Below are 121,472 nucleotides of genomic sequence, written 5' to 3'. Positions count from 1 at the left end.
AGGCAGTTAATCTCTCTGAGCTGTCATAGGATTTACAATAGTAATCGTTTACATTTATACAGGGCCTTACGGTTAAAAACCACTGTCATCAGTATTCTATTTATCCCTCACCACTCGGAACAGAGAGGATACCAGCCAGAGCCCAGTTGTACCGCAAGCCCCGCCCTACCGCGGCAGCCGGGTGCGGGACGGAAACCCGCTCGCCCCGCCCCGGAGCTCTCGGCCACTAGAGGGCGCGGTGCGCGCCGGCGGGGGCGTGCCGGCGGCGTCACGCTCAGGGCCAGGTTGGGCACTTGGCAGGCTACCCGGTTGCGGACCAGCGACCTCCACTTAGGACGTCGTCTTCGCCCGGGCTTGGTTTGAGCCTTTAGTGCATGCTCCAAATCCTCCAGTGTCCCACAATGCCTTGTCTGACGCTTTTGCCCTCAGCCCTGGCAACAGTCATGAAACCAGTCACACAGGGTGTTCGCGTCGCCCCGCACGAGAACGGCTCGAGAGAAAAATTTGTCCCTCTGCGCGATCCGTAATTCTGAGGTCGTTGCTAGGTGCCGATATCTGCTGCTTTATACCTGATTGGCTTTCGCTCAGATAAGGCGGGGATTTTTTTTTTGCCGTGGCGCGCATGCGTGGGGCAAAGGATGGAGGAGTCCGAACTCGAGCGGAAGGTGGGAGCGAGCCTGGGGTCCTTGCGGCGGGGAGGGAAGCTGGAGTGAAGGCGGGGCACCGAGCTGGGCCTGACTCCTGCGTATTTGCAGAGGGCTCGCACTGACGAGTTGACTGCTGGAGGAAGCCGCTCCGAAGCGGAGGATGAGGACGACGAAGACTACGTGCCGTATGTGCCCTTACGACAGCGGCGGCAACTACTGGTGAGGGACTGTGTCGAAGGAGGAATGGGGGCGTGACTACCTGGTCGCAATGGCATGGGGGGTGTGGCCCGGCCTGCTGGGCGAGGGCGGCTGTCTGAGGTGTGTCAGTATACGCGAGCGTGAACCCCAGGCAAACGAGGGACTGACGATCTGATCTGAGGGGTAGGGCAGCTCTGCGCCTCGCGCACAGAACCCTTGCCCAAAAGCCAGGGTCCTGACTCAGGCCCTGTGGGCCCGATGCTCCGTTCTGTCTTGGGCTTGACTCTCGGGGGCACTGGTGGAACCTCAGCTCCAGAAACTGCTGCAGCGAAGACGCAAGGGAGCTACAGAGGAGGAGCAGCCGGACAGCGGCAGCGAGCACCGGGGAGATGAGGACGACATCCCACTGGGCCCTCAGTCCAACGTCAGCCTCCTGGATCAGCACCAACACCTCAAAGAGAAAGCCGAAGGTGGGCTGGGCAGCACTGCCTACGCGGGAGGGGAGAAGCAAAGCCTGGCACACTGTTGGTGTCTCTGTGATGTCTGTTTCTTATCTCAGCCCGCAAGGAGTCTGCCAAGGAGAAGCAGCTGAAAGAAGAAGAGAAGATCCTGGAGAGCGTGGCTGAGGGCCGAGGTATGGCTGTGGCCAGGGCAGCAAGGAGGTACACTGAGTGTCTTCCCCACAGCGCCAAGCATGTTACATCTCAAGGGGTCTGGCCTCCCAGAAGCAGGAGCCAGCCCTGAGGCACATCTCTTCCCTCAGCTTTGATGTCAGTGAAGGAGATGGCAAAGGGCATCACGTACGACGACCCAATCAAAACCAGGTATGTCTTTCCAGTCTGCGTAGTTATCCTTATTTAGGATGGTGTGTGGATGGGACTAGCAGGGACACCCCAAGGCCCGCTGTGCTCAAGGCCTTCCTTGATCCCTGCCACCTACCCATAGCTGGACACCACCCCGTTATATCCTGAGCATGTCTGAAGGGCGGCATGAGCGTGTACGGAAGAAATACCACATCCTGGTGGAGGGAGATGGTATCCCGCCACCCATCAAGAGCTTCAAGGAAATGAAGTTTCCTGCAGGTGCCTGGAAATGGGGAGAGACACCGCACTTTTAGAATCAAGCACCTGTGAGGTTGTTTCCTAGCCCCTACTGAGGTCAGCCACATCAGCACTGGGCCCAGCCACTGGAGACAGAGGGCTTTGAGGGGTTTCTTTAGATTCCTTTTTAGTTGTCCCATCTGTACATGTTCACTATCCTCTGTTGTTACAGAGTTTCAGTGGGAGAATGATGTTGGGTTTGGACAGACCCAGGTGCAAATCATGGTTCCACCTAGCCCACGGGTCTTAGACAAGTCTCTCTCTTTTTTTCTTTCTCTCTGTCTCTGTTTCTCTTTCTGAGCCTTGGTTTCATCATTTGCAACCTGTGGGAATAGTGCCAATTTTACAGGCTTTGGGGCTCCGATAAAGTACCTGTGAGTCACAAGGATGATGCTTGGGTTGTTTTCCATAGCCATCTTGAGAGGCCTGAAGAAGAAAGGCATCCATCACCCAACGCCCATTCAGATCCAGGGCATCCCTACCGTGTGAGTGTGGCCTGTGGACCCGGGTTCCCTGAGAAGGGTGTTGAGAGGGAGGAGCAATGGCTGGGTGTCCAACTGGAGAAACAGTCCCTGTCTTCTGCAGAACTTGACACTCAGGCTGTCCTCTCTCAACAGTCTGTCTGGCCGTGACATGATAGGCATCGCCTTTACGGGTTCAGGCAAGACGCTGGTGTTCACATTGCCTGTCATCATGTTCTGCCTGGAGCAGGAGAAAAGGTTACCTTTCTCCAAGCGTGAAGGGCCCTATGGACTCATCATCTGCCCCTCGGTAAGATAGACTGGCCTGAGAACAGGGCAGAAACTGGGGCCACCATCTGGTGCCAGCCTTTGTCCTTGTGCCTGCAGCGGGAGCTAGCCCGGCAAACACATGGCATCCTGGAGTACTACTGCCGCCTGCTACAGGAGGACAGCTTACCACTCTTGCGCTGTGCTCTCTGCATCGGGGGCATGTCTGTCAAAGAGCAGATGGAGACCATCCGACAGTGAGTGTTGGCACCCCCTACCTCACAGGCCACACCAGAGCCCCCAGGGAAGCTAAAGGACCCTTTAGCCATTCCACAGACCTTTACTGAGGTCCACTATGGGCCCAGGCCTCACGGAGCCCCTAGTCTAACGGGGAGGTTCGCTGGGGAGGGACAGAAGGATGTGGCCAAGTACTATGGGAGCACAACAGATAGAATGGCCCACCTTGCTGGGGGCATCTAAGGTAGGAGCTCAAAGAATGCTTTGCGAGAAAGCTAATGTTTAAATTTTGAAGAGGGGCAGTCCAGGCAGAAAGCACAGAGGTGGAGGGCCCAGGGAGGTCAGGGTCGTCCAGTTGTCAGTCAAGGAAGCTGAGGTATTGGGCAGGGCTGGATCCCCTGTGGCACCTGTGTCTGTCCCATGCAGTGCACATTGTCACCAGAGGCCCTGGATCAGGCTCTGGGCTCACAGACAGGCCGGGCCCCATCCCTATTTCTGAGGCATTCCCAGTCTCAGGGAAGATGTGGGCACAGAAAAGATGAAAGTCAGTGTACCAGGAAAGTGAGCCCATGAGGGCTTACAGAGGGGCTATAGAAGTGCACAGTGAAGCCTCTCTGGGGATTCAGGACAGTCCTGGGTGAGAGGAGTGACCAGGAGAAGAGGGAAGGGCGTGCTGGCCGAAGCAGTGGCCAAGAAGACTGCAGCACCTTCCACGAGAGAGAGGTGTGCTGTAGATGGGACAGGGTGGTGGGAGTGGCGAGGAGGGCACAGGTGAGAAAGACAGGAAGGAGGGCAGAGGGCAGAACAGAGGCAGGTGACAGCAGGGAGCCCCAACCTCAGGGTCTCTCCTTGGTCACCAGCGGTGTACACATGATGGTGGCCACCCCTGGGCGCCTCATGGATCTGCTGCAGAAGAAGATGGTCAGCCTAGACATCTGTCGCTACCTGGCCCTGGACGAGGCCGACCGCATGATTGACATGGGCTTCGAGGGTGACATCCGCACCATTTTCTCCTACTTCAAGGTGCCCGCCCCCTGCCTGGCCAGGCACCCCTGCATCACCCTCCCCCCACTCACACCACATTGAACTTCGGAGGGCCCCACCCTCTGCTCCTATTCCAGGGGGGCTGTGTCCCAGCTGCTCAGCTTCCCCACACCCTATCTCCCACGTGCCCTCATGCCCTCGGCCCAGCCCCACCCAGCCCTCCATGCCCTCGGCCCTAGCCCCTGCCTTCCTCAGGGCCAGCGGCAGACCCTACTCTTCAGTGCCACCATGCCCAAGAAGATTCAGAATTTTGCCAAGAGCGCCCTCGTAAAGCCTGTCACCATCAACGTGGGTCGAGCTGGGGCGGCTAGCCTGGATGTCATCCAGGTGGGCAGGCACTCCCGATGGGTGGTCTCTCACCTGTGAGGACTGGATCTGTCGGGGCTCCCTGGAAGCTGATTGGAGCAGGGGATCCACCTTGTGGGCATTCGGGGTTTCATTCAAAGCCCCTGGCCCTTAGCCATGGCCATTTTTAGGGTGGCCAGACATTGGTCGCAAGAGGCTTCTGGTCACCTCCTGGCCCTCATTAGGTGGCTGACCTCTGTGGCAGGGCCTTGGCTGGTGAACCTAGCCTCAGGATCACCTGACCTGGCCCCTGTGGTGGCAGGAAGTGGAATATGTGAAGGAGGAGGCCAAGATGGTGTACCTGCTTGAGTGTCTGCAGAAGACACCTCCACCCGTGAGTGCCACCCATGCTGGTGCCAGAGACCCCAGGACAAGGGAGAGGGTGGAGGGACAGCATACTGGGGAAGGTTGAGTGGAGGCCCAGGCAGAGTCAGCCCCTCTGAGTCGAGTCGGCCTTCCCGGACAGGTGCTCATCTTTGCGGAGAAGAAGGCAGATGTGGATGCCATCCACGAGTACCTGCTGCTCAAGGGGGTCGAGGCTGTAGCCATCCATGGGGGCAAAGGTCAGGGTGGTACATGTGTTGACATGGACCCTGCTGCCATAGCAGCCCCTCACCCAATCCCTTCCCCTGCCTGGCCAGTTTGCCACTACTCTCCGGTCTTCTGCTGTAGCTCTAATGGCTCCTACTTGGCCCTCCCCAGACCAGGAGGAACGAACCAAGGCCATCGAGGCATTCCGGGAAGGCAAGAAGGATGTTCTGGTGGCCACAGACGTAGCCTCCAAGGGCCTGGACTTTCCTGCCATCCAGCACGTCATCAACTATGACATGCCTGAGGAGATCGAGAACTATGGTAGGAACTAGGGGGCCAGGCATGTGGGACAGGCAGGGGAAGGGCCAGGCCAGGGCCCCAGCCCCTGGGCACCATCCTTCTCTCTGCAGTGCACCGGATTGGCCGCACCGGGCGCTCAGGAAACACAGGCATCGCTACCACCTTCATCAACAAGGCCTGTGGTGAGTCTGTTGCCAGAGATACCTCAGCCATCCTGTGGGTCCTCCGCCTGTGGCCACCCAAGTTCTGGCTTCAGGGCCCAGGGTGGGGCCTCATGATTCCCCACTGCCTCCCCAGACGAGTCAGTGCTGATGGATCTCAAAGCCCTGCTGCTGGAAGCCAAGCAGAAAGTGCCACCCGTGCTGCAAGTGCTGCACTGCGGGGATGAGTCCATGCTGGACATCGGAGGTGACTGCAGCATGGGAGGCACAGCGGGGGGCAGGGGAGGCAGGAAGGCGGGAGCACCACACAGCAAGTCCACGCCAGTGGACTGGTGGGAGGCCCAAGGTCCAGACACAAATACAGCCTGTGACCTTGCTGACACCCACCCCCATTCCCCAGGAGAGCGCGGCTGTGCCTTCTGTGGGGGCCTGGGTCATCGGATCACTGACTGCCCCAAGCTCGAGGCTATGCAGACTAAGCAGGTCAGCAACATTGGCCGCAAGGACTACCTGGCCCACAGCTCCATGGACTTCTGACCTGACTGTCTCCCTGTCCCGCCAAAAGGCCTCAGGTGCCGGGATTCCAGCCACCCTGTACACACACACCAGCCACCTGGGCAAGAAGCCAGCATCCTCTGCCCAGCTGGCCTGGGCTGGGCCAAGCTGGGCCTGGCTGCCTGCTCCCCATGTCCCCCAGAATTACTGTTTTTATTCCCCTTTGCCCCAGCTGCCATTAAAGCATAAGCTCCTCTGTCTTGGCCCCAGGCCTGCCTCTGTGTTTCGCCTCGTCTGCCCCCTTGTTCCTGGGCCAGCCTCACCCCCGGAGGCGAGGCATCGGCATCTCCCACCACTGCTGCCAGCACCCAGCCTTGGACTTGGCTGCGGAAGGAGCCTCCCAGCCTCGCCCCCTTTGGGGACTTGGTATCTCTGCTGGGCTGCCTGGATTTATGGCTCAAGGAGGGACCACACTGGTGGGCCAAGGAGAAATGGTCGGGTTCTCTGGTGTCCTTGCTGACTGTTGTCACGCCCAACTTCAGTTTTCCTGTCAGTTGTGTGATGCTCCAGGGGCTCCTCTTGGGGCCCCTTGGGAGGCTGCTGGCCCTCCGGCCTGTCCTCCCAGGAGGAACCGCAGCTCTGCACACTGAGGAGGCAGCACATGCCACAGAACTGCCATTCAGGCCACATGTGCCCACTGACCCTGTTCTGCCCAGTGCTGTGCTGGGCTGCGAGGATCCAGGAGAGCAGGAGACGACCACCTGGGACGCTTGCAGATGAGTGGGAGAGACACTCAGACCCGAATAAATGTGGATGGTCGTCACAAGACCACAGGCAGATGAAACAGGATTTCAGCATCTGGCAAGAGACAGGCAGAGGCTCTGTTCACACAGTTCCTCTGTGCCAGGCATTTTGTGTGTAAGGCCACATGCTTATCCTGGTGGGACAGCAGTTGCTTAAGCCATGTTTGTCACTTGGTGTGTGGCCTTGGGCAATTTTTCTGAGCCCTGATTTCCTCATCATTGAAATGGCGATGAGAATGCAAAGGACATGGTATCTGAAACTGCTGGCACTCAGGGCTGCCATGGGCACAGAGTCAGGTGCGGGAGGCCATTAGAAAGTATTTCCTGGCCACAGCTGGGTGTGGTGGCACGCCTGTAGTCACAGCTACTTGGGAGGCAGGAGAATCACTTGAGCCCAGGAGATCAAAACCAGCCTGGGCAATGTAGTGAGACTCCATCTCCCCAAACAAAACAAAAAAAGTGTATTTCCTGGCAAAATACATGACACCCGAATGGCATTTCTCAGCCTGGTTACACACATTCTTTCCCAGAAATGGTACTGAGTGAATGACATGAGGGTGTTCCCAGAATTCAGATCCACACACCGAGCCCCAGTAGTGGGCTCCTGCAAAGCAAAGCAAAAAATGGGCCCCTGGCAGGACTCACAGCTTTAAAAGAGCATGTGACCTCCCCAGGGGCCCAGTGGGGGCTGCCACCCACTCTCAAGTGGCTGGGACCCCATGTGGCTGGATGCCCGGTGTGCACTTGTACTCCAAGGGCCTCTGTGCTCTCAGACAGCGTGGAGTGGGTCAGGGAGGGCCTCCAGGAGGAATAGGCAGCCCACTTTTCCCCAGGCTGCGCAGTGGTGAGGGTGCCTTGGAGGGGCTGGGCTGGGGGAGGTGGAGGCCAGAACACAAGCTCCTGAGGGCTGGGCTGAGGAGCTCAGGCTGGACCCAAGGGAGGGACAAAGGGCTGGTTTTGTATTGATGGAGAGCCACAGCAGGCCTGCCCGGGGCAGTGGTTTGCGGGAAGACGCTAAGGCAGACTGGGCAGCGGCGGTGAGGATGAGGAGCAGCAAGTGAACATGAGAGATTTCAGAGAAAGCAGAGCAGAGCAGAGAGCAAGGTTGGCGACTCTCAAACCAGGACTTGGTGGGGAAGCCAGGAGCTTTCAGGTCTGGCTAGAAGAGGGTCCTGGCGGGGTGGGTGTGGGGAATGCAGGTCACAGGCTGCCAGGGTGGGATGAGGGAGGGGTCAGAGCCCGTGACTCGGGAGCCAGCCTGCGGCCAGACGTTCACACCCAGCTGACCAGGTGCAGGCCTGGTCATTGGCCCTCGGGGGCTCTGAGGCTCCCTCCAGGCAGATGTGGGCACCTTGGGCCAGCCAGGGCCCCACAGGAGAAATACATGCTGCTCCTCAACCCTTTAGCTAAAGCCGGGGCTCCCCTCCCCCCGTCCCGCAGCTGCCTCTGGACAGAGGGAGCGGAAGTGGCCAGAAGGGGAAGTGTGAGGAGTTCCCGTCCAGCCTGTCACCAGTCTCCTCAGGTTTTCGAAGTGGCAGCCCTGTGGCCTGGCCGTGGCCATGGAGCCTGTGGAGACCCCCATCAAGGATGGCGTCCTCTACCAGCAGCACATCAAGTTCGGCAAGGTGAGGAGCCCCGGCTGCCGGAGACAGCGGCCTATGCCCGGCTTCGGACAGCTCCCCCAGCCCTGGGAGACCTGGGCAGGGTGTCAGGTGTGGGGGCCGAGCCAGGCTGGGGACTGGAGCAGAGACTGGTTCTCAGCCTGGGGGGCCAAGGCGGCCTCGTTTAAAGACAGGGAATACAGGAGCGGGGAAGGGCCTAAGAATCAAAACCTCCGAGCCGGGCAGAGCCCAACAGCCTTCTGACCCTGCTAAGAGTGGCACCGAGGCCCCTAGGGAGGGCTGCGGGCTGAGCTGGAGGAGTCTTCAGATGGGACCCCACCGTGCAGCAGAGGGTGTGGCTCCTAGTGCTGGGAGTGAGGAGGGTCGCGTGGCAGCACCCCTCGCACCCCCGCAGCCCAGCTGCAGCTGCTGCCCAGGCAGATAAACGGTCGGTTTCCTCTGCTCAAAGTTATTTGCATGTTTCCTTCCTTGCCAATATGAGGTTCAGGCCTCCCTCCCACCCCAGCCTGTGGTCCGTGGCCCAAGTGCCCTTTCTGGGGGAGGAGGAGGAACCAACATAATGGCAGTATCAGGTGGTCTGTCCTGGCCACTAGATCTTTTAAAGACATAATCCAGTAGCAGCCCCAGTCTCATGTTCTCATGGCCTTTTAAAGAGAGATAAAGACACAGGTCCTTATGGAGGTCACAGTTAGGAAAGGGCGGGGAGAGATTTCAACCCGGGACTGACCCACCCCAGGCACAGACTCTTGCCCCTGCCAGCCGGCCCTGGCAAGGCCTCCTCCCCTGGCACCCTGAGGAGTTGGGGGAGCCGAGGCCCCCTGGGTGGCTGGGAGTGTTTGCTGAGCAGCTTGTGCTGAGCTGAGCCACAGGGAGAGTCACCACCCAAGGGTCTCCTCTCCCACCCTCCTCTCTCTTCCCCAGAAGTCCTGGAGGAAGGTGTGGGCTCTGCTGTACGCAGGAGGCCCATCAGGCGTGGCACGGCTGGAGAGCTGGGAGGTCCGGGATGGTGGCCTGGCGCCAGCAGGTGACAGGTCCACAGGGCCTGGCCGGCGCGGGGAGCGGCGGGTCATCCGCCTGGCTGACTGTGTGTCCGTGCTGCCGGCCGACGGCGAGAGCTGCCCCCGGGACACTGGCGCCTTCCTGCTCACCACTACTGAGCGAAGCCACCTGTTGGCCGCGCAGCACCGCCAGGCGTGGATGGGCCCCATCTGCCAGCTGGCCTTCCCGGTGAGCGAGCGGCTACTTGTCCACCCTCCCCGACTTGTTCATGGTCACACACATCCTGTCACTCCACACACGCTGCTGAGCAGCATCAGCAGGATGGTCAAGGGAGGCTTCTCTGAGGAGGGGACAGTGGGCCTGACGACACACAAGAGCCCACGAGGCAGGTCTGAGGACTCGTGAACAGAGGGAGCAGGGTGGGCAAAGGTCTGGAGGCCGCAGTGTGGGAGTTCCGTCCTGGCACGGCTGGACAGGCAGGAGCAGGTAGGAGCTTGGTGGGAGCAGCTGAAGCCGCTCTGGGCCATGTGCATGGTGCGGGATTTCATTCTGAAAGGGGGAGCCTTTGGAGGGTTTACGCCAGGCATTGACAGTTGTAAAGCCTCACAGGGTTTGTGATGGACCAAAAGGAAATGAGTCTGGCAGTTCCTCAAACAGTTAAAGTTGCCACATGACCCAGCAATTCCACTCCTAGGTATGTACCCAAGAGAATCGGAACAGAGGTTCAAACAAAACTCAGACACGCATGCTCACAGCAGCACTACACACAAACAACAAAAGGTAGCCACAGCCCACGTGGCGAATGCATAAACAAAGTGTGGTCTGTCCACACAGTGGAATGCTGTTTGGCCACAAAAAGGGGTGCCGTGCTGACACAGGTGACAAGGCTGAACCTTGAGCACACGATGCTAAGTGGAAGGAGGCAGACGCAAGAGGCCACATTGTGTACGACTCCATTTACACAAAGGGTACAGAACGCGCTGCTGGGCTGGAAAGAGGGATGGAGTGCGTACTGATGGATATGGGATGCCCATGTGGGTGATGAAACATTTCTGGAACTAGATAGTGGTGATGGCTGCACAACCTTGTGAATATACTAAATATGCTAAAATAAGGGGACCAGTGAGGAAGCTGTTGCATTTGTTGCATTTGTGCCTGGCCATGTTACCATGGGCCAAGGGTCATGGTGGAGGTGCTGAGAGTCAGAGAGTGCCAGGACATGCTAAAGGATTGGGGATAACGGGGAGGGAGCGGGGGAGGGAGGGATAGAGGGGGCAGGGGCAGGGCAGGCGGTGGCAGTGACTGGGGGAAGACGTCTGGGGGCATTGCTCACCCCTACCCTCCTGCCTCCTCTCTCCTCCAAGCTGTCAGAGAGCCTGTCCCTTGCCGAGCTCAAGGGCTGTGGGGACATCTCTTGTGTGCCCAAGGATTTGTAGCTCTCAGACACCCTCAAGCACAATACCTCTTCCCCACCCAGCACCCTCAACGGGCAGCTGGGTGGGGACTGCAGCCCCATCTGGCAGCTGGGGAACAGGTCAGAGGGGCCCAGGCTCATGGAGTGTGTCAGGGCAGAGCTGGGACTGGCATCGGGTCCCTGGATGCCGTTGCTTGCCATGGAGTCCTGGGATCCTGACCCAAGGGAGGCAGTGTGGATGAGGAGTGGGGTGGACTCCAATCTCTGACTTGAGCCCATTCCCCAGGGCACAGGGGAGTCTTCCTCAGGATTGGGGCAGGCTGAGTCTCCCAAGAGGGGCCCCGTCCCCATGGAGGAAAACTCCATCTACTCCTCCTGGCAAGAAGGTGAGTCGAGGGGGCTCAGGGCAGCCTCAGCCCACCACACCCAGGGCGGGGGGTTTGGGGGGCTGACGGGCTGCCCTCACTGCCTGCCGCAGTGGGGGAGTTTCCGGTGGTGGTGCAGAGGACAGAGGCTGCCGCCCGCTGCCTGCTGAAGGGGCCCTACCTCCTGGTGCTGGGCCAGGACGCCATCCAGCTGAGGGACCCTGCTGGTCCCCGGGCCATCTACAGCTGGCCCTACCGCTTCCTGCGCAAGTTCGGCTCTGACAAGGTGAGGTGCTGGTCCCTGTAGGGGGGTGGCAGCGCCTTGGCCCTCCAGTGGCTAATTCCTGCTGTGTCGCCTGTGCCCAGGGCGTGTTCTCCTTTGAGGCCGGCCGCCGCTGTGACTCCGGCGAGGGCCTCTTCGCCTTCAGCAGCCCCCGGGCCCCAGACCTGTGCGGGGCCGTGGCTGCTGCCATCGCCCGCCAGCGGGAGCAGTTGCCAGAGCTGACCGGGCCCCGGCCCTGTCCCCTCCCTCGGGCCACCTCCTTGCCTTCCCTGGACCCCCCTGGAGAGCTGCGGGAGGTGCCACTGGGGCCCGAGCCGCCCAACTCCAGGAGGGTGCGCCTGGCCGAGCCTGGGCCCCAGAGTCTGCCGCTGCTGTTGGGCCCTGCGCCCGAGGAGCCAGCAACGTCCGGGCTGTACGCAGCCGTGTGCAAGCGGGCCAGCGGGCCCCCGGCCACTGCCGAGCACCTCTATGAGAACCTGTGCGTGCTCGAGGCCGGCCCCTCGCCACCTGATGCGGGTCCTGACCCCCAGGAAGGCCCCAGCGCCCGCAGCCCCTTGGCCAGCCCCGTTTACCACAACAGCGAGGACCTGAGCTGGCCCGGCCCGGCCCCCGACAGCAGCCTGGAGGCCCAGTACCGGCGGCTGCTGGAGCTGGAGCTGGACAAGGCAGAGGGCACCAGCCGCCCCGGCGCTCAGCCGGGCTTCAAGGCCAAGCTGGTGACGCTGCTGAGTCGAGAGCGGAGGAAGGGCCCTGCCCCCTGTGACCGGCCCTGAACACCGTGCAGAGTGGCAGCCAGAGCAGAGAGGCGCTCTCCCTGGACAGGAGGGTGGGCCTGTGGGCAACCAGTGGGCATCTGTGACACAGCCCTGTGTCTGCTCTGGCCTGGAAGACAAGGAAGGAAGCCTGGGAGGACCCCACACCCTGCTCTTCCCTCCCGCCACGTGCAGTGTACAGACTTGCCGATAATAAAGCCGCAGCTCCAGCTCCCTGGGTCCTCCCTGTGGCCCACAGCCCGCACCTCTTGGCTTCAGCTCCTGGCAGGGGCACTCGGGGGTCCATGTGGGCACACAGATGCTCACTCACATTCACTGCCACACACACCAGTTCCCTGTGCTGGGTTCCAGGAACACAGATGACCCGGGCCTGACCTCTGCCACCTGTGGGCTCACATCACTGGAGGAGATGGACAGGATGTAGACAGTCATGGCTGCATGTGGCTCCGCACAGAGAGAGTGGGAGTGAGACTGCAGGCAGCAGAGGAGGGCAAGGGGAGGGAGCCGCCAGGCCTGCAGATGGGAGAGGTGCCCTCTGGATGCAGCTTGAGGGCAGAAAGGACTCCACCAGGCGGGCGGGAGCCCGGGCTTTCTAGGCTGATGATGGGCCCTCCTAGGCCAAAGGCAAGAAGGAGCGCATGGACACAGAGGTAGGCGGAGGGGCAGAGGGAGGGCGCGGAGCATGAGGGGTCCTGGGGGCCTGCAAGGAGCCGAGTCTCATCCTCAGGGGAGGAGCGGGGTGCAGGCCAAATTAGAATGAGCCCAACTGGAGACCAGGAAGCCTGAGCTGGGGAGGAGGCAGTGGGATGGGGAGAGGTGGAAGGGCTTTCACAGATGTGCACGCAAACTGCTTGCTCCCTGCTGAGACTCAAACAATTTGCAGACACCTCCGGGAAACTCAGGCTGCTCTTTCATCAACTACAAGGATAGAGATGAAATGACAATCGGGCATTTTCCTTCAGGAGGGCTTCGCTGCGAGCCTACTCCGTGCCAGGCACTGGGGACACAGCTGTGTTCAGGACAGCCTCGCTCCTGTCCTCAAGGAGCCGACATTCCCGAGGGAGAGAGGCAGTTTTCTGTGCCTGCTTTCCTGTCCTCTCCCAGGCGACTGCTAGTGCGTGGGTGGGGCAGCCTGCACACAGCATCCTGCCTCCAGGGATCTGGCCTTTGGGCCCTTGACCTCCACTTTGCTCAGCCGCCACGCCCTTGGCACATCCTGAGCCTTGTCTTCACAACAGTGATGTGCGTTTTTGCCATCTTATGTACGAGCATCCTCCTCTGGCCACCTCCTCTCCTTCTGGCGCATTCCCTCTAGCACAACCAATACCGCTTCTGTCCAGCCACATCAACCTACAGCGACCCTTTTCTCACTGTCTTCGGTGCCCTGTCCGTGCTTGTCCCACTTAGACTCTGTGCTCCACCATGGAGTCACTCCCTTGCTCTTGTCTCTCCTGTCATCTTATTTGTCTGGCAAAGCCCCCAGCCCTGGGTAAACCCAACTCTCCTCTGTGTCTGCACCCTGGCAGCTGCCCAGAGCCAGAGAAATTCATATAAGCAGGTGACTGCATCCTCATTGACACTGTGATCGCAAACCTCAAATAGGCAGGCTCTTCCTGCTGCCCAAAGACCCTGTGCCCTAGAGTGGCAGCTTTTCTCCTCCCCAAGACCTTCAAATCTTCTTCTCTCTGTCCCCACCCACCGTCACCTTGCAGACACATTGGGGAAATAGCATTCAACAGAAGTGAATACCTTCAGCCTCCCATTACCACATCTACAAGTATGCTAGCCTCTGCCCTCCACTGGAGGTAGTGTCTGTCTCCAGCATGTGCCCTGATCCCGGCTCCTCTGCCCTCCTCAGAGCTTGGCAAACTGAGCTGTCTCCTCTCTCCCCCTCTCTCCTGGACCCATTCATTCTATCATCACCATCATCGTCATCATTTCCAGCCACACACAAACCTGCTTTATAATTTCACATCTTAAAAGAAATCTTCCCAGGGTGCGGTGGCTCACACCTGTAATCCCAGCAATTTGGGAGGCTGAGGCATGGGGATCTCTTGAACCCAGGAGTTCAAGACCAGCCTGGGCAACATAGTGAGACCCTGACTCTACAAAAAACATTTTTAAAAGTGATCCAAGCATGGTGGCACACACCTGTAGGAAAAGAAACAAACAAACCTTCCCTCAACCTCACACTTCCCTTCAGGCACCTCCCCATTTCTCTATTCCTTTTCACAGTGAAACTCCTCAAAAGAGTTGTCAATTACTCTCATTTCCACTTTTCTCGCCTCCTATTCTCCACTCATTCCAGTGTCCCCTTTGTCCCCACAACAACATCGCATGGCTCTTATCAGAGTCACCAACCTCCTTGTTCCCCCAAACAGAAACAACCTGGACTCCCTCGACTTCTCAGCAGCATCTGACACCCCTTCTTGAGACACTGCCTTTACTTGGTTTTCCTCCTACCTCACGGATCTCTCCTTCCCCATCTCTTCCTGTCCCTCTGTGGGAGTTCTTACTGGGGTTCTAGTCTCAGATACAGTGTGACTCAATCCTGGCTACACAAGGAATCACCTGGAAGCCTTTAAAAAATGCCCATGCCCAGGGGTCTGATCTCTTCAGTCTAGGTAAGTGGGGCCTGGGCATCAGTGTTTGTTTTTCAATTTCCAGACAACTGTAGTATGCCTGCTCGGCTGGCAGCCACTGCCCCAAGTAAGGCAGTCTCTGGGTTTCGCAGACCATCTAAATACTGGCTCCCAAAGGTGTAGCTTCTGTGCAGAGTTCTCCTATGGGCTCCACCGTTAGGAGTACAACTGCACACTAGACATCTGGATGTCTGAAAGGCATCTCCAAATTCCATGTGTGAAAGGAGGCTGGGGGAAGGAGGGCTCCCCGCAGTGCTCCTCCAGGGTGTGTGCGGCCACAGAAGGCAAAGCCAGGAAGGATGTTAGCGCCATGGGCAGGCAGGTTTTACCGTCACTCATGCAGGCATTTCCTGATGTGTAATGTCTTAGAGCAAGAGACTGGCTGCTGCAGCAGGGATCCCTCCTCCCCACGGTGGCAAGCCCACACCCAGCCCTTGCCAGCTCAGCAAATCCCAGGACACACTGAAGATTACCCAGAGATTCAGGGTCATGGCCAGAACTGCAACCCAGGACTCTGCGTACCTGACATGACGTCGTTTCCTTCATCACAAATCTAAGCTGCTCTGTTTCCCAGCGATTTCTGTGTGGTTCCAACCAGACCATGGAAGCTTCATGAGTCTTGGCCACCAGGGGGCACTGTGTCCTAATCCTGTTCCTGCCCAGGGATGCCTGTGCTGGGAGGCTCCTGGCTGGGTCCAAGCCAGAGCCTTGCACTGACCCAAGGAATGGGAGCCTGGGCTCCTCCTCTCTGCTGGAGGACTGCCAGGCTACTGCTTCTTTCTTTGCTCATTTGCTGTTTCATTTTTTCAATCCTTCCTTCATTTGTTCATTCACATCCACTATGTGCAGGCACTGGCAAATGTTAGTGGACAAGACACACAAGCCCCTGCTCTCATGGGACTGACATACTAATGGGGACAAAGGGCAATGAAGAAATGCTACTATAATGTCAGAGGAAAGGGCTATGGGGAACCATAAGGCAGAGCTAGTGCCTAGCGTGTGATGCGGATGAGCTGCCAGGGGCTGCTGCCCCAGAGAGCACAGGTTGGCAGAGCCCTCAGAGGAGGCCACATCTGAGCAGAGACCTGAACAAATGGAGAAGAGCTGCCGCCCCAAGCGCCCCAAGGCAGGAGTATGCTCGGCACATTGGAGGAATGACAGGCCAGTGGCTGCAGTGGGGTGAGCAAGTGGTGGGACTTGGACCCAGTTTATTTACATTGTGTAGGTCTAGGGACTTTAGTTTTATTTCAATGCAGTGTGAGCCCACTGGAATGCTAAAGCTGAGGGTGATGCAGTGCAATTTCCGCTTTAAAAATGCCACTTTGGCTGCTGCATGGAGAAGACTGTGGAGAGGGCGAGGGTGAAAGCAGGGAGCACTCATGGTGAGGAGACTGGTACAGGGGCCCAGGCACAAGATGACAGTGGCTGGGACAACAGCAGCAGTGATCAGGTATGAAACATCTTGAAGGCAGAATTTGCAGACCCTGGGGGATGACAGGGAGAAGAGAAAGGAAGGATAACTTCATAGTTTCTGCTAAACCAGTTGGATGAAGGGTGATGGCATTTGCTGAGGTGAGGAAGAAGTTAGGGAGGTGGGAAAATCACACGTTTGAATTGGGGCACGATGGGTTTGAGACACCTAGTAGACATGTAGACAGGCTATTGTGTATTGGAGTCTGGAATTCTTGGGGAGGGGTCAGGGCTGACCATATAACTTGAGAGTCCCTGGCATAAGGTGTCAGTGAAGCCCCTGGACAGCATGGTGCCTTAGGGAGTGAGTGTAGACAGATGAGAGATCAGATGGCCAAGTCAGGAGGCAGATAAGGAGCTGCCAGAGGGGGTGTGAAGGAGAGGAGAGTGGGGCAGGAGGAAGCCATGAGCCAGGGGAAAAGGGTGTTTCCAGGCAGAGGGAGTGATCAGCCTGGACCAGTGCTGCTCCTAGGCCCGGTAGGATGACAGCTGAGAACCCCATTAATTTAATGACCTGGAGGTCACTGGAAACTTTGAGAAGAGAGATCTCAGAGGACTGGTGGGGACAAGTGGGGAAAACCAGAGAAAACCAAGTGGAGACAGAGGAGGGGCAGACAGACAACTCCTTAGGGGAATTTTGCTCTCAAGGGGTGTAGAATGAAAGGGCAGCAGCTGGAGAGGGACGTGGGATCAGGAGAAGGTGTCTTTAACAGAACTCTTCCAGCAGGGGGAGGACAGCGGCATGTCCTAGAAGAAGCTGAGAGGACAGGACCAGCAACAAAGTGGAGGGTGGATGACTGTTCCTTCACCCCAACACTCCCCTGTGCTCCATTTTCCTCACCGCCTGGGGTCGCTGTCTGGGCTGCGTGCTGGGGGCAAAGTGGGGACTCTGAGGACACCCCCACTGGAGATGCAGCCTGCTCTGGAGTGGGGTGGAACAGCCCATCTCCGACACTGTGTGGGGAGGCTGAGCGGGGGACTCGCAGAGCCGCGTGCGGGCTGCTGACTCTGCCGGGAGTTGGATGGAAGTGCGGGCAGGTCCCACAGGTCAGGCTCAGGGCACAGCTAAGGGCCCCCTCCAGCTCCCTTCCTCCTGCCATTTTTTTTTTCTGGCTTCGGTAGAGTGTTCTGCAAATCCAGCTTTTGCAGGGTGGGGGGGAGGGGGGGCGGTCTCCCAATGTTGACCAGGCTGGTCTCGAACTCCTGGGCTCGAGATCCTCCGCCTCTGCCTCCCAAATAGCTGAGATGACAGGCGGGAGCCGCTGTGCGCGGCTGCAAATCTAGCTTAAAGCTCCCCTGTCTCCCCTCAACTTTCCCCGCTTGACTTGTCCCCGCTGGAATCCCCTCGATCTAGAAGTTCTGGAGCCGCCAGTGGCTGTGCCTAAAACACCGGCCCTCCCGACGGCCCTGAGAGGCGGGATTATTGTCCCGTTTTTCCAAGGAGGAAACGAACGTTCAGAGAGGACTAGCACCAGGCCCGCCGGTTTCGAAGGCCGCGTCCCCTCACTCGTCAGTGGGAGGCGCACGGGACTGGGCCGGGCGGCGGGTCCAGCGGGGCGTCCGCAGCGCAGGACCCGCCCCGGCCGCCCCACTAGCAGCCGCCCGCTACCCGGCCGGAGGAATTGGGCGGGGCTTCCCACCGGCGGAGAGGGAAGCGTGGGCGTGGCCACGTGGGCGTGCCCTGTGGCCCCGCCCCTTCCGTGGGCTCAAAGCGGCTGGTGACGGCGGGGCGGGGTCACAACTTGGGCTCCCCGTCCCCGCGCGGCTCTCTGGAGCCTGTAGCCGAGCAGCGCCCCGGCGGGGCCGAGCAGGTACTGGCGACCATGCGGGGCGTCTTGGGCTGGGCCAGGCGGGGGCCCGAGGCCTGCTGAGGACCACAAAGAGCATCGGGGTTCGTGGCCAGCGCTGTGCTTCCTCCCGCGGGCCCGGGCCCTGCCTCCGCCCCCACCTTCCTGCCGCGAAGCCCGTTGCGGCGGGGCGGATTGGCGCCTGCGCCGCTTCCTGCGGCCGGCACCGGCCAATGCATGGGGCCCGGGCAGAGGACTAGGGGAAACTGAGTCACGTCGGTGTGGGAGGCACCACCCCCACTGGGCTCCAGGATAGATCTCCCTCCTGGCCAGGCTTTGGGGTCCTGGCCCCCACCGATCTCTGCAGGGGCTTCAACCCGCTCCCGCCCCCTCCTTCAGCACCCAGGGGTCCCGCCCTGGCTCCCAGCAGCCTAGACTGGTCTGGGAATGGCTAGGACCCGCTCCAGCCGCCTCCCTCCCCTCCCCTCCTCTTCCCCTCTCGTCCCGAGCCCCAGTGTGCTCCCTCCGCTGGCTCTTCGCATAGTGTCAGCTTACACGCCTTATATAGTCCGAGCAGGCTCCAGCTGCGGCCTGCCTGCCGGGACCTGGGGGCGGGGGAGAGGAGAACCGGCCCCTGACTCACCCGCAGTCCGCAGTCCGCAGTCCGAAGCTCCAGGCTGGCTTGGGGGAAGGCCGTGTTAAATTAGCCCCGCGGCCCACCGCTGGATGAAGAGAGCCCCAAGCCTGGTTGCGGGCACCCCTCACTGCCCCAGTCCCCGGGGGAGGGAGCCTGCTCCTGTCTTTCCAAAGTAAGGTCTGCCAGCCAGCAGCCCAGCCCAGCCTGATGAGATACCTGCCTACCTGTGCCTTGGGTGTGCTCCCATCTGCCAGTGCCTGCTTGGCACATGTCCAAGGCTAATGTCCTGCGCTGGGCCTGCCTGCTCACCATGCCAGACACTCACCTTCACTTCTCTCCTCTCAGGAGCCAGCACCATGGATTCCTTCAAGGTAGTGCTGGAGGGGCCAGCACCTTGGGGCTTCCGGCTGCAAGGGGGCAAGGACTTCAATGTGCCCCTCTCCATCTCCCGGGTGAGCCTAGGTTGGGGAGGGGCTTCCCCACAGGCCTTTGGGTGCTCCCATGTCCAGTGGGTGACGGGAGGAGTCTGAGCAGGAGTGAGCCAGGGGCCGACAGGCCAGAGATGTGGTGGGTACCTGCTGCAAGGACTTTCACCTAGGTGGGTACTGAGAGGGGACCCCCGAGCGTTCCCAGCACTGCACTGTACCTGCTGCCATTCCACCAAGCTCCCATGGCCACCGCTGAGGGCCGGGGGTAGGCCCATTCTGCATGATGGGAACCTGAGGTCTCCAGGAAGTATCTGAGCTTGAGAGAGCAATGGTTGGAGCCGGCTACAGGCAGGGCACTCTGACATGGGATCTCGCTTCAACCTCACTGCCACATAGGGAATAGCAGTCCTCATCTTGTTTCTCCAGGTGAGGGAGCTTGGAGAGGTGGAGGGGCTCATTCAGTGGGATTTAAATTGAGGCATAGGATGGCCTGCACTTTCTGTGGGTAGGAACAGGAGGTCTCTCCCCAGCTTATGTGGGGACCTGTATCCCCCCCCACATTCAAGATGCAGTGGCCTTTGACCCCAAGCAGAAGTGTGGGAGAGGGCTCAGTTCTAGGGCCCTGACTTCAACTCCTGAGAGCCTGCCCTGGTGGGGCGGAGCTAGGGGCTGGCTCCTCCCTATAGCAGGGGGATTGCCTTATAAGCCCAAGAATGCAGCCCCATGCTGGGATAGCCAACAGTGGCTAGAGTCTGTGGAGCCTAAAAGGGCTGGCCTAGGCCTAGACTCCTGCACCCTATCCGTGGGCCCCTCAGCCTGATCACCAGGCTGCAGCCCAGCTGTAGTGTCCAGTTGTGGGACACAGAGCAAACTGCCTGCCCAGAGTGAGTGAGGCCAGCCCTTTGGCTGGTATCTCTGACTGTGGCCTGGGGGTCAGCCGGGGGGCGGGGACTTCCTGCCCCTACATCGGCCTGCCCAGAGACCCACCCAGGCAATGGTGGGCTGGCAGCTGTGGCAGGAAGCCAGAGCAAGCCCAGCCCGTAGTGGGCTGGAGGGTTGTCCAGGCACTGCCCAGCCTAAGAGGGCCTCAAGGCAGTTTGTCTGTGGGACTGGGCTTGGTGGCCAGGGCAGGCAGGCAGGCACTGCTCTTCCCAGGGATCCTCCCATGGGGTTCTCCTGGAACTTGCCCTGCCAGCAGGATAGCTAAGGGCAGTGGTGCCCCTACCACACCCACATCCCCCTATGCAATCTTCAAGCCTTGTCATCCCTGAAAACCTATCCTACATCCCCTGCCCTGGTAAGGTGCTGGCCAGTATAGGTGGCTGGTCTGGGTCTCCCTTTCTTCATTGATGGGAATGACTTTCAGATGTGGCCAGCTGGGGGCACTCTGGGCCCAGGCTCCCTGTCAGCAGCCCCAGCACATGGGTGGGGCCACCAGCTGAGCCCAGCCCTGGAGTTGGACCTAGGCCCAGGTGGGTGGGTGGGGTGGTCTTTTCTGAGCTAGGCTGGCCCCTGCCCCCTCCCCTAACCCTGGAATGGAGGAGGGAGGGAAAAGGGAGGGATGGGGCTGGCTGTGGGCCTGGGCCTGAGATGAGGTAACGTCTGGGACTGGGGGGTTGGGCTGCTCAGGCTGACTCACCCCCACCCCATGCAGTGTCCAGCCCCCTGGCTTTTCCCCTCCTTGGGCCCTCTGGCCTTGCCCTGCCCCTGGCTTGCCTTCTCCCTGCTTCTCTCTCCAGCCCCCTCCCCCACGCTTCTGCTTCACTCTCCGATCTGTGCCCACTCCCCTAGCCCTCCCTGCTTCCTGCCTCCTTGCTCCAAGGAAGGAAGTGGTCCCCACCCCCACCCCTTCCAAGAGCCAGCTGCTCCTGCCCACCCCAAGACCCCTACCTCGGCCTCAGCCCACCTCCCAGGAGCCAGCCCTTGTGGGTAGGGAGTGGCTGGGCCAGGCTTCCCTTCTGACTGACTCACCATGGCCTTGAGTAAGTCACTTCCCCTCCAGGGCGTCACTCCCCCGTGCCCATTAGAAGGGGCTGGATTGAACTAAAAGGTGAGATAGGGGATCCAGGCCCCAAACTCAACCAGGGATCAGGGAGTCTTTCCAGTTGGGCTGACTCCTCATTTGGGTCCTCATGCTCAGCAGCAGTGCCTAGAGTGCTGGAGCCTCAAGGTCAGGGTCAAATCCTGGCCCTGCCTCTTACTAGCTGGGTAACTTGGGGTAAGTTGCTTAACCTCTCTGTGTGTTTTCCCAAATGTAAAATGGGTATAATCCTGGACTACTCCACAGGGTTGTTTGGAGGATTCAGTGGCAATATGTGGCAATACTGGGTGCTCGCTAAATATAAGCTGCTATTCTTACTGTTATGTAGTGAGTGAAGAGGGGCAACCCAGCTCTCTTACTATCCTAACCTCCCATGCAAGCGTGAAACAGTCAAAGCCATCTTTCCCTTCTTGTCCCAGTGCTGTGCCCTGTGACATCTCTCTGTCATCTCTTACCTCCCCTCTCCCTGTCTCTGCTCAGCCTGTGCACTGGCCCACCTGAGGAGCCTCCTGGGGCCTCTGGCAGCCCCCAGTCCCCCACCGGTGAAGTATAAATTTGCTTTCCTTCACTGTCCCACAGAAGCCTGCTCAGTGCATTCCAGGTCCCTTGCCAGATGGCTGGGTGGCCCCGTGGGCTCAGACCCACAGATAGCCACCCCAGTCTGTGTTGACAGGGCTGGGCCCAGTGGGGTTTGTGGGGGTCATCTCTATCAGGGTCCTGGGAAATACCCTATCCCAGGCCTTAAAACTGCAAGCAGTCCCTCTACCCTCAAGGCCAAGTCCTGGTTTCTTCCCCTGGCATTTGAAGCTGTCATGAGCGGACTTTCTCACCTGCTAGGCAGCACACGCCATTCTCCTTTGCCAAGGCCTGCTGCTTCCCAGAAGTCCTCCTTGATGGTCTCAGCTGATGCTGGTGGTGACCGTTCCTCCCAGCCTACTATTTCCCCTCATGTGCCATAGGAAGCAGCAGTTCCCAACTCAGGGCCTGAAGGACTGGAGCCAGGGGAGCGATGGAGCAATCGAGGGCCTGGAGGTGACACCCATTTACAGCCTTTGAGGCCCCAGCTTACACCTTAGGCCCCAGTCAGACACTGTTCACAGGGAACCGGGAGATGACCGGGCCTATTCCCGGCTTACAAGGGGTCCTGGCAGGTCCCTGCAGGTGGCCCCAGGACAGGGTGGTGGAGCATGAGAGGTGAGTGAGCCGCCAGCAGTGTCAGGAGGATGCTGCCATGTGCACAGGCGAGCGGGCACATTTGGAAGGTGGACTGACCTGAGCAAGAGGCCAGCAGGAGCTTCAAAAGGCTGTGGTCCTAGCTGGAAGGCTTGGGTTTTGGCCTAAAGGTGGTTGTTTGTTGATGTTCTAACACTTTCTGGACCATGGGGAAGGGTTGTGGAGGCCAGTAAATCAATAAGCAGTGTGATCAGGGTAATTGTGAAGCCCCGGTGAGCGCCACCATCTAGGTCGCTTTAGTATCCGGCAGCTGCCTAGAAATACATTGAAAGAGCAGGTCTGTGGGTTCTCAAAGTGGGGCAGCTTAGGGCAGGGCAGGGTCGCCTACCCTTGGCCTCAGTTTGGTCTGCTGAGTCTGGGCCTTCCTTACCCTTCACCTCTCCGCAGCTCACTCCGGGAGGCAAGGCTGCGCAGGCCGGCGTGGCTGTGGGCGACTGGGTGCTAAGCATCGATGGTGAGAACGCGGGGGGCCTCACGCACATCGAAGCCCAGAACAAGATCCGTGCCTGCGGGGAGCGCCTCAGCCTGGGTCTCAGCAGGTGTGTGGGTGCCACCTGCGGGTGGGGACCCCTTTGGGCCTGGCCAGCCATCACGCTTTCGCTTCTCCCCTAGGGCCCAGCCGGCTCAGAGCAAACCGCAGAAGGTATGCGGCGGGCTGGGACATCTGGGCGGTGGGCAGGGTGGGCTTGGTCGCCGGGGCTGACTTGCCCTCCCTGGCACAGCCTCGGTGCCCCGATCCCTGGCTGGGAATAAAGGGGAGAGGCCGGGGCTGGAGCTGGGGAGGTGTCCAGGGCACACGGAGTGGAGTTGGGGGTTGCCGCGCGGTCCGGGTACCACGCATGTCTGCCTGTCTGTCCGCCTGCCTCCCGCCCGCCCGCCCGCCTGCCTGCCTGCCTGCGCTGTGTGCCAACCCGCACTCGGTCCTCCCTGGGCCCTGCTGGGCTGAGACCATCACTCCCAAATGAGCCTCTGGAAACCTGAGTGGCCCTCTCCCCCTCACCTCCAGCCAGATGTGTGGGGCGGAGCTGGAGCCCTCTGGGGCGTCGCCCCGCTGCCACCCAGACCCCCACCCCTGCCCGCCCTGCCCCGCTCTGTCTCTGCCCAGGCCCTGGCCCCCGCCGCGGACCCCCCGCGGTACACCTTTGCACCCAGCGCCTCCCTCAACAAGACGGCCCGGCCCTTCGGGGCGCCCCTGCCCGCTGACAGCGCCCCGCAGCAGAATGGGTACGTGGCCCTGCCCGCCGCCCGCCCGCGGCCCCACGCCCGCTGTTGGCTGCTGCTCCTGCGTTGCGCCCTGCCCGGCAGAACCGTGTGGCCGCGACCCCTGGTGGTCGGGGTGGGGGCCGCAGGCCCAGGGCCTCTCCCAAAGATGGGGCTCCTGCCCGGCACCGCCCTCGGGCGGCTCCAACCGAGGCAGCGCCTGGCAGGTGGCCCAGGGTTGGGATGTGGTGCCAGGCCACCTGAGCCAGGGACAGTCAGTGCTGCCTTACCCCCGGCTGCTCTGACCCCTCCCCATCTTTCTTCCTCCCGTGTGTCTGTCCTTTGTCCTTTTATCTGTCCATCTGTCTTATTTCCTTCACAGGTGCAGACCCCTGACAAGTCAGTGAGCCCCTTCTGCCTGTCCCTCTCTTCCTTCCTTTTTGCACTGTGGGCAGCAGCCCTTCCCCACCCTGGCTGCCTCCTCTCCACTCTGACTGCCCTCCTGTCCCTCGCCCAGCCACTCAGTGGGCCCCGGCCTTGCCCTTCCCCACTCCCTCCCTTCACGGTAGCCCACCTGCACCAGGTCCTGGGAGGGGCTGCCCCCACTGCCCAGCCTGGCAGCAGGTTCTGAGCCACACCCTCCCCGCAGACAGCCTCTCCGGCCACTGGCCCCAGATGCCAGCAAGCAGCGGCTGATGGAAAACACGGAGGACTGGCGGCCGCGGCCCGGTACAGGCCAGTCCCGCTCCTTCCGCATCCTTGCCCACCTCACGGGCACGGAGTTCAGTAAGTGCTGGCCCAGGGCAGGGTGGACTTTCCTGGCCCCAGCCAGACCTGAGCGCTGACCCTCTGTTGCCCTTGGCCAATGCCCGCCTCTGTCCTCTCAGTGCAAGACCCGGATGAGGAACACCTGAAGAAATCAAGGTAAAAAGACAGGCACCAGCCCCTCTCTCTCACCTCCTGCCTCTTCCATTGTAGCCACTACTCCGGTGTCTGCTCCTGGGGCTCCCCAGCTAGCATTCTCCATTCCCCTTCCTCCCTCCCTTCCTTCCTTCCTGCCTCCCTTCCATCTCTCCTTCCTTCCACTTCCTCCTCGCTCTCTCTGCCCCTCAGGGAAAAGTATGTCCTGGAGCTGCAGAGCCCATGCTACACACGCCTTCGGGACTGGCACCACCAGCGCTCTGCCCACGTGCTCAACGTGCAGTCGTAGCCTGGCCCTCTCCGGCCAGCTGCCCTCTCTGCCTCCCTCTTTCTGTTCCTCCTGCCCCTGGCACCCCCCTTGATGCCTCCAGCCTCTGCTTACCTCACCACCCCTCTCCTGCCCCTGGCCTAAGCCTCCTGCTGGCCGGGCCCTGGCAGCCCGCCTGGCTGGGGCCTGGCTTTGTCTGCCACTGGCTTCCCTCTCTGCCCTGTGGTCCTGCTGTCTGCCAGGTCTGTGCTGCCTCAGGCATGGAAATAAACATTCTCAGTCCTGCCTGCTCTGCCTCTGTCTTCTATCTTGGTGGGCCTGGTTTGCATTTTGGGTGTGGGGATGTTCGATGGTTCAGACTCAGTGTGGGACCTGCCATTCTGGGTCTCAGTGGGAGGGTGTGCCTGGCAAAGGGGGCCCTGCCCTGCCATTAGGGCAGGCTCTCTGGCATGAGGGGAGCCCCAAGAGCTGCCCCAGAAGTGGGAACCCTGTTCTACCTCCCGGCTCCAGACAACAGTCCAGCTAGCTGTGCGTGGCTAGGAGAAGCTGTCCTCCCCTCCTACCCCGGGGGGAACCTGCAGTCCAGCCCAGCAGCTCTTATGCACCCAGGCATCTCCCGTGGGGCCAGCTGGACCCAGGATGGGGGGAGGGGCCATGTCAGGAGCCTCAGCCATGCAGGGCCTTGAATGGCAGATCTTGCAGCCAGGTGCCCAGGACGGAAGCCCCAGCCCCAGCCTCAGCTACACCCCAGGAACCCTGGCCTGGTGAGAGAGGGTGGGCTTGGGCTTAGGGAAACGTATGGGGGTGGTGGGTTCCTCAAACGGGTATGGGGGTGGTGTGCTCCTCAAAGCTGCCCTGGGCTCCACCCCCTGTCCTTTGGGGTCCCTGGGCACCTCTCTGGAGCCACTTTCCTTGGCCCTGGCAGGCCCTACCACCCCTAGCCCCACCAGCCGCCCGCCCTGGGCTGTGGACCCTGCATTCGCTGAGCGCTATGCCCCAGACAAAACAAGCACAGTGCTGACCCGGCACAGCCAGCCGGCCACGCCCACACCTCTGCAGAATCGCACCTCCATCGTGCAGGCGGCTGCTGGAGGGGGAACAGGAGGGGGCGGCAGCAGCAACGGCAAGACTCCCGTGTGCCACCAGTGTCACAAGGTCATCCGGTGGGTGGCCCCTTCATTTCCTACCCTGACCTTGCCTGGCCTGCAGTCTGGCCCCAGACTGTCTACCCATTTGTCTTACCCCAGCTGCCACTGGGGGACAATAAGGATTCAATTCCCAGTTGGAGTAGGGGGACAGGGACCTGGCCTGGGTCCCCAGAGTCTTAATCCCAAACTACATTAACCAGTGGCAGCATCTGCCCTTGTGAAATGGCAGAAGGGGCCCCCCCCACACCGAAGCTGCACCCAAGGACTCACTGCTCTGGGCAAAGAAGGGCCTGCCCCCCCAGCCCCTCTGCCTCTCCCTCTTGCTCTCAGTCCCTCTTTGCTCTGACAGCAGACAGGCCAAAGGCCCCTCCCTCTATGCACTGCTCCCTGGGGCTCAGCAGGGTCACATAGGCCTCTGGAATCACTGTGCTAAATTCTAGAGGCTTCCTGGTTCTCAGCCCTGTCCCTGGCCTGCTCTTGACTCTCATCAGTTTTTAGGCAGACGCTCTGCAGAGGACGCCCTCCTTCAGATACCCCTGTTCTTCTGGGACATGCAGGGCCCTCCCCAGGCTGGGTGGAACAGGCAGGCAGGACAGAGTGGGCACCAGGGTCTGCCCAGGTGTCCTTGGCACTCCGGGCCTCCTGCGCCACCCCCCCCCCCGCCCCAGGGGCCAGTTCCTCAGGGTTGTCTCCTTAGACTCAAGTTGTCAGCCCCCACTCGGTCCTCTCTGCTCTAAAACCGCCTCTCCTGTCGTCAGGCAGTACAGTGTGACTGAGCTGGCCCTCTTCAAGCTTCATCACTCTCACTGTCCAAGCGTGTCTTGGAAAGTGGGGAGAATGAACTTCCCCACCCAAGGCTTCCTAATAGGTGGTCAATAGACCCACGTGGGCTCTGGCCGAAAGCCCGGCCTCATCTGTTCCTCATCACGTGTTCCCTCTGACTGCCCTCGCCTCCCCCTCAGGGGGCGCTACCTGGTGGCGCTGGGCCACGCATACCACCCGGAGGAGTTCGTGTGCAGCCAGTGCGGAAAGGTTGTGGAAGAGGGCGGCTTCTTCGAGGAGAAGGGCGCCATCTTCTGCCCGCCCTGCTACGATGTGCGGTATGCACCCAGCTGTGCCAAGTGCAAGAAGAAGATCACTGGCGTGAGTGGGGCTGGCGGGTGGGTGGGAAGGTGAGTCCCATGTCCGTCGGCGTGGAGGAGTGTTGAGCAGCTCCTGGGCCTGGGGCTCTCCTTGCATAAGCCCTTCAGACCCTTAACAGCCTGATAAGCAGGCTGCTATATTGGTCTCACTTTATATTAGGCAGGATCCTCTCAACAAATGACCGAAGTCCTACTCAGAAGGGCTCGATCAAAAAAAGAAAGGTATTGGCTCATGGCAAATGACTGTGAAGCCCAAGGCGCTAATTTCAGGCCCAGCTGAGTCCAGGCACTGAGGTCATCAGGACTCTGTCGCTTGCTTCTGCTCTCATCTGCGTTGGCTTCCTGCCCCAGCACGCTTTGCCCTAGAAGGCAGTAGAGATGGTGCTGCAGTATCTTCAGGGTTACAAGTCGCCGTAGTACCACAGGCTGAAAGAGAGATCACTCTGTCCCAGGTGATGCACCAAAAGTCCCTGTGCGGATGCGCATGGGCCTGGCTTGGGTCACATGACTATCCCTGAACCAAGCCCGTGAGTCCGATTACCAGGCGTCAGTGGCACCCAGCCCTGGAGCTTGGGGGGAGCTGCCTGAACCCCAGACCAAGAGCGAGGGAATGCGTGGTTCGCTATAATGAAACCAGGGTGACGCTGCTGTAGGAAGGGAAGCGCTCAAGTGAGAGAGGGTGGCTGCGCCGGTTGGGATTGCATTCAGCTGCAGCAACAGAAAGCCCCACTGCAGAGACTTTGACAGAGAGCATTCTTTATTTCAGTCACAGGAATTCCAGGGCCAGAACAGCAGTCCAGCATGCCTTTGGGGGCCTAGGCTTTTCCCACCTTGTTGCTCCGGAATCCCGAGCATGTAGACTTCTGTTCCCAACCTTATCATATAATGGTTACCAGATGGCCGCTCAAGTCCCAGGCTGCTGTTCTCACTCCAGGCAGGAAGGAGAGGGAAGGGGCAATGGCATTCTTTTAATAGGCTTTACCTCTGCACTCTGGAAGAAAAGCTGGGAATGGGCTTCCATCTTTATCGCTTTGGCTGGAACTGTTATCATATGACCGCCCCGAGCTGCGAGGGCAGCTGGGAGATGCAGTATTTAGCTGTCCAGCCTCAGTGACAGGGAAAGGCAAAAAGGAAGAGAGTTGAGATAGGCTTCTGAGAGGCTAATCCTCAGCGTCCGCTGTACCTAGTGCTCGAGAAACTGAGGCTCTGGAAGATAACTCGCTGGGCTTTAAGTGTACGAGACTATTGAGTGGCAAAACCAGAAATTCAGACTCAAAAATTTGTAACTGAAAATCCTATTCTTCCCATGGAGGGTAAACACAGAGCGTAATCTGACCCGGTTTCCTCTGGGAAAACCTGCTGCCACTCAGGACTGGGCTTGGGATTTGGGTCAGTGCACGTTAAGAGCTAAAAGTAGGCTGCATATGGTGGTTTGCACCTGTAATCCCAGCACTTTGGGAGGCTGAGGTGGGAGGATCCTTTGAGGCCAGGCGTTCAAGACCAGCCTGGGCAACATAGGAAGACCCTGTCTCTACAAAAACTAAAAAAAATAGCCAGGTGCGGTAGCATGTGCCTATAATCCTAGCTACTCAGGAGGCTAAGGCGGGAGGATCACTTGAGCCCAGGAGCTTGAGGCTACAGTGAGCTATGATCAGGCCACTGCACTCCAGCCTAGGTAACAGAGTGAGACCCTATCTCTAAAAAACAGCTAAAGTAATGGGCCGTCTCTACCGACTTATTCTCTTCATTAGATGTGGACAGCATGCCAGGAGGTGTGCCCCATACCGGGCACACACAAACAAGACAGATGTGGGCCCTGCCCCCAGGAGCTCACACTGGGCAAGGGGACTCAGAGAGTGTCACAGGCTGAAGGCAGAGCCAGCCATTGTTCTTTACCCTGGAGGGGAAGGGGCAGAACAGTCAGGGTGGGCAAGCTGAGAAGGGTTCCTGTTGTGCATACATGGGAGCCCAGGCCCAGGGAGGGCCAGAAACTGCCCGAGTCTGCACAGAGCATGGAGGCTGAGCCAGGAGCAGCCCCAGGCCCTCCTGATGCCCACTTCAGGCTCTCCCTACCTCACCCTTCCTCCTTATTTTTGGATCTAGAGGCAGGGCTTCCAGATGTGGCTGGAGAGCCCTGTGATGGTGATGTCTATATCAGTGAGTGTTACCTTGACCAAAGTGATGGAAAACTCAAAATAACGGCTGCTTATTTCTTTCTTTCTTTTTTTTTTTTTTTTTGAGACAGAGTCTCGCTCTGTTGCCCAGGCTAGAGTGAGTGCCGTGGCGTCAGCCTAGCTCACAGCAACCTCAAACTCCTGAGCTCAAGCGATCCTCCTGTCTCAGCCTCCCGAGTAGCTGGGACTACAGGCATGCGCCACCATACCCGGCTAATTTTTTTTTTCTATATATATATTTTAGCTGTCCATATAATTTCCCTCTATTCTTAGTAGAGGTGGGGTCTCGCTCTTGCTCAGGCTGGTCTCGAACTCCCGAGCCCAAACGATCCGCCCACCTCGGCCTCCCAGAGTGCCAGGATTACAGGCGTGAGCCACCGCGCCCGGCCACGGCTGCTTATTTCTTACCTAAAAAAGCCCAGGCATGGGCAGTCTGGGACTGCTCTGGTTGGCTCCTGTATCTTGTTGCTCGGCCGTCATCTCCTCCTGCTTACCATGCATAGCCAAAGTGGCTCTTGGGCCTCAGCCAAAATGTCCACATCCCAGCCAGCAGGAGGTGGGAGGGGAAGAACGGGGCCAGAGCCCCTTGGCATCCATCTTCAGAGGGTGCTGCCACCCAACCATCTGCTTCCATCCCATTGGTCAGTACCCAGTCACGACACACCGAGCTACAAGGGAAGCTGGGAAATATGGTCTTTATTTTGGGCAACCATGTGCCCAGCAAAAAATGGGGGTTCCATCAGTAGGCATGAAGAGGAGGAGGGACAGCATCTGGGTTTGCTTCCTTAGATCAAGGCCCTACTGTTGTCTGAGTGCTCTGCTTGCACTCTACCTGCTGGCTCGTCCCACCCCACCCCGGGCCAGGAGGGATCAGCTCTGCCACAGATGAGGAGGTGAGGCCCAGAGGGCCTGGCTGGCTTCTGGCTGGAGTAAGCCTTGGGTGGCAGGCCCTGCTGCCCCAGCCAGGCCCGTGTGTCCGTCTTCATCTCATTGGCTGGAACTATTGTCACATGACCACCCTGGAGCCCAGGATTTGGTGCAAACAGCCCTGTTTTCACCCCATGGAGTTCACAGCTAGGGAAGTGAGATGGGACGAAAGGAAAGGCCTGAGGTGTATGTAGCGAGAACATAGTGGGGCCTGGCTTCCCGCTTGCAGGGGCTCCAGATCCTGACAGACCCTCAGGAGTCCCCGGGAGGCAGGAGTCTAACCTTGCAGCTGATGGTGCTGTGGCATGGCAGTTCCCTGGAGACATTCCTTGCCACTGGCCCCAGGCCTGCCGTGCCCAGTGCTCAGGCCATAGCACAGGGACAGCAAGACAGGGGACCGGAATGTTGTGACAAGTTGGAGGGAAGTTTGGGTAGGGGGACACTTCAGAGGGACGTGGCCCAGTTGGGATGGTCTGGGGGTCCTGAGCTCTCGAGTCTCATCACCCACCACCAGCGCCCTCACCTGTGCTCCCGCCGCATGAGTCCCTTCCTGGCACCACGGGTCTTTGCTCGCACAGGCCGTCCTCCCTGCCAGGGACACTCTGCAGCACCCTCCCTCCCTCCTTCCTTCCTTTCCTTGCTTCCTTCCTTCCTTCCTTCTCTTCTGGGACTCAAATATCCCTTCCTCAGGAACACTTTCCCTGACACCCTCCCCCCACTGGGCCAGATCCTCACACCTCGCCCTTCCGTCTTCCTCCCCCAGGTGTGGCCCCGGGTTGAGAGCGGGGCCCTCCATGGCCGTAGGCACCTGCCTGTTTAGAGGACGTGATCAGTAAACACCTGAAGAAGTGGCTGGAAGTGGCCGCTAAGTGGAAGTTAAACACCAGTAGGAAGGATCCCAGGAGAGGGCATAGCTTGTGTCACCAGAGGTGACGAGAGGTGACTCCTGGGAAGGGTGTGAGATGAGAGGTGACGAGAGGTGACTCCTGGGAAGGGTGTGAGATGAGGCGAGAGCTGGGCGGGCTGTGAGGCCTCTGGGGTGGGAGGGCCGGGTGGAGGGAGCTCAGACGGAGCTGGAGCCCCGTGCTATGCGGCTGTGCCAGCAGAGGCAGGTGGACTAAGGCAACTTTAGCGGGTAAAAGAGAAATTGATAACTGGGCCACAGGTTCTTCTGAACACCAGCAGAACCCTGTGTCCCAGCTCGGCCCCCGGCCCTCAGCCCTGCCAGAACCCCTCTCCCACCAGCTCGAAGCCCAGATTCTTGCATTCCCTCTAGGGTCAACCCTTTGCTCCTTTAAAAAAGGCAACACCAGGCCATGGGAAACAGGCAGCTTTGGAGCCAGCCAGACCGGGGCACCAAACCCATTTCTGCCATGTATTGGCTGCATGGACTTGGGCAAGTTGCTCTCTCTGGGACTCACTGAAGTAGGGGTGGCACTGACTGCTGGCCAATGTGATTGCAAGGTGCACACAAGATGACACAGATGTTGCAGAGGGCAGAAATAGGCTGTTGAGAGCTACTTGTCACCCATACTTTTGTCTTGCCTGGGCCACACTGTTTCATTTTTAAATCAATGGCCAACATATAAAAATCAGATTTCATTTTAGTACGTAACCTCAATTTCAACCTGAGCCTTCTAGGCAGGCATTCCTGAGTGAACCCAGCAGCACCGCCCTTAGAAGCAGAACAGGCGCTCCTCCATGCCAGGAGGCGCTACCCGGCCCCTGCAGGCACTGGGTGTGGGGCCCCCTGCTTCAAGCGCAGGGCCCTTCTCACAACAGCCCTGCAAGGCTGGGATTAGGTTCCCAGTTCTCAAGCCACAGAACCAAGTCTCAGGAGAAGGTAAAGCTATTGGCCAAGTCACTCAGCTAAGAAGCAAGGTCTGGACCACAGAGCTCTGACCACCCCCTCACCCCAGACCCACACTGCCCCGAGCCTGCCCAGATCTGACTGCTGCTGGCCCTGGCTGGCCCAGGGGTCCTGGGGAGGCCAGCTCAGCCCTGGGAGCCTCTGCTGCCTCCTGCCTGCAGCGAGCCAGGTTAACTGGCCACCACGGGCCAGGCACTGTTGGGGTAGATCAGTTAATAAAACAGTGGGTGCTTCATGCCCTCCTGGACTTTACATTTTAGCAGGAAGAAGTGGGGAGAGCCAGGGAGAAACAGGCACAGTAAGCAGATTATCTGGTGGCGTGTTAGGAGGACAGGTGTTACAGAGGAAAGCGCAGAGTGAGGAGCTGGGAGCGCGGCATAGGGAAAGCGTCTGGGGCGTGGACCGGTGTGGTCAGAGTGGGCTTCCTGGAGATGACATCTGAGCAGAAACTTGAAGGAGGTGAGGGGTGAGGCTGTGATACGTGGGGTAGAGTGATTCAGGCCGAGGGGACATCCAGTGTAAAGCCTCAAGAGGGTGCACCTGGCACGTCAGTTTCGGGCAGGAGCCACAGGAGTGTGAGCGAGAACAGCAGCTACAGTTCCATGACTGTCAAGGCCACACGGCAGCCTCTCACACCAGCCTTTTACTCGGAGCAGCACTACGGGGTTTTGAGCAGGGGGTGGATGCAGCCTGGCTTGGGTGCAGAGGCCCCCTGTGGCGGCCAGGGTCAGAATCTTCTGTAGGGCAGGGGTCAGAGCACACAGGGCGGTTAGTGTGGTCACCCAGGCCAGAGCTGGCCGTGCCCACAGTGCACAGCAGGGAGGCTGTGAGCAGCAGTCCGAATCCAGACGTGTCTTGAAGTGGGCCCGGCAGGATTTACCGGTGCACCTGATGTGGACCGTGAGCGGAAGCGGGTGTGGCTGGAGCAAGTGGTGGGGGAGCTGCCGTGGGTGGGTGGGGCGGCCGGGGGAGGGGCAGGTCGGGGTGAAAGCTGGAGCTCAGCTTTGGACAATGGCAAGTCTGAGATGCCTGTGGACGCCCAGTGGAGACCTCAAGGTTGGAGGCAGAAGTATGGGAGTTGTGCATTATTAACCATGAGAAGGAAGAAGGCCCAAGGCCAGCCTTCTGTGTCCAGAGTTCCGGAGGGGGGGGCTGAGCCGCCGAGTGACTGCCTCCTCCTCCCAGGAGATCATGCATGCCCTGAAGGTGACCTGGCACGTGCACTGCTTCACCTGTGCCGCCTGCAAGACGCCCATTCGGAACAGGGCCTTCTACATGGAGGAAGGGGTGCCCTACTGCGAGCGAGGTACGGGGCATCCCAGCCAGGGGGAGGAGGGACAGGCCGGGGGGGGGGGGGCAGGTGCAAATCCAGGCCCCCTTCCTCTCTGCCTCCATCCCCAGACTATGAGAAGATGTTTGGCACGAAATGCCGCGGTTGTGACTTCAAGATCGATGCTGGGGACCGCTTCCTGGAGGCGCTGGGCTTCAGCTGGCATGACACATGCTTTGTTTGCTCGGTGAGAGCCCCACCCCCACCTCTGGGATACATGACAGATCGGGAAGGGGCCTCTTCTGCCACCCCCAGCCCCATGTGACTGGACCTTTGCTGTTCCCAGATATGTCAGATCAACCTGGAAGGAAAGACCTTCTACTCCAAGAAGGACAAGCCCCTGTGCAAGAGCCATGCCTTCTCCCACGTGTGAGCCCTGCTACCCACTGCTGCCATGGCTCCCCTGACCCGAGGGGTCTGCAGTCATTGCCCAGCATTTCTGGGTAGAGCTGACAATGGTTGCCCCAACCCCGACTCCCGGCCCGAGCCTGGGGTTCCCTAGGCCCTGCCCGACTCTCCTCACCTCCCCCCACTTCCCCCACTACCTTCGCACACTGGTGCTGGCCACACCGCCCCTGTTCACCTGCAGTGCCACAATAAACCTGTATCCAGCTGTGTCCTATGTGCCCTGGCCCCATGCACCAGGAATGTGGAATCTGAGGCATTTAGCAGGGTGGAGATTAAGATGGTTCTCCCAGCGTGGGCCATCTTGGTAGTTCTTATCATGGGGACATGGAGGATGCACGGTCAGCAGGAGAAGGTACAGGCAGGACCCTGTGTGCTAGGCCTGGTGCCCACAGCCTTGCAGGGAGCCCCTGGTCTGGCCTGACCTGGAGGTTAGAGAAGTTTGGGATGGATCTGCAGGAAGGGAGCACGGTGGCCTGGAGGGGCTGCCTGCCACCTGCCATCCACCACTTGAGAACTGGAACGGAAGAAGGCAGGGCTGAAGAGGGCAGTCCGCAGGTCCTGGGAGGCCACAAGTGCCAGCAAGGAGCCTGGACAGTCTCCTGAGGGCAGGGCAGGGCACAGAAGAGTTGAAACAGTGAAGGGACCAGTTCAGATTTGTGTTGTAGGAAGAGGCCACAGAACAGCTGAGGAGGGGGACAGGGAGAAGGGGCGGGGTGGGGAGGGGGCCAGGGAAGGGAGGAACTGACACTGATATGGCAGAGGTGAGACCCAGTGACAGGTCCCAGCGAGCCCAGTGTGGGGGCCTAGGGATGAGGAGTGAGGAGAAGAGGGATGGCAACGTGGTGAGGCATCCAGTCTATCCTAAGCCTACTCATATTGCCTCACGTGACACTCCCAGCACCCCTGCGAGAGCCTCATTTTCCAGGTGAGGCTCAGAAAAGTTAGGAGGCCTGAGTGAGATTACTGAGCCACAGGCCAAACTAGAAGCCAGGCCTGAAGCTGGGGGCACCGTCCTGAGCATCATTCCCCAGCAGGCGCTTGAGAGGCTCACTTCTGCCTGGTTCTCAGGACTGGAGGCTTTAGGCGTGGCTCCGTCTTCCTCTGGTCTTCCTGCTTCCCACTGATGCCCTCCACTGCCCTGGAGAGACTGTCATCTCTCCTGTCCCAGGCCTGGACTGAAGAGGAACTGAAGAAAGGGCCCAGACTAGGCCAGGACAGCTCAGTGGGCCATGGCCACCTATCCTGTGGGGGTCCCTGGCCTGAGACCTCCAATAGGTCCTTTGGCCAATCCCCCACAAGAGGTGAGAAGGGCTTCTCTGTTGTGATCTCTCTCAGCCCCTGGAGAATACACGCAGAGCCAGAGCCTGGAACCGGTGCTGCCATGCAGTGGGTCCCCAGTAAATGTGTGCTGAATGACTGAATGAGGTGCCTGTGGGACATTTAGGAGACAAATTCAGGAAGCAGCTGAAGATTCAAGTCTGGATTCACCTCAGACTCAATGGGAATGAACTTGGGACAGGTTCAGGGTGGTCAACATAGAGGCTCGTAACTGATGCCCGGGAGAGCCGGGCAGCAGGGCCCAGGCAGGTGACATCAGCAGGAAAGCATGTGGCATGTGGTTGTCTTTCAACCTAGACATCCTTGGCATATTAAACAGTATCTTTCACTTCCGCAAGGAAATGTACTCTCTCCCACTTCTCTTGAACCATGAAGCCCTCTCAGTCCATCCTCGGTTTCCATGGATACAAGCAAGCGAGAGTACAGGGCTATGGCAGTGGTGGTGGGGAGCCCATCTGGGGGTAGCCACCCCTCAGCCTGCACCAAGGGCTGCCCCTGACAATGCTGAACAGTGTGGCCAGATCTGCTGGTTTATCGACAGCGTCTAGAGGCTCAGATTTTTATGTGAGATCTGTTTTTTTAATACTGGCAACTGTAGTTGATTTTTTAAATCCTATTAAAAAGTAATAAATATGAATCAAATCCAGCATGACGACAGCAGGGCCTCAGCACAGGGAAGAGACAGAGCAGGAGCACCAGCATCGCAGCGCTGGGTGGAGAGCAGGATGACAGCCTCCGGGGAGCTCTGGGGCCAGGGGGGCCAGGGCAGGGCTAGAGTGGTTCAAGATGCTGCCAACAGTGTCAACCAGGCAGATAAGGCCAAGCAGTCCCCTTGGCATTTTGCAACAAGGTGACATTTGCCAGATCAGTTTAGCTGTGAGCTGGGGCAGCTGCCAGGGTTAAAGAGGAACAAGGCGGGAGGGTGGTGAGGATGTGGAACGAGAGAGTGCAGACAGCTCTTTTAAGAGGCTTGGCTGGGGTGGGCCAAGAGGACAGGCAAGGTTAGCTGAAAGGCCAGGATGTGGGTGGGGAGAGCAATCTGGGAAGTGTCTGCCAAAGATGGTGGCTGGGAGTGGGGAAGGAGAGAGGAGGGAGATGAGCAGAGAGCAGGGCCTGGATCCTGGGTGCAAGCAGCTGGCCCTGCCGGAAGTCAAAGCAAGCATGAGGCACCTTATCTGAAGGCCGCCTCACTTTGGATGCTGGACACATAAATCACTTAAATGTCATTTAATCATCATAACACATTTAGGGGAGATTTTATTGAAGGCAACAGTGTTTCAGATGAGGGAACTGAGGCTCAGAGAGGACAAGTGACCTGTCCAGAGCCACCCAGCTGGAATGGCCTGGGGATGCTGCTCCAAGGATCCAAGACCAAGGCAAGCCCCCCGTGTGCCCCCATCACAGAGCTGCAAGGATCACAGTGTTCCAAAGCTGGGGTGCAAGGCTGTGTGGGTGGAGGCCGTGGGAACTGGGAAATGAATGTCCTCGTGCCAGGCAGGGGAGGCCATTAGCACCCTTGGGGAGTGCAGTCTCCCAGCCGAGGGGGCAGAGCCCATGGCAGGGAGCTGAGTGGGCAACCGCAGAGGCAGCAGGCCTGGGAGTGGGGGGAGGCCTTTCCCAGCTCAGGAGCGACTTGAGCTCATTTGGAGTCAGCAGGGAGAGAGGCGGTGGAGGGTGAGGAACTGTTTTGCCAGAGTACCCAGGAAGGAACCGATGATTCTGTTGCAGCCTCCTCAGTGCTGGGCCCACATGGACTTGGTACACACAGAAAGTACACACACAATTCCGAACTCTCCTAGCAGCCCTGCCGCAGGAAAGAGCTGATGGGTTAGAGGGCTGGCCATAGGTCACCCAGGGAGTGGGGACGGTTGGGATTCGAACTTGAATAAGCCTGAATGCAAAGCGCACCCCAAGAGTAGAGAACAGGCCCCTCCTCAATTGGAGCCTAAAGGGAGGAGGGCAGGGGGCCAGCGCTCCAGGGGGCATGGGGGTCACCTTGCTAACTGAGAGCCTGGGAGTAGCCAGGAGGCCAGGGCCAGCTGTTTGGGAGATTGCGCAGGGAGACTGCACACTTCCTGGTGGTCACCAAGGACCCCAGGACCAGACTGGGTCCTCCTGCTCAGGGTCCAGGCACTGGAAGATCAACTCAGGTTTCACCCATGTCCCTTGTCACTGACAAACTGACCTCTACTTGGAGACCAGGTAGATTAGGAAGGACTCTTTCAGCTGAAATTCAGGCTAGTTTAAGCAAAAAGAGTTACTTTGACGGAGAAAGTTACCGGCTCCGGCTCCAGACCCGGCTGGATCCAGGCACCCATGGGTGTTAGTGGGAATCTCTCGTTCTCTCTCCATCTCTCAGCCCTGCCTTCCTCGGTGCTGGCTTTATTCTGAGGAGGCTGTCCCCATTATTAGCAGGGATGTTCCCCACCAGTGCCAGGCCTTCACTCTGCCAGCTCAGCAACCTCAGTGGACAGAGAGAGCCTTTCTTAATGGTTCCAGCAAAAGTCCCAGGGCTGACACACATTTCACTGACTTGGGTCACGAGTCCATCGCTGAAGTAGTCACTGGGTAGGACCCAAACAGGCCTGGGTCACATGCCCCATCTGGAGCCAATCGCGGGAACTCCACCAGAAGACAGGGGCAAGGCAGAGGAGGCCTGACCAGGAATGTCCCCTGCACTTCCTCCCTGGTGCTCAGGGCCCCACCCCTGCTCCCCTCCTGGACCTCATAGCTGGAGCCTCAGGAAATTTTCCTGACCAGACTCCAGGCCAGCCTAGCCCCTGGGTGTGGAAATAGGGTGCTGGGGGGCAGCAGGAAGGGGGTGTGGTGCACTGAAGTGACATGGGACAGACGTGAGTTCCCATCAAGACTGCCACTCACCAGCTGTGTGCCTCTGGGTAAGTCACCACCCCTCTCTGAGCCTCAGGTTTCCCATCTGTAAAACAGCAATAACAACCAACTCATGGACAGCACCTACTATGTACTGTTACCATTTTAAGCACTTTCTAGATACTTTTCTTAAATCCTCAAACTGACCCTAGGAGGTAGGTCCCCTCACTGCCATCCCCATGTTACAGTTGAAGACGAGTGATCCAGGATGGGTCAGGCAGCTGGTTTGGGATCACACCATCAGCAACAGGCTTGTCAGAGCAGAGTTAATGTGGTGAATGCGAATGTCTGGCCTGCGGGGCAGCTGCCCGGGCAGGGCTGTGGGCACGCTGGCAGTGTGCACGCTGGCAGTGTGCACGCTGGCAGTGTGCTTGGCGGGGTCTTGCAGAGGCAAGATGAGGCCAGAGAAGGCTCCATCAGCTGGTGCTGGAAAAGTCTTGCTGCCTCCCCTCAGCCTGGAAAGCTTCCTGAGAGGTGTGGGGGAGCAAGAACAGGAAGGTGCGGGTGGAGGGAGGGGGTGGGGCCATGAGGAGGAAGGGGGTTCTCCTTTCTAACCCTCCAACCAGTCACGTTTTATCTTCACAACAGGTTATCAAAAGGAAACTCAGAGAGGGGAAGCATTTTAGCCAAGGTCACAGAGCAAGGGATCAGTTTCTGCATCTGCATCCTCCCTTGTTCTCATCTTTCCTACTCAGGTGATCCAGAAGCCACTGGATCCCAGTGTGTGGGATCCCAGCCTCCCAGTGTGTGGGGGGAGATATGTCAGTAACTTGAAGGGTGATCAATCCTGGGGGGCGGCAGACATGAAGGCATGGTGGGAGGCACCTACCCACCAAGGAGGCTGGGTGTATGGGTTTCTGGGGCAGCCGGTGGCTGAAAGGAGGCAGGCTCTCAGAGGACGGAGTGACCGGTGGCCACCCACTCCCACCAGTCAAGGTCCAGAACTACAGGTCCACTGAGTTTGGCAACTCAGGGATCCCTGGTGATCTTGGCCAGAGCAGTGCCAGGGAAAATGGGGGTAGGAGACAGATCACAGGTGACAGATGTCTATGTACATCCTGTAGAAATGATAGGATGATGATGGCGTAAGGGGGAAGGGTGTGAAGACCAGTGGGGAACCCCCTTGCTCCTCCTGAAAATAGAGAAAACTGGATGTGAGGTGTACGGGAACTCTCTATACTATCTTTGTAATTTTTCTGTAAATTTAAAACTATTTTAAAATAGAAAGTTTATATTAAAATATTGGTGGCAAGGGGTGAGAGTGGGTGTGGCTGGAGAGTTTGTAGGTGGCTGGTGGGGAGGCAGGAATTTGAGGAAGGGTCCACTTAGCGCTTCTGTTTTGGGGATCTGAGATTGAGTGCGCAGGAGCCTGGCGGGGGAGGGGGAGCTGTGAGCTAGGACAAGTCAAAGGAAGCAGGAAGAGGCTGAGGCCAGAGATGCAGATGCCCGGCCATCTGCCCACCCCTCCCTAGAATCCTGGAGGCTACAGGATCTCCTCCTTGCCCAGAATCCTACTCTTGCTGCCCGATGGTGGGGGATGGCTGAAGCTCTGTCCTCCCCGTGGCGCCTCACCCCTCCACTTCCCTACCCTGTGTCATCCACTCACTTAGGGATCCCCATTGCACCCCAACTGCACCTAATGGCCAGTTGGTCTAGGGCACAGAGCCTAAGTTGACCTTGCCTGGGCCTCACTCTAGTGGGGGCCATGGGCAGAGTGGGCACCAAGAGTTCTTGAGTCAGGGCCTATGGGATGTTTTGAGTTTTAAAGGAGTTCTCCACCACTGCTGGACATAGGCACACACTGCCCTCCCTCTCCTGGGATACCAGCTCAGAACTAGGAGGCCCAAGCCAGGGCGCGGTGGCTCAAGCCTGTAAATCCTAGCACTCTGGGAGGCCGAGGCAGGAGGGTCGCCTGAGGCCAGGAGTTTGAGACCAGCCTGAGCAAGAGTGAGAACCCATCTCTACTAAAAATAGAAAAACTAGCTGGGTGGGCGTGGTGGTGGCGCCTGTAGTCCCAGCTGCTCAGGAGGCTGAGGCAGGAGGATCGCTTGAGCCCAGGAGTTGGAGGCTGCAGTGAGCTGTGATGATGTCACGGCACTCTAACCGGAGCAACAGTGCAAGACTCTGACTGAAAAAAAAAAAAAAGAACTAGGAGGCCCAGCTGGAACCACCTTCTCCTCTACCCCAGATTGGATCAGGTGAAGTGTGCTCAGGTTCTGTCACCTTCCCTGGGAAGATGGGTTTGGGAGGCTTTGCAGTGGTGCAAAAGGCTTCTGAGAGCTGTGGAGGGTTTCAGGGTCCCACCCAGGCAAGGAATGGAGAAGTTCCAGGAGGCCCTGGCGTCGTGTCCTCTCTTCTGCCGCCCCAGCCCCTTCTCTGCCCAGAGCCTTAGGAAATAAAGGTGCCTGGAGGTTCTGCCCGGAGTGTCCTTGGAGGAACCCTGCCCTGGGCGTCTGGGGTTCGATGCTGCTTCCAGGAGAGTGAGGCTTGGGAGAGAGGGCAAGGGATTTCCTAGGTGGTCATCTGAGAGGGCACAGGCTGGGTGGGGAGTGAGGCTGGCAGTGGTGAAGGGGCTTGGACTGGCCTGAGATGACAAGGCCATGGAGCACGGATGGAGGAGTGTGGTTAGCAACTGGATCAGGCCAGGCCTAGGACAGGAGGAGGGTGCAGCCAGGGATGGGGTGGTGAATGGGGGAGAGCACGTGCTAAGCATGGAGTTGGGAGTGGGGCTGAAGCTGGGACGGGAAAGGAACTGGGATGGATTTGGGGTTGGGACTCAGATGGCAGTGGACAGTGATGGGATAGACCAGGAACGGACCTTTCTTTCAGGGACAGGGATGGGCTGCAGACGGGCCAGGAGTGGGCTGGCATGTGAACTGGGTTGGGGTTAGGGGTCGGGATGGACCAGGGATGGCGGTGAAGTCGGGGTGGAGGTAAATCAGGCAATGGGTGGGGCTGGACCAGATTGGGGCTGCATTTGGGGCTGGGAAGAGGGTGAGCCTAGGTTGCAGACAGGGACGGGCCGGGGCAGAGGAGGGTTTGGGACTTGGGGGCCACGGGCCTGGGCAGCGGAGGGGCAACTCGGCCGGGGCGCCGCGTGCAGGGCGCGCGTGGGCGAGGGGCCTGGGGGCGCCCGGGGCAGGCCGGGAAGGGGGGGGCGGGCCTCCCCCTGGGCCGGCCGGGGCGGCGCTAGGACCGAGCGGGGAGGGAGCGAGCCGGGCGGAGCCAGCGCCCCCCGCCCCCCGCCGGCCGGCTCCCCTCCCCCGGCCCTGGCTCGCGCGGCTCGCAGCGCTGCAGAGGCTCAGAGGCGGTGGCGGCGGCTCCCTCTTTCCCTCCCTCCCTCTCGGTCCGTCCGTCCGTCCGTGCGTCTGTCCGTTCAGCCTCGGTCCGGCCCGAAGCATGGCCGGCGTCAGCTTCAGCGGCCACCGCCTGGAGCTGCTGGCGGCGTACGAAGAGGTGATTCGGGAGGAGAGCGCGGCCGACTGGTGAGCCCCCCGCCCTCGCCCCCGGCCCCTTTGTCCCCGCCGCCGCCGCCGCCGCCGCCGCGCCTTTGTTTCCATCCGGCCCCTCCGCGGAGAGGGGGGAGGAGACCCCGAAATGGTGCAGCGGCCCGGGAGGGCCCGGGAGGGGCAGCCTTTGTGCGCGCCGGGGGAGGGGCCGGGCCGGCCGGGCGGGGCACTGCCGGGCCCCTGGCGCCCCGGGGTGCCCCAGGCGCGCGGTGGGAGCGGGCGGCCGGACGCAGGCCAGATAGACGCGGGGTCCAGATGTGTGGCCCGGGGCCGCGTGGCCCTGCGGGAGCCCATCCCCCACTCCCACCGCCTCCCTCCTCCCCCGGGCCCAGGGGACAGGTGTGCACGGGGCGGCCAAGGGCACCTTCTCCACCTTCCAGCGTGTGAGGACCCGGCGGGGACCGGGCGGGGACGGGGCGGGGACCGAGCTAGCGAAGCCAACGCAGCCTGCCTGGCTTGGCTGGGCCGGGCCGCAGCACAAAGGAAAGCTAGGGCGGGGGAGGAGCGGAGCGGGCTGGGGGCCGGGGCGCCCCGCCCACCGGGGACCTCTCGGAGTTGGCCTCCTTCCCCCCCAACCTGGACTGGAGTATGATGGAAGGCTGTTCACTGCCACATGGCGACTGCAAAGTGACTCCCATACCATCTCCCGGGTTGCTGAGGAGGCAGGGATGAGCCCTCCTCTCCCCGACCTGAAGGGGATGGCAGGGACTGGGCAGCTGGGCTGGGGGATACCGAGGGGACCGAGCTGCTTGTCTAGGGGGCCAGCCAAAGTCCCTGGGAGAAAGCCTTATGGAGAACAAGAGGAGGGAGCCCCCAAAGAGGGATGAGTGGAATGAGTAGATCCCTCAGGTTCCTAGCAAGGGTTACTGGGTCCCTGATGGGGGCGGAGCTGGACTGCCCCTCTCCGCGCCCCCCAGCTGTCGTCTCCCCCTGAGCGGGGTAGGATATGGACCACTTGCTCTGGGGCTGGAGCCCCTGGTGTGGCAGGAAAAGAAAACCAAGGGGTTCCACAGTGCCCCATCCTGGAATCATCATCCCCCCAAAATACTTTTCTTATGGAGGAGGTGCCCATTCTGTTCCAAGGCCTCTCTTCCCCCAGCAGACAGGAAATAGGCTCTTCTCCTGGAGGAAACCGAGGCACAGAGTAAGGGCAGGTCTGAGGGACCCCACTTGCACTGGCCTCACCCTCACACTGGGAGGGCAGTCAGGTAGGGACACTGACCTGGGGGCTGGAGAAGGGGACAAGATGGCCAGGCATCCATGCCATGGTACTGCAGCACTGGCGGGCAGCCAGCCTGGAGGGATGGACGCGGGAGACGAGCTCTCCTGTCCTGCAGGTCAGTCACAGGAGAGGCCAGCACAGGCTAAGCAGGCAGGCCGCCCGCCCGTTGTCCCAGCCCTCTCCCTGGGGTGCTGAGATCATGGGAGGAGTTCTGGGCAAGTGGCCGGCTTGGCCCGATGGAAGAGCTGGCCTTGGGATAAGGCCCTGCCTGGGAAGAGGCATAACCCACCCCAGAACACCTCCCTCAACCTCTACTTTGGGGGGTGTTGTCTACCACCACCCCATTTTCTCCTAACCCCCCAAAAGCAGAGCTCTGGCAGCCTAGTGCCAGGGCCACACAGCACTGCTGCCCCACATCCTGCTCAGCAGAGGCCTGGGCTCCCACCACCCAGCATCATCCATGTGGCCAAAGCAAGTTATTCATCACTGGCATGCGTCACCCCCCATCTGGGTTGTGTGTGGGACACACGCAGACGCATGCACGCACCCTGCATATGCACAGTTGCTCACTCCCAAAGGCCCAGATCGCATTTTGGAAGAAGGCCGTGAGGACCACATCCTGCAGAAGGAGCCTGCGTGCCCCCAGTGCCCAGCATAGAGCCAGGGGTGTGGTCAGGTCTTGAGACTCAAGGGTAGACCTTGCACTTAGGGTCTGCCCAGAGGGAGGGGTGTCTTGGGTACAATTGCTGGCTGCCCTCCCTTTCCTCGCCTTTAATAAGGGAGAGAGTGATTGGGGGGAGCTCACTCCTAGATGCCAGGGTCTCTGAAATGAACCACTGCCCTGGCACTGGGAGCAGGGGGCCCAGGAAGTCAGGTTGTGCAGTGAGAAAGGGCACTGTTGCCCTCGTTGTGATATTATTCGCTGTGTGACCACAAACAAGTCTCTGGTCTTCTCTGGTCCTCTTGGAAAGAAGAAGAGGAGATTGGGCTCAACCATTTCTAGCACACCAACGGCCTTCCCAGCTCTAACATCCTCCAGGTGGGATTGTCCTGAGAGGTCTGCCTGCCTTCAGCCCCCACCCCCAGCTGACCCCAGGATCTCCCTGGAACTGCCACAGGCCAGCTCCCACCTCACCCTAGGTCCAATTTCTCTGGCCTAGATGGTTTCTAAGAGTTTGTGTCAGTATCACAGACACCTACTGGCGCTGCTCTGTGCTGGGCCCTGGGACCCAGAGAACAGTGTGTGTTCATTGACTGAAGCAGAGTTCTTGCCTTCACAAAGCTTCCAGTCTGGGGCGGTATCTGTCCCCAGGGGATGGAGCTGGAGGGATGTGTAGATTCCTCCGTACCCCCCGGATGCCCAGCGGATGCCCAGTAGATTCACCGCCAGGCCCAGGGTGCCTCTGGTGTGTTTGAGAAGTACTGGCCTCACGGTCCTGCTGGGTGTGGTGGGTGCCCTGGGGAGGTGCAGCTTGGGGGAGACTGCCTGGGGAGCTGGCACTGGGCCCTGAAGGATGGAAGGATTCAGTTGGGGGCAGGCGTGGGGCAGAGAAGCAGATCCGGTCTTCCGTGTGAAAGAACCACAGGCAAAGGGTCCCAGGTGGGACCTCTCTAGCACCAGGCTTGGGATGGGGAGCCGTCCAGGATGACCCAAGTGTGTCACATGGATGCAGAGTTCTGATGGAAAGGCAGGCCGGGGTGGAGCTGAGGGAGGTGGGCTGCAGAAGGGTTTGAACTGAGGTGTGGTTTCTGTTGGGGAAGGGATGTGGCCAGAGCAGGAAGAGGTGGCAAGAGATGGGCCGGCAGGGACTGAGGATGGAAGGGGCTTGTAGAGCCTGGGCAAGGCAAAGACAAGTCGTCCCAAATTGGGGTAATGTCTAGAGCAGTTCCTGGGACCCAGGATCCCTGGGCTCTGCCTCAGTTTCCCATCTGTGAAAGGAGAGGGGCAGACCCTGCTTCTCTGAGGGCCCTTTGTTCCTAGGGCTGGGTTCGGGCAGCCAGACAGGTGGTGGGACAGCTGTGCTGGGAGGCAGCTGTCAGGGCCGGGCTGGGGCAGGGGCAACAGTTGGATCAGGAGCTCCCAGCCCCACAGCCCACCTGTGTCCTTTTCTGGAGGTGGGGTGGGGGATTGGGACAGGGTGTGACTGGGGGCCATTTGGCCCTGGCAGTAACCTCCTGGGGCTGGGGCCAGACTTCCTCCTCCTCCCGTCCCTCACCCTCTCCTTCATTTCCTCTTCCTCCCTTCTCTTCTCTCCTTTCTCTTGTCTTCCTCTCGGCCTCCTCTCCCTGCTTCTCTTCTCCATTGCCCTTCCCTGCTGCCCCCGCTCCTCACAGCCTCCTGCCTTGGCACTGGGGAATAGTTTGGAGAAGGGTCTGAGCCCTTCTGAACCTCAGGGATAAGGCCCTTCCCAGGTGGCAGGGCCCTTCCTGCCTCCCAGCTGGGTCCTCAGCCCTGCCTAGGTCTGGGTGGGAGGTGTCTCTGCACTCCCCTCACTGCGGGCCTGACAAAGCCAAGGAAGAGGAGGGAGGAAGGCTGCTAGGTCAGCTTTCTGGCCAAGCTAAGGCAGAAGGAAAGGGGCAGTCCCAGGAGACCTCTGCTGGGTGGAGGCAGCCTAGGGGCTGGAAGGCCAGGAGAGCACAGCTGCCCTGGGGCTAGAGTCTGGGCAGAGTGACTGCAGTGACCTCATCCCCATTTCAGAGAGGCGGAGATTGAGGCTGAGGGCGGGTCTCCAGGGTCCTTTGTGTTCCAGGAGAATGCAGCTGGGGTGGGCCAGTCGTGTGCCAATTGCCAGGTTGCCATGGTTACTGGGGGATGCCCAGAGTTGTGGGTGCACCAGGTTCTGTCTCCTCCCCTTTCCTCCCCGTGGAGGGGGAGGGGCAATGGGTACCAAGGCACGTGCCAGGTAGGTTCCTGGCACCGGCCAATAGGGGATGAGGATCGTGGTAGCCAGGGAACGGTAACCAAGGAACCGTCGCCTTGGAATCTCTGTTGCACACCCGCTCCACTGGGTTGTAGGCTGCCAGGGCCAGGGCCAGGACGCACTGAGCTAGACCAGGCAGCAATTTCTCCTCTCATTGCCTGCTCCCCACCTGCCCCAGGCCCCCACAGGGCTACCAGTATGCACCCTGCTGGCGCTTACATGAAATGGTGCCTGGCTCTGTTGTCACGGCAATAGCAGGAGCTCTGCCCTTTCTGTTCTCTCCCCTCTGTCTCCCTCCTCCTCCCCAGGGCCATCCCCACCCAAAATTGGTGGCCTGGGCCCTGACAGTTTGATGAGACACCCCCACCCCCCCTTCCCAGGGCTCTGTACACATATGAGGATGGCTCAGATGACCTCAAGCTTGCAGCCTCAGGAGGTAAGAATTCCAGCCTTTCCCTCGCCTTCCTCTCTGCCCCTCCTCTGGTTGTTTTCTTCCCCACCCGCCTGACTGGGCCCCCAGCCACCTTCCCACCTGCATCCAGCAGACCCACGCTGGTCTGGTGGGTCTCCTTCCTCCTTCCTCGCGTCATCCCTGTGGTCCCAAGTGGGGAGGGAGGGAGCCTCATCTAACATTTGACTTCTGAGAATACTGAGCTTCAGAGAGGGAAAGCAACTCGCCCAGAGTCACATGGCTGAGAGGGAAAGGGCCTGGCAGGGCCGCCCTGGATTGACACCACCTTCTTCAGAGGTGGGAGGCTTTATTTTACCCCGCTGGGCACTGGCACATGGTGAGATGTGATGATGTGCGAAGAGGAGTCATGAGGATGTGTGAAGAACAAGCACTTCCCCAGTCCTGCCCCAGATCAGGCCCTGGAGGGTTCTGAGGCAAAGCTAGACACTGTCTGCCCTGACCCCCACTCCATACCAGCACAGAGCTCTGCAACCTCCAGATCTCAGAGGCCAGAAGACCCCTCGGTGGCCTGCAGAGCCCACGAGGAGTCTTTGGGTTCCAGGAACTTTTGGGGGTAAGGGTGTAGGAGATGGAGAGTCCTGACCCTCTCCTGACTCCCCCAGAAGGGGGCTTGCAGGAGCTTTCGGGCCACTTTGAGAACCAGAAGGTCATGTACGGCTTCTGCAGCGTCAAGGACTCCCAGGCTGCGCTACCAAAATACGTGCTCATCAACTGGGTATGTAGCTTCGGGCTGGGGAAGGGAGCTGAAGGCCCAGAGCTGTCACCCTCCACCCGCCACTGCCCTTTGACACCAGTGGAGAGAGAGAACCCTGCTGGCCCCAGGGAAGGAAGTCGGGGGGCCTGGCACCTCATCATGCAGGGCCCTTTCCTAAGCCCCTCTTTGCTGGGTACTTTGCAGGTGGGTGAAGACGTGCCTGATGCCCGTAAGTGCGCTTGTGCCAGCCATGTGGCCAAGGTGGCTGAGTTCTTCCAGGTGTGTATGGGGCCAGGGCTCGTAGGGTTGGGGACAGCCACCCAGGGCCTGGTGTGTGTGTGAAGGACAGTAATGGTAAGGAGCTGGGATGCCGCCTGAACGCTGCTGCCTTCTTGTGGAAGGGTGTCGATGTGATCGTGAATGCCAGCAGCGTGGAAGACATCGACGCAGGCGCCATTGGGCAGCGGCTCTCCAATGGGCTGGCGCGGCTCTCCAGCCCTGTGCTGCACCGGCTGCGGCTGCGAGAGGATGAGAATGCTGAGCCCGTGGTCAGTGTGTGCCTGGGGCTGCCCGGCCCTGCCCGCATGTCCTGACGCCCGTCTGGCCTGCCGGGACCCTCCTAGTGCCTACCCTTTGCATGTGGGGGCTCCCAGGGCATTCAGCCTGCTCTCTGTGCTCATGCCCACTCATTTGACTCTGCAGGGCACCACCTACCAGAAGACGGACGCAGCTGTAGAGATGAAGCGGATTAACCGTGAGCAGTTCTGGGAGCAGGCCAAGGTATGGGAGCCTGCACCTGGCCTTCAGGCTGAGCTGCCCTTCCCGGGCCGCATGGAGAAGGCCTGAGTCCCTCACTTGGGACAGCATGAAAGAGCAAGCCTTCTTGGCCTTGTGCCCACGGCTCTCCCCAGACCCCTCAAACAACTGGCTCCCCAGCCCTGGGCTAGGGAGGGCCGGAGGGGCAGGCCAGGCCCCCAGGCTCAGGGCCTGCCGTGCTCTGTGGCCTGCAGAAGGAGGAAGAGCTGAGGAAGGAGGAGGAGCGGAAGAAGGCCCTGGACGAGAGGCTGAGGTTTGAGCAGGAGCGGATGGAGCAGGAACGGCAGGAGCAGGAGGAGCGGGAGCGGCGCTACCGGGAGCGGGAACAGCAGATCGAGGAGCACAGGTGAGCCCGCCCACGCGACCGCTCGGGGTCCCCAGGCCGCCCTGCAGGGGTGCTGGCTGCTTATATTTATTGTTCCAGGAGGAAACAGCAGACTTTAGAAGCTGAAGAGGCCAAGAGGAGGTTGAAGGAACAGTCTATCTTTGTAAGTTCTTTGCCAGGGCTCCTGTCTCCTGGTCCAGGAAGTGAGGATGGTCCCTTTGTTCCTGGGTCTCGTGGGGAGTGGCCTGGGGACAGCACCGGTGTTCTGAGGACCTGCATGGGCACGGGGGGCCACGGAACATCCAGGCTGGCACCCCACCATGTCGGGCTCTGGCCTCTGGCTGTGGAGAAAGCTACCCTGGAGAAGCTCATACTCTAGATTGAAAGAGCAAATCCACCTTGACCCAGACCCTCACTGACCAGTCTCCCCGTCCCCTCCTCAGTGGGGCCTGGGGGGCCCAGGGTGGATTAGACACAGTTCCTACACATAGGCTCGAGGCCTGGTCCTGCCATGCGAGTGCTGCGGAGCCGCATGGACGCGCCCAGGCTGGTTCCAGGGGTGCTGTCCGAATCTCCAAGCTCTGGGAATGACTCGGGGGTCCTGTGGATTGGTCCCTGACAATCACAGTGCAGTCAGATATTCATGCTTTGAACTGAATTTAGTATTTCAGAAATAGCTAATAGTTGAGGACTAAATGTGGTTCAGTTCAGGAGGGGAGGTAGGGTCAGACTCACCTGGATGGGGACTGCGAAGGGCAGGTCTTGGGCCATCGGGACTCAGACAAGCTTCATGGTCATACTCACAGGAGGCTGAGAAGGGGGAGGCAAGACAGTCTTGTAGGCACCAGCATTAAGCGGCCGTTGTAGGTCCCTCCAATCACATCAGCCCGAGGATGGGTGGAGATGATGCGCAGTTGGTACGCGGCAGCCGTGGTCCTCCACTCAGCAAACACTGGCCCCCTGCACGTGCCAGGCGTTAGAAATAATGGTGGAGAGCAAGATGGGCAAGATTTTTTTTTTTAATTAGTTGATTCATTTCTCCGTTTTTAATTGTAAAACATGCATAACATAAAAGATGCCATTTCGACCATTTTGAAGTGTGCGGTTCGGTGGCATTAAGCACATTCACAGTGTTGTACAGCCACCGCCACCTCCAGAACTTTTCCCTCTTGCAAAACTCTGTCCCCACCGAACGATAACTCCCCAGTCCCCTACCCCCTAACCCCTGGCAGCCACCATTCTACTTTCTGTCTCTGAATTTGATTACTCTGGGTACCTCATATAGGGTCACCCTTAGTGACTGGCTTATTTCACTTAGCATGTTTTCTCAAGGTCTGTCCATGTTGTAGCATGTGTCAGAATTTCCTTCTTTTTAAAGGCTGAACAGTATTCCATTGTGTGTATGTACAACATTTTGTTTATCCATTTCAAGGTTTTTCTTTTTTTTAGACAGCGTCTCACTCTGTCACCCGGGCTAGAGTGCCGTGGCATCAGCCTAGCTCACAGCAACCTAAAACTCCTGGGCTCAAGCAATCCTCCTGCCTCAGCCTCCTGAGTAGCTGGGACTACAGGCATGCGCCACCATGCCCGGCTAATTTTTTCTATATATTTTTTAGTTGTCCATATAATTTCTTTCTATTTTTAGTAGAGACGGGGTCTCGCTCTTGCTCAGGCTGGTCTCTAACTCCTGACCTTAAGCTATCCTCCCACCTTAGCCTGCCAGAGTTCTAGGATTACAGGTGTTTGCCACCATGCCTGACCCATTTTAAGGTTTTTTGAAAAAGCTTATGCTAAAATTTCAAACACAACACACACACACACACACACACACACACACAGAGACATATACACATACAGTTAGAATAGTATAGTGAACCACTGAGCTAATTGCTCATTTCCACCAATTATCAACATTTCAGGCAAAGTTTGAGGGGCTCATACCATTATGTTATAGTCCCAACTGGCCCGTCAATGTGGGATCCCAGTTTCTCTTATGTGACAGTGACAATGGACATTCCAGGTCAGTGTGGTGGCCTTGTAACTTCAGGTCCTCTAAGGAAGTTCCCATGTGAGAGACTTTGAGATTTAGCACCATAAAATGCTTTCTTGTGGTTTAAGGAGCTGTTCTGCTTTCTCTCCCCTGTTAATAAGAATTGTGTTCCTTGTCTGGCTTATCTTTTTGCCTGGGCTGCCAGGGAGCTCCCATGTATCTGAAAATGCTTAGGCACAGCAGTGCTCTTGACCCTTATAGTTAGTGTATTGATCTCTCTTACCCATAGCCCTTGTTTCAGTGTTGTTCGAATGGATGATAGTAAAGCCTTTGTGGTAAGCTGCCTCTGGTCCTTTTTTTGTTTTTTTGTTTTTTTGTTTTTTTTGAGATGGTCTTGAACTCCTGCGGATGATCCTCCTGCCTTGGTCTCTTGGAGTGCTGGGATTACAAGTGTGAGCCACTGGGTCCAGCCTGGTCCTTTTCTTGAACAAGGCAGAGGAGCCTAGTGAGGTTACACTAGGCAGGGGCAGAGCACCAAAGGCTGGTCAGATGCACGTGTGTTTATGGGAAGGCAAGGAGCCCGGCCAAACTGGAGCCCAGCGGGCTGAGGAGGGCATTTGGTAGGGAAGGGAGGGCAAGGTCAGAGGGGGAGTTGACACTTCATCCTGGAAGACACAAAGTTACTGTTGAAGTGACAGCCCTCTTGAAGAGGCACTATTATATGAAGGGCCCTTCTGGTGCACTCTGACGATAAGTTTAAGTTCCAGGTTACATGCTCAGAAACAAAGAAGCCCTGTTCCGTCACCACCTCACCTGTGGCTTCTTGCTCAGCAGTCCCACCTGCCTCATCTGCCACGTGAGCAGCAGGGGATGCCGAGTAAGGGGTCTTTGGTGCAGTGAGTTAGTTGAACAAACATGTACCAACCTTGGGTGCTGGCTGCTCACACAGACCCAGGTCCTCATCCTGTGTGGGGAGATGACCCCAGAAACAGGAAATTGTGATGTGATAGAATCTGTGCTGAATGCCAGGAACACCCAGGAGACAGTGCCCAGGCTGAGGCTGGAACCAGAGGGCAGGACGTGGGGTGGGAGTCGGTTGAGCGGAGAACGAGGCGGTCTGCCACGCCAAGGCAGAGGTGGGCAAGGGCACGCCTGTTCCAGGAGCCGTGACTGCACAGAGCTGGAGCTGAGGACTTGACGTCTACCTCAGAGCGGGCGAGTGGGGGCGGCCGGGGCGTGTGGAGAGGTGAGGGCTAGGTCAGGTGGGGGAGGGGCACACACGCCTGGCCAGGGGCCTGCCTACCTGCACCCGGGCTGCCATCTCACAGCCGCGTGTAAGCCGCCAGGTGAAGCCCAGTGGGGCATGGTGGGGGCTGCGGTGAGCTGGACAGGACACATGGTGTCAGGCAGCTGCAGCGCCACCCTGGCCCACAGCTGCTGTTGGGGCATGCGGGTAGTGTTGCCAGAGCCTGTGGCATTTTAAGAGAAACTGGGATCCCAATTTCAGTATGAGAGTTCCTGATTTTAAAGTAGTGGCAACTAATTAACATAGTTTAAAAATAACCATAGCAGCAAAACAAAAGCCATCTGTGGGTCATACTCAGCCAGTGCTTGCTGTGGCTTTAAGCTCGGGAAAACCATGGTCTGATCTGGATTTGGGGAAGGTCCTTTCAGGGCCTATAGAGGGGAGCTCAGTGGGGAGAGCAGGGAGGCCGGGACCAGTGAGGAGCCTGGGCCATAATCCCGGAGTCCAGGAGGCACTGACAGGAGTGTGGTGACCCTGCTGTAGGACTAGGAGGTCCAAGAGAAGTTAGCTGCAAAGCAAGGTGTACTCCTGGGTGGCCCTGGGCGCCTGCTTAGATGTAGGGGGAGCAAGCAGGTGCGTGAGCCGGCTGTCCAGGGCCTGGCCAGCCTGGAGAGGAGGGAGCCAAGCGCCTGAGGGTGGGGAGAGGGGCTATGTGTCTGGGTGGTGGGGGAGCAAGGGTACTGCCTCTGAGACCCTTTCTTCTGCAAGGTCGTGGAAGAAACATGCAGGCTGTAAGAAGGCCAAGAGTCCCTGCGGGGGTGGGTGCCCAGGACACTGTCCCTTTGGTTTCCAGGGTGACCAGCGGGATGAGGAAGAAGAAACTCAGATGAAGAAGTCGGAATCAGAGGTAGAGGTGAGAGGTGGGGGCACAGGACGGGTGAGGCGGGCAGGGGCTGCCTCAGCTGGGCCCAGCCCAGCCCAGCGCCAACCCTTGTGCCCTCAGGAGGCAGCAGCCATTATTGCCCAGCGGCCTGACAACCCCCGGGAGTTCTTCAAGCAGCAGGAACGAGTGGCATCGGCCTCCACGGGCAGCTGTGATGTGCCCTTGCCCTTCAACCACCGGCCAGGTAGTCCCAGGCCTCACCCCCACCTGACTCCTACTCCTCAGGTCCTGGCCCTGAGCTTCTCTGGGACTCCTGGACTCTCTCTTGGAAGGGAGGCCTTGCCCAAGGACTCCTTGGAGAAGGCGAGACCCTTCATCCAACGTGCTTCCACCCACCGCTTCCCAGGTGGCAGGACCCTGAGAAGGGCCGGGGGCAGTGCTGATGTTGGGCCTTGGCTGAGCAGTGGGCAGTGCCAGAGCCAACTGGGCAGCTCGGGCACGGGCTGAGGCCCACCACCAGCCGCAGGGAGCAGCCCTGCTGGGTTGAACTAGGTCTGGCCTGAAGGGTTGGGGGTGCATGTGGGGTGGGTTCTCGCCCTGGCTGAGTTTGAGCAGCCTGGATCCTGCACCTGGGCTCCGTGTTTGGCCCCTCCATGTGCTCCGCACCAGCACTCTGGCACTGTCGCACCCCTTCTGCCGGTCTAGCATGCTTGGCCCTGAGTGTGCAGGCTGTCTGGTTGTGCTCTGCTTAGAGGCTGGCTGTGTGTAGCAGGCTCCTTGCTGTGTGTTTGCTGCTGGGCTTGGCTGAGTGTGCACCCTGGCTGGAGGTGGCTTGGACATCCAGGGCCGGCCTTGGGGGCGGGTGAGGCCTCGGGCAGGGGTGGGGGAGACTGACCCTCTCTTGTCCTCTGTCTCTCTCTCTGTCTGTCTCTCTCGGCAGGTCGTCCGTACTGCCCTTTCATAAAGGCATCGGACAGTGGGCCTTCCTCCTCCTCCTCTTCCTCCTCCTCCCCTCCACGGACTCCCTTTCCCTATATCACCTGTCACCGCACCCCAAACCTCTCTTCCTCCCTCCCATGTAGGTAGCAGCCCCAGGCCTCGGCGGGGGGTAAGGAGGGCCCCGCTTCCCAGCAGCCCCCCGCCCTCACTCCCCTAGCCCGACCGCTGATCTCTGGTGTTTGTCCCCCAGAGCAGGTACTGCCTGCCTCTTGCCCCTGGCCCTATGGGGCACTGGCCCCCAGGGGCCTGGCTTATAGGATCTGGAGCTGTAGTCTGGCCCCTGGGGGGCCTGGGGAGCTCCCAGCCCCCACCCAGACTCCAGAGAGGAGGTGCTGGCCAGGTCCCAGGTGGACAGCCCTGGTCCTACCTGGCTCTCCCACCCTCACTGACCAACCTGGGGGTTTTCCCGCAGGCAGCCACCTGGACAGCCACCGGAGGATGGCGCCTACCCCCATCCCCACCCGGAGCCCATCCGACTCGAGCACAGCCTCCACTCCTGTCACTGAGCAGGTTGAACGGGCCCTGGATGAGGTCACGTCCTCACAGCCTCCGCCACTGCCGCCGCCGCCCCTGCCAGCCCAAGGTGAGAGAGGGACCAAACCTGTACCAGGCCTGCCGTCATCCCCTGGGCTGGGAACCCCAAGTTGCCATGGTAACAGCTCCCCAGGGATCTGGGCCACCTATTACCACGCCTGTACTGCCCTGGAAGTGTCTGTGGCAGGGAGCAGCCCCGGTTTGCAGTCAGACCTGCACTCTCTAAACCTCAGTGCCTGCCTCCCGGGGCTGCTGAGTGGTTTAAAGACACTAGGTAAAGAGATACTGGGGTGCAAGCTGGTGCTGAGAGGAACCCTGCGTAGAAGTCCCTAACTCCCTCTCTCCTCAGTGGGTGGACAGGGTATTGTAGGTGGCCGCCCAGGGTCTCCATCCTTCCCCAAGGGAGCTGATTGGCATCTGTCTCCTCCATCTGTGCTGTGACAGAGACCCAGGAGCCTTGCCCCAGGCTGGACAGTGAAGAGACCAGAGCAGCAGCCCCTCAGGCCTGGGCTGGCCCCATGGAAGAGCCCCCTCAGGCACAGGCACCCCCCCGGGGGCAAGGCAGGCCTGAGGAAGACTTGACATTCTTGGAGGAGTCTCCAGAGCAGGCTGTTACGGCCACCCCCGTGGAGCCTGCCGCAGCCGACACCACTGTGGCCGACACCTCGGTGGCTGATGCCAATGCAGCTGACACCATTGAATCTGCTGCTGCCACTGCTGACACCACTATTGCCAACAATGTCCCCCCCACCGCTGCCAGCCTCATCAACCTATGGCCTGGTGACGGGGAAGGGGCCTCTGCACTCCAGGCTGAGCCCCTGGCCCCCATGCCATCCTCGGGTACTGAGGTCACCCTGGCAGAGGTGCCCCTGCTGGATGAGGTGGCTCAGGAGCCCCTACTGCCAGTAGGTGGAGGTTGTACCAACCTTCTCAATTTTGATGAGCTGCCTGAGCCGCCAGCTACCTTCTGTGACCCAGAGGAGGAAGCAGAAGGGGAGCCCCTGGCTGCCCCCCAGGCCCAAGCTCTGCCCTCAGCTTTCGGGGAGCTGGAGCAGGAGCCAGAGCCGGAACCCCACCTGCTGACCAATGGCGAGACCACCCAGAAGGAGGGGACCCAGGTGGGGCAGGGGCAGCCTGGGGGAGGGCTGGTAGTCAGGGGTAAGCAGGGGGCTGGCTCAGCATTCCTCAAGCCTGCAGCAGTACCCATCTCTGTGACCCACATTATTTGGGGGGATGCTCATTCCACTCCCCCTCCCTGGACCACCTCTGCTTTTGTTCCCAAGGCAGGCTTCTGTGTTTCCCTGGCAACCACTGATGGAATCATTGGTTGCTGAGGAAACGGACTCAGGCCTGATAGGTCAGCCCTAGTCCTGCTGGGTGGGGCCCAGTGACCTGGTGCTTTCCCCTGCAGGCCAGTGAGGGGTACTTCAGTCAGTCACAGGAGGAGGAGTTTGCCCAATCGGAAGAGCTGTGTGCAAAGGCTCCGCCTCCTGTGTTCTACAACAAGCCTCCAGGTAGCACTGGGGTGGGTGGGGGGTGGGAATTCCGCTGGTGGTCTGGGTTTGAGTGTGGGCAGGCAGCCCCATATACACACACTACTGGCACAGCTCCCAGAGGTTGGGGACAAAATCGTGGATGTACTGGGCCATCTCCTTAAGTCCTCTCTTCTCCCAACACCACAGAAATCGACATCACCTGCTGGGATGCAGACCCAGTACCGGAAGAGGAGGAGGGCTTCGAGGGTGGCGATTAGCAGTGGTGCCAGCCCTAGGTGCCCTCGCCAAGGCCGCCCACCCGTGCCGCCTCTGGCCAGACGGCCCGCCACGCCTGCATTCGCAGCAGCTCCGCCTGGCACCTACTCCGGATTCCGGCCATGGCCCAGGACTTGGCCGCTTCCCTACCCACAGGGCCTGACTTTTACAGCTGTTTCTCTCTCTTTTTTTTTTTTTAAAGTTGATAGGAGACTTGTACAGTTGACTGGTTTTCCTCCCGTTGGTAGTTGAGCCGCTGTTGCAAATTCCACCCTTCCTGCCGGGTCCAGACTGTAGCTCTTAGTCCTTTCTGCTCAGCTGGCCGGGGCAGAGGCCTCACCCTGCTTGGGGCCTGGTGTGGGGGGAGCTCTGGTGGGAAAATGTCCCCCCACCTCTTTTCCTAGTTTTATGTTCCTTGGAAAAATATCACTTTGTATTCTGTGTCCAGGGCTTCAGATATTTTGCACGAATTTTAAAACATGGCAATAAATGGCTCATGGGCTCTGGCTCCCTGGGACCCACTCCCTGCCTGGCCCAAAGGAAGTAGCAGGCCCAGCTGGGGCCCCTCGGCTACCCCCGCCCTCTCCTGCCGGGCAGGTCCCAGGCTGGAGGCCCTAGGGGAGATTCAGGTCGGGTCTGTGGATGGGGCTCCTCCCCAACTCCTTCCTCTTTGCTTGGGTTCCTTTTTCACATTCAGTAACTGTTTTTTTTGGAAAGCACAAACTTCTGTAACGGGTCGTGCTCATGTCTGTTAATAAAGAAGTCCAGATCCCTTTGGGCCGGCTGCTCTGGGCCTCCAGGGACTGATCTGGTGTGGGCCACGCCCCGGCCCCATTCCCAAGTCCTCCCACCTCCATGGCAGCAGAGGAAGTGGCACCTCTGCCACCAGGGGGCCCCCTAGCCGCGATCGCACAGGCAGGTCAGGCGGTGGTCCGGGCTCCCTGGACAACCGGCTCCGGTCCCGGAAGGCGACTGTCCCTTCAGGCTAGCTTGTAGTGGAAACGCACTCGGGTTCCTTCCCGCCAAGGCCCCAGCGTGTCTGGTCACCAGAACCCTGGGCGCAAGCAGTGGGTGCCCCCTCCGCTTGTACCAAACCAGATCACACACCTTTATTATCCTCAAAATGTAACAAACGGGATAAGAAATCCCTCCCTCCCCCCCGCCCCTCCCCGCAGTCCAAGGGAAGCATTTAAAAAGCCCCGCAGTCAGGCCAGGAGTGCGCCGGTGGGGACCAGACGCCGGGCGCCCCATTCTATACGGCTGTAGTCCTCCCGAACAAGGGGATAGAGACCGGCAGGCGCCAAGCTCCGTGCTCCAGGGGCTCGCGGCTGCTGAGCTCTGAGTCAGTCCAGCTGGGGAAGACCCGGCGGCCGCGCTCGGCCTGCAGACACAGGGCGGGGCAGGGCGGCGCGGGCCGCGGGGCGCTGGGCAGGTGCAGCGCCGAGGTGTAGCCCCGGTCCAGGAAGAGCGGTTTGTAGCTGGGCGGCGGCTGTTCCTGTTTCTCCGCGCTGTCACGGCGGCTCAGAAACGGCGTGACGATCTTGCGGTACAGGCCGCGCGTGTCCGTGAGCACCTCGCTGTAGGGCGGCGGCGGCTCGGCCATCAGCACCGCCTCCTCGTAACACGGTGGCTTGGACATGTCCGAGTCCGCTGTGGAACGGGAAGCGGCCCGAGAGGTGAGGCCACTGGCCCCCGCCTCCCGCGAAGGCCCTGGCCTCCTCCTCGGCTTGCGGGAGGCGCGCAGCGAGCCCGCCCCTGCCGAGGCCCCACCGCCCCGGCAGCCCGCCCGCCTCTAGCCAGGCCCGTACTCACTTTGGCGCGGGTAGCTCCAGGGCCGCGGCGGCACGGAGAGGTGAGGTGGCTGCGGCGGCGGGTGCGGGAGCGCGTGGTGGTGCGCGTGCGCGTGCGCGTGCGGCTGCGCGGGCCCGTGGTGCAGCAGCGGGTGCACGTGCACGTGCGGATGCGCGTGCGCCGGAGCCTCCAGGCGGCTGCGGTGCGGCGGCGGCGGCGGCGCCAGGCCAGGGGGGCTCCCGGCCAGGCTGCCCTCCAGGTCGAGGGGCTCCAGCTCCAGGGCGCGCAGGTTCTGCTCGCGCAGGCGTTCCTCCTGACGCCGTTTGAGGCGGCGGCGCAGGAAGCTGCAGAAGCAGCAGAGCAGAACGATGAGACCCCAGATGAGCCAGAAGCCGGCGAAGCACGTGAGGAACGTGTAGGTGCCCTGGGACATCACCATGGCGGCGGCGCGGCGGCGGGTCCTCGGCTGCTTCACTGGACACTGGGCTCCTCTGCGTGGCCCCGGGCCCGCGCCACGCTCCCAGGTGCCGCCAGCGTCACTCGGGGACCTGCGGCCGGGGGCTGCCCGTGGCTGGGTTCACGTCGTGCGCGCGCCGGCGGGGGACAGCAGCGGCGCCCGCTCCTTCCCATGGCGCCGGCGGGCGCGCGGGCGTGCCTCACCCGGGGCCGCGCGGGACCTGTGGGGCAGACAGTGCGCAGTGAAGGCGCGCCGCGGCCCAGGACGACTTCCCGGCCGGCGCCAGAGCCCTGCGCAGGCCCGGGGAAGCCTCCTCTGTGGGAACCCCCGCACTCCCCGGGGGGCGTGGTGACGTCACCGAGGAGGGTGACGTCACGCCGCGAGGTTTCCCCGATAGGGTTTTCCCGGATCTGAGACCTGGCGGCCGCTGCTGAGCCCTGGTACCGCAGGGATCCAAGGCAGACCAGCAGGGGGCGCGTGAAGGCCGGGCTCGGGCTCTGAGTCCGCACGACAGATTCGCCACCCGCAACCCCCGGGCAGGTACCCCAGGTCCCAAAAGATTTCAAAGGCTTGTAGGCACCAGGGCACTGAAGAGGAGTCTCGGAGCGGTTGCTTGGTGGGGGAAAAGGGTGGTGCACCTCCCAGAGGCCCGCAAGCAGCCCACCCGGCGCCCTGTGCACACGCTTGGCAGTCCCTACTGCCCAGAGCATAGAACATCCAGGCCGGCGCCGCACCGCGCTTTCCTTCGCTCTCCCAGGGGGTCGGGTCGGTGGCTCCGACTGCTGCTACGTGCCACGCGGGCCACGGGCCCTGACTTTGTCTGAGCTTGGCGCGCCGGGCGTGGACCTGCTGCAACTCCGCTTCCCTGCCTCCTACCCGCTTGGCTCTGCCGCTCTAGCTCCAGGCCCGGCTTCCTTTCCCTCTCTGCAGCGGGGAGGAAATCTAGATGAGACTCGGAAGCCTGGTCCTGCACTCACTCCAGATGGGCAGCTCTAGTTCCTCCTCCTCTCCACAGCTGGGCTGAGAGGGGAAGCTGGCACCCTAAGAGGTATGTAGGAGGGTGCCCTGGCTCAGGAGTGAAGGGCAGCAGGCAACTGCTCACCACCCCCACAGAACAGAAATGAGCCCTTCCTGCATGCCTTATACCCAGGGGCTTTAACACACAACCCTTTGGGATAACTGTAATGATTCCTATTTTCCAGATGAGGAACGAGGAGGGAGCAATTGGCTATGTAGATGGCAGGTGGCAGAGCCATAATTTGAACCCAGGCCTGGCCACAAAACCCTAGCCTGAGTGGGGTGGTGGCGTGCAGCTGCCTGGGCTACTTTGTGGGCCTGTTCCAGGAGCCACATGGATTCTCCTACCCAAGGTATACCCAAGGCACACACACTGCTTTGGGGGCCACAGTGAGCCTCTGCCCCAAGTTGGGGGGAAGCCAGGCCATGGGCCACCCCACACTTCTCCCCAGATGGCTCCTGTCTGACTCTACAGCTGCCTTCAGCCATGTGCCACTTGGTGCCTGTGCCAGTCCCTTTCTCCTGGGCCTGCCGTTCCAGAACAGACAATGGCAGGAACAATAGCTCTGCCCGCCCCCTCCACAACCCTGCCATGAGGCTGCCATGGCGACGCAGCCCAGATAAAAACACGATGCTGCCAGTCACTGAGAGTTAATTAAATCTGTTATTCTCCTTTTCCTGAGCCATCAGGAATGCTCTGAGGAAACGGGCACTAACTAGAGGTCCCCCTGGTCTGCAGAGTGGGAAAAGCTCTGGGTCAGAAATAGCACTTCTGGGGCCAAAGGTGATGGGGTTTACCTGAGTTAGAAATATCTGCCTTGTTGTAGTCCCTTTCTGTGGAGAATCCCATCATCAACACCATCTTGTCACTGATGGTTGTGCCCATTTGATAAATGAGACAGGCTCAGAGGAAATGACTTATCCCAAGTCATACAGCTAATCAGTGCAGGAGCTAGGGTTTAGCCTGAGTCTGAATCCAAACTCTGTGTCAAAACACTTTCCCCCTATGTGACAAATGAGATGTAACTGAAAAGCCTGGTGCTCGTGAGCATTCAGTACATAAGGACTTGGCGGCTGTCAGGGGCACTGGGTAGAACGGCCGGCCAGTAGCTGAAATGTGCGTGCCTGACCACCAGGCCTTGGTGAAACAGTTCAAGGGTGGGACAGGGCTATGGGATGAAGAGGAGATGGAATGGCAGCTCCAGGTGAGACAAAGGACAGGGATCTGTATACCCTGAGGGTATCCAGCTCAGGCTGGGCACTAGGCCAGACCAGGGCCGGCCACACCCAAGATCCACTGGTTGCCACTGTCACCCCTAAGCCAGGAGGCAGGAATCACTGCTGCGTTCTACAGACCAGGCAACTTTGGGCCAGAGAGAGGAAGTCTCTTGCTTAAGGTCTCACAGCTGAGCTGGACCTCTGACCGCCCCCTTCCAATCTGGCTCCAGTGCTCAGCTGGAGTGGGTGGAGGTTGATGGGAAACACTGTCCTCTGTGGCGCTACAGCAGGCCCAGGGCTGCAATCGTGTCTGAATCCTCCCTCCTGGTTGCTCGATACAGCCGCATCGAAAACACCGTAAGTGCTCAATATGTGAACATTTAGAGATTCACTCAGACTTTTCAAAATGCTCCACCTGACCAGGCCAAACTTCTCAAAGCAGCTCGAAAGAGCTGAGCCGCCTTCCTGCTCCATGCAAGCTCCTGCCCTTGCCGGAGCCTTCAGACTCAGGCCCTGGCCGCAGCCACCAGCCTGAGCCACTGGCCTTGCCCACCCCTCTCCAGAGTCAACAGCAAACCCCTGCCTCTTGGCCGCTCTGCTTATGTGCTACAGCTTGCCCTTCAGATGGACTTAAATCTGCCATTTTATTACCCATTTTCTGTTTCCTCCATTTCTCTTATTTTCTTGCAGGTTATTTGAGCATTTTTTAGGATTCCATCTTGATTTATTTGTAGTGTTTTTGAAGCGTATTGCTCTGTATGGTTTTCTTAGGCCACAAACTAACTGGGAACACAACAGAGGGACAAAAGCAAGTCCCTGGATGAGTTCCTTAACCTCTGTGTTGCCTCAGTTTCCTCAGCGGCAAGGATTGAGCTGATCCATGCCAAAGGCTTAGAGATGCCCAAGAAACACTAGCTCTGATGACAGTGGCTTCTGAGTGGGGATGCAGAGATGTGTGTTCCCAAGTGCTCCCTGCCTGGAGGCTGGACACTACCAACTTCTCACAGTCATCTTAGGAAGCAGGTTGGCATTCTTTTCATTTGACAGATGAGAACACTTGGCTCAAAGAGATTAAAGGACACCCAAGGGCACACAGATCTCTTATTCTAGGGCTTGGCTGCATTGCTGTGGATACCTACCACATCGGCCCTCTGCACAAAGAACCCCAGCACCTCAAGCTTAGACCCCTAAGATCTGGTACTGGGTCCTATATCTCAGTCAAGGGCCTACCATTCACCCCATCCACCAAATTCTGCTGTTCCTGCCCTCTGGGATGTCTCATCTGTCCACTTCCTTTGGTCCTCCTACCACTGTCTTGGCCAGGCCACCATCACCATGCTTGCCACTGTACTGTGCCCGTGCCCAGCTCAGCCACTCTCCACATCAGCCACTTCCCCCAGGCCTCCTGCCTGAGCCTTCCAGTGCCATGCCACTGCCTCAGTCCAGCCCTGTAACACAGTTTAGACTAGGGCCCCCAAATTTGCCCTTGTTAGAACACAGAGTGCTGGGCTCCACTCCTAGCATTAGATTCAGTAGGTGTGGGGTGGGAGCCCAAGAGTTTGCATTTGTCAAGTTCCTAGCAGATGCTGCTGGTGCTGGCCCAGGGAGCACACCATGGGGACCACTGAGCTCAAGCAGGGTGTCCAGGATGAGCTCCTTCCTGCCAAGGCCTCTTGGCCTCACCTGGCACTTCCCTGGACAGGCTAGCCCTGAGCCACCTCACCCCCAGGGGGGATGAGAAACCTAAAGATACCAGAATGTTCTGGGGTGGCCTGTGTCTAGCACCAGAGGCTGCATCTCTCTTATCAGCTGGCACACAGTACCTCAGGAACCACTTGTTGGAGTGACTGGAGGTATCCAGTTACCTGCTTGGTCTTTTAGCTGTAGGATAGGGAGTACCTCAAGAGCTGGGTCTGTGTCCAATTCATTCCTGAGGAATGCCAGCCATTCACCACAGTGTCACTGAGAGAGAAGTCACCGCCCAACCCTCTGTCCTGGCAGGGTGGCTTATAAGCAAGCTAACCCCCCCTAGGTCTAGGTGCAAAGAAGGAAGACTGCACAGAGGCACGCACCAGGGCGCTGGGACGGGGAGAGGAAATCCCAACCAGCACAGCCCCTGGGTCCAGCAGCGAAGCCCTGGACGTGAGGCTGTCCTCAAGTGAAGGGACAGAGACTCAGAACAGGAGGGAGGGAGGAGAGTGTGGTGTGGTGTGCGCTGAGCAGGGGTGGGGTGGAGGAGAAGGAGGGTGACTGTCAACCTGTCCTGCATACTTTGCATGTACCAGGCCTGCCACTAGCCTCTATCTTTGTTATCTCAGCGACACCCGCAGGACATGGCTGTTGCCATCCCATTCTACAGACGAGGATGTAGGCTCAGCAAGGGGCAGGGCAAGCTCAGGTCCACGTAGCCAGGTGGTTGTGAAGCCCAGGCAACTGGAAAGCCTAATGTCCTGGCAGGAAGGGAGGGCATTTCAGGGAGGCACTGGCGATATTTCTATACCCCGCCCACACCAAGACAGATGTCAGAGAGCAGACAGACAGGTGTAGAGCTGGTCAGAACCTCATCTCCACCTGGCCCAGGGTACTGAGTGGTACCCTTGCTTTCAGGCAGCATCTGTGACCCAGCCCTGACACCAAGCCAGCAACCTAGGGCTGGGGAAACTGCAAACAAGACAACAGAGACTGGGCCCCCTGTGGGCTTGTGGGTAGACAGGCCTTACTCACTCCGGCCCGCTTGAGGGGGACCGTGGGCCAGGATGTTCAGAGACCATGCTCCCCACTGAAGCCTCAGCCTGCAGCTCTCTGCCTCCATCCCCACATCCGGCATGGGAATAACTCTCTGGCCCTGCAAGAGAGTTGGCCACACAAGGGGAGCTGATGATACCCTCTTGTGGGGGACAGCCCCAGTTCAGATTCACCTTCTGCCCTAACAGAGCCATATGAGCCCATCCTGGCCATTCCCACACCTGACTCAAAGTTTCTTCCCTTGTAGGACAGGGATGACAAGACCTGCCTGGCAGTGCCGAGAGGAGAGCAGAACTGACGAGGGATGTGAATGAGGGTCACATCTGCAAGTGACCAATCAAACACCAGTACCTGGCACCCTCAAGAGGCTCAAATGTGGAAACCAGCCCATGGTGCTACCTTGTAAACCTGCTGTCACTTTACCATGGACCAGAGGTCTCAGATTCATGACCCTCAAACTGGACACAGTTCATGGACATGCTTTGTTGGCTCACAATCCATTTTTTACAAATATTCTGATTAGTTGCCAACGTTTAAAATCCAGATTTAAGGTCTGGATTTCTGGCTGATCTTGAAAATGACAATCTGGTCATAGCAAGTCCATATTTCACATGGTGACAAGAGATTGGAGCTAAGCATCTCTCTGGCCCACCTCAGTCATTCTGTTGTCCCCTGGCCCCTGGAAGCATTTGGGTTTCAGTCCCTGAGCTAGATTGAACACCTACAGGGTCCAGCACTGCATGGGCCCATTTTTGCTAAATTCTCTCTCCTGAGGCCAGGACTGCAAGCTGATCAGGCCACAGAGCCCATGAACCGAGGACTAGGGGGGGTTGGGGGCTTCCCAGGATCTGAGACAGCCCTCACCGCTTGATCTCACCCAGAGAGAGAAAATGGAGGGAGGGAGAGAGGAGAGGAGGGAGGAAGCCGGCCCAGTCCTATAAAGCATCTGGGGAACAAGAAAGAATCTGGCTGACTTTGCAGGAAGGAAAAGTGTACCAAGGCCTGAAAGACATAGGGAATTTCCTCACTGGACGGATGTGAAGGAAGGTTAAGAATGCTCCTCTAGAAGGCTCTGTGGTTCTTTCCTGCCTGGGTTACAAGAGATGTCATATAGCAAGCAGGCAGAGAGGGGCTTTGCCAGCAGAGAAATCTGCGCTGGAAACAGCTCTACCACTTACTGGCTGTGTGACCTTGGGTAAGTCACTTTACTTCCCTAAACCTAAGAGCCTTTATCTCTACAATGGGGATAATAAACTTACCTTGCACAACTGTTGCAAAAGTTAGGAGATAATGGATGCAGAGTGCTCAATACAGGTCTCACACGGAGCAGGAACAGAACAAAAGGAGCTTGCGAATAACTCCAGAGGCACCCCTGCCTGTGGGGGACTCAGGCCTGATTTCCAGGGCACCACCTATCTAAGAGCATTTCATGCCAAGGCCTCAAATGCCCCAAGTACTGGTCACCTCTGGTGCCCAAGAGACCTCCTTGGATGAGAAAGGAAATCCAAGGGTGGTTGTGGTTTCTGGGATGCTGGTCTGAAGCCTGCGAGAGGGGCTGGCATCTGCTGAGTCAGGGCTGGGAGAGCTGGCAAGAGGGCCATTTCTCTCTCCAGCACGCTGCCTGCTGAGGGGAGGCTGGGAGGGGAGCCAGAGGTCATTTCCTCTGAGTCAGAGGCCGTTCTCCTCCCAGGGGAGCTCCCCTGAAGGACCGAGCACCTCCATGTGGTGCTGGCTTCCCTGCCGGCCAACCTGCATGTCACCCAGCACAGCTGGGACATTGTGCTCAGACAAGAAAGGGGCACTTGTGATCCAGACGATGGGCTGGGTCGCTCTCATTTGGCCTGGGCTTCAGCTTCCCTGGGTCAGCAATGTCCTTTCCTCTGCTCCTGCCCACTCTGCTTCCACCCCTCCCTGGAGAATGGTGGCTAGGAACGCCGAGCAGAGACTCACCGCCGGCCCATGCCTGGCCACGAGGAGGGATGCGAGCTTCCTGCCTCTCCCTGGTAAGGAACATCGCCTCTGGGGAACCCAGCTTGGGTCATGCCATGTTTAGGGTGGGCGGGAGGAGGCCCTGGGTGGTGCTAGCGGTGGGATTGCCGGCAGAGACCACAGACCAAATCTCCAAGCCTCCTCCTCCCGCGGTGGGCCCAGGGGCTGGGCCGCCCCCACGTTTGCAGCCACCCCAGGAGCCCTGCTGCGACGGCTGCAGCCACGTGGGAGCCAGATCGTGCCCACGGGCCGCTCGCCCCCGCCCCCACCTTCGACGTGCTGTGGAGGTAGGCACACCCAGACGGGCCAGAGAGGCGACGCTCCCCCGACCGCACACCCCTCTCCCCCTGCGCCCCCGAGCTGTGGCCTCTTGTGGGGGGAGGGAGGGGGAGGGGGCGTCGCCGCCTCGCAGTCTCGTTGCCGGGGAGCGCAACCCCGTTGCTGTGGCAACCGTTTCCAAGCGAACTGGTGGCGGCTCGCGCCCGGCTCTGGCTCCCTCGCTCTCCCTCCCTCCGGTGTGGGCTGGGGGAGGGGCTGCCCGCGGCCCGGGCGGGGGTCCGGGTCGGCGACCCGGGGCCAGGGCACAGAGCCGCCCTCAGCAAAGGGTTCAGTCCTGGGACCATCTTCCACCCGCGCTCCGTGCCCGCCCGGCCCGCAGCTGCCGAGGTACTCACGGGCCCAGGCATCCTCCTCGAGCTCGTCCTCCTGGCTCGGGCAAGCGGCACGAGCCCAGCGGACAGAGCCCCGGGCCTGGGGGAGGTGGCGGCAGCGGCCCCGGGGAGCAGTCAGCGGCAGCGAGAGCGGCTCCGAGCGCTGGGCTGGAGGCGCGGGGCGCGCGCACGGGCGCGTACACGGCGCGGGGCGAGTCCGGCGTGCGCGCGCGCGGCTGCCAGCAGAGGGCCCCCCCACCCCCAGCCACAAGCCGCTGAGGAGGCTGCCCCACGAGGGAAGGAGGGGGAGCATGGGGCGCGCACCTGCCGCAGGGAGACCGGGCACTGAAAGGCGCCGGGCTCACACCCGAGGGCACCTGTACAGGGAATGCACGCCAGGCCACACAGCTTTTAGCGACAGGCCGTCTGGCCGGGCACACTTTAGCAGCCCTGGTGCACACATCAGCCAAGCAGCTGAAGTCCAGAATCCCGACGTGCACACAGCTCAGCCTGGATAGCACACACACGTCCAGGCCCCAGCCACATCCCGACAGGCACTGCACGCACGCAGTGGGCAGGGGCTGGAGCAGGGAGCAGGCGATCACCCCCATGTGGCTCGCTCCCACTGTGTCCCCAGCAGGCATACATCACATGTCTACTAGGAAGGAGGACCTAGTGCTGAACCCCCAGCTCTGGCCTCCATGGGAATGCTCCCCCAAGGGAACAGAGGTGACCCCTAGAGAGGACCCTGCTGTCTACCCTTAGGTCCAGGCTTCCAGGGGCCACTCTGAACCGGGCTGTCCATCACTCTCTTAGCTGGGTTCTCTGTTTCTAGTCCAATTTGTGTACTGCACTTAAGGTGATTTTCCAAAAAACACCCTTCATCACATCAGCTGCGACATTGGGGTTGCAAGTGTCAGAGCCCCAAAACAAATAGGTTTTAGCTCAAGGAGGATTGTTCATGTTAACTGACAAGTCCTGGGGTAGATTCTAGCTTTGGTCACAGTTGGTTCCAGGTGTTCTAGCAACAGCATCAAGCATGTATTTGCTTCTCTCCACTTTGCTTCTGTGTGTGCATCATTCTCAGGCACGTTCTCCCCATGTGGTGCCATGGATGAACTGTACAGCTCTAGGTTCATAACCTGCTATCCATCCCCAGAGGAAAGAGAAGCCCAGTTCTTTCCCAATAGTTTGAGCAAATAACCAACAAAACAAAACAAAAACTCTATAAATGACTCTTCTTGGACTCATTTTTGGCCAGTGTCCATCGGTGAACCAATCCAAGTGGCCATGCCTAGGGGAGGGGATATATGTCCCATATGGCCAAAGGGAATGGCTACCCAGTTTCTCTTCTATTTGGGTATGAGCACCCAGATTTCATCTGGGAAATTACTGCCCTCATGGTGGACTGGTGAACCTGAGTGCCTTTCTCCCTCAGGCACAGGGAGCAGGCCCCAGCCTGGCCATTCCGGCTCCCTGGATTTGGAGTCAGACTCAAAAGATGCAAAAACACAAATGGCTGTAGCATCTTGCTTCTCGTGGTCATGACCCAATGAGAATAGGAACTGCAACTAAGACCTTAGAGCTGCCCCACATCCTTTTAATACTTTCTAAGTTAGCTGGAGGACAGTTCTGTCACTTGCAATATCCCCACCAGGCTCACATGCTGTAGGTGTGGCCTGGGCAACATCGTGAGACCCCATCTCAACTAAAAAAAAGAAAGAAAGCTGGCTGTGTCTCACTGACCTCAGCTCCAGCCACTCCTTTTCTCTAACTGCCCCCCCATGCTCAGCCACTCCAGACCACTAGAGGCCATCCAGATGTGGTCCTCTCCCTGGGAACATCTGGTCCTGTGTCCTAGAGGGCACCAACTCTTAACGCCTTTGTGGTCAAAGGGTCTACCCTGCTTGGTGTTGCCCCCACCCCCAGAGTCCCCTCTCCCACAGTGCCAATCACACTGGGCCCCCTGTTCCCACACCTGTCTCCCTGCCAGACTGAGCTCCAAGCTGGCAGGAGCCTTGTCTCCATCTGGGTCCCTAGCTCCCACCATAGAGCTGGGCTGGGAGCAGGTGAGCTTAGGGAAGCCTTGTTGAGCAATGAATTCTGGGAGTTTTCTCTGCCAAGGATCCACTGTGGTAAGAACTGTAAGGTGAATTTAACCCTAGCCAAGAAGTTCCCCGATGCCTCCCTAGCCAAGGACCAGCTTGGCCAGCAGGTCTGGATCCACTGTAGGCAGAGTGCCCAAGGGTCCTGCATGTCCACCTGGCACCCATTCACCTTTGCACACCTGCCCTGATAACTACTTAACAGGCACCACCCTCAGTCCCCCAACACAGCCTGGGGCAAACACATCTCGGGCTCCGACCTCAGGACACATGGGCAGTAACCAGCTTGTCCATTTTCTCCTGGCTTCCTCCCCAGTTTGGCACTCCTCCTGCACTTGACAGTCCTATGGTGACTTGGGGGTTGCAGGGGGCCAAATGGCTGCTTCAGTGGATTCTCTTAGCTACCCTGGAAGGTGATGGACACCCATCTTTCCAGACAAGGGCCTATACAAAGCCAACTTGAAAAGTGTCCAGGCTGGGACTTGAACCCAGAACTGTCAACTCCAAAGCGCATGTAGCTTCTGCAGCACTGCGTGCCCAGCCCAGAGGCAAGGAACAAAACCTTACGGCAGTTTCAGGGCATTCTTGGAGAGGCTGGGGACACTGGGAGGCTACAGAGCAGTGATGGGTTTATGCAACCTGGGACAGATTTGTGGTCAGCAAGCTCTCACCCCCAAGTGTATGTGTACGAAGGTCCCCTGGAAGGCTCTCCCCAGTCCCTCCCGTCTTCAAGGCCTGGCTCAACCACTAATCTTGAGATCCCTCCCTGATGCCCCCACAGCCTTCTTCTCAGTATCACCAGCATCTAGGTCTTTGCCCACCCACATTTCATGCTTCGAGGGCAAAACAGAGGGGTAGATCTGATGCTTGTGTCCCAGCCCGGGGCCAGGTGTATGGCTGGTGTCTAGGTGAGACAGACCTGGGGCAGATGTCCCTAACCCAGCTTCCAACTCACTCCCCAGGCTGCTCCTAGTCCACATCTGGCAGCCAGGCCACCTTGGCTGGGCCTGCCTCTGCAACACAGAGACAGATGGGACCCGTGGGCACCCGAGGCCTCTTTCCTCAGGCCCCATCCCATTTAGGAAGTTGAGAAACCCACTGGGTGAGCCCAAAGGCCAACAAGGCCTGGATGCCTGGAGAGGCTACCTCAAGGTCAGCCCTGGGGACTGCTAGGCTTCGGAAGGGCAGTACCCTGCCTCCCGCCAGGTCAGGTTTGGATTTGGAGTCCCTTTCCCACTTCCAGCTGGGCCAGGGAAGCAAGAAGAGCTCGGGAGCACCAGAAGCAAGAAAGAGGCAGGCAGGGCTGCTGGCCAGGCTTGTGCTCGGACTGTATTCACACAGACACGTGGCAGCTTACACTGGACAAAATGAGTAAGAAAAATTGGCTTTAAATACGGAAAAACCAGGGCCCTATAATCCCACGCTACCCTAACTGGGACCAGGACGGACATCACAATCTGGGAAGGGCCAGGGCTGGGGCCTGGGGCACAGGCACAACCTCACCCTACCCCCTTCACATGCTCACAGACACACACACGCACACACACACCCCCCACACGCACAACAGGGAGGGGTGGATTATTGCTGGGCACGTGTGTCTGTTGTTATGAGGGGGGTCCGGAATGTGTGAGGGTTGGCCAGGGACACCCCCACCCATGGCCTAGGCTAGGGCATTTCTGAAAGAGGCATCTTCAGGACAAGGCCCAGCATCAGGGACGATGTGCCTGGGAGCTGGAAGGCAGAAGCAGACCCACCTGGGACAGGGGCAGGTAGGCCTCAAGCCAGCTAATCTCTGTGCACACTTTGGCATAGCCCTAGGGGACACAGAGGCCTCAGATCCAGCTCTGGCAAGTGCTGAGAAGGGACAGCACTGGGTCCCAGAATGTGGCAGCCTGAGCCCATGGTGGCAGGGGCAGGTGTCTTACTCAGAGGCCGGTGGTGGCCAGCACAGTGCTGGGGGTTGGGGGTCTAGTCCAGTCTTGGCCTATCCAAGCTGGGCCTGAGGAGCCTTGAGTTTGGCAGGGGCTCCTCCGCCAGCTTCCACTGTCCCAGCCAGGACCCACTGCCCTGGGGAGCTGGGGCAGAGGTGCCAGGTCTAGGGTGGGTTGCTATGTACATTCATACAAATACATAAATACAGAAAGCCCAGAGCTCTATGGAGAAGAGCTGAAGGGACGCACCTTTGTCCCAGCGAGGGCCCAGGCCATGCCAAACTCAGCCAGGCCAGAGGCTGAGGGGCAGAGGACACAGGGGACAGCTCCAGCTGTTCCCCAGGCCACGACTCGAATGGACAATGGGGAAGACCACTGTGCAAAACTGTAAACAGCGCCCGGAGTAGCTGCTACCGCCAACTGCCGGTGGGGGCCTCAGGCTCGGGGCTAGAGGCGGGTGGGGAGCTCGAGGCGGGTGGGGAGCTCATCCTCACTGTCGCTGCAGTTCCCACAGCAATCCTGGAGGGACAGGGAAGACACGGAGGGAGAGAGGCAGAGTGGGTGCCATTAGCCACCAGGGATGTCACACAGGGCCAGCCCTGCTAGGGCAGGCCAGGAGCTGCCCAAGGTCGTGCTCTGAGGAGGGGGGTCCCCAGGAGGGGCCTGGAACAGCAGCTCAGGCCACACAAGGCTGGGCGTCAGTGCAGAGGCTGCTGGGAACAGACTGAAGGAGGTCTGGGTGGATCCCAGGGTCTGCCAGGGCCAGGCCTCCGCCCAGCCCTCTCCCTGGGGCTGGTGGAGGCAGAGCGTGGGGATCAGACTAAGCAAGGCTGGCAGCTCAAAGGGGCCAGGGTACAGGGAACCGAAGCAGTGTGCGGGGGAGGGGGCGGGCACCAGACTTCTTTCTCCCACATCTCGCCTCTGCCATGGAAGGGCTGCCTGTGGCTCCCCGAGGCCAGGCAGCAAGGCCAACCCACGGGGAGCCACACTGCTCACCTCTGGAAAGAGAAAAGAGGCCGTGAGCCCACCCAGGGGTGGGGGACAGGTGGGAATGAGGCCAGAGACACTGGGCACCGCGGGCGGGGCTGGAGGATGCGCATGCGGGCACCAGCTCTGCCTCCCACCCACCGTCCCCTGGAGCCAGCTGGGGGCCCAGGCAGTACAGCACTAGGGCTCACCTGGCGGCTGAAGAGTCTCTGCAGCAGCCCCTTCTTGGGGGGTGCAGGCGGCTGGCCCTTCCAGTCCAGGTCTGGGGGAACTGAGCCATCCAACCCGAAGACATTGAGCTCCTGGAAGCACTCTGTCTCCACCATCTGCTGAGGAACAGGCAGCTGTGAGGGCTGCCCCAAGGGCTGCCCCCCAGAGCCTACCCCACCAGCAGGGTGGGCCCCCACCTCATTCTGCCAGGGAATGGGCACACTGCCTGTGGCAAACTTCTGGTAGAAGTCCTGGTCGGTGGGCTCCAGCTCCACGCCCTTGACTGTGGAGAATTGTTCGATGTCCAGAACATCCTTGCAGTAAATGGCCTGGGGCTGGGGGTGGAGCCGGAGAGACAGCCGTCAGACAGGAAGCACACACAGATGAAGGCAAACCCGAGTCTTACTGTGGCCTTGGCCTGGTGCTGCCTAGACACCAGCAGCTCTCTGGTTTGGAGTCAGAAACCAGGAGCCACATACACTTCCTAGGCATGGCAGCCCTTCTCTCCGAAGCCCCGTCTCCCCGTCTGTAGACCAGGACTGTTAGCGCCCCTCACTGCCAGTGACTGGGTGAGACAGTGTGAAGGCCAGTGCCGGGCGCCCCTCCTCATGCACCTGGCTCTCTGGGTGTGCAGCTGTAGTGGGGAGAACAGGCTGAGTCTCGCTCAGCTGGGCCTCGGCTAGGCACTGCCATGGAGGGGTGCCCTGGGATGTCTGGGGCTTGCTCTGTCCCCTTTCCCAGCCAACCAGACAACAGGCCGTCTCCCACCGCTCCAACCCCAGGCCCCTGCTGAGCACACCTCAGCTCCAGGAGGCCACTTTCTTTTTCCTCTTGACATTGTTTCCCAAATCCCTCTATTAAAGATGTCAATTAAAATATCATCATCACGGGCTGGGCACAGTGGCTCACGCCTGGAATCCCAGCACTTTGGGAGGCCGAGGCAGGAGGATCACTTGAGGCCAGGAGTTCAAGACCAGCCTAGCAACATAGCAAGATCCCATCTCTACAAAAAAATAGAAAAATTAGCCTGGTGTGGTGGTGTGCACCTGTAGCCACAGCTATTTTGGAGGCTGAGGCGGGAGGATCGCCTGAGTCTAGGAGTTGGAGGTTACAGTGAGCTATGATGATGCCACTGCACTCTAGCCTGGGTGACAAAGCAAGACCCTGTCTCTAAAAAAATTTTTTTTTTAAAATATCATCATCACATAAAATGGTACAGCTGTTTTGGAAAACAGTCTGGCAGTTCCCCAAAAGTTTAAGCATAGTTACCATATGACCTAGTAATTCTACTCCTAGTTATATACAAAGAGAAATGACATCTAGCCACAAAAAAACTTGTATGTGAATTTTCATAGCAGCATTATTCACAATAGCCAAAAAGTGGAAACAACTCCTAATGTCTATCATGCTTATGAATAAATAAGCAAAATGTGGTATTATCTATATAACGGAATATGTTCAGCCTTAAAAAGGAATGAAGTACTGACACCTGCTACGACATGCATGAACCTTAAACACATTATACTAAGTAAAGTAAGTCAGACACAGAGGGCCACAGAGGACTGCGTATGTGTGAAATGTCCAGAACAAGCACATGTACCAAAACAGACAGCAGATGAATGACTAACAGGGGCCGTGGGGAGGGAAGAATGAGGAATGACTGCTAAGAGTATGGAGTTTTTTAGGGGGGCTGGTGATGAAAATAGTCTAAGATTTATTGTGGTGATGGTGCGTAACTTTGAGATCCTACAAAGCCAAAGAACTGTATACTTTCAATGGGTGAATTGTATGGTATATGAATTAAATCTCAATAAAGCTATTAAAAAATATATCATCAGCAAGCTTGCTTTTCATCTCCTGCTTCTGAAAAGTTAAACTCTAGGGCACTGATTTTATTCCTAACTCTGAACAGCAGATCCAGAGGCAGTGTGGTTATTTCGAGGTTAAATGAGACGATGTGCACAAGCAGCAGGAACAAACATGAGCAGTAGTACCAGCCTGACAGAGGCTGAGGAAAATCAGGCTCACTGGGTTCAAGTGCCTGTGACAACACCCTCCGGGGTCCCAGTGAGGCCGGCGAGAGGCAGTCATTCAGAGGCACAGGCCCTGGCTGGCCTCCCCACTTCCACTCACACTCCCTATGGCCCACTCCCCACGCCTCACATTCCTGCCCCAAATCCCTCAAAGGTCCCCTGTCTTGCTTAGAATATGCCCAAGCCTCTGTGCCTGCACAGGCTGACTCGCGCTGCACAGGCCTCCTGGTCCCTGCCGCGGAAATGCAATGCCTGGCTGTTCCCTCTGCCTGGGACGCTCACAGCCCAAACCTGGGCACGGCTCTCTCCTTCACGTATTTCACATTTCTGCCTAACCATCAGCTCATCAGAGACCACCCTGTCCAAAAATAGCACCCCTGCCATCATTTTCTGCCCTCTTCTTAGCCGGCTTTAGTTTTCTTTGTCACACTTAAGGTTACCTGAAATTCTTTCTCCTTTATTGGTTCATTTGGGTATGTCTCCCCACTACAACATAAGAGCAGAACTGGGTCCTAAGGACCTGATTATTCCCAAGGTCTGGGACATATGGGCATTCAGCTATTTGTTGAATGAATAAACAAATGTGCATGGTGGACAGTCCTCAACCTGGCCTGCACATCACCTCTGGGTCTCCCCAGTGTTCCCAGTGAACTGTCAATCATGGGACCCAGTCCTCATAGATATGGGAGGGGCCAGCACATGACCTGATCTTGGCCACTCGGCAATTTCTCTGCGACTTTACGTACAGAGAAGCCTGAATTCAGTGGGAGGGGAACGGTCAACAGGCTGAAGCAGAGACAAGAGGTAGAGCGCCCTGGGAACACAGCATGAAACCCTGGCGTTGGCCCTACTCTCGGACTTTCTGGCCAAATGAACCAATAAACTCCACGTTGGGCTCAAGTGAGTCTGAGTTGGGTTTCTGCTACCTGGAATCTGATGACTAGAGGACATTCTTGCCTGCTGGCTGCCTGACCCACTGAGATGCTCAGTAAACGTGTGAGACTCTGAAGGGCGAGTGTCCTGCACACAGAGGGGCGACCAGCTCAACAGCTGTCCCTCTGCTGCAACAGCATCTGGCTTCTCTCTGGGGAACTGACCTCTCCCACTTGCAGTGGTTCAGGTGGGCACAGGATCCAGCTGCGGCCAGTGAGGCCCTCTGAGCTGTCAGAGGCAATGAGCACTAGCCTGAAGACTCTTCCCCCTTTAGGATTTCTTTTGAAACGATTGGGCAAGAGGTACTGTCTGTCTGCTGGGGTGGCTGAGCTGGGGGGTGGGGGCCTGAGCTGCTGGGGCCCCACTGCCACTCCCTGGGGAGAGCTGCTCCGAAGTGCAGACTATACATTAGACAGTATGGTGGGGAGCGGGGGGAGACAAAGAGCCCCTAAAGCGCTGCCGGAGCCTCTGTCCAGGTATGCCAAAGGCTGGACCTAGCCTGGGGCTTTTAATTTTTGTGAGCTAAGTTTTGAGCTATTTTTGGGAATTATCCTTTTTTTTTTTTTGGCTAAGCCACTAAATTGGGTTTTCTGACACGTGCTCTGAAAGTGTCCTGGCCAATATTCCATGGCCCGCCCCCAGCCCCAGTCCCAGCTTGGGTGGCACTCACATCAGGCTTGAAGGGCGGCTCCAGCATGCCGGCTCCCAGCCGCTTGAAGTTCAGCTTCTTGAAGAGGGGGTGCTCCTTCACCTCACGGGCGCCGCCCCCACGACACCCCAGGCGCTCCGCGGGGTCCTTACAGAGGAGCTGTGGCAGGGCAGGGGCGGTGGGTGGGTGGGAGAGGCGCGCCCACCCCGGCCCTGGCTGGGCAGCCGTCCGTACCTGCGAGCAGAGGGAGCGGGCCTGTGGGGAGAAGCGCTCGGAATACTCCTCGGGCACCTCCTGCACCAGCCGCTCCACCTCCTCCCGCTTGATCTTCTTTTTCCTCTGCTGGAAGGGCGACTGGCCCGCAATCATCTCGTACAGGAGGCAGCCCAGCGCCCACCAGTCAGGGCTGAACGTGTACCGCTCGTTCTTCACCACCTCCGGAGCTGGGTGGGTGGCATGGGTTAGGGCTACGCAGGAGGCGGGAGCAGACCCTCAGGCCCCAGGAACGCCCACAGCGCTCAGTTGGGGATCCACTCCGACACCCACTGGCGAGGCAGGCAGCGGTGGTGGCTTGGCGGGGTCCCCACCAAGGACAGCGCATGGGAGTCAGAGGAAGTGGATGTGGCCCCAAGGGAGGCCACACCCAGGATGCCCAGTCAGATTTTTTCAAGAGGAGCCATAAATCCACACTTTTTATGATACGCTGTGTGCTGTCTGGCTTATTAAATGTTGGCAACCAATTCAAATTGTTCTAAAAACAATTTGATTTAAATACAAATGTAGGCCGAATTGGGCCCACGTGGCTACCAGTTTGCAACTTCTGGATTTAACATCAGAGAGAAGAGAGAAGGAGGAAACTCCTATTTTCTGAATACCTCCTACCTGCCAGGGCAGCCACGTGGAGAAGTTTCCCTCCACTACATCTTTTCATCTTCAAGGCAACCCCGAGAGGCAGGTATGACGATAGCTTTCTAGTCCAACAAAGTGAGGCTGGGAGAAGTGAAGTGTCTATCTGGCTCAAGGCCACATGACAGGCAAAAGGTGGCACCTACAGAGCCAGGACTCTGTCTACTTTGTCACACCGTCCCCAAGGGGACTATGGAACCATGTCCTGGCGCCTCCACTGGCCCCCTCCACAGATGCACATGCCCACTCTGAGCATGGAAAGTTTGGGGGCGGGTAGGGCTGGGGCCACGGAAGCAGGTTTGAGTCCCTCTCCTCCAATCGTGGGTGGCCAGCGCCAGTGAATGGAGAGAGATTCAAGTGAACTAGGAGTTGACACGTATTTAGTGAGTGAATCATGAGGTCCAAACTGTGTGGGACCCGGGCAGAGCCTTGGTCTCCTAATCTATAAAAGGGGAAGGTCAGCATGGGCCCTTCCTACTAAGGCAGGGAGGCATGGGAGACTCCCAAACAGGAGTGGGTGGGGTTGGGCCCGTGACAGTGAGTGGACCTGGCAGGCCAGGGGCCAGTGCAGGAGGAGACTCACCCATGTAGCCCACAGTGCCCACACGGCCTTTGATGGTCTGGCCCTCGGGCACGTGAACAGCCAGGCCCAGGTCGGAGATGCGAATGTGGCCTGAATGTGGGAGGAACAGGTGGGCCCGTTAGCAGGCCAGGCCTCCCCATCTCACCCCACCCGTCCCTGGGTCTTCCCACCCACCGTGGTCGTCCAGAAGGATGTTCTCTGGCTTCAGGTCCCTGTGGGGAGAGAAGGGCAGGGGCAGGCGCTGCCCAGCTTGCCAGGGAGCCAGACGGGGCCCCAGCTCACCCGCCATCCTGAGATCGGATGTGGAGCAAGAAGCACGACCCATTTTCTGCCAGGGTGACAGACAGCCCGGACTCACGGGAGCAGGGACCTTCAGAGCCAGGACTCCCAGGACTCCAGGAGGCACCTCGCTCACCCCTGGTGTTGAGGAGCTCCCTACCCTTTGGTGGCTGACTCTACTGTTCCTCTCTTTCAAATGGGGCTACGCATCCATCCCCTCATGGGGCTGCTGTGAGGCTCATGTGAAGTCACTGCCGATAATAATCACAGCCACAGCGCTTCACTCCCGAGCACTATGCGCCAGGCTCTGTGCCAGAACCTTTTTTTAACCAGCTTATCTCACTGGGCCCCTACAACAAACTGGGAGGTAGGAATTATAGTTTCTGTTTCCCAGAAAAGAAAACAGTATTGGGAGCAGAGAGCTGACTAACCCAAGGTCACACAGAGACGGTGACCATGTAGAGATTCCCATGGGGCTCAGTTGGACCCCAAAGCCTAGGTCTGAGCCGCTCATGTCTGTCTGGTGTGTGCGTACTAAAGGCCCCCACTCCCCCACCCCACCCCACTGCCACCAGCACCGGCTGGATGCCTGGCCACAGCCCCAGCAATAGCCCTCTGCTGTCCGTCCTGCCTGGCTGCAGTCACGGGCAAGACAGGGCCAAGGCCCCCACCTGTACACAATGCGCTCCCGGTGCAGGTCCTCCAGGCCGCAGCAGATCTCGGCGGCATAGAAGATGGCACGCGCTTCAGGGAAGCCAGCCTGGCCCATGTGGTAGATGTGGAACTTGAGGTCGCCTCCGTTCATCAGTGTCAGCACCAAGCACAGGGCGTCCTTGGTCTCATAGGCATAGGCCAAGCTCACCTGTGGCCGAGGGGACCCGAGCCCTCAGGCAGGAGCTGCCAGTTCACCTGGTGGCGGGCTAACACCAGCCACCCAAAAGATCCTTCTCGGTGCCACTCCTTGGGGCCCAGCCTGCTCCCCAGGCCTGGCGTCAACACCCCAACCGCCCTTCCCAGCAGCACTTGCCGGAGCCGGCGGGGCGGGCAGTGGCCCGCGTGGCCGAGGGAGAGAGAGGTCTCCTTTCTGTACTTACTACAAACCTACTGTTCACTTTCTCCAGGATCTGCTTCTCATTGAGCGCCATGGCCTCCCCCTTCCGCTTCTTGATCCGCTTCTTCTCCAGCTTCTTGCAGGCGTACATCTTGCCTGTTGCCCGCACCTGGCAGGCGCACACCTGTGGCCAGGGTAGAGAGGGCACAAGGAGGCCAGCTATGCCCTTGCTGGGGGTGCAAGGGCTGGTCCAGGGCCTACCCTTCCCACCCTGTGCACTCGGCCAGGGGTGCCGCCTGCCCACTCACCTCCCCAAAGCCGCCTTTGCCCAGGACTCGGTACTGCCTGAAGGTGTTTTTCGTCACCGGCTGCCTGTGGGCACAGGGTCGGGGTGGGGGGCGGGAAACACCAGCTGAGCAGAAGCCCAAGGCCCACGAAGGGCCCCAGCAACCTGGCCTGGCCCAGACTTTAAGGAGCTCACCTTTCTAGCCACTTCCACTGCAGGAAACGGTTGAAGTAGATGCTGTCGAGGTAGTCGGCAAAAGGGGCCACGCTCAGGTACTCGTGGGTCAGCCTGTTGAGGGAAGGAAGGCCCAGCTCGCTGGTCAGCCCTGACACCCCAGGCTCTCGGTCGCTGGGCCAGGCCTCCTATTATGTGCGCGCTCAGCCCACAAGGCAGCACCCTCAGGAAAGCCTCCCGCTAACCTACCAAGCAGGGAGACACATATCCCAGCTGAAGCTGAGGATGCTACTGAGACGGGAGGCAACCTGCAAGGTCACACAGCAGGGCCAATTGCAGGGTGGGAAGTGGAGCTCCCTCGCCAGCCACTGTTAACACCTTCCTGACCCGCAGAAGCCCACTCCTCCTGGCACAGACCAGGGCTGTGGGAGGGGGGCTTACCGGGTGAGCTCCTGGAAGAGGTCTTTGCAAGGGCCCCGCTCCAGCCGCTGGCTGCAGCTAGTCACCAGCTGCCGAGGGACCTCAGGGATGAGGTCAGGACCCTGGGGACAGGCCACAGACAGGTCAGTGCAGGGAGCTCCCATGGATGGCTGCCCACTCCCAGGGCAGCAATGTCATATCTGAGGCCGGTGGTGCGCCCGCCAGCCAGGTTGAACTCCCTTTCCGAGGCAGGGCGAAGCAAAGCCACTGGCGGGCTGCCCTGCCCCAAGCCTGGCCCACCCCTGGGGCTGCATGCCCGCAATGCTGCCTGGAGCAGCTCCAAGGCACTCTCTGCCCAGGCTGCGGTCACTCTTCTCCCTGTCACTGAGTTCTGCCCATGGCTGTCATCTCTCCATCATTGCTCACTCACCGCGTGGCTCAGAAAATTCTGCATTAGCCGCCACCCACACGCCTTCCGCTTCTCATCAGGGGTCACTTCATACTCGGCCTGCAGAGTGGGAGGCACAGAGGCTTGGGGTCTGGGTGAGCAATGGGTGTGGGGAGATGAGACAACACGGAGCCTGGGACCTCTGCCCACCCTTGGTGCTGGGATGGGCCGCACTCACCACCCCATCCAGGAAGGCAACGCAGCGGGTCAGCTCGGGCCTCGTTGCACAGAACTCACGGAACAGCAGGCGCCCAATGGGCTGCCGCTCGCACAGGTTGTGGTAGTCTCGCTCTGCGGGCAGAGATGGAGCTGCTGGGTTCACAGCCCTGGAGCCCGCTGGCAGGGTGCTCCTGACCACACCACCAGAGCCTGGGCCCCAGCAACAGCTTCCATTATCTCCTTATGAGCCCTCGCCACAACTCTAAGGTGGGCCCCACCATTATTCCTGGCATAGCTCAGGGCTGTGAGGCCCGGAGAGGTTAACTGACTAGTTCAATGTCACACAGCCAGGAGTCTGGCTCCAGAGCCCAAGCCTCCATACCCTCCCCTTCGTTGTCCCCTGGTTCACAAGACTTGCATATGTCACAGTGCTGGGGTTGGGTGTGGTCTGTGAGGTTCCGGCCCAGCCTGGCTGGGGCCAGACCCACACCTGCTGCTTGCCTGGCGAAAGTACGAGAGGAAGCTGTGGCTTCCGGCGTGCTCTCAGAGGGGCCTCCTCCCCAGGAGGTGGAAGCAACCGTGGCACATTCTTTGCCCACATGCCATCAGAGGGGGCCTGAGCCACCCTGGGTGCCGCTCAGACCTGGGGCCTTGGCTAAGATAAGTCTGGGCCCTTCTGTTCCCTCCCAGAAGTAACCCCACCACACTGCCCAAGCTGGGGGCTTCTGGTCAGGGCTCTGCTGGGCACCACTGGGGCTCGGCGCCCCCGGCAGTCGATCTGTGGCCCCTCAGCACCCTCTGCTCCCTGTCCTGTGGGCCTGCTCAGCCTGGCTGGCTCTCTCCGTGAGGCCTGGCTCTTCCTTCCTTGGTTTCTCTCAGGCTACTCCTACTCGCCCCTGCCCTCCTCTCCACAATCACCTCGGCCGCCCCCACCATCTCTGTGTGTGCTCTGCCCTCCACCCGTCCCGAGCCCAGGAACTGAAACTGTGCTGGGTGGCACAGCCTCCATCTTCCTGCTCACCGGACGCCCCCAACCCCGCCCCTTTGCCCCAGGGCATGGTCTCAGGGGAGGCTCCCCCAGCACCCGCAGGGCCCCTCACCCCAGCACCCCTAGTCTCCAGCCAGGTCTCACCGAGGCTGAGCCGCAGCTCTTCGCACTGGCTGATGTGGGGGAACTGTAACATCTGCCGCCATTTCTTGCTTTTGCCTTTGCGATTCCCACCACCACCTGTGGGAGCAATCAGGCACTGGGTCTCAAGTCCTGCCCCATTGCCTCCCCTGGATACTCAGCGTGGTCCAGAGGCCTTCAGAGCCCAGCCAAAGCAGAGCTCACACCAGGAGGCACCTCGGGCCTCCCCTTTCCACGCTCTGGCATGCCCTTGCTGTGTTCCAGGCACACGTGGTCCACCTGGGCCCTCCTGCTAGAGGCTTCTGGGCTGGGAGAGCCAGGAGGGCCAGTGAGGCCACTGAGGGGAGGAGGGTGTTCCACACAGCTCCAGCAAGGGGTCCAGCCTCAGCTGCTCCCCACCAGGCAGGGGTGCCCCAGGTGCAGAAAGTAGAAAAGGGCATCACAGTGGTGGGAACTGCGTAAGTCAAGGCAGGGAGGGAGAGATTCCAGGACATGTGGGGCACACTGAGGCAGAGGGCAGCCTGGCACCGGGGAGGCTCCCAGGCCTCTATCAGAGGGCCCCACATTAGAGTTATCAGAGACTCAAGTGAGGTGGGGGCAGGTGGGCTGGCACTCAGGACCCTCTGCCCTACATACAAGGGCTTCCCTGGCCCTGATGCCTGCCTGGTTTTAACTAGCTGAGCCCCCATCTGTAGCTGCTGAGATCACAGAAGCAGCCCTGATGCCTACAGAGCCCAAAAGGTATGGTAAATGTGGGCCAGATGTGGGACTACAGGGAGTGGTGGGGACTATGGTGAACTGGATTAGTGAATGCCCCTGTAGGAGGGGCAGCTGCAACACCCCTCCAGTGATTGCCTGATTGTTGCTAGGTAGGCTTCGGGGTCCATGTGGCCAGCTCTTCTGATTCTTCAATGGCAGCTGGAAATCCAGACTGATACATGAAATGTTGGTTCCTATTTAATTTTAAAATTAAAAATTAAAAAACTCACTGTAGCCAAATAAATAAAATGTGTCAGAGAGCTAGGAAGATATGGCCTGTGGGCACCAGGTTGAGAATGGTGGAAGGGTCCTGGGTCTTGGAGTTCCACAGACCTGGGTTTGAGTCTCCAATGCACACTTTAGGCCTATCATTTGCTGTTTGTGAACCTCAATTTCTCCAGGTCTCCACTACCTCCAGAGTTGCTGTGAGGGTGAACAGGAGAGTCTGTGTCCAGCACCCATTAGGGTTGTGGCAAGAGATGGGCCTAGCTCCAATAACTCAGTGGCGACCCCAGGCAACCATTTTCCCTTGCCTGACCTCAGTTCCCCTCGGTTTTTCCAGCCCTGTTTCCATCTGGCCTGGGTGGAGGCAGGTAGTGCAGGGGGAGGAGCTGCCTTCTAGGGAGTGGATGGGGCTGGGTACCTCCAGGGCTCCCTGACCTAAGCTGCCTGGAGGAGGAAGTGTTGCAGGAGCCCATTGAGAAACCAGCTAGCGGCCTCCTGCAGCCTGCAGTCTGCAGCCTGCACCCTGCATATCCCGCTGTCATTGCCTCACTGTGAGTAAGCAACAGACCCCCACCTCCGACCCGGGCAAGGCCTCCCCGGAAGGGGAACTCCTCCCCCACCCACCCAGGTCCCTCACTAAACCCTCCATCCGCCTAGCTCCCCCCACCAGTTACTTCCTCCTCCCCTCCTCCCAGCCACATCAAGGCAGCAGTGAAGAGTCACATGCAAATATCCTGTCCTGGGCTGCAAGTTGGTGGGGCTCCTCCCCACCCTGCCCTGGCCCCCTCCCTGTGCCTCTGGGTGCCTGGGAAGGAAGAACTGAGCAAGGGCTCACAACCCCAGTGTCAACCCACTTTTTCCTCACAGCGACTCTGCCAGATCAGGCCCAATTTCATGAGAAAACTGAGGCCATGAAATGAAGAATCAATTTGCCCAAGATCAGAAAGCCTGGAGGTGACGGTGGCAGGATTCATACACAGCTCCCTACAACCCAAGCTCCTTTCCCACCCCTAACATGCCTGGCATCCAGTAAGTGCCAAATGAATACATATACCAAGGGTTCCCGAACCACTCAGGGCCTCTGATCACGTAGGACACTGGCACAGGCCCTGGCCCCAAGCTGTTAGCCAGCTCATGAAATGATTCTGATGCAGCCAGTCCATGGGCCTAGTTCAGGACTCAGTGACAATCAGGATTTTCTTTAGTCTTCGTGTCCCATTCCAACCATTCCACAAAAAGGGATACTAAAGATCAGAGAGAAGAGACTTGTCTAAAGTCATGCAGGTAGGAAGGGCAAAGCCAGGTTGGAGTAAGGGTTCTCTAGTGGAGGCACCAGTCCCCAGTCTGGCCACACCACCCTGTGCCTTGCCCATGGCCTGACAGCTTGTCCGAAGGCACCCACACTCTCTGGTCAGGAAAAGCAGTGCCCCCAGCAGGCCTGAGGCCTGAACTGGCTACAGCTCTAGGAAGGGAGGCCTGGCTGGGCTCTCCCCACCCCTCCTCCCTGGCTGGCTAGATGACGAGGCAGAACAGTATCTGCAGATGCCCCCAGAGGCTGGGAGGAAGGCCTAGCCCCTGGACTCGATAAGGGACAGGGGATAAGACAGGCTCCCTGGTCACTAAGGACCCAGCCTGCTGTGCCCATTTCCAGGCAGCACCTCACCAGGGTTGGCAGGGGGTACCAGGTGTGGTGGCCAGCTGGGGCTCCTCTGGGCTTCCTACAGACTGGCTGGGCATCCCGTGTCCTAGGCCTGGGACAATCTTGCTGTGTGACCTGGCACTAGTCCCTGATCCAAGCCTCAGTTTCCCACCTGTAAAAGGGGGCAGAAAGGTGAAGCAGGTGCCTCTTTCAGCCTGGAAGCCCAGCAAAGAGTGGAAAAACTGCCTTGATCTCCCTGCCCTAGAGTTCCTAAAAGAAAAGTCTTATTCATTGCTGGTTCCCTAGCACCAGGACATGGTGGGGCGCGGAGTGGGTGTTCACTGATTGTGTTACTTAGACGGGCTGTGGCAGGTGAGGGGCAGACTGACCACAGGGCAGTGAGGACCAGATCTGGACCTTCGGTGTCCCCAGGACTCTCACAGAGCAGGTGCTTGACATCTGGGGTGGGAGCCATGAGGAGTTCCACACACACTCAGCCCACCAGACTGGCTCCCCCAGTCAGGCCTTTGCACTTACAGTCCTCACAGCCCAGCATGCTCAGCACTCGATTATGTCTGTGCCTGTTAGCCCCACTAGATCGTGGGCTTTCTGTGGGCAAAATTTGTGACCCATTCAGCTCTGTCCTCAGTGTCCTGAGGCATCAAGCAAGCGGCAGTGGTACTGGTAGCATTTGTGACCAGGAGTTTCCCCAAGTCAGGCAGGCTGTGCTATGCAGAGGCTATGTTCATTCATTCTCCAACCTTTACCTAACACCAACTTTGTGCCGTTCCAGGCTCGGCGCAGGAGCCTGGGCCCAGGGCACGTGGGGCATCTTCTCATCTATCACCTGAAAGAGGCCTCAGAGCTCTCCTGCGGCTCAGGTCCCACCCTACCCTCTTCCTTCCTCTCTCCTTCCCTCATCCCTTTAACTCCCCCCGCCTTCCCAGGCGCAAGGGCGGCGGCCTGACCCCCGCCCCTTCCTGGGCCCGGGATCCTGGGGGCAGGTGCGGAGGAGGAAGACTATGGGCCGGAAGGGCGCGTGTCTGCGCTGGGTGCAGGGCGCGGGGCCCGCGGCACGAGAGGATTAGGCAGCTGGGGCGCCCCGCCGAGCTAAGAGGCCGCGCGCCCACGCTGCCCGCACCCGGGCCCAATCGCCCGCCCAGCCGCCTCACCTTCTCGGGCCTTGAGTAGCACCGTGTTCGCTACGATGTTCTCGAGCTCCATGGGCAGCGGCGCCGCCTGGCCCGCCGGGCTGCGCCGCTGGCCGGGATCGCGCGCGAGAGCCGGGCCCGGATGGCGATCAGCGCGGCTCGGCTCGGCTCGGCTCGCAGTGACCGCGCCGCGGCCTCCCCGGCCTCCCCGGCCTCCCCGGCCGCCGCCGCCCGCCGCCGCCCGCCGCGCACTCTCCGCCCCCTCCCGGGGCCACCCGGGCGCCCGCCCGCCCCGCCCCGCCTTCTGTTTACTTTACTCGACCAATAACCGGGAGGACGCTCCCCGCGCCGTCTTCCCATTAGCCTGCCTTTTCATCATCCCCCGCCCCTTAGCCAGGGATTCGCTCAAAGGAGCACGGGGGCGGGACTAATCACGTCACCTCTTCCTGGTTGGTCTCCGGGCGGGGTTCAGCCCCTAGGTTCGAATTTCTAGGCTTTCGTAGGATACCCAACTGCCAATTAGGGACGAGCCCTCCGCTGAGACAGCGGAGGTGGGTCCTCTGGGTCACGACCAAGAAACCGGATGTGTGATTGGATGAAGTGAGCGTCGGTCATTCCCAGGAGTGCATTCTGATTGGGCCATCAGCTGGGGGTGTGGTCCGGATGCCTTAGGCTAGCCGATGGCTTTTCTAGGGTTTTGTTGGAGACGCGCTCGGTATCTTGGGCTTCAGCGGGCCTGCCAGGAGCTTGTCTAGTCCATTTGTCCAGCCGAATTCCCTCGGGTCGGTCCATCCTGGAGAGTGCACATCGGAAGCGGGGAGAGGTCCAAAAGAGGTTGGCGGCCTCCCCAACCGGCTCCCAGACCTCCCGCCTCGCCCCCGCAGCCGGATGTTGTGATTTCTCTCCACCCACACGGCCTCACCCTCCCTCGGCCTCTGCTGCCTTATAAGGCAGCGCTACCGCCCGTGGACGTTGGGATGAGCTCACACCCATTATACAGGTGGGGAGCCGAGGCGCCGGACGTCGGACGTCGAGTGGCTCCAGGCCTCCCGGCCGAAGACCAGGGGGAAACAAGGCCGAAATTTTACAGCTAATCAACACCTTCTAGCTCAACCTCAACACCCCACTTCCTCCACCCCTTCTTCACACTGCAGGAAACAGGCTTGCCCAAACTCAGCGAGTAAGGCACAGCCTGATTCAGCTAGCCTTTTCTGATCGTTCTGCATTCATTCATCCAAAAAAAAAAAACCTTACAAAGCACAGTCTTTGTGCCAGGCATTGAGCCAGATTCTGGGAATACCGTGGTGGCAGCAAGATAGCCAAGCTCTCTGCTTACATGCTAGAAGTGGGGAAGATAAAGGTAATGATCCTGTAAATAAACAAATAAATAGATGGCTTAAGGGAGTGATAGGTGCTATTAGGACATTAAGACAAAATAAAGAGGCAGGGGAATGGTCTCAGGGTGTGGCATTTGAGCAGACCCAGCAGAAGCAGCAGCAAGTGCAAAGGCTCTGAGCGTAGAATAAGTTTGGTGTGTTCAAGATGGCATGCGCAGCACCAGGGCCCAAGTGGTCTGAAATGAGACAGAAGGAGAAAGGATGCTAGCTAGGTCATGGAGGGCTCTGTAGACCATGTCCAGGAGTTTGAGGGGTTTTTTCTAAGTGGAATGGGAAAACTTTGAAAGGATGACTTACACTTTAAAAAGATCACACTGACTGGTGGACTCTTGGGGGGCCAAGAGTGGAAGCTGAGAGAGAGCAGCCAGGAGGCTATAGAGCTCCAGGAGAGAGATGATGGTGGCTTAGAATAACAAGGTGGCCATGGAGATGGAGAAAAGTGGATGGATCTAGGATACATTTGAGAGTTAAGATAAGTACCTTGAAAAAGGTAAACCCAGTGGCCAGTGGGATATTGGGCAGGTACCTCACTTGGTGAAGGTTGTTGTGTCCAAGTGAAATCTGAGGGTTAAGTGAGAATATGCAGGTTTTGAGGTCATTAGAGTGGGGAGAGAAAGAACCTTCTGGACAGAGGGCTATTACATGTTCAAAGACCTGTAGAGGAAGACAGGAAGGGCTCATGCATTCAGCACCTGAGGGCAGAGCCTTGGGAGAGTTTAAAGATGCACGGAGTGGTGGGCATGAGGGGCAAGAAGTGAGGCTGAGGCCTTAGGAGGGGCCTGGATCAGGGAGGTACTTGGAAGTCAAGTAAGGAGTTTGGACTTCCTTTTGAGGTTAGTGGGGAGCTGTCAAGGAGGTTTTAAGCTGAGGAGTAGTGTGATCTGATTTGCTTTCACAGAGAGCTCTGAGCTGCACTATGGAAGATAAGCTATGGGTCAGGGCTTGGGGGGCTGACTTGTTTTAGTGCCCAGAATCTGAACACCTTCCCCTTTGGAAGATATCCTATGAGATACAGAGGCAGGTTCTGCCTTCCACTAAGGAAATCAAAGAGGGGAGGCAGAATTTCCTCTCCCAGGTGTCTGGTTAGCTGGAGCATGATTCCAATGTTTCCAACCAGGTCTTTGAATCTGGAGCAAGTGATCAACACTAGACACTGGGGGATCATTTAGAATTCATGTGGAGGTGGGGGAGGGGAGATGGTCAAAGCCAGGCCCTTCTTGGGGAGGGGAATTCAGCAAGCACCCCAGAAACTGTCCAGTCAGTTCCTTGTCTGCGTAGTTACCCAGAATTGGCTTCGCTGTTTGCAGCCAAGTATCTTAAGACAAGTGGGAGACTTTTTAGGAGGAACCATTAGAGAGAGGAATGACGGTGCCCTATGGAACTGGAATGAATAGGACTTGGCAATTGACAAGGGGTGAAGAGAGGAAGGCATAACTCATGACTCTCAGGTTTTGCTTCTTCAAGACATTCTCCACCTATAGCCAAAGTGATTTTTTTTTTCTTTTAAGAGATGGGGTCTTGCTATGTTGCCCAGGCTGGCCTCACCCTCCTGAGCTCAAGCAATCCTGCTGCCTCAGCCTCCCGAGTAGCTGGGACTATAGGCATGCACCACCATGCCCAGTTATTTTTTTCTATACATATTTTTAGTTGTTTGGCTAATTTATTTCTATTTTTTAATAGAGATGGGGTCTCGCTCTTGTTCAGGCTGGTCTCGAACGCCTGAATTCAAATGATCAACCCACCTCGGCCTCCCAGAGTGCTAGGATTACAGGCGTGAGCCACCGCACCTGGCCCAAAGTGATCTCTCTTTTTTTTTTTTTTTTTTTTTGAGACAGAGTCTCACTCTCTTGCCTGGGCTAGAGTGCCGTGGCATCAACCTAGCTTACAGCAACCTCCCACTCTTGGGCTCAAGTGATCCTCCTGCCTCAGCCTCCTGGGTAGCTGGGACTACAGGCACGCACCACCATGCCCAGCTAATTTTTTTCTCTTTTTAGTTGTTTGACTAATTTCTTTCTATTTTTAGTGGAGATGGGGTCTCACTCTTGCTTAGGCTGGTCTTGAACTCCTGAGCTTAAGCAATCCTCCCACCTCGGCCTCCCAGAGTGCTAGGATTATAGGCGTGAGCCACCGCGCCCGGCCGAGTGATCTCTTTTAAACAGGAAATCTGCCACCAACCATCTGAGATATGCACTTCTAGGACTTTATCCTATAAATCATTGCATTCAAGCAAAATAAGAAATGCTCAAGTTGATTTATTGCAGCATTGTTTGAAAAGATGAATTGCACTAATTGTCCTTAATATAGACAGGTTAAGTAACATGTGGTCCTTTCATACACAGGAATACTATGCAGCTATTTAAAAAAGTGTGAGGGTATTCATTTACTGATATAAACAATCTTGAAAATATTGTTAAATGAAAAAAATCAAGGTGCAAACAGTGTGTAAGATTTGCTACCATTTGTGTAAGAAGGGTCTGGATATGCTAGGTTATGCTGCAGTAACAAACAATCCCCAGGTTTCAGTGACTTAAAACAAAAGTTTATTTCTCATGTACACCACATGTCCAACACAGGTTGTTGGCGGGTGGGCGGCTCTAAATAGACACAGTAGTCACTTGGCCCTGGGACCATAGCGGCTTCATCACACTTTGTGCTTCTACAGTGGCAGACAGTAAAAGGAAATGGGGCACTTCTCCCTTCCTTTAGCTCCTTTGCTGCGACAATGGGTCCAGTTGTCACCTGTGGCATATGTCTCACACTCTGTAAACCTATATCTTTCTCTTGTTCTATAATCCTATCTTTCTCTCCTCAATAAACCTCATTTTCGTGTTTGCCTTAAAGAAAAAAGGGAAATGGGAAATGTGGTAACCCATACAATAGCCCTTAAAGCTTGCACTCAAAAGTGACACAAGTCGTTTCTGCTTATATTTCACTGGTCAAAGCACATGGTCACAGCTGACTTTAGAGGGCTGGGGCGGTTCAACACTGCTATGGCAGATGGCATTTTCCAAAGACGAGTGTAGCAATACACTTCCATCCCACAGGCACTTCTGCACTGTGACCTTGATACCCCACATCAAGAGAGAGAGTTTAATTTCCTCCCCTTGAATTTGTTCTGACCTTAGTGACTCTCTTGTCATCGGTAGAATATGGTAGAAATGGTGCAGAGTGAGGTCTGAGGCTAGGTCGGAAAAGGTCATGCAGCCTGGATCTCCCAAAATGCTTGATCTCCAGAAGGTTTCTCTTGGGCTGTTCCCTCAGGGTCAGCTGCTGCTGTGAGAAGCCCAAGCCGAACAGAGAGGCCACACATGAGGGAGGCCACAGCGGACTGTGGTTGACAATCCCAGCCGAGCCCAGCCTTCCAGTCCCTAAGCTCCAGACATATGAGTGAAGAAACCTGCAGACAATTCCAGCCCCTGGCCATGCAGGTGTCTCTAGCTGAGGCCCCTGGCATTGTGGAGCAGAGACCGGCCCTCCCTGTTGAGTCCTACCTGAGTTCCCAACCTGCACAATTTGTGAGCACAATAAAATAAGTGTGGCGGGTTTGTTGTGTACAATAGATACTGCAGGCCTGGAAGGAGAATAGTTGGAACTATTTGAACAACACTGACAACCGTCACAAACAAATTTGCTCATCTATTTGCCTCTGGAAGGCCATGAGGCACCAGAAAGGCTGCTTGGCTCTCTGGCAAGGGGGAATTAAGTGGCTGGGTACAGGGGTGGGAGAGAGGTTTTCCATCCTATATCCTTTTGAAACTTTAGTCTTGTATCAGGTGACTGGATTGCCTATTTTTAAAACAATCAACCTGACTGTCTATCTCTTCTTGCTCAGAACTCTCCAGTGGCTTCCTGTGGTGGACGACCTCTAAGGTTGCCCCCGTGATCTCTGCTTCCTGGTATTAACACCCTTGAGTGTGGGCTGGACCTACTGGCTCACTTCTGATGAGAGGAATGAGGCCAAAGTGATGGAATCTCACTTCCAGGAGCAGGTGACTAAAAGATTGTGGCTATCATTGTAGGTACCCTCTCTCACTCCTTTGCCGGCTCAACCTGAGGGAAGCCAGCTGCCGTGTGGTGACATGGGAGAGAGCTATGAGGCAGGGAGGTGATGTCGCCAGCCAGCAGCCAAGAACGACCTGAGGCCTGACCACAACCTTGTGAGTGGACTTAGAAGCGGGCCTCTGCCAGTCGAGATGACTGCAGCCCTGGCCGACCCTCCGATGCAGCCTTGGGAGAGACTCTGATCCAGTGGCATCCAGTGAAATAGTGCCCGTGTTCCTCACCCGCAGAAACTGTGACATGTAAATGTTTGTTCTTCTTCTTTTTTTTTTTTTCTTAGAGACCAGGTCTTGCTCCATTGCCCAGCAGGCTGGAGTGCAGTGGTGCAATCACAGCTCTCACTGCAGCCTCGAACTCCTGGGCCCAAGTAAGCCTCCTGCCTTAGCCTCTGGAGTAGCTGGGACTGCAGGCATGTACTACCACACACAGCTAATTTTTTTTTTTTATTTTTTTGTAGAGATGGGGGTCTCTCTATATTGCCTAAGCTGTTCTCAAACTCCTGGCCTCAAGTGATCCTCCTGCTTCGGCCACCCAAAGTGCTAGGATTACAAGCATGAGCCACTGTGCCTGGCCAATGTTTATCCTCTTATGCTGCTAAATTTGAAGGACAATTTGTTATGCAGCAATAGGTAACTAATACACTTCCCATTACACTTACAAAATAAACCCACACTGCTCCCCATGACCCGCGAAGGCCCCTGCTTCTCTCTCCACATCGTCTCCTGCCCCTTCCCTCTCGCTCAGTGCACACCAGCAGCCACACGCTGACCTTCTCTCCGCATCTGTCCGGAGCTGCGCTGTCCAACACAAGCAGCCACTAGCCACATGTGGCTATTTAAATGATTAATTAAATAAAATAAAAAATCAGTTCCTCAGTCACACTGGCCACATTTCAAGTGCTCAATAGCCACGTGTGACTAGTGGCTACTGTATTGGACAACACAGAGAACACTTCCATCGTCAGAGAAAGTTCTGCTGGAAGGCGCTGGTCTAGAGGAAGGGATGGCTTCTACTTGTGTGAAGGCTCCATTGTGACTGCCTGAGTGACTCGGGGGACAACAGTGCCAACAACCGAGGTGTGAAGGATGGTGGGCTGGGTACCTTCTGATCCCCTAAACTTCTCTTTGAACAGGCAGTTCTGCAACCTCTTGAAATCTATGCCCGAGTCTCTGCTAAAGAGGAGTGGGGTTGGTATGTATCTGTGCATACCCAGACACTGTGAGCAGAGCGTGATGGTTTCTCATCCCATGTGCCCACAGTCCAGCTGGAGAAAGACAGAAGCCAGGGAGAGGAGATGGCGCCTTTCTGCTCTTGTCTGAAGCAGTTGACAGAAGACACCCAGATGTGCAGAGAGAACTGGGGGCAGGTGTGCAGAAATTGTTGAGAAGAGTGTGTCCACAAGGGAGTTTCTTTTCTTCGTAAACTTCTATGGATTGAGCTTCACCCATACACCAGGCTCTGCCTTTTTACTGGCATTCCCATTCAAATACCCCCACAAGTCAGCCAGACAGCGTGAGTGCCCATCCTTCACCAAAGAGGAGTGGCGATTCAGGGCCAGAGAGGCTGAGCTCCTTACCCATCATCACGCTGGGGGGCAGGGGCCAAGATGACATTGGCAGGTCTCCTGACTCAAGTCCAACACTTCCCCATCCTGCCTCTAAGGTCATTATTTTTCTGTCCTTTAAGCTACTGACTTACACAGCTAATCGTGAGGGGTTTGTTTTGTTTTAGGAACTTCCTGGTAACAGTGTATGAACTCTTGCATCAGTTAGGACTTTGGGTTGTAACTAAAATTGGCTTAGGCAAACAAGGAAGTTTATTGGTACAAGTAACTGCAAAGTATGGGTGGTGGTTCTGACTTCAAGTGTCTGCATCCTGGATCTCCAAAGGTGTCATTCAAAATCTGTCCTTCCTATACCATGGCTTGCTTTCAGTCTGTGTTATCTTTGTTCTCGGGCAGGTTCTCCCTCTGAGATGTTAAAGATGAGTGCCAGGAGCTCCAGGCTCATTTGCTAGGAATGTGGCAACCTTTATGGAAAGAGAAAGTCTTAGGCACAGTGGCTCATGCCTGTAATCCCAGCACTTTGGGAGGCCAAGGCAGGAGGATCACTTGAGGCCAGGAATTGAAGACCATCCTGAGCAAGAGCGAGACCCCATCTCTACAAAAAATACAGAGCTAGACCCCTGTCTCTAAGAAAGAGGGAGAGGGAGAGGGAGGGGTGAGAGAGGGGGAAAGGGGAGAAGGGAGAGGGGAGAGGGGAACCTTTAGCTTGATGATGCCAGCAAAAATCCTGGGGCTGCCTCTCATTGGTTTGACTTGGGTCTGGTGTTCATTTTGAACCATTCACTGAGGATAGAGAGAGAGATGGTATTCTGATTGGCCAGGTCTGGGTCACATGCCCACTCCACTCTTAGCCAAGGGATGGGGTAAACTTTATTTTATGAATATTGATGGCGGGAAGGGATAGGTGATTCTCCAAAGAAACATTAAGGGCCATTACTAGAAGAAGGAAGAAGGAATGCTAAACAGGGGAAAGGACAGACGTTCATCACAGGCTCTCAAATTATGTTCCATAGCTGTAGCCACCTTGAATTTTCTGGAAGTAAAAGAAAGAGGCAGTAGGAATTGAGAGAGGTGGAGAGATCTGAGAAATATTTAGGCAGTGGAATGAACAGAACTGGGTGGCTAACTAGGCTGGAAGCATGAGGAAGACAGAGTGTTCCTAGCTGCAAGCAACAGAAAATGACTCTAGCTACTTAAACAAAAGGTACTTTCTGAGAAGGCCCTCAGGGTTGCACAGCCTCAGGGAGAAGGAGTAGGCTTGGAGATGGGCAGGAACGAAGGGCCACAGAAGGGTGAGGAAGCAGGAAGCAGTGATGTCCCTTGAGCAGATGCTGAGGGTTTCCACCTTGTTTGCAGAGTCCCAGTTCTGTTCTGGTGGCCACTTTACCTCACATGCTTCTGACCTAGCTCCAGGGTTAATCGTCTAAGCCAGTTATGGTGATCTCCTTATCCTTGCCAGAGACAGAGGAGTGTCATGTGACCCAGTTCTGGCCAATGAGCCATGAGGGGAAGCCTGCTTAGGATTTTTTGAGGAAGGTTTCTTCATTCCTAAGAAAGAGCTAGTGGAAGGGAAGGTGCCTCTCCTTCTCTTGAACACTAGTGAGTTTAGGTATGATTTCTTGGAGCTGTGGCAGCCATCCTGTGACCATGAGGGGTCAGCCTGAAGCTTTGCACACTGAGGACAAACAAAAAGAGAAATAACTTGGGTTCTTGATGAAATTGTTAAACCAGTGAAAGCACTGTTCCTGGAGCCCGTCTTTCCAGACCTCTTGTGACATGAAAGGATGAATTTGAATTTCCCTATTGTGCAAGCTTGGTTTTTGGAAGGCATCCTAACTTATGCCATGTAGGAGGGACAATCTGGTCAGGGCACAGGTCGTGCAATACCAAACCTCCAACTTTTCTTGCCACCCTTGTGGGGCTTGATCAGGATTCAGAGTACTGGGAGAGAACACCCATGGGGTGAGTTTAGAACCTTCTGGTTATGCCATTGTAGGGAGAGGTTGATCTGGTCCATTAGCCTTCCACGGTGGGAGATAGTCTCTAGAAAGTAGCCTTTCACCACACAACTAGGGAGGGGTGACTCACAAAAAGAAACTGAGAGACTAGGAAGAGGAAGGGAGAATAAATGCAACATCCAAATTCCTGATGGACCTCACACCTCATCTCACACTCCCTGCAAGGCACTCTGTGCTCACCACATTCTTCATTTGACAGGCTGCATTCAGGCTTCTGTGCAGTTAGTTGTATTATTCAGGGTGCCTGCAAACCTGTGTGCATCGTGAAGACTTGTTCAAAAGGTCCCATCCATTCAGAGGGAGAGCTGGCTTCTCCCCAGGAGGAAGGAGCCAATGTGGGACTGGCCCTAGGGCCAAGGTCTATACTCAGGTGCAATTAAGAACTGACAAAGAGCTGGGTGCAGTGGTGCACACGGTAGTCCTGGCTACTCAGGAGGCTGAGGCAGGAGAATCACTTGAGCCCAGGAGTTCGAAGCCAGCTGGACCAATAGAACAAGACCCTGTCTCTTAAAAAAAAAAAAAAAAAATAGAACCAACAAAGGTGCTTTCACTTTAATGAGCTCATCTGTACGCCTCATAACTTCAGTTTCATCATCAACTTAACAGTTGTCATATCAACATGTTACCTTTGACGCCATGGTTGAAAAGGTGCCCCTCCTCTTGCTGTGTTTCTGTTCCACGAAGGCTTCCATAGACGTCTTCTCTTCTAGCAGAATTAATAAATTGCTGCACTCTGTCTTCATTTCCCATAAATTACTTTGTATCACTTAGGACTCCTTTAATTGAAAGTGACAGGAGTCTACTCAAATTTGTTTTTTTGGCTCATGTAACTGAGAAGTCTTAAGGATACTTCTTATTTCTTTTCTTTCTTTTTTTTTTCTTTTAAAAATTTTTTGAGACAGAGTCTCACTCTGTTGCCCAGGCTAGAGTGCCGTGGCGTCAGCCTCGCTCTCAGCAACCTCAAACTCCTGGGCTCAAGCGATCCTCCTGCCTCAGCCTCCCAAGTAGCTGGGACTAGAGGCATGCACCACCATGCCCGGCTAAATTTTTCTCTATACATTTTTAGTTGTCCAGATCATTTCTTTCTATTTTTAGTAGAGACGGGGTCTCGCTCTTGCTCAGGTTGGTCTTAAACTCCTGAGTTCAAACGATCCACCCACCTTGGCCTCCCAGAGTGCTAGGATTACAGGTGTGAGCCACCGCGCCCGGCCATTAAGGATACTTCTAGTTTTAGGCTCCAGGCTCCCAGCATCATGAGAATCAATCCATCAATATTAGTTAGCAAATGTGTAACAAATCACCCTAAAACTTATGGTTTACAACGGCTACAATTAATAATGATTTCTCACAGTTTCTGATGGTCAGGAATTCAGGAGCAGCTTAGCTGGATTGTTCCGGCTTGAGGTCTCTCATGAGGTTGCAAGCCAGATGTCAGGTGGAGCTGAAGTAATCACCTCTGAGGTGGCTCCTTCCCGTGGCTGTCAACCTGGTGCTGCTTGTCGGCAGGAGGCTTTGCTTTCTCCTCACAAGGGCCTCTCTGCAGGGCTGTTTGTGCATCCTCACAATATGGCGCTGGCTTCCCCCAGAGTGAGCGATCCAAGAAAGAGACTGGGGCAGAAACTGCAAAGCCTTTTATGACCTGTAGAAAGACAAAAACCCTCACTTCTGCCATATTCTACTGGACACACAGAACAGCTCTGACTCAATGTGGAAGAGACCACACAAAGGCATGAACGCCGGCAGTGGGGACCAGTGGAGACCATCCTGGAGGCTGCCACCCACAGCATCCCTCTGGCCCTCCCTCCCTGTTTGCTCTGCTTCTCCAATGTGTTGGCCGCATTCTCAGACAGGCCCTCCCCGAACAGTGACAAAGATGCTCATCAACATCTCCGGGCCCACATTCTATGTGCTTAGCGACCCCCGTGGGAAGAAAGGACTGCTTTCCCAAAAGTTCTGGTAAAACTCCCAAGGCAGACATCGATTGGCCTAACTTGTGTATATGCTTATCTCTGAGCCAATCACTGAGGTCTAGAGATGCCATGCTCTGACTGGCCACAGCTAGGTCACACCCCCAACCCTACAACTGAGGGTAGAGTTGGCTGCGCTAGTGGCCCGTGGAGAAAGTGAGGAAGGGGTGGTTCCTAAAACAAAAATCAAGGTATTGTTACTGAACCAGGACAAATGCTGGGCAGGAAAAATAGCACACGTCCACCTCATCTTCCTCTCTTGTGCTCCAACTATACATTTTAGTGCCCCTTGGTTTATCACTTTTCTCATGAAATCATTTGCTTTCTTGGCTTGATAGAATTCTAAGATGGCCCCATGGTGCCTGCACGCCTTCTTACAGTTATTCAGTCAAACACTAATCTAGATGTTTCTTTGACAGAATTTTGCAAATGTAATTAAGGTCCCCAATCAGTTGACCTGAAGTTAGGAGATTATTCTTGGTGGGCCTGACTTAATCAGGCAAGCCCTGAAAAGGGACAGAGTTTTTCCTGGCAAAGGAGATTCACAATGTGACAGAGTCAATACAGGGGAGAGCCGCTGTTGCTGGCTTTGCAGATGGAGGGGGTCACAAGGCCAAAAACGCAGGCAGCCTCCAGGAGCTGAGGGTGGCTGCTGGCTGATAGCTTGCAAGTCCACAGCCACGAGGACGTGAATTCTGCAAACAACCTGAATAAGCTTGGAAGTGAATCTTCCCCCAGAGCCTCCAGAGAACAGTCTTGATCTTGGTTTTGGGATATCCTGAGCAGAAAACCCGGTCATGCAGTACCAGATTTTTGACCTATAGATTTGTGAACTGAGAAATGAGTATTGTTTTAAGCCACTAAGTTTATGGAAATTTGTTACATAGCAATAGAAAATTAATACAATACACTTCTTAATGGACTCTAAGATCCCTGTGTAGGGAGCTTCTCTTTGATCTCCTTAATGCCCTTATCCCCAGATGAGGACCTGGAACACAATAATGTCCCTTCTCCTCTTCCAGTCCCACTATCCAGGAAAGAGGTGGGAACCCAGCTCTGCAACATTCTGTCCCCACCCACCAACTCCCAACTCCCTATCCCTCAGGGCCTATGAAGGAAGCTGCCCTGCGTGGCATTCCACAAACAGCCTGGGCCCCACCAGGCCCAGGAGGGCAGCTGGACCAATCTCCACTTCCCAGGCCTCAGAGACCTTTGACCGGCCCTATCGATCTGGGCTCCTGGGCCGGGAGTTGGGCTAACGGACAGACGCCATGAGGGCTCTGCTGCTCCTGGGGTCCCTGCTGGTGAACCTGAAGTCAACACTTTCGGTGAGGGCATTGGGGGTCTGTAGCACAGCTGTGGCCTCTGCCCACGACCTGTGAGTCCAGGTGACGGGGAGGCCTGTGTGGGAAGGTGAGGTGGGCCCAGAAGGCCCAGGCAGAGGAGACAGACAACCAGTGCTGGTGGATAGTAGGGCAGAGCCTGCATCTCTGGGGGATAGGAAGACTTGGGGAGACAATGAGAGGAGGAGGGAAGGGTCCAGGTGTCGGGAGGAAATCTCTGCATTTCTGGGCTGTGAGAGGAAGCTGGGGACTAGCATGGCATCTGGAGCAGTTGATGACTTTCTAGGCAAATTCCCTGCCTTCTTCTCTCCCATGTAGGCTCCACCTTGGAAAGCCCCCAAGGAGCACAAGGTCAAGGTGGATGAGCACACAGTGGGTAAGTAGTCTGGCTCCTCCTCCTGGGTACCTGAGTATGATGAGGAGAGTGCAGTCTTGGGGCAGCCTCGGGCCCTTGGAGCGAGGGCAGGGATGCTGGGCACTCTTCACGCTCATCTGCAGAGCAGTTCTGGCTGGATTTCAGACCTTAGTGCCTACTATGTGCAGGGTCTTGTGCCCATGGGTGCCGGTGACCCAGAGTGATAGTGAGCTGTGTGCTCCTTGAGGGCAGGGCTCAGGCTGTGTCTGAGTGCCCAAGAGCCTGACTTGGAGCAGATGCCTGGGGTATGTGCTGCTGGCTCCTGCCGGTCTTCCTTGGTCTCCCCAGCTTCTCCCCTTCTTTTCCTTTCCTCAGTATATCTCATGGGCATCAGCCATGTCACACAGAGGCCCAGGGCCCTTGGTGCACAGGGAAGGATCAAGAGCAGGTCTCTGGAGTGCAAATGCCTCTGAATCCTGGCTTCCTTGCTTGGGAGCTGGGTGACTCTGGGCGAGTGATTCGACTCCTCCAAGCTTCAATTTCCCCATCTGTAAAACGAGGCTGGTAATAGTAAACCTCTTAGGATTGTTGAGAATGAGAAATGAGCTGTTAATCCATGTGAGGCACTCAGCCCAGAGCCTGGCGTGTGGTAAATGTTTTAAAATGCTTTAAACATATTAGCTTTTATTATCAAGCTCCTTTTTAGATGAGGGGTGCCTGCCATCTCCCCCTTCTTCAAGCCCTGCCATAGCTCCCCATTGACTTCATTCTTCCAGGCACTAAATATTTGCTTAGAGCATGCAATGTACCAGGGCCTGAGACCTAGATGGACCCTGCTCTGGTGGGCCCATGGCATAACATTAAGGCCCAGCACAATCCAACCCTGGACTCCCTCAGCCTCCTCCCCTCACCCCACACCCAGCCTTGCACCTGACCCAACCCTGGTACCCTAGTCTTGCCCAATCACTTACCTAGGGCCCCTCCTCGTGCATCCTGTTTGCATCTGAAAGGTCCATCTCAGATTCCTCTATCTCCCTTTACTGTCCTGGCCCTGGTTTGGCCCTTGCCAAGTGCCATTATGCCTTTAACAACAAAATAGCTCCAAATTATTATTGAGTGCGTACTGCGTGCCAGCCACTGTGCTAAAGTGTTTTACAGGCTTTACATGTCATTAAGCTTCACAACATTCCTCTGAAGTAGATACAGGCAATTCTCATTATTTGCAGTAGTTGTGTTCTATAATGTCACCATGAACACTGAATTTGCAAATACTGTTAGGTTCCCATGAGCCTCTTGGTCACATTTGCATCAACCATCAGTATATAACCTTATTTTGTGTGATTCTGTCTAAGGACATCTTATTTAATATTTATGTTGTTGATTCACTAACATCAACTTCATGGCCAATAGCACTATAACTCATGCCCGAACAAAGTTTATGTAACACATTTCTCCACAATGTACATCACAGCCTTCCTGCACTTAGGAACACTAGACAGCTCTTCAGCAATAGGCTCGGGGGCCATTTCCAACAGCAAAATCACTATCAAAAAACACAAAATGTGAAAAACGTTACACTAAATAGAGTATGAAAAGCACAAGTGCTTACGATATGCAAGCTGAAGCAAGAAGCAGCAGAATGTCACCTTGTTGGACCTTCGCTGGGAATGTGCAAATTTTTCACTGTTCTGTGCATGCCCCCAATGACCCTGAAAGCATCGTATTGATTTGAGCTTACAAATAAATTTTGGCAAGTAGGCACATTCTCAAATATGGAATTGGTGAATGATGGAGATGGACTATACTATTATTATTGTCATTTTATAAATGAGGAAACCAAGGCTCAGAATGGTTAAGTGACTTCAATGTTCAACAAGTATTTATTAAGCACCCACTTTGTGGCAAGCACTCTTCCAGGTCTTGGGGTTGCAGAATTGCCCAGCTAGCAGGTCACCCAGCTAGCAGGTGGTGGAGTTAGTAGCCTACTCCAGTTGTCTGACTCCAGAACCCAACTTCTTAAGCAGGACACTGTCTTGAATGCACAATGATCTCTTTGAGGGTCTGTCCTTTCTCTAGTCAGACCCTGAGGGGCAGTGCCAGGGCAGTTGGGCATGGAGAAGTCCTCAGGGAATGTGTTGTTATCCCTGCAGTTGTCACTGTCACTGGGGAGCCCTGCCACTTCCCCTTCCAGTACCACCGGCAGCTGTACCATAAATGCATCCACAAGGGCCAGCCAGGCCCCCAGCCCTGGTAAGACTACCCAGTAGGGATTGGGGCATGGGCCTGGGAGAGATGGACTGTGCCCATCCTTCTGTCCAAGGAACTCTTCTTGGAGAGAGGGGGCTCCAGTGGGCCAGGCCCCTGGACAGAGCAGGGAAGCCTCATGTCTTTCTACAGGTGTGCTACCACCCCTAACTTCGATCAGGACCAGCGATGGGCATACTGCCTAGAGCCCAAGAAAGTGAAAGGTGCTGCACACGGCCTCTCGGGTGGCCCAGGGCCCTCTCTTCCCCCCAGTTACTCTCCTGGTTATCATCAGTCCCCCCACACCTGGGATTCTGGGCCCAGTCCCTTCCCTCCCCCCACCATATCCTTTAGAAGCCCAAAGGAGAGTTCTGGGAGGGGGTAGCCCCATTTTGCACATGGGCAAACTAAGGCTTGGAAACTTGGAGTACCAAGGTCTCAAGACAAGTAGGATCAGGTAGGGACTTGGCCCCCATCTGTCTGACTCAGGCTCCCTACACTTCCTCCCACTGTGTCTGTCTCAGACCACTGCAGCAAACACAGCCCCTGTCAGAAAGGAGGGACCTGTGTGAACACACTGAACGGCCCACACTGTCTCTGTCCAGAACACCTCACTGGGAGGCACTGCCAGAGAGGTAAGGAGATGCTAAGAGTTAGGGGAAGGGGCGCTGGAGACAGGGGCCACCCTGGACCTATGGAAGAGGTCCCTAGATCCCCAGAGACTTGGCACAGTCCAGGGCTCTCCTGAGACCACTGACCACCTTTGTCCCCAGAAAAGTGTTTTGAGCCTCAGCTTCTCCAGTTCTTCCATGAGAACGAGATATGGTATAGATCGGAGCCGGCTGGCGTGGCTAAATGCCAGTGCAAGGGTCCTGATGCCCACTGCAAGCCGCTGGCCAGCGGGGGTGAGCATGTCGGCTGGGAACTGGCCAGGGAGGAGGGCTAAAGGTCAGGAGGAGAGTCTGGGGGGCGGGGGGAGGCCAGGTAGTGCATGGGTGCAAGGGGAGCTCCCCGCGGAGTCTTTAAGTTCAGCGCGCTCCTTCCCACAGCCTGCCGCACCAACCCGTGCCTCAACCGGGGCCGCTGCCTAGAGGCGGAGGGCCTCCGCCTGTGCCAGTGCCCCGCGGGCTACACCGGACCCTTCTGCGACGTGGGTAAGTGAGGCTCCCAGGGGAAGCAGAGGGCCAGCCCCCACGTGGGAAGGGCTTGCAGAGATGGGGAACGTGGCGGACCCAGCTGCCAGGGAGCCCTCCGTTGGCTGCAGGGAGCCTCCTCTCTCCCTAGACACTGAGGCGAGCTGCCATGATGGCCGCGGGCTCAGCTACCGTGGCATGGCCCGGACGACACTCTCGGGTGCGCGGTGTCAGCCGTGGGCCTCCGAGACCACCTACCGGAACGTGACTGCAGAGCAAGCGCTGAAGTGGGGGCTGGGCGGCCACGCCTTTTGCCGGTGCGCCGGGTGGGGCGGGCCGGGGCATACCCTCTGCCCGGCCGCCCTCTGGGGCTCCCGGCGCTCTAACAGCGCCCCCTCTTGTGGTTACAGGAACCCGGACAATGACACCCGCCCATGGTGCTTCGTGTTGAGCGGCGACAGGTTGAGCTGGGAGTACTGCGACCTGGCACGGTGCCAGCCCCCAGTCCAGGCGGCGCCTCCGATCCGGTTCCCCCCGGGGCGTCAGGACCTGCCCTTGCCCCCGCATCCGCCGTTGCAGAAGCCTGAGCCCACGACCCAGACCCAGCCTCAGTCCCAAACCCCAGGTCGTTAGGAAGGGGCGGGAAGTCAGAGCAGAGAGGGCGCGGGGCGAGCTAGATTCCAGCCACAGGGCGGTGGGTTTCCTTGTCCTCAGCCTCGGCTCCTCCTACAGCCTTGCTCCCTAAGCTGGAGCAGCAGAGCCCCCTGCCAAGGACCCAGCTGCTCGGCTGCGGACAGAGGCTCCGGAAGCGGCTGTCCTCGGTGAGCCGCGTTGTTGGTGGACTGGTGGCGCTGCCCGGGGCGCATCCTTACATCGCCGCGCTGTACTGGGGCCACAGTTTCTGCGCCGGCAGCCTCATCAGCTCCTGCTGGGTGTTGACCGCGGCCCACTGCCTGCAGGACCGGCGAGTACCCACCCGCCCAGCACCTCTCCCGGGACCCCAGCTCCCCTACCCTCCGAGCTCAGCTTCCAAGCCACACCCGAGCTCGTGCCCCAGCTTCCCTGCCCCTCCCGAGCTCCCCGGGAGCAGGAAGACTCACCCCAGAACGCTTGTTGCGGGTACCGAGCGCGCTGCCTCCCCCGCACCCCTCCCGCAGGCCAGCGGCCGAGGAGCTGACGGTGGTACTCGGCCAGGACCGCCACAACCAGAGCTGTGAGCAGTGCCAGACGCTGGCCGTGCGCTCCTACCGCCTGCACGAGGCCTTCTCGCCTGTCAGCTACCAGCACGACCTGGGTGCGTGGGGGCGCCCCCGCGGGTAAGAGAGACAGGGTGGGAAGGGCTCGGGGCGCCAGCGTCCCTACCTCACGCTCCTCTCTGCCGGGTTAGCTCTGCTACGCCTGCAGGAGAGCGCGGACGGCAGCTGTGCGCTCCTGTCGGAGTATGTTCAGCCGGTGTGCTTGCCCAGCGGCGCCGCCCCACAGGCCGAACTCCAGGCCTCACTCTGCCAGGTGGCCGGCTGGGGCCACCAATTCGAGGGTAGGCACAACAGCTTGGGGCTGGGGGAGACCTTTAGCGACCGGGGTAGGCCATAGAAGCCCGCAACTTTGGTATCCTCCAGGGTGCCTACAGGAGAGGTGGCGCGGACACGATGGGTTGTGAGAACGTGTAGGGCCCTTGTCTCGGCAGTCTGCTCCTCCCAAGGCCTGGGACTCATTGTTGGGTCTCCAAATCTCTGGGGGTGCAGGGAGAATCACAGTTTCCCTTGGCTCCCTCTGGGCGCTGGGCTGCAAGGGCTGACTAGGATACTGACCCCGCGCTCGAGCAGCCCGCGGGCTCTTTGGGAGCCAGGTTCTGAGACACCGGGCGGGACGTGGGAGTGGGGTTCCTGCTTCCGCTCCGCCCATTCGAACCCGGCTCTACTCTGGACCTCAGGCTACCAGCCTATGAAATGCAGTTAGCGGCAACTCCCTCTCTCTCGGGCTTGCTGCGGGAGAGTAAGGATACGCGTGGGTCTAGAAGCGCCTGGCGCACCCTAGTCGGTCCATTGTCCGGGCGGCGGGCGTCATGGTCGTCAGGAGGGTTGAGACGAAGGTGCTCCGGGTTCGCAGGAGCGGAGGAATATTCCAGCTTCCTGCAGGAGGCGCAGGTGCCCTTCATCTCCCTGGAGCGCTGCTCCACCCCGGACGTGCACGGAGCCGCCATCCTCCCTGGCATGCTCTGCGCCGGCTTCCTCGAGGGCGGCACCGATGCATGCCAGGTGAGGCCTTAGCTCGGGTTGGCGTCCTCCCCCAAGCTTGTCAGGCACAGACCCCAGGCTGAGGACAAGGAGCTGCGTATTTCCTACCCAGGGTGACTCGGGAGGCCCGCTGGTGTGTGAGGACGAGGCCGCTGAGCACCGGCTCACTCTGCGAGGCATTGTCAGCTGGGGCTCGGGCTGTGGTGACCGCAACAAGCCAGGTGTCTACACCGACGTGACAAACTACCTGGCTTGGATCCAGGAGCACACCACTTCCTGATTGTCCAGGGACTCGTCTTTACCCCCTCCGTAATTGCAGAATGGGACAGTGACCAGGGTGATCATGGATGGCAAAGATTGTGTCCCATTCCACCCCCCACCCCACCCCTGATTCCATCAGCCTGGCACCAGGCATGGCCCAGGAACTCAATAAAGTGCTTTGATAATCCTGAGAGGCTGCCTACTGCCCTCTAGCCTGGGCAACAAAGTGAGACTCTGTCTCAAAAACAAACTACAAATGCTGAGAGAGCTCTTCATGGGTCCTGTTGGGAAATGCCAAGACAAAAGCTGGTACAACAGCTGAGAACAGCTGTTCTCAGCTCTCAGAGAACAAGATCTATGCGATCTGAACATGCAAGATGAAGATTCCTGTCCAGCTAACGTTTACGGAGGCTCACTGTGTAAGTGGCACTGTGCAAGGTGACTCCGCATATTATTTTTCATAAGAAACACACATGTAAGTTTACAGAGCAACAGTTCTCAGTCTTGACTGTACCTTGGGATCATCTGGAGAGCTTTTTGAGCCCATCTATGTCCAAGATCCACCTCAGGCCAATTAAATCAGTTATCTCTAGGGATGGGGCATGGGTAGTGGTATGTTTTTAAAACTCCCCAGATAATTCCATGTGCAGCCAAGGTTGAGAACCATAGTTAGAAATGCTTAACATGAAAACAGTGGTGTGGACCTTGAAGGCTGGTGATTTGGAACACCCTCATCCCCATCCCAACTCATACCAGGCTAGTGGGTCTCAAAGTCCTAGGGAGCTTGCTAGACATACAAATTCTTGGACTACATCTCATACTAGTAAAGCAGCAAGTCTAGCAGCAATCTGTTTAACAGCCCAGATTTCAGTGGGTTCTAATGCGTTCTAACTTTGGAGAACTACAGTCTGGGGGTTGAACGGTTCCCTTACAGGTGGAGAGGTCCAGCTGTCCAGACATGGCATCTTTTTGTTCTTAACCCATCTTTTAAATGGGCCGTTTAAGTTGCTTTTCTTTTCTTTTCTTCTCTTTCTTTCTTTTTTTTTTTTTTTTTTTTTTTTGAGACAACAGGACTATTGTCCTGAGCAGAGTGCTGTGGTATCAGCCTAGCTCACAGAGACCTCAAACTCCTGGGCTCAAGCCATCCTCCTGCCTCAGCCTCCCCAGTAGCTGGGACTACAGACATGTGCCACCACTCCAGGCTAATTTCTTTCTATTTTTAGTAGAGACAGGGTCTGGCTCTTGCTGAGGCTGGAACTCCTGAGCGCAAGCAGTCCTCCCACCTCAGCCTCCCAGAGTGCTAGGATTACAGACGTGAGCCACGGCGCCGGCCCTTAAGTTGGTTTTCGAGGATCGTTTCGACTCATACGCGATTCTCTCCTATGGGCTAACTTTAGAACTTCTCCAGGCATAAACTGCGAACGCCCCCACGTTCTCCAGCCTAGACAGCTCTCTCTGTCGCTGTGTCACGTCACAGCTCCACCCCCGCACACGTCGTAGCGCCGCAGGCACTGCCAGCGCCGGGCTGTGGGACACCCCTTCACAGCGCCAGACGGAGGGGCGCAGGCTGAGCGGGATGGGCGACTGGAAAGGCTACATTAGTGCGGTACTGCGGGATCAGCGAATCGACGACGTGGCCATCGTGGGCCACGCGGACAATCGCTGCGTGTGGGCATCGCGGCCCGGGGGCCTGCTGGCGGCCATCTCACCGCAGGAGGTGGGCGTGCTCACGGGGCCCGACAGGTGCACCTTCCTGCAGGCGGGTCTGAGCGTGGCGGGCCGCCGCTGCTGCGTCATCCGCGACTACCTGCTGGCCGACGGCGACGGTGTGCTGGACGCGCGCACGAAGGGGCTGGACGGGCGCGCGATCTGCGTGGGCCACTCGCCGCGCGCGCTCCTAGTGCTCATGGGCCGACGCGGCGTGCACGGCGGCATCCTTAACAAGACGGTGCACGAGCTGATCCGCGGGCTGCGCACGCAGGGCGCCTAACGGAGCAACAGGGCCGCCCTGGGCAGAGGCAGGTGGGAATAAACTGTGACTTGGACGTGGCTGGCTCATCCTCCGGTTTCACGTGGGCAGTTGTAAATAAGGAAAGTGGTTTGTAGGAAGGTATTTGCAGAAGGGTTACATGGTGGTGGTGGTGGGGGGGATTATGAGGACAGAGGCTGCCCAGCTCCTGTGCCCTACACCCAGCCCTGCTGTCCACAGACCCCTGGCATAGGTCTCTGGCGGGCTGGCTGCTCCTTGGTGCCTTCCCAGGGTTCTAGGGATTCTGTAGCCCAGGGAGAGCCCAAGGGTGGGGCCTGCTCAAACTCCACCTCAGGCCTTAGCATCCTTTCTCACAGAAATTACACGTTTGGGCAGGACAAACAGGAAAGAGAGCCCCCTCCCCATCTTGCCAACACCTCCCCATCCTGCCAACACCTCTCCAGGCACACACCGGCCAGGGCCTGTGGAGTCAGGGAGTCAGGCTGGAGTCCGGTGTATTCCTTACCCCCCTCCACTTGGTGAGGGAGGCACTAGCAAGGGGTGTGAGTGGGTAACAGGATGAGGCTGGTGGCTTGGAGAACAGCTCTGGGGCTCCTAGGCCCCTGCAACTCCCCAGACATACCTCAAAGGGGGGCCCACTGAGAGGGCACGTGTCCAAGATGGTCACAGCCAGTCTGGGGCCCTACTGCCTGCCTTTGCGTTCCTGTCTCTTTGGGGCCCAAAGGCCCCAGAGGAGCCCCTACACTGGAGGGAGGAACTTCGGCATCCCTACCCTTGACCTTCAGTCTGCAGGCCTCAGCTCCAGTGTGCCCTACGGAGGAGGAATTGAAAAGCTTGGGTGGGCTTCAGTAAGTTCTGGCTTACTGCCAAAGATAGAGGGTAAACGTGGAAGGGAGGGTGTCTTGTGTGTACCCCAGGACACCCTCCCTGTCCCCGCCCCCAGTGGCCCTAACAAACCCCACCTGTCACTCATCCCGGATCCCTGATTTTATCCCAGCAAGGGGGAGTGAGTGTGTGGCTGAGGTGGGTGAGGGTAGAGGGAGACTAGAGGAGGCCCAGCCTGGTGGGGGTCAGAGGGTAGGGGTGCAGAGAGTCCTCTTAAGTAGGGGTGGCCACTTGCCTAGGAAGGGCTTCCAGAGAGTTTGAATTGTGGCTGGGCTCACTAAGGCAGGGCTAGGTAGATTGTTGGGGTGAGGTTGCAGGGCTGGCTTCTCCAGGATATGTCTGGCCAGCAGGGGTTGCTGGGTTGATGGGAAGTAGTGCTGCTGACCCCCAAGCCTTGGTCTTGCCTTTCCCCGTAGATGGAGAGCAAAAAGACTTCCAAATGCATGAGGAGAGTTTAATTCCTTTTTTTTTTTCATCAGGCAGTGTTGGGAAGGGGCCATAGTGGTGGTGCTGAAGGCCTGGGTGACGATGAGGAGGTGTTATGGAGAAAGGAAGGTGGCAGGGAGGGTGAGTCAGGCACCTATGTCTGTGCACAAGCACACAGCTGCACAGCCACACACTCAGACCCACCCCCACTCCTGCCCATCATAGTTGTGTGTACACAAGGACACAGCGCAGGCCTACACACACACATGCAAAGGACCCAAAATCCTACCCAGATACCCCGCACCCTGCACACAGCCTCCCATAGGTGTGTTTGTACATACATAGGCTGGCACATATGTGTACACAAATACCAGCTTCTACACATGCACATGTAGACACAAAGATTTGCCCCTGAACGTGCCCACGCATGCATGCCCAGCCCTCTGTGGACCTGCATAAGGTCAGACTGGCACCCAAGGTGTCATAGACACATGCACACACACCCTCCTCTGCCCTTTTGTCCTGGGCTCCGTGGGCAGGCCCTTCCCTGCTCCAGGCAGTTGTCTGGACCTAGAGATGGGTGGCATTGTGGTGAGCAGGCAGTGCGACGCGGGGGGAGGGTGTGGCAGGGGGCAGCTCCTCCAGGAAGACCCTGGCGGGCAGCGAGGGTGAACGGGGCTCGGGCCCGGCATAGCACAAGGTGGCACGAGTGATGAGGCGGTCGAGGGGCTGCAGGGAATGCATCCAGCGGGGCAGGAAGTCCCATGTCTGCAGCCACTTGGGCAGGCGCCCGGGACTCCGACTCTGCAGGACACTGACAAGCACCACGAAGGCCAGCAGGGCCCCAAAGGGTGCGCCCACACCTACCATGGCCTGCCAGCCGGCCATGGAGATGCCAAACACCAGCGACGGCAGCAGCAGGAAGCACACGAGGAGGTAGAGGACAGCAAACCAGCGGTACTTGGCGGTGCGTTTTCCCAGCACCTTGGCCATGCGGATGGGCAGGCGCGTGCAGGGCACTGGGTACCATAGAAGGATGCCCGAGATGTTGAAGAAGAAGTGGCAGAGGGCAATCTGCAGGGGGGGAGCGGAGGGGCTGAGGTGGGCATGGGCCTCGAGCCCTTGAGTCAGGTCAGCAGGGATGGGTGCTGGGGGCCCAACCCGGTCTGGGCAGCAGGAAAGTTGCCACTTAGGGCTGATTTGTCCCCAGATCAGCCTGGGGTGGCCATGCTAGTTTTTTTTTTTTTTTTTTGAGACAGAGTCTCACTCTGTTGCCCAGGCTAGAGTGAGGGCTGTGGCGTCAGCCTAGCTCACAGCAACCTCAAACTCCTGAGCTCAAGCGATCCTCCTGTCTCAGCCTCCCGAGTAGCTGGAACTACAGGCATGCAGCACCATGCCTAGCTAATTTTTTCTATATATATATTTTAGCTGTCCATATAATTTCTTTCTATTTTTAGTAGAGATGGGGTCTCGCTCTTGCTCAGGCTGGTCTCGAACTCCTGAGCTCAAACGATCCGCCCACCTCGGCCTCCCAGAGTGCTATGCTAGGATTACAGGCGTGAGCCACCGCGCCCAGCCTATGCTAGTTATTAAAATATTGAAATACTTCTGGACCAGTTGGTAAATAACTACTGCCCTGAGCTCTCCACGTTTCCCCATGGAGCCCTCTCTCAGGAGTGGCCACAGCTGAAGACTGCTACCAGCTTCCGGCTCAGCAGCTCTGGACTCAGTGCCCTGACAGCTCAGTACCCTGGCCTGTCACTTCCTCCTTAGCTCCTAGAACAACTCCCCTTTGCTGTCTGCCCCCACCCCACTCCACTCATCCTTGGTCCTTGGACTGGGCCAGGCCCCTCTTAAGCACCCCTTCCTCATGGTGCGCATCCGACTGGCTGTGTCTATGGGTGTGTGAGCTACTGTCTCCCTGCTGGACGCTAAGGCCTTGGGGCCGGTATCAGGCCTACTTTGCCCACAATGGTTTCCATAGAGCATGATAGGCTGCCCTTAGTAGACAGTCAAAAAATACCTGTTACATGTTGTCACACCCTTGGTCAGGCCCCACGTGCCAGTCCCAGCCCCTTCCTGCATCAGGCAGGGCTGCTCTCCCGGACGCACCTGGAACGAGCTGGACAGCTTCTCTCTGGGGCTGGCCAGTGCAGCCAGGATGGCGGTGGTGGTGGTGCCGATGTTGGAGCCCAGTGTGAGGGGGTAGGCCCGCTCGATGCTGATCACACCCAGGCCTGGGGGACAGAGGGACAGGATGTGGGCCTCCCTGGCTACTTCCTTCAGCCCTTTCCCTGCCAGCTTTGCCTCAACCCAACCCCACCTGCCTCTGCTCAGCATCAGCACTCACCGATGAGTGGGGTGATGGCCGAGGTGAACACAGAACTGCTCTGGACAACGAAGGTCATGCCGGCACCCACCACCATGGCAAAGTAGCCCGTGACCCAAGTGAAGGGGGCAGGGAAGTCTGCAAGGAAACCCCGTCCCAGCAGGCCTGGGTCAGGCGGGGTATTGGGAGAGCAGGCCTCCTTGGGGAGGGGACACTTAGATGCAGTTTCCCAACAGGACCTCATCAGCCCCCTGCTCAACTGCAGTGACTGCAGTGGCTTCTGCTGCCCTCTTTGACCTTGGACGAAAGGCCTGTTGCTGGTCCCATCAGGCTACTGTGCCTTTGCTCTGGCCCTGCCCTCTGCCTGGAGTATCCTACTCAGCATCTACATATTCATTCCCAGGCTCAGTGTGGCTGTCACTGGAAAGCCCTCCCTGGCCCCCAACCCTCGGGAAGACTTTGTTTTTCCCTTGTCTGAGCTTCCCCAGTCCCGTGGATGCCCCTTATTCCAGCATTTTTCATGAGGCCTGTCCCGGTGCCTGGCAGTGTCCCAGAAGCTCGAAACGGAGTTTAAGATGAAAAGCAGGTGGTGTCTCTGCCCTGCGCCAAGCCCTCTGAGCTTCTCCTTTACCCTCAATAAAGTCAGCCTCTGAGCAGAGCCTGGAGGCCCCATGCCCTGGCCGCATCCCTGTCCCCTTGCTGTTCCCGCCAGCTGCTGGCCACCTTTCTGCACCACAGACCTGCCTGTGAGCCTTTGCACCTGCTGCGTCCGCCACCCAGAGTGCTCTTCGTCCACATCTCAACTCCTCCTCCTCAGGTCTCTATTCAAACGTCACTCCTCAGAGAGGCCTCTGCCACCCATCGAAAGCTGCCTCTTCCATACTCTACCGCGTTGCCAGTTTTTGCTGTCCCCTCGGCGATTGCCTCTCTTCCTCGGAATTATTCCCTGCCTTCATTTGTTTTTGTTGCTCCCCCTGCTGGGCTGTGAGGCCCCCGAGAGCAGGGCCCACCTCTATCTGCACGGCCTCTGTGTGCATCCCTGGCACTGGGAGCACAGCAAGGACTTAATGGCGACTTGCTGACTAAACCAAACGATGGCCTCTGATACCTCCGCCTACTACCGTGCAGCTGCCGGTCTCCAGCTGCCAGCCCCTCAGGGGCCTCAGAAATCACCTTCTTTGTTCACAAGGGGGAACTGAGGCCACATCAAGGCCGTGGCAGGACATAGCAGGATCTGGAAGGGCCCATCCTGGGGCCTTGCCCAGTCCTGTGCTTGCCCAGCCACTGTGCACAGCTCACCGGTGTTGATAATTTTCTGGATGACCTTGGCCACCTGACCCTTGAGCAGGGAGTTGAGCATCTTGACAAGGAGGATGAGACAGGTACACAGGAGCACCAGGGAGCCGGCCAGCAGGATGAGCCCTACAGCCAGGTCAGGCAGCCCCGTGTCCACGAAGATGTGGTTACCTGCAGGGGGTGGTGTCAGCTGCCGAGGGCTGCCCTGCACCTGGCTCCCAGGCCCCACCTCAGGCTCCTCCAGCCTCAACACCAGGGCCTGACCCAAGCCCAGGAGCTGGACTGTTTGACAGCCATCCTTCCTGGGGCTGGACGTAGCAGTGGCTGGGAGGGGGGATGGCCCTGCCACTACCAGGCTCTGCCCCTGCCATGCGGGACACCTCCCACGTTGCAGCACTTACATTTCTCCATGGTGGCATTACCAAGGGTCTGGCTGGTGTTGGCTTCTGCCCTGGACATGGAGGTGGGAGCCTAGATTAAGAGGAAGGTGACTCAGTTAATTTAGGAAAATGGAGCACTGGGTTGGGGCTGAAATGGGTTAAGGGAGGGATGGCAGAGATGGAGATGGGCCTCTGGGCTCTGGGGCTGTGGACAGGCCATGGTAGGCCCTCTGCGTATCCCGCCCCATCACTCCCTTGACCTGGCTCTCCCCAGGGCCACATCCAATTGCTTCTTATCTTCATTTTCCTCCCCCTCAGTGGAATTGGATGCTGCTGACCTAGGTCGTCTTTGAAAACTCTCTTCCCCTTCTTTTATGACTGGTCCCTTCTTTGGTGCCCCTTCCCCAGTGTCCTAGCCCTATCTTCTTGCCCACGGAGCTACTAGCCCAATCTCCATCCTCCTCTTGCTCCATTCCTCACTCAGACGGGATCAGGTGGGAGTCCCTCACCCCCTTTCCCTCCCTACTGTCAGTGAAGTTAGGGGGCTCCCCAGGGAGACCCTACAATTCAGAGGGCCAGAGGCCTTGGCAAGTACCCTAAGGAGGAGGTGGGGAGAGTGTGTGCTGGGCCCATGGGGCAGCAGCTACTCAGCTCCCAGCCACTATCACTATCCAGGCACACAGTCCAGCATGGCCAAATTGCCCAATTCTATGAGAGAAACCACGACTTTGAAGTTTTCGATAAAATGTCCCAATCTGTAAATGTTGGCAACCACTCTGAGACCTACTTTGCAATTCAATGAAGGCCAGCAGAACTGTCCCATCTGTCTGGCCTGTAGACCATGAAATTGTAGCCTTGTTGGGTTAAGGGATAGTTGTTTTTTAAAAAAAAATGTAATCCAAGGCCCTTTACTGTTCTCCCAGGACCTGAGCAACCAACCACCCAGCAGTGACAGGAGAAAGTGGGCCGGGCTTGGGTGGGGAGAAGCCCACCACACGGAGGAGGGATCGAGCCTTAGAAAGGAGCAGGGACTCCCAGGACCCACGCTCACTCAGCAAGAGCTGCCAGCCCCTGCCAGACCCCCAGCAAAACGCAGGAGCTACAGCTATGCCCAGTTCCCCACGTTCTGCCTCTCCTGGGAGCTGATCTGGGCCCTGGTCCTGCTCCCACGTCCCCCAAGAGCTCCACATCCCAGACCCCTCTGACCTCTTCCAGTGCTGAGGGTAGGGCTCAGGTAGGGTGTTGGCACTTTGGTGTTTGTAGCTCCTTTAGGTTTTGTTCTAAATCGTGCATCCTTTTAAAAATGCATGATAGAGGTAAGAACTGTTTGTGGCATCTGGTTTTAACATCAGGGTTTATTTTAGCAGAATGTGCCCTCTTGAGTGGGCAATGTGCCCGTCTGTGTTCCCAGTTCACCCTCAGCACCTTGGGTCCCCATCGAGCCTGGGCCTGAACTGCAGGCCAACAAGCCAGGAAAAGATAGTGTCTGATGGGCCTAGATCAAAAAACCAAGTGGGGAAAGCAATGATAACGCCTATGCCGATAAGAGAGAGCCAGGTGTTTGCTATCAGGCAGATCTGAGTTCAAATCCTGCTTCTTACACCAACTCCCCTGGGTGAGCCATGCCGCCTCTGAAGCAGGATAGTAAAAGAGCTGCTGTAACAGTTGCTGGAGAAAATGTGTGTGAAGTGCTTGCTGCAGGGCTTGCCCATGACAAGCCTCAGTAAACTGTGTCTGCGAATAAAGAACAGACCCTCCGCCTCCCTGGTCAGGTTCAGGGTCACATGGTGGGACGGCTGTGTGTGCGTGCTTGACTTCCTAGGTCAGGTCCAATGGCTCCTCAGATGGCTTGTTGGGGAGGAGCTTGGTGGACCTTCCTGGGGGACTCCGGCCTGGAGCCCTGGGAAGCAGATAACCCCTGAGATGAGTGGGGGCCTGGCAAACCTGTGCCCATTGAGCTACCCTGGGCTGGGCCCAGGGGTCTCCTGGGGGAGGCACCTGTGGGACCCCAGGGAGGCTGGAGGAGAATGAGGAACTTTACTGGGGTCCCTACTTAGGGCAGGCAGAGTCAGGGGCAGGGCAGGACTGGGGGCTAAGACCTCGGGGGTTTTGGAACCTTGACCTTCCTGTCTGGGGTAGTGTGGCCCTGGCTGAGTGCACAGGGGCATCCAGAGACCCTAAAGCCCAGGAGAGGAGTGAGAGGCAGCAAGAGGGGCAAAGCCAGGCAGAGGGAGGGAACTGAGGGGAGGGGGCAGGCCCTGGGGCTTTCTTGTAGGGCAGAGGGAGAAGGTAGACATGGCAGCGTGGATAGAGGAGCTGGGGACCTGGGCTCTGGGGCCATAGTCCCAGGACATGACCGACCATCTCTGCCTGAGCCTGAGCTGGGGTGGAGGAGTGGGAGGGGGTGTGGCAGGGGGTGGTGTCTGTGGGAAGAACAGAATGAATGGACCTTGGACAGCCCCGGGCACACCCCAGCTGAGCCATTTCCAGCTGGGCAACACTGGACCAACACAACCTCTCTGGGCCTCATGAAGCATGAAGTCTATAATGCTGTCCGCCTTTTCCCAGGGCCAGCTGGAAGCATGTTGGAGGAGAGAGTTGGGATGTAAGTGCCTGCAGGGACACCCCAAATTGAGGAGGCACTTCTGGGAGCTGAGGGCGGTTAGGCGACTAAGCTCAGAATGTGGGCCTGGCGGGTAGTTCCCCCTCCAGAGGAAGGTGAGCTGGGGCCTTTGTTCTGGAAGCAACGGAGAGGCCTGTGCCAGCAGTGCCATCTGTTGGTGAAGAAGAGAACTCCTCCTTAGGGCAATACTGCCCACCACCCATGGAGGGGCTCCAGGTGGCCGTGGTCACCTGATGGCATTCAGGCTTGATGGACAGAATGGGAATTGGACACAGATGGTGGGATGCCGGACTGGTGTCTGGGAGAGGCAGCGAGACGGAGAGTCAGGATTCCACTGGGATTTGCGTCCTACCTCGATTACATGGACCCAGGGCATCCGCTGCCCCTCTCTGAGGCTCAGTTTCCTCATCTGTGAAGCGGGGATGAGATCATCCCGACTTCTCAGGTTGCAAGTCCTCAAAATATTCTTGCTTAAACTAGGCAGGTGTGGTTGAAAATCCACAGTGTGAGCACATAAGAAGGTAATTCCCAGGCCAGTATCAGGCCCCGGGAGTGTTAGGAAGAGTTTGAACCCCCAAACTGCCTCTGGTTTTCCTTTCCCCATCTGGAGAGCCTCAGACTCTCAGGCTCTCCTTAGTGTCACAGGTTCCCTGGAGACCGGTCTGGAGAGTCGGGTCCAGCATGGAGAAAGCTGGAGACGAGAACGGGTTGGAAGAGAACACAGGGAGACTCCATGGCTGAAGGACAGACTCGAGCCTTGGGCGGAGAAGAAGCCACCAACACACATTGCAAGCGCAAGCACAGCCACTGCTGCGTGAGCCACACTCCCACAGGGGACAGTCCCAGGGGAAGGGTGGGAGCAGGGAGCTTGGATCCCACCCCGCAGCTACTCTCCAATCCAAGGAAATCCAACTCCACCACTGCTGTTAAGGAAGAGGTTTCCTGGCAGAGGGGAGGAGGAACCAGTGCTTAGGCACGTGGCAGCTGCAGCTGTGGAGAAAGGTGAGCTTGGGTAGGTTTCTCTACCTAACCGAGCTCTGGTGTCCTCTTGTGTAAATGGGACCCTCGTGTCCGCCTTGCCAGCACTGGGAGAGAATTATGTTAGGTGAGGAGGTGTGTGCTACAAGCTGGGACCTGCCTGAGGCTGCAGAAGGTGGACAGTGGGGACCTCAGAGGAAGGGAGGAATGGAACATTTATCCCATGGCTTGTTTTTTGTGAAGATCAGAGTGTGTGTTTCTCTCTCTTCCAGATTTTGCTGTGAAGTAGAGAGGCTTGTGGGGATTCAGAGAGCTCAGAGAGTGCCCAGAGAGCTCAGGAGAAGGCAGCTGATGTATTAGAGAGGTCACAAAGCCAGCATAAAAGCTGCCTGCAGGGGCTTCTTGATGTCGGGCTGCCTCCAGTACTCAGAGGGCTGAGCTGGAGCTACTTCAGATGCAAAGGAGCATCACAGGGAGAACTGGATGAGTGTTTTCTGTTCACACCAGGATAAAATCCAGTAACATCGAGGAACAAGGGGGGCAGGGAGGGCTTGTGCTCATGCTGCGGGCTTTGGATTCCCTTATGTCCTGCTCTGAATGGAGTTACATCTCATATGTGATCATAAGCGGAAGCAAATATGGCCGATTACGGTTTTGATGAAGCATTTTCCTGTTTATGGCTGAGTAAGAAAGTGTGCTAATTGCCTGCTTCCTCACCAGCTTGACATAAAGGCTGTTCCACGAGTGTCCAACCGATCCAGACAGATCTTCCAGGCATCAGAAGTAGCAGAAACAGTGCAGAAGGACAAGGGACTCCCACTTGAGGCAGTCTCCGGGAAAATGAGCCCCAGTGGCAGCACGAATGGCTGTTGTGTCCCCAAGAAGTTCTCCAAGTAGCCCACCTGTCCCTTCCTATTCATTCTGCCTTCCTGGGTATCCTTATAGCACTCTCTTTCTGCCCCCTCCCCACATTACCTGGGCCCCAAACTGTGGCAGAGCTGAGTCACTAACCCTCCTGGGGCACTCAAGCCCTGACACAGAAGACAAGCTCTGGCAAGTTTTTTTAGCCCCTCTGAGCTTGTGTTCCTACCTGTGAAACCAGAGGGCTGAGTTAGATCAGTGGTTCTCAAACCTGACCATGGGCACACCTGGAGGCTTGTTGAAGTCTAATAGGTTCCCAGGAGGTACTGATGCTGCTGGTCCCAGACAGCATTTTGAGAACTACTGGGTAGATCAATTACAGGCCAACTCTAATTGACTGGTGATGTCTGCCTAAAGCAGTGTGTGACGTTGGGAGGGCTAAGTATTGCATTGCGGTAAAAGAGCCACATATCTGCCCTCTCCTGGCTAAATGATCTTCAAGGTCTGTCTGGAGCGTTTTGAACAGACCATGAAACCCACAGTCTGAAGAGGGAGTCCTCTCACCTGGGGCCAGGCCTGAGACTCACCTCTGTGGTGTCTGGGTGGCACCAGATCCGAATGAGACTGTGGTTCCTCAGGGACTCATCCCCAGTGGCAATGCTGGTGATCACAGACTTGTCCAGCTGTGGACAGGATGTGGGTGGGGAAATGAGGGAGGGTGGGGCCCTTCGTACCCACCCACCCCCACCAGGCCCTGCCGCCACCTGGATGATGAGCTTTGTGAAGGGCTCGGTGATGATTTTGAGCAAGTCAGGAGCGTCACGCCCGCCACGGATGTTGAAGGAGGACACCACGAGTCCAGTGACATGGTGCAGGTAGCCGGTAGCAGCCTCCAGGGGCAGCAGTACCAGAACTGACAGCCAGTTAAAGCAGTCGTGCACCGTGGCCCCCGCAAAGGCCCTGGGCAGGGAAGCCACGTGGCAGGGCAGGCCAGAGCCAGGTTGCAGTCACGTTGGGCTGCTGGCATCCGGGCTGCCCTCCCCCAAGCACAAGCCCCCACCCCTGAGCCCTCTCACCGCCGGAAGTCAGTCCTGTCCCCTGCCTGCATCAGGGCCACAATGGTGTTGGTGACAGAGGTGCCGATGTTGGAGCCCATGATGATGGGGATGGCAGAGCTCACCTCCAGCACTGGTAGAAGAGGGGGACTCCTAACTAACTTGCGTGGAGGCCACCCAGCTCCTGCCCCACAACAGCACCTGCCAGGCCCACTGCCCTCATCGGCCCCAGTGGCCGTGCCTGCTGTGCTGCTGGTGCTGCCCAGCCTGGTGTCTCAGGTCCCCGTGGGCATGTGCTGGGCACTGCGTGCGCATGCACACATGTGACTAGATGTGCTCTCGCTGCCCATGCTGTGCACCTGTGAACGTGTGCATGTGCATGTGTGGGCGTGCATTGTGAGGGCTCCTGTCCTATGTGCTTGTGTGCACACACGCGCTCACGTGTGAGGGGTAGTTTTAGGTGTCAGCCTGGCTAGGCTATGGTGACCCACATCCACAATCAGTGGACTTCAAGTAAAGGAGATTATCCTCAGTAACCTGAGTGGCCTCGTCCAATAGGATGAACGCCTCCCGAGCAGAACTGAAGCTTCCCTCTGTTCTGGTCAAAGGTAGGTTAGAAAAGAAAAGAACTGGCCTGGTGCGGTGGCTCACGCCTATAATCCTAACACTCTGGGAGGCCGAGGCAGGAGGATCGCTTGAGCCCAGGAGTTTGAAGTTGCTGTGAGCTAGGCTGACGCCACCACACTCTAGCCTGGGCAACAGAGTGAGACTCTGTCTCAAAAAAAAAAAAAAAGAAAGAAAGAAAGAAAAGAAAAGAACAGAACTGAGACTTCCCTGAGGAAGAAGAAATTCCACCTGTGGACAGCAGTGTTGACTCCAGCCTGCCTTTCCAGATGGCCTGGCCTCCGGGTTCCAGCCCTGCCCAGCCAGCCCCGCAGTCGGGTATGCCAGTTCCTTGCAATAAATGATATGTGTGTCCTACAGGCGTGGCTTCTCTGGCTCATTTCCCAGACTGACACAGGCGTGACTGAGTGGCCACATACGGGCAAGCCTTGCTGGGGCTGTGCTCCCCACTTGCCGCCCTTCCAGCTCCTGGGGAGCCCCTCCTGCTCAGATTCTTGGCCACACTCAGGGCACAGAGTGGGAAGATGGAGGCCTGCCCTTTGCCCTCTGCCCCCATCCCCACTCCTACCTCTGATGCTGCCAGTCCTACCCAGCACCACCCACCATGGCTCTTTCCCCAGCCCTGGAGGGTCCACTCACAGCCAGAGGAGACCATGCTGACAACGATGGACGTAGAGGTGCTGGAGCTCTGCACCAGCACTGTCACCAGGATCCCCACCACCAGCCCTGCCACCGGGTTGGACAGGATGGCATTGTCCTTGAAGATGTCGCCAGCCACCTTCCCTGGGGAGCACGAGCCGGTGTTGTCCGAGGCCCCTCAGGAACCCCTCCCTGGTCCCCTCCACCTGGCCCTACCTCCGGCCAGCTGGAAGGCTGAGCTGAGCACATCCAGGGAGCAGATGAAGAGGTAGAGGAAGGCGAGCATCAGTGGTACCTTGAGCAATGTGTCACCAGTCCTGTGCAGCGTCGGGATCAGCCCAGGCTCTGGAGGTAGGCCAGCTGTGAGCACAGTGGGCAGGAGCCGGGGGCAGGGATTGCCAGTGCCCCTGCTGCCCGCTGCCCAGGCCCACCTGGCTTCTGCTCCTCCTCCAGGGCCAGTTTGGCAGGCAGCGGGTCGTGGCGCTCTGGGGCCTCCCCATAGGAGCAGCTGTGCTCAGAGAGGGCCACGGGGCCCAGGCTGGGGAAGGCATAGGCAGAGGTTCCTGGGATCCTGTGCAGGACTGGGGAGGGAGGCTGGTCAGGAGGCCCAGAGGCTCCAGGGCCTCACTCTGCCTTCTATAACAGATAGCAGTGCCACCCAGGATGTGCGCAATCATGGGCAAGCAGGTCCAGTGCGTAGGAGCGGCACTCACCCGGCGGGCTGGGCACATAGGCAAAGGCGGCTCCTCGCATCATGTGCCCCCTGTGGACTGGGAGTGGGGAGACAGCTGGGCTCCCCAGCCTCTCTCTGTAGGACATCATCTCGCACACCTGCTGTGAGGCCTGCAGGTCAGGGGGTCGCAGCAACACTGAATCACAACTGCTGTGTCCTGCACGCTCACACTCGCTCACACCCACACACGCTCATGTGCACAAACTCCCATGCTGTGTGATCCAACACACACCCGGCAAAGCACACCCTCCAACCTCACCACCACCCCCAACACACACCCCCGAGACGCACACGCAGGTGCCCAGTACAGATCTGAGCATTCAGCCGCTCACTCATTTGCTCAGCAAGCATTACTGAGCTGCCGCTCTAGCCCAGGCTCTGGGCCACAGGCTGGGATACAGTGAGGATTAAAGGCAGACACAGCTCTTGCCCTCAGGAAGCTCGAAGTCTGGTGGGGGGGGGCAGATGGAAATGAAGGAAGATGGCAACGGGGGTCAGCTCACAATGTCAGATGGAAGTGCCACCAGAGTGCCTGATGGCAGGGCATGGCCTCACAGGGCACAGAAGAGAGACTCAGGCTGAGATGCACAGTGAGGAGGAGTTAACTTGGCAGAGAGGCAAGGAACACGGTTCCCAGGAGCTGAGGAGCCCACCCTCGGCCGGAGGGGCCGGGGAACATGTGACTAAGAGGCTGCGGGTATGGGCCAGGGCTGGCCCTGCAGGCGGAGGTTTGTCTGCGCTGAGGACAGAGAGGGGCCATGGACACCTGCCTGCTCAGGGGACCAGCTGGGCACACACTGGTGGTGGGGGGTGTTCTCTGGCCTGGATCCCAAACCCCAAGTTTCCCTCACAACGAACTCTCCCTTCCGTGAAGGAGGCTCACACCAGGACTGGCCTTGCTTTAGACCCTTGCACTGCCCCGGGAGTCCCTGGCTTCCCTGGTCAGCCTCAGCACCCTCCCCACACATCATCCCAAGGGTCCTTGGGGTGGAGAAGTGTGCAGAGCTGAATTCCAAGCTCTGGAAGAGCATGAGTCTTTTCACTCTGGGGAGTGAGCCAGGAGGGGCAGGAAGTGGGGCAGGAGGAGGGGCAGGAGCAGATTGGACAGAGACTGAATGGCTGGGGTGATAGGCTATTTCCCACCCAGAACTGGGGTGGGGTTGGGATATGGGGATACTGGGCTCACCTTGGGGTTCTGTGTTTCAGCTTCTGCTCGGTGACTAAGGGAAGACTTCAGGGCCCTGAGGAGGAGCCCGGGACCCACCTCTTTATACCCCTGGCTCAAGGGCAAAGTCCCTAGAACCCTAGCTGCCCTCCCTCTGTTCCCCGATTAACCTCACCCCCGAGATTCCTCCCAGTTAATTGCTAATCGTGAGCTCTGCAGGGGGAGTCTGTGGTCAGGCTCCCAGGTAGACACTCAGCCTCAACTATGACCCAGCAAGGGCACAGAGACATTCCCTGCCCCCAGGCAGAGACCCTGATGCTACCCAGGCACCTTGTTCCTAGGGTCCCAAAAGAGAGTCTGTGGCTCTGTCCCCTTCCCCTCATTCTTGGCTTGACAGGACTCCCTGGGGAGTGACCTAAACATCCTATGTCCTTGCCATGAGTCTGGGGGTCTGGGGGTCTGTCTGGGGATTGGAGCTCAGGGGCGAGGGAGTGTGTGATGGAAGAAACACCCGAGGAACACTCAGAGGGCTGCAGAGTGCTGAACGGTGGCATGGGTCCAGGATGTGAGTCTGAGAGAATGTGAAGCCGCTGGGCAGACTGGGAAGGGCCTGATCTGCATTTTAGAACGGCCCCTCTGGGGTGAGGTCAGGATGCGTCAAAGTGAGCGAGTCTGGAAGCAGAGGCCAGTTACGAGGCAGATGAGATGGTCCAGGTGAGAGATGATGAGGTCTGAGCTCAGACAGGAACAGAGGGGTGGAGAGGAGGGGAGGCCTCCCAGGGATACTCCAAGCTAGGATTGGTGATGGGGAGGGAGGGAGAAAGGGAGGAAGAGGAAATACGTGAGATGTGTTGCATCTCCTCTACATTGGGAGGTTGGTGATGGTACGAGGTCTGTGCAGAATTCCTAAAACCCAGAGAGGAGTCTTAGAGAGACTTTGAGAAGCTTGTTTCCCTTTCATGGGACTATGGAGCCTGGGCTGGGGCCCAGATTCATAGAGAGATGAGAAGGGAGCTTTTGGAAGGGGTTGAAGATTTGATCAGATCCAGCAATGGTGGGTTGCATTCAAAATCTAGCTTGAGCAACTGAGTAATCTGCCTAACGCTACCAATCCATCCATCCGTCTGGTTCATCCACCCACCCACACATCTGTCCAACCAGCCAGCAGCCTGTATCTGTCCACGCATTCCCAAGTACATTAGTGGAGTTCTTACTTTATGCTGGGCCAAGACTGGCAAGGCCAGCCTGGGATTCTAAGGCATGTCACCTTGTCACCTGGGCCTTAGTCTCTTCACATATAAAATGGCAATTAATTGGCAATGCTATTTCAGTGAGTCGCAGAATTCAGTGAGACAGATGACCTGTCTCAGTGCCTGGAAGGGAGTCCCTCAGTGTGTCGTTCTTGCCACGCTCTCATGTCCTCGCCACTGGGTCTCCAGGGTGGCTGGAGTGCCCCGGCCAGGGAACGGCCCCAGCCCCTGCCGACTGGCGTCATCTCGGGTTGGCAGCTCCTGCTGGCTCGCCAGCCGTCTTTTGATTGCTGGAGTCCCCTGAGCTGCAGCCCCACCAACATCTGACACATTTCAGGTGACACAGCCTCGGTCCATCAAGGAAAATGAATATATCTGCACAGTTCCCCCTCTAATCTGACACAGGCTAACTTCAATACTTAATTCATAGCCTGGGCCCAGCAGTGGTCCACTGACTTTCTGCCAAAGTGGCTATGAGCAGAGAACACGCCTAGCAGGGTTTGGATCCCAGCTCCACCACAACTGGCCGTGTCAGTTTAGGCCCAGATCCCACCGTGGGGACAGGAAGGAGAGGCAGAGGTGCTGCTGGCATCGGTTTTGGGGACAGTGACCATAAGTCCTGGTTTGCAGGGCCAAGTCCTGGCCTATAATTGTTGGCCCAGAGTCCCATTTCACTCTGAAAGGTGTCCTGGTTCAGACAATAAACCATATACAGCTGACTCTTGAGCAATCCAGGTGTGAACTGCACAAGTTCACTCATACTAGGAGTTTCTTCTGCCTCTGCCACCCCTGAGACAGCAAGACTGACCCCGCCTCTTCCTCCTCCTCCTCCTCCTCCTCAGCCCACTCACTATGAAAACAAGGAGGATGAGGACTTCATGGTGATCTACTTCTGTGTAACAGATAGTAAACATATTTTCTCTTCCTTATTTTCCTTTCTTTTCTTTTTTTCTTTTAGATACAGGGTCTTGCTCTGTCACCCAGGCTGGAGTGCAGTGGCGTCATCATAGCTCAATGCAGCCTCCGACTTCTGGGCTCAAATGATCCTCCTGCCTTGGCCTCCCAAAGTACTCTAGCTTACTTTATTGTAAGAATACAATATATAACATATATAACATACAAAATATGTGTTAATCGACTGTTTATATTACTGGTGAGGCTTCCAGTCAACAGCGGCTATTAGGAAAGAAGTTTTTGGGGAGTCAAAAGTTACACTCAGATTTTTGACTGCACAGGGGGTCGGCGCCCCTAATCTCTGGGTCAATTACTTCCAGCCTGTCTAAGGGTGATTCTGGGGAATGGAAGCAGAGAATCAGCCACCTCGGAGTGCTTACTAGGAAGGTCTCGCATTTACAGAATAGCAAAAAGGAAAACGAAAACAATCTTGCTTCTCAGAAACACAGCCGTAAGGTTGCGGAGCATGGCTTTTCATCCTCTGTCCTCATGTCTTTTTAACTGGTTAGGATCTTGTCGTCTGTAAAGACTGCCTCTTGCTCTTTCTTCCCCTCCGTTGTACCATAAGCCTTGCCTGTGTCTTTACACTTGGCACAGATGTTGTTTCTAATAGTTGCATCACATAATTCTGTCGTGAACCCTATTTTATTTAGTGAGCCTTCCGGTCCTAGAACCTCTTCAGCCTGGAGGGAGGGGTTTGGGTAAGGCTGGGCTTCACACAGGTGGGAGGGGCTTGCGGAATCAGGGAAATGCAGTCACTAGTGGGTTCTTGTCATCTCTCCATTCTTGGCTCAGAGGCCCTGTTGAAGTCACATCAAGGCCGGGCTTGCAGGCTGTCTGCACTGGAGCACCCCCACCTACAAGCACCCTGACCTCCCCCCACCCCTAGCAGGTCCAGAGACCCTGGTCCGTGTGACCTGTTCCTCTCCCCTGCTTGGGTCAGACCCTGGGCAGGAGCAGCTGTATCCAAGGTGCTCCTGATGAACTGGGGATGCTTTTTAATAAGGTTATGCTTTTTGACATTTTTTTAAAGAGACCGGCTCTTGCTCTGTCACCCAGGCTGGAGTGCAGTGACATGATCATAGCTCACTGCAGCCTCAAACTCCTGGGCTCAAGTGATCCTCCTGCCTCAGCCTTCCAAGTAGCTGGGACTACAGGCACATGCCACCACACTCAGCTAATTTTTAAATTTTTTGTAGAGATGGAGTCTCACTATGTTCACCAGACTGTCCTGGCCTCAAGCGATCCTCCCACCTCGGCCTCCCAAAGTGCTGGGATTACAGGCGTGAGCTAGGGCGCCCAGCTACTTTCTGACACTTTTGAAGTCTGCCTTCCCTGCTCTCATGGAGCTCCAGGTTTAGTGAAGGAAGCAGTTAGTTTTTGATCAAATGTATCATAAGAGATATAATTCCAAAATGCTGTGGATTTATACACCCACCACTTTCAAAAATATATTTTGGGTGGGGCTGCTACAGCCCTAGTGAAAGCAAGGAACACTTGGAGCTGACCAGAGCTGCTCTCG

General features: G+C 57.7%; 9 protein-coding genes across 23 annotated transcripts; 6 read left to right on the top strand and 3 right to left on the bottom strand.

Annotated features, from left to right (window-relative positions):
• Window positions 1–609: 609 nt before the first annotated feature.
• On the top strand, window positions 610–6,043 carry DDX41 (DEAD-box helicase 41). Of its 2 annotated transcripts, none has more exons than XM_069473943.1 (17): window positions 610–665; window positions 756–866; window positions 1,156–1,315; window positions 1,405–1,479; window positions 1,609–1,669; window positions 1,791–1,927; window positions 2,358–2,430; window positions 2,563–2,716; window positions 2,794–2,930; window positions 3,771–3,933; window positions 4,150–4,281; window positions 4,562–4,633; window positions 4,766–4,862; window positions 5,002–5,151; window positions 5,241–5,312; window positions 5,428–5,538; window positions 5,692–6,043. In XM_069473943.1, exons 1-17 carry the CDS (start codon window positions 639–641, stop codon window positions 5,826–5,828), a joined length of 1,869 nt encoding a protein of 622 aa, XP_069330044.1. In that variant the 5' UTR covers window positions 610–638; the 3' UTR covers window positions 5,829–6,043. The 2 variants fall into 2 exon arrangements, with proteins under 2 accessions (XP_069330044.1, XP_069330045.1); XM_069473944.1 differs by having other exon boundaries at window positions 623–665; window positions 1,073–1,315.
• Window positions 6,044–7,305: 1,262 nt separating this feature from the next.
• On the top strand, window positions 7,306–12,228 carry DOK3 (docking protein 3). 2 transcript variants are annotated; one of them, XM_069473941.1, is made up of 6 exons: window positions 7,306–7,433; window positions 8,030–8,214; window positions 9,133–9,438; window positions 10,911–11,010; window positions 11,103–11,275; window positions 11,356–12,228. In XM_069473941.1, the coding sequence occupies exons 2-6, from the start codon at window positions 8,149–8,151 to the stop codon at window positions 12,043–12,045; spliced, it is 1,335 nt and encodes a 444-aa protein (XP_069330042.1). In that variant the 5' UTR covers window positions 7,306–7,433; window positions 8,030–8,148; the 3' UTR covers window positions 12,046–12,228. The 2 variants fall into 2 exon arrangements, with proteins under 2 accessions (XP_069330042.1, XP_069330043.1); XM_069473942.1 differs by lacking the exon at window positions 7,306–7,433 and having other exon boundaries at window positions 8,146–8,214; window positions 9,136–9,438.
• A 5,663-nt stretch (window positions 12,229–17,891) lies between these two features.
• Window positions 17,892–33,880, top strand: PDLIM7 (PDZ and LIM domain 7). Of its 3 annotated transcripts, none has more exons than XM_069476201.1 (13): window positions 17,892–17,968; window positions 18,927–19,033; window positions 22,671–22,822; window positions 22,896–22,926; window positions 23,866–23,882; window positions 24,133–24,269; window positions 24,371–24,407; window positions 25,375–25,436; window positions 25,598–25,835; window positions 26,783–26,963; window positions 33,119–33,239; window positions 33,335–33,450; window positions 33,550–33,880. In XM_069476201.1, the coding sequence occupies exons 2-13, from the start codon at window positions 18,938–18,940 to the stop codon at window positions 33,634–33,636; spliced, it is 1,275 nt and encodes a 424-aa protein (XP_069332302.1). In that variant the 5' UTR covers window positions 17,892–17,968; window positions 18,927–18,937; the 3' UTR covers window positions 33,637–33,880. The 3 variants fall into 3 exon arrangements, with proteins under 3 accessions (XP_069332302.1, XP_069332304.1, XP_069332303.1); XM_069476202.1 differs by lacking the exon at window positions 23,866–23,882 and adding an exon at window positions 23,389–23,507 and having other exon boundaries at window positions 17,900–17,968; XM_069476203.1 differs by lacking the exons at window positions 23,866–23,882; window positions 25,375–25,436; window positions 25,598–25,835; ... (2 more) ...; window positions 33,335–33,450; window positions 33,550–33,880 and adding exons at window positions 23,389–23,507; window positions 24,597–25,368.
• Window positions 33,881–41,187: 7,307 nt separating this feature from the next.
• Window positions 41,188–56,035, top strand: DBN1 (drebrin 1). 3 transcript variants are annotated; one of them, XM_069473939.1, is made up of 15 exons: window positions 41,188–41,383; window positions 45,931–45,986; window positions 46,628–46,737; window positions 46,921–46,995; window positions 47,118–47,264; window positions 47,419–47,496; window positions 47,727–47,878; window positions 47,957–48,020; window positions 51,947–52,006; window positions 52,097–52,220; window positions 52,917–53,054; window positions 53,388–53,558; window positions 53,954–54,627; window positions 54,921–55,023; window positions 55,192–56,035. In XM_069473939.1, the coding sequence occupies exons 1-15, from the start codon at window positions 41,298–41,300 to the stop codon at window positions 55,260–55,262; spliced, it is 2,109 nt and encodes a 702-aa protein (XP_069330040.1). In that variant the 5' UTR covers window positions 41,188–41,297; the 3' UTR covers window positions 55,263–56,035. The 3 variants fall into 3 exon arrangements, with proteins under 3 accessions (XP_069330040.1, XP_069330039.1, XP_069330041.1); XM_069473938.1 differs by having other exon boundaries at window positions 46,625–46,737; XM_069473940.1 differs by lacking the exon at window positions 52,917–53,054 and having other exon boundaries at window positions 46,625–46,737.
• Window positions 56,036–56,344: 309 nt separating this feature from the next.
• On the bottom strand, window positions 56,345–65,297 carry PRR7 (proline rich 7, synaptic). Of its 3 annotated transcripts, XM_069473935.1 has the most exons (4): window positions 65,152–65,297; window positions 58,470–58,549; window positions 57,073–57,728; window positions 56,345–56,910 (listed from the first exon to the last, which is right to left on the bottom strand). In XM_069473935.1, the coding sequence occupies exons 3-4, from the start codon at window positions 57,488–57,490 to the stop codon at window positions 56,513–56,515; spliced, it is 816 nt and encodes a 271-aa protein (XP_069330036.1). In that variant the 5' UTR covers window positions 57,491–57,728; window positions 58,470–58,549; window positions 65,152–65,297; the 3' UTR covers window positions 56,345–56,512. The 3 variants fall into 3 exon arrangements, with proteins under 3 accessions (XP_069330036.1, XP_069330038.1, XP_069330037.1); XM_069473937.1 differs by lacking the exon at window positions 58,470–58,549; XM_069473936.1 differs by lacking the exons at window positions 58,470–58,549; window positions 65,152–65,297 and adding an exon at window positions 63,748–63,884.
• A 3,228-nt stretch (window positions 65,298–68,525) lies between these two features.
• GRK6 (G protein-coupled receptor kinase 6) lies at window positions 68,526–83,441 on the bottom strand. 4 transcript variants are annotated; one of them, XM_069476197.1, is made up of 17 exons: window positions 83,206–83,402; window positions 79,414–79,509; window positions 78,301–78,413; window positions 78,105–78,182; window positions 77,696–77,796; window positions 77,276–77,368; window positions 77,103–77,166; window positions 76,838–76,978; window positions 76,415–76,605; window positions 75,639–75,676; window positions 75,465–75,554; window positions 74,210–74,418; window positions 73,997–74,134; window positions 70,558–70,695; window positions 70,342–70,476; window positions 70,160–70,161; window positions 68,526–69,682 (listed from the first exon to the last, which is right to left on the bottom strand). In XM_069476197.1, exons 1-17 carry the CDS (start codon window positions 83,255–83,257, stop codon window positions 69,574–69,576), a joined length of 1,788 nt encoding a protein of 595 aa, XP_069332298.1. In that variant the 5' UTR covers window positions 83,258–83,402; the 3' UTR covers window positions 68,526–69,573. The 4 variants fall into 4 exon arrangements, with proteins under 4 accessions (XP_069332298.1, XP_069332299.1, XP_069332301.1 ...); XM_069476198.1 differs by lacking the exon at window positions 70,160–70,161 and having other exon boundaries at window positions 83,206–83,441; XM_069476199.1 differs by having other exon boundaries at window positions 69,616–70,161; window positions 83,206–83,441.
• Window positions 83,442–95,375: 11,934 nt separating this feature from the next.
• Window positions 95,376–101,953, top strand: F12 (coagulation factor XII). Of its 4 annotated transcripts, none has more exons than XM_069476194.1 (14): window positions 95,377–95,517; window positions 95,851–95,908; window positions 98,038–98,137; window positions 98,285–98,355; window positions 98,656–98,766; window positions 98,905–99,036; window positions 99,181–99,285; window positions 99,416–99,581; window positions 99,675–99,892; window positions 99,997–100,228; window positions 100,422–100,558; window positions 100,652–100,801; window positions 101,374–101,522; window positions 101,614–101,953. In XM_069476194.1, the coding sequence occupies exons 1-14, from the start codon at window positions 95,461–95,463 to the stop codon at window positions 101,779–101,781; spliced, it is 1,854 nt and encodes a 617-aa protein (XP_069332295.1). In that variant the 5' UTR covers window positions 95,377–95,460; the 3' UTR covers window positions 101,782–101,953. The 4 variants fall into 4 exon arrangements, with proteins under 4 accessions (XP_069332297.1, XP_069332295.1, XP_069332296.1 ...); XM_069476193.1 differs by having other exon boundaries at window positions 95,378–95,517; window positions 99,675–99,889; XM_069476196.1 differs by lacking the exon at window positions 100,652–100,801 and having other exon boundaries at window positions 95,376–95,517; window positions 99,675–99,889; window positions 100,422–100,580; window positions 101,614–101,676.
• A 963-nt stretch (window positions 101,954–102,916) lies between these two features.
• On the top strand, window positions 102,917–103,806 carry PFN3 (profilin 3). Its single transcript, XM_069473934.1, has one exon. It carries the CDS (start codon window positions 103,339–103,341, stop codon window positions 103,750–103,752), a length of 414 nt encoding a protein of 137 aa, XP_069330035.1. The 5' UTR covers window positions 102,917–103,338; the 3' UTR covers window positions 103,753–103,806.
• Window positions 103,807–105,633: 1,827 nt separating this feature from the next.
• SLC34A1 (solute carrier family 34 member 1) lies at window positions 105,634–116,716 on the bottom strand. Its single transcript, XM_069473933.1, has 12 exons — window positions 116,562–116,716; window positions 116,280–116,429; window positions 116,065–116,193; window positions 115,849–115,992; window positions 114,607–114,718; window positions 114,295–114,490; window positions 114,118–114,213; window positions 109,090–109,159; window positions 108,692–108,859; window positions 107,414–107,530; window positions 107,176–107,300; window positions 105,634–106,137 (listed from the first exon to the last, which is right to left on the bottom strand). Exons 1-12 carry the CDS (start codon window positions 116,668–116,670, stop codon window positions 105,634–105,636), a joined length of 1,920 nt encoding a protein of 639 aa, XP_069330034.1. The 5' UTR covers window positions 116,671–116,716.
• Between the last annotated feature and the right edge of the window lie 4,756 nt (window positions 116,717–121,472).

The sequence above is a fragment of the Eulemur rufifrons genome, chromosome 7 (genome assembly GCF_041146395.1).
Source record: "Eulemur rufifrons isolate Redbay chromosome 7, OSU_ERuf_1, whole genome shotgun sequence".
Classification (NCBI taxonomy): Eukaryota; Metazoa; Chordata; class Mammalia; order Primates; family Lemuridae; genus Eulemur; species Eulemur rufifrons.
This window is presented reverse-complemented; position numbering and strand designations above follow the sequence as displayed.

Excerpts from the sequence above, each read along its gene's own strand:
- PDLIM7 (XM_069476202.1), top strand. The coding sequence starts at position 18,938 with ATGGATTCCTTCAAGGTAGTGCTGGAGGGGCCAGCACCTTGGGGCTTC. Across the intron at positions 24,270-24,370 it reads CCTCACGGGCACGGAGTTCA|TGCAAGACCCGGATGAGGAA; the intron begins GTAAGTGCTGGC and ends CTGTCCTCTCAG. Across the intron at positions 24,408-25,374 it reads GAACACCTGAAGAAATCAAG|CCAGGTGCCCAGGACGGAAG; the intron begins GTAAAAAGACAG and ends CAGATCTTGCAG.
- PRR7 (XM_069473935.1), bottom strand. The coding sequence starts at position 57,490 with ATGGTGATGTCCCAGGGCACCTACACGTTCCTCACGTGCTTCGCCGGC. Across the intron at positions 56,911-57,072 it reads CTGGAGCTACCCGCGCCAAA|CGGACTCGGACATGTCCAAG; the intron begins GTGAGTACGGGC and ends CCCGTTCCACAG.
- PFN3 (XM_069473934.1), top strand. The coding sequence starts at position 103,339 with ATGGGCGACTGGAAAGGCTACATTAGTGCGGTACTGCGGGATCAGCGA.
- DDX41 (XM_069473943.1), top strand. The coding sequence starts at position 639 with ATGGAGGAGTCCGAACTCGAGCGGAAG. Across the intron at positions 2,931-3,770 it reads CAGATGGAGACCATCCGACA|CGGTGTACACATGATGGTGG; the intron begins GTGAGTGTTGGC and ends CTTGGTCACCAG. Across the intron at positions 5,539-5,691 it reads GTCCATGCTGGACATCGGAG|GAGAGCGCGGCTGTGCCTTC; the intron begins GTGACTGCAGCA and ends CCCATTCCCCAG.
- F12 (XM_069476194.1), top strand. The coding sequence starts at position 95,461 with ATGAGGGCTCTGCTGCTCCTGGGGTCCCTGCTGGTGAACCTGAAGTCA. Across the intron at positions 95,909-98,037 it reads GGTGGATGAGCACACAGTGG|TTGTCACTGTCACTGGGGAG; the intron begins GTAAGTAGTCTG and ends TTATCCCTGCAG. Across the intron at positions 99,286-99,415 it reads CGGACCCTTCTGCGACGTGG|ACACTGAGGCGAGCTGCCAT; the intron begins GTAAGTGAGGCT and ends CTCTCTCCCTAG.
- SLC34A1 (XM_069473933.1), bottom strand. The coding sequence starts at position 116,670 with ATGATGTCCTACAGAGAGAGGCTGGGGAGCCCAGCTGTCTCCCCACTC. Across the intron at positions 114,491-114,606 it reads GACAGGACTGACTTCCGGCG|GGCCTTTGCGGGGGCCACGG; the intron begins GTGAGAGGGCTC and ends TTCCCTGCCCAG. Across the intron at positions 109,160-114,117 it reads GCCACCCAGACACCACAGAG|GCTCCCACCTCCATGTCCAG; the intron begins GTGAGTCTCAGG and ends CTCTTAATCTAG.
- DOK3 (XM_069473941.1), top strand. The coding sequence starts at position 8,149 with ATGGAGCCTGTGGAGACCCCCATCAAGGATGGCGTCCTCTACCAGCAG. Across the intron at positions 9,439-10,910 it reads TCTGCCAGCTGGCCTTCCCG|GGCACAGGGGAGTCTTCCTC; the intron begins GTGAGCGAGCGG and ends CCCATTCCCCAG. Across the intron at positions 11,011-11,102 it reads CTACTCCTCCTGGCAAGAAG|TGGGGGAGTTTCCGGTGGTG; the intron begins GTGAGTCGAGGG and ends TGCCTGCCGCAG.
- DBN1 (XM_069473938.1), top strand. The coding sequence starts at position 41,298 with ATGGCCGGCGTCAGCTTCAGCGGCCACCGCCTGGAGCTGCTGGCGGCG. Across the intron at positions 41,384-45,930 it reads GAGGAGAGCGCGGCCGACTG|GGCTCTGTACACATATGAGG; the intron begins GTGAGCCCCCCG and ends CCCCCTTCCCAG. Across the intron at positions 52,007-52,096 it reads AGTCGGAATCAGAGGTAGAG|GAGGCAGCAGCCATTATTGC; the intron begins GTGAGAGGTGGG and ends TTGTGCCCTCAG.
- GRK6 (XM_069476197.1), bottom strand. The coding sequence starts at position 83,257 with ATGGAGCTCGAGAACATCGTAGCGAACACGGTGCTACTCAAGGCCCGA. Across the intron at positions 76,606-76,837 it reads AAGTGAACAGTAGGTTTGTA|GTGAGCTTGGCCTATGCCTA; the intron begins GTAAGTACAGAA and ends CCTCGGCCACAG. Across the intron at positions 70,477-70,557 it reads CCATTCCCTGGCAGAATGAG|ATGGTGGAGACAGAGTGCTT; the intron begins GTGGGGGCCCAC and ends GTTCCTCAGCAG.